The sequence below is a fragment of the Muscardinus avellanarius genome (assembly GCF_963383645.1).
Source record: "Muscardinus avellanarius genome assembly, chromosome: 10".
In the NCBI taxonomy this organism is placed as follows: domain Eukaryota; kingdom Metazoa; phylum Chordata; class Mammalia; order Rodentia; family Gliridae; genus Muscardinus; species Muscardinus avellanarius.
Window position 1 is genome coordinate 19453479 of NC_137796.1, and position 144179 is coordinate 19597657.

The 144179-nt window shown below is 42.3% G+C and overlaps 3 protein-coding genes across 5 annotated transcripts in view; all 3 read left to right on the plus strand.

Annotated features, from left to right (window-relative positions):
* Positions 1-7021: 7021 nt before the first annotated feature.
* TERB1 (telomere repeat binding bouquet formation protein 1) lies at positions 7022-61137 on the plus strand (the record flags this gene model as incomplete). The annotated part of the gene is made up of 17 exons (XM_080702433.1): positions 7022-7052; positions 10854-10964; positions 11138-11266; positions 13398-13529; positions 19229-19289; positions 19382-19497; positions 19584-19706; positions 25358-25510; positions 31597-31728; positions 33211-33336; positions 36646-36812; positions 43492-43835; positions 53238-53299; positions 53578-53670; positions 57851-58000; positions 58296-58361; positions 60950-61137. The coding sequence occupies 17 exons, from the start codon at positions 7022-7024 to the stop codon at positions 61135-61137; spliced, it is 2184 nt and encodes a 727-aa protein (XP_080558559.1).
* A 5169-nt stretch (positions 61138-66306) lies between these two features.
* DYNC1LI2 (dynein cytoplasmic 1 light intermediate chain 2) lies at positions 66307-92476 on the plus strand (the record flags this gene model as incomplete). Of its 3 annotated transcripts, XM_080703172.1 has the most annotated exons (13): positions 66307-66413; positions 66504-66577; positions 69012-69128; positions 75910-76140; positions 81181-81350; positions 82106-82199; positions 83362-83497; positions 86593-86704; positions 88184-88243; positions 89396-89437; positions 89813-89930; positions 90915-91031; positions 92376-92476. In XM_080703172.1, 13 exons carry the CDS (start codon positions 66307-66309, stop codon positions 92474-92476), a joined length of 1479 nt encoding a protein of 492 aa, XP_080559298.1. The 3 variants fall into 3 exon arrangements, with proteins under 3 accessions (XP_080559298.1, XP_080559300.1, XP_080559299.1); XM_080703174.1 differs by lacking the exon at positions 75910-76140; XM_080703173.1 differs by lacking the exon at positions 69012-69128.
* A 24679-nt stretch (positions 92477-117155) lies between these two features.
* The window catches only part of CMTM4 (CKLF like MARVEL transmembrane domain containing 4), a gene marked incomplete at both ends in the record, with an annotated part of 55503 nt that continues 28479 nt past the window's right edge, over positions 117156-144179 (plus strand). The window contains one exon of the mRNA XM_080702061.1: positions 117156-117341. Coding sequence (XP_080558187.1) covers positions 117156-117341 — 186 coding nt within the window. The remainder of the gene's footprint in view (positions 117342-144179) is intronic.

A 144179-nucleotide genomic window follows, 5' to 3' on the forward strand; every position in this document is an offset into this window, starting at 1 on the left:
AACAGGCTCTCACTAAGTTGCTGAGAGCCTCCCTAAGTAGCTTAGGCTGGCTTCGAACCTGTGCGATCCTCCTGTCTCAGCCTCCCAAGCGCTTGGGATTACAAGCATGCGCCACCACGCCCGGCTTTGTGTTGCCTTTCTTGTAAATAAATTTTCCACTATATATACTCCAAGCAGAAACATTGCAGTCAAGGGATCACAGATTTACTTCACCGTCAAATAACCTGTTTATGTAAAAAATGAAAGCAGCTGTAAGCTGAGTTTTTTCTTTTTTTTTTTTTTTTTTTTGGTGAGGGGGGTACTGAGAATTGAACTCAGGGTTGTTTTTTGTTTTTGAAACAGGATCTTGCCACTTTGCTGATATTGGCCTCAAACCTGTGATCCTTCTGTTTCAGCCTCCTAAGTAAGGGGTTACAGACGTGCACCACCATGCCGGCTACATTTTTTTTTTCCCTAAATGGAAAATAGGTCGATATTACCTTGCTGTTTCCCAATTATCATAGATATCTCAATTTCCTTAGAAATAGCTTAAGACATTTTTATCTTACCATAAAATAATGAATTAAAGCCACATGCAGATTTTAGCTATAGACATTTTAACACAGTTGTTACTTGTTAAAATAGAATTTTAAAAGAATTGTTTCAGCCCGGCATGGTGGCGCATGCTTGGAATCCCCGCACTTTGGAGTGTGAGACAGGATTGCGCAGGTTCAAAGCCAGCCTCAGCTACTTAGTGAGGCTCTCAGCAACTTAGTGAGACCCGTTTCCAAATAAAATATAAAATAGGTCTGGGAGTATAGCCCAGAGTTAGAAAGCCCCTGGGTTCCACCCCTAGTACCACCAAAAAAATAAATAAAACAATTGTTTCAAGATGTGTAGTTGTGTTAGCTTTTCGCTGCTCTGTTCAAAATACCTAACAACTTGGAAAAGAAAGGTTTATTTTGGCTCATGGTTTTAGAGGCTCCATTGCACTGGGCCTGACATGAGGCAGAAGGGCGGCCAGGAAGCAGAGATACAAGGAAAGGGCCAGCCCAAAAGCACCACTTCTGTACTTACAGAACATCTTAAATTTCACTTTTAAAGAATAACTACATTGTACCATCCCCAACACATTAGAGTGGAGGAAAAAAAAAAAAAAACTTGGATGGAATTAGTCCAAACTGGCAATCCAGACTGGGAAGGCAAAGCCCAGTTTCTGACTTAAGGCTGTGGAATGTGTTAATATGATTGTTAGTGCCTTAGGGTCTGTAAACTAGCCGCAGGTCAGTCTCTGAGGCTAGCGTCTCCTACGTGAAAACGGGTGCTAGATTTGTTAAGGGGTCTCTTCACAGTGGTTTGGTTTTCCTAGACCCTACCTGGTCAAGCCCAGGCCAGGCTGTTGTGTCTAATCAGCTAGCCTTTACCACATCTGGCACTGCCCCTTGACAGTTTCACTTCCATCTCCCAACACTCCCTCGATGCGGATGTTATTACAGAGCTAAGAAACAGGGCTGTTTAAACAAGACTTGGTCTTGCCCCCTTTTGAGATCCAGGAGCCTTGGTTCTTTGTTCTAGAGAGGCAAGGGCACCCAGCCTGCGCTGAGGCCATCTGCTGAGTTGGCTTGGCGCATGTCTGGCAGGGGTTTCCCTAGGACTGAACGCCCAAAGGGAAGTGGCAGAAGTAGGAAAGATCAGGCGGCGTGCAGGGCCGAGGTCTCCATGCCGCCTGCGCGCACTGTGGTCTCCACTCCAGCAGGGCCTCTTCAACGCTGAGCTTGCCCTCCCCGGGCAGACGCCCCTCCGAGGAAAGGAAGCCTGAAAAACGCCAGGTTGTGTGTTTAAGGGCTATCCCTCTCATGCTGGGACTTTCCTCCATCTAAAAACACCACACCCAGGCACACGATCCCGGGGGCCTCGGCGAACGTCGGAATCCGGATCTGCAGTAACACTCCACGCGCCGGCTTCGTTTCCGGCGGAAGTCACTGCGCGCAGGCCGGAAGACCAGCTCACCGGAAGTGCGCCTGGCCCACTGGGCGGGAAGCCCAGTCAGGCGTCGTGGGAGGTGAGCTACCGGAGAGAAAAGGCCGGCTGGAGGGTGAAGCCCACGGCCTCGCCCGCGCGCCCGGCTCCCGCCTGGCCGTTGGAGCCCACCATTGCTCCTAGTTGGAGGCCCGTGTAGCCGCCCGCCAGGCTGCTGGGCTGAGTGAGCGACAGGGCCTTGCCGGGCAGGCACCGTGCCGGCCGCAGGCTCCACAGCCTCTGGTCGGGAGTAAAATCGTCATCTACCATTTAGTCAGGCCGGAAGGGCGGGGCCTTGCGCAGGTGAGAGCAGTGGTCAGACCTGGGCCCCCACGTCTGCAGGGGCTGAGCAGAACCCTGGTGAGAAGAGCCCACGGGACCACCCGCGCCCTTCAGAGGAACTTCTGCAACTGCTTAGGTGGGACCGCAGAAGGGAGGGAGCCGCGTGGGGCTAGCCTTCTCTATCTTGGCAAGAATCCGTATGCTGCTGTGGGACCTGGGCGAGGCCATGAGGGTTGTGCTCCAGTCGACTGTTAATATTATAATATTTTATTTATTTATTTTTTTTTTTGGTGGTACTGGGGTTCCTGGAAGCCCTTCTACCTCCGGGCTACACTCCCAGACCTATTTTTACATTTTTTTATTTGGAAACAGGGTCTCCTAAGCCAGCACGCGCGGCTGGCTTCGAACCTGCGCGATCCTCCTGTCTCTGCCTCCCAAGCGCGGGGATTACAAGCGTGCGCCACCACGCCCGGCAATATTATAATATTTTAATAGCGCATTTTCCGGGACCTGAAAGACTATTTCACAACCGGTTTGAACTATTGTAACAATTTGCTGGTAGTTTCCTCTACACCCCCCTGCCACACACATATACTAGGGGTTGAACCCAGGGTTAGTCTCAAGTGCACCCTCAGCTCATTTATTTATTTTTCCTACTGGGGATGGAGCCCAGGGGCTTTGTACCACTGAGCTACACCCCCAGCCCTATATTTTATTCTTTACTTTGCAACAAGGTGTTCTTTACTTTAAAATTAAGTTGCAGAGAGCCTCACTAAGTGGCTGAATCTGTCGCAAACCCACAATCTTCCTGTCTCAGCCTCTCAAGTACTGGGATTACAGGCGTGCCTTACCAGGCCCAGTCCAATTTTACTTTTTATTCTTGAAACAGCCTCACTAAATTCTGCGGGCCTCCCTAAGTTGCTGAGGCTGGCTTCGAACCTTGTGATCTCCTGTCTCAGTCTCCCAAGTACTGAGATTTACAGGCGTGTGCCACCTGGCCTGGTGGTAACAAAACTTCTTTTACAGCCAGGTGTGGTGGTGCACACTTGTAATCCCAGTGCTCGGGAGGCTGAGACAGGAGGATCATAGTTACCAAAACAGCCTCAACAAGTAGTGAGACTCATTAACCTAGTGAGACCGTTTCCAAGTAAAAATGGGGCTGGGGGGTGTAGCTCAGAGGTAGAATGCCGCTGGGTTCAATCCCCAGTACAACATACACACCCTTTTATTATGTGTTGCATATTTGCCTTTTTTTTCCTTGCCTCTTCTTCAGAGGTGGTTTTCACAATGTAGAAGTCCAAACTGTGTTTCCACTGTTAATTCAGCAATAGCAATTAGTAGTGGAATTTTCAGCCCTGTTTGCCAGCCTTGAACAGAAAGATGTCACTTATCTCTGACATCTGTGATAAGTAGGGAGTAATTTCTGAATATTCAAGGGTAGATTCCCAAAAAAGTTTTTGATAGAAATAATATACAAGCCAGATGTGGTGGCACATGCTTGTAATCCCAGTACTTGGGAGGCTGAGACAGGAGGATTGCAGGTTCCAGGACAGCCTAAGCAAGTAGTGAAACTCTCATCAACCTATTGAGACCCTGTTTCAAAAATAGGGCTGAAGGGGTAGCTTGGAGGTAAAATGCCACTGGGTTCAATCTCCAGTACCACCACTAATTAATAATAATAATAGTAATAATAATAACAATATGATCATTTAGGATCTAGGGATGTTGTTCAGAGGTACAGCACTCCTAGGTTCAATCCTCACTACCCTTACAAATTAATTAGCTAAATAGTCTTTACACTCCCCCACAAAATTAAAACATCCTCATATAATTGTTCATTTTTAACAGTTTATTTTTATTTTATTTATTTTTTTGTGAGTCTGGGGATGGAACCCCGGGGCATTCGACCTCTGAGCTATACCCCTGCCCTAGTTTTTATTCTTTAATTTGAAACAGGCTCTCACTAAGTAGCTGAGGCTGTCTGCAAACCACGATCCTCTGGTCTCAGCCTCCCAAATGATGGGATTATAAACGTGTGCCACCACGTCCAGCTAACAGTTTATTTATTTTTATTATTTTTTTTGGTGGTACTGGGGTTCCTGGAAGCCCTTCTACCTCCAGGCTACACTCCCAGACCTATTTTATATATTTATTTGGAAACAGGGTCTCTTAAGCCAGCACAGCTGGCTTCAAACCTGCGCAATCCTCCTGTCTCCGCCTCTCAAGCCGGGGGTGGGGGTGGGGGTGTTTTACAAGCGTGCGCCACGGTGCCTGGCGCTAACAGTTTATTTTTATTTTTTTGGGGGGGGTACTGGGGTTCCTGGAAGCCCTTCTACCTCCGGGCTACACTCCCAGACCTATTTTCACATTTTTATTTGGAAACAGGGTCTTCTAAGCCAGCACACGTGGCTGGCTTTGAACCTGCCCGATCCTCCTGTCTCTGCCTCCCAAGCGCGGGGATTACATACAAGCGTGTGCTACCATGCCCAGCAACAGTTTATTTTAAAATGTCTTTTTTTTTTTTTTACAAGTCTGAACCCATTTACTCAAAGGGAATAGTGTTTATATATGAAAGACAGTATATTCTTGAATAAGATTTTTCTGTTTTGACCTCAGATGTTATTGGTTCCCATTCCAACTCTAGCTGTCTAGACTTGGTTAAATCACTTATCTCTTCATCCATATAGTCCTTCATAAAATTATTGTAAAGACTAAAAAATAGTGTAAAGTGAAAGCTGTAATCCCAGTAATTGGAGGCTGAGATAGGATTGCAAGTTTAAGACTATCTCGGCAACTTAGTGAGATCCTATTTAAAAAAAAAAAGGCTGGGAGTGTATCTTGGAGGTAGAACACCTGTGGGTTTAATCCCCAGTACTGCTAATAAAGTGTAAAGAACAGAGCCTGGCCTAGGAATCCACTGAATGTTACAGGCCATTATAGAAATTGTGAAAAACAAAAAATAGTGGAATAAATACCCCAAGAACCACACCCTAAGGACAAAAATTGTTAATATATTTCTTTTCCAGTTTTATGCTTGCTTCTTACCTTATTGTAGCTACAGTTATGAATAATGTTTTTGGTTAACTTTGTAACAAGAATTTTTCCTTACTGTTAAACATTTCTAGTGGATGTCAATATTGTTGTAATACTATCCTGTCTTACGGATGTATCAAGCCCTTTTTAAAAATATATTCTAAGCTAAAAATAGCAAAACTAATATATTTGTATGTTACCTTGTAAAAGATTTTCACATTTGTTTTTACTTTAAACATTCTTTTTGCTTAGGAATTTTATTTTCATTTTGAGAGTAAGAATGAGAAAAAGAATTGAGCATCTCTTTAACAATATAGTATTGAAGTAAATAAGAACTTGAGTTCTGTGAATCTTAGTCAGTTGGACTCTGGTACTTTTGTGTGTTTGGTCTTGAGATTGAATCTAACATACATTCTACCTCTGAGCTATACCCACACCCTTATTTTTATTTTGAGATGGCTCTCACTAAATTGTGGAGAGTCTTTCTTTCTTTCTTCTTTTCTTTTCTTTCTTTTTCTTTTTCTTTTTTTTTTTTTTTTGGCAGGTTTGGGGATTGAACCCAGGGGCATTTTACCTCCGAGCTACACCCCCTGCCCTATTTTTTATTTTTTATTTTGAAACAGCGTCTCACTAAGTTGCAGAGGACCTTACTAAGTAGCTGAGGCTGTCCACAAACTGCGATCCTCTGGTCTCAGCCTCCCGAATGCTGGGATAACAGGCATGCATCATCATGCCCAGCTTTGGAGAGCTTTTCTTAAGTTGATGATGATGGCCATAAATCTGTGACTCTCTTATCTCAGCCTCCCAAGTACTGGGATTACAAATATGTGCCCAGCTTCTGATATATATATATATTTTGTACTGGGGGTAGAACCCAGGGGCTTTTCTACCTCCAGGCTATACTCCCAGACCATTTTTTTTTAATATATATACTTTATTTGGAAACAGGTTCTCACTAAGTTGCTGAGAGCCTAAGTAGCTGAGGCTGGCTTCGAACCTGTGCAATCCTCCTGTCACAGCCTCCCAAGCACTGGGATTACAAACCTGTGTGGGCCACAATGCCCCACTTCTGATACATTTTTATAAACAATTTAGCATTCTAAAATTGAGCATGTGAGAAGCCATATCACAGTTGCCAGTGATTTTAAAAATTCTTCTAACAAATGACAAAGATTGAAGCTTAGTGGTAAAATGCTATGTTGAGAATTACCATGTGTTGTTAGAAAAATGTTCAGTATTACCTTGTGAAGGGAAATGGAGACCTAGAGTGTATGTCTAGGTCTTCTTAGATTCATACAACAGTTCCCAATCTGAAATTATGGGATGGAGATTTCAGGAAAGAAAATAAGAAAGCAGGACCAGAGGAGAACCAATTGGATTCAATCAGTCATTCATTTGTTTAATAAAATTTGTTCAATGCCTATAGTGCTTTAAAATGCTAGATGTGTTTATGTATGTTTTCAAATTTCTTGTAACAACTCTAAGATGATTAGTACTGTTTTATAGATAAACTAAACCTCAATTTAAGCAACTTGCACAGTATCACATATCTGATAAGTTACAGATTCAATCTTTGATCTTCTGGCTTAAGGAAAGCGATTCCTACCCCCTTTGCACTTATATTTCTGGCATTCTTAAGAACTTACTTACATTGAGAAAATACTTTTATCTTACAGATTAAATATAAGGAAAAAGAATACAGAGAAAAATGGAAAGTGAGGACACAAAGAAAATACAAGGTGAGAAATTAATGGGTCATATATCTGCAGTTAGTTTTACATATGTGGGATATACTTCAAATTATCTGAGAATCCAGGAAATCAGTCACTTGGCAATTTATAGAAGTATTGGGCAGCTACTCTGTGCCTGTCACACAATTCCTGGCTTAGGAAACTGACATGGGAAAAGATATGCTGATATTTAGAATGCCATGTGATAGGTGATTGATGGTATATAAAAGAACAGTAGCAGCCTGAGAAGACTACTGTCAAAGTATAACTGCAGGGATAGATGTCATTTGTCCTCAGGAGAGAAAACTGAATCCATGAACATAGAGGAGGGTAACCAGAGGAAATTATAAAAAAAGACAGGGAATAGTGTTCCCTAATGTATGTTAACACAAAGGTTTGCTGAAGAGGGCCCTCAAAAAAGGCTGAGAGCCGGGTATGGTGGCGCATGCTTATAATCCCAGGATTCAGGAGGTTAAGACCAGAGGATCTCGGTTCGCAGACAGCCTCAGCTACTAAGTGCAACTTAGTGAGGCCCTGTTTCAAAATAAAGAATAAAAAATAGGGCAGGGGGTGTAGCTTGGAGGTCAGATGCCCCTGGGTTCCATCCCCAGACCTGCAAAAAATAAATTAATAAATAAAAAAGACTTGAGAACATTTCTGAAACAGAAAGAAAATGTCTTGGAAATCAGAGCATTAGGAGAATGCTTCATGAGAAGGATTACTTAACAGCATTTAGAAGTGTGTGTGTGTGTGTGTGTGTGTGTGTGTGTGTGTGTGTGTGTGTGTGTTAATTACTGGTGATGAGCTCAGGGGTATTCCAGGTTATACCCACCAGCCATTGTTATTTTTTATTTTATTTATTTATTTTTTGTGGTACTGAGGGTGGAACCCAGGGGCTCTTATACCTCTGGGCTATATTCCCAACCTATTTTATATTTTATTTGGAAACAGAGTCTCACTAAATAGCTGAGGGTAGCTTCAAACCTGTGTAATCTTCCTGTCTCAGCCTCTCAAGCGTTGGGATTACAAGTGTGCACCACCATGCTCGGCTGTTATTTTTTATTTTAAAACAGCGTCTTGTGAGGTTGCTGAGGACCTCCCTAGCTAAGTTGCTGAGGATGGCCTTGAACCTGTGATTCTCCCTATCTCCCAAGTGCTGGGTTTACAGGCACCTGCTACTGTGCCAGGCTTTGTTTTGTTAACAGTAAACTCAATACAGTTTAGTCAGAATGCAGTATGTTTGCATCTGAGTGGGAAATGAAAATCTGAAAATGGTATTTGATAGCTTTTTTAAAGCTTGATTAAAGCTATACATAGCAATAACTAGAGGGAGGTTACAGTGTGTGTGTGTGTGTGTGTGTGTGTGTGTGTGTGTGTGTGTGTGTGTGTGTGTGTTTTGCTAGGAGTAGAATCCAGGGCCTTACACATGCTAGGTAAGTGCTATACCACTGAGCTACACCCACAGACCCCCTTTGTTGTTTTTTATTTTTCAGTTTAGTTTTGTTTCTGATTCATGCTCTGTTGCCCAGGCTGGCCTTGAACTGCTGGGCTCAAGGGATGCTCTTACTTCAGCCTCTGAGGGATCTGGGGCTACAGGCCTGTTCCACCACACCTAGTTTATCAAGAAGTCTTACAAGGTTATAGAGACAAAGAATTTTTGAAGACAGAATGGAGATTCTGAACAAGTTAAAGAAATTAGAGAAACAGGAGATGGTACCCTTCTTAAACCACTTATCACACTCCATTTATCAAATCTTCAACCCCAGTCCCACATCTCATTCTTACTCATTTTGTATCTGAATTTGATTCCTCTCAGAAGTAGATCTTTTGACAAGGATTTGAGTGCAACTACTTTTTTGAGATAAGGGATCCCAGGAAACACTGGCTGGGAAGTGGGAAAGTGAGATAGTAAAGGGAAGGCATATACAATAGTATATTATCAATTAAATGTTTATAGGTATCTAGAGCTTAACCCCACTAGGAAACTCTGGAATCATTGTCCCTGAGTCTTCTAGCCAAAGAAGGAAGGGTATTTACCCTGAAACTCTCATTGGTCATCTGTTTAGTAACCAGGTGAAGTGGTATCTAGTTGTGCTTTTGGTTTGCATTTCCCTAATGATTTAACAGTGTTGTGCATCTTTTCATATAATTATTGGGTACTTATCTTTGGGGACATGTGAATTCAAATCTTTAATATACTGCTTAATCAAGTTGTCTTTTTATTATTGAGTTTTAAGAGTTCTCTATATAGTCTGAATACATACCCCTATTGGATATTTGATTTGTAGGTATTTTCTTCCAGAGTGGGCTGTCTTTTCATGTTCTAATGATATCTTTTGACACTTAAACATTTTAAATTTCAAATCTAATTTATCAAATTTTCTTTTATTGCTTGTGATGTTGTATGCACTTCAGTTTTTGTTTGCTTATTTCTTTCTTTTCTTCAGGAATTATTGAAGGAACTAGGTTGCTTAGCCTAGAGAGAAAAGACAACATGGAACCTGATAGTTGTAGATGCCAGTAGGTGCTTGGGAAGAAAAGGAGTGTAGTAGGAGATCTCACAGTATGAGAGGGAATGAAAGAAGTTTTTCTGCGTTCTATATTATACCTAGAATTATATATCATAAATTTTCTTTGACATGTTGATGTGGCTTGTTGTCAACTATACAAACTTATCTTGTAGTTTTTGTTAATGTATAAAATGATCAATAAATGTTTGTTGTTACCCAAAGACAAGATAGAAATAATCTTGGGCTGGGTGTGGTGGCACATGCTTGTAATCCCAGGACATGGTAGGCTAAGACTAGAGGATCTGGGTTGTGGCTAGCCTCAGCTACTTAGGCCCTCCACAACTTAGTGAGACCCTGTTTCAAAATGAACAAAGAATCAAGCTGGGGGTGTAGCTCAGAGGTAGAATGCCCTGGGTTCAATATCTAGTACCCCCATAAAATAATCTTGGTATGGTGTGTGTGTGTGTGTGTGTGTGTGTGTTACTAGAGATTGAACCCAGGGACATTCTACCTCTGAGATAGGCTTCCCAGCCATATTTTATTTTTTATTTTGGAAAAGGGTCTCACTAAGTTGGAGAGGGTCTCACTAAGTTGCTGAGATTGTCCTCAAAACTTTGATCCTCCTGCCTTAACCTCCCAGGTACTGGAATTACAGGTCACCATGCCCAACTATGGGGTTTTATCTTAACAAATTATATCAGGAAATATTTAAACAAACTGCCAGGTCAGTTTCTTTCAAGAAGACTAAATGTTAATTGAGGATACAGTTTTTTATTAGTGTTCTATACTTTTATGTCCTCCCTTCATCCTATATCATTCAGAACTCTAAATATTAATTCAAGCCAGGTGTCATGGTACACAGTCATAAACATAGTATTAAGGAGGCTGAGACAGAAGGAATGTAGGTTCATAGCCAGCCTCAGCAACTTGGTGAGGCCCTCTGCAACTTAGTGTGGCCCTGTTTCAAAATAAAAAGTAAAATAGGGTGGAGGGCCTAGCTCAGAGATACAGTGCCCCCTGGGTTCAATCCCTAGTACCATACACAAAATAAATTATTTTAAGCATTATACCAAAGCCTATTTATAATTCTATTTATATCCTTAAAATAGACAAAATTGTTTTAAGAACTATAGTAAAAAGTTTTATAGGAAAATGACTATTGTTTTCTGTAGTTAAAAATAATTTACATGTTGATAATTTTTAACATATGCACATAACTATGCAAACAACATAATCAAGATGGTGAATATGCTACCACGCACAAATTTTGGTTTAAAATAATGAATTTTTCCTTTTTCAGAAATGAAGACTGACCTGAACTTATTATTGGAGTGTCTAAAGTATCAGATGGATAATCCTTTTTCACAAAAAGAAGCTTTGGTCACTATTCATTCAATTTGTCAACAAAACAGTAAGACATAATTTGTGCATGATTCTCGTTCTTTAGTACTATAATCTATTACATATGCATAGTACTCAATTATTCTGTGTGTTATGTAACTTTCTTCATATGATTTTTGAATCCTTGACAGAATAATAAAAGTAAATATCATTTTAACTTTGTTCTGTCTATTCATCCTGCAGGTAATGCCGGTGTTTATTTTCGGGAAATTGGTGGTTTGACATTTGTAAAAAATCTTGCAAAGTCAAGTGAGCATAGCATGGTAAAAGAAGCAGCCTTATTTACATTAGGAGCTGTTGCAGAAAAAAATGGTAAAGTATAAAATTTTATTTATTATTCTTCAAGCATTGTGTTATATTAAAAAGTAATTTTAGAAGCCAGATGTGGTGGTTCATACCTGTAATCTCAATGCTAGGGAGGCTGAGGCAGGAAGATTACAGGTTCTAGGCCAGTTTCAGCAGCTTAGTGAGTCCTTTGGCAATTCAGAAAAACCTTGTTTCAAGCAAGGCATGGTTGCACACTCTTGTAATCCCAGCATCTGGGAGGCTGAGACAGGAGGATCACAGTTCGTGGACAGCCTCAGCTACTTAGTGAGGCTCTTTCCAACCCAACCCAGTGAGACCCTGTTTCAAAATAAAGAATAAAAAATAGGGCTGGGGGTGTCGCTCAGAGGTAGAATGCCTCTGGGTTCCATCCCCAGTGCCACAAAAACAAAAAAACAAAAACCCCTGTTTCAAAATAAAAAATAAGCATTTGCAAGGCTGAGGCAGAAGGATCACGGTTTGAAGACAGCCCTAGCTACTTAGTGAGGCCCTTTGCAACTCAGTGAGAGTCTGTTTCAAAATATAAAGAATGAAAAATAGGACTGGGGATGTATTGTTCAGAGGTAGAATGCCCCTGGGTTCCATCCCCAGTACTGCAAAATAAGTAAATAAATATATAGAACTGGAGGTATAGCTCAGATATGATGCCCTTAGTTTTAATCTTCACTAGCGTGCGTACACACACACACACACACACACACACACACACACACCAGTAATTTTAGAGTTGAAATTTTCTATGTGATTGAATAGCTTTATCTAGATACTTAAAAGATGCTAATAATCCACAACCATCATATATGCTTTCAAAATAGAAATTCATGTTGGCAAGAACATTTCTCTGCAATATATCTGAAATAAGACTTAATCTAAACCATAAGTTTGTCGAACCAACTTTATATTTTATGTTTTCATCAGCTTTTTAAAAAAATTTACAGCACTGGGGATGGAACCCAGGGGTATTCTACCTCTGAGATACACCCCCATCCATATTTTCTATTCTTTATTTGAAAACAGGATCTCACTGAGTTACAAAGGGCCTCACTTAGTAGCTGAGGCTGTCTGAGAACCACATCCTCCTGTCTCAGCCTCCCAAATGCTGGGATTACAAGTGTGCACCACCACACCAGGCTCTTCACTAACTATTAAGAGCCAAGTTCTGTATGAGGCATCTAGGATACATTAACAAATAATCTAGTCCTTGCATCTGAGTGGCAGGGTAGTACCTAGAACCAGGGTACTAGATAAAATGCTGATTTTATCATTGTCGCCATTTATTTTTAGTTCTCAGTGCTGGGGATTGAATCTAGGGCCTCACACATGCTAAGCGTATGTGCTACTACTGAGCTACATCTTCCAGGCTCAAATTTTTGTTGGTAAAAAATTCATTTATTTCCTGAGTATCACAAAAAATAATGTCAGTTTTTTAAAAACATTTTGTGCTGGGCATGGTGGGGCACACTTGTAATCCCAGTACTTGGGAGGCTGAGACAAGAGGATCACAGGTTCTCCGCCAGCCTCACCTACTTAGTGAGCCACCCCCACCACCACAACTTAGTGAGACCCTGTTTCAGAATGGAGAAGAGAAATGGGCTGGGGTGTAGCTCAGAAGTAGAGTGCTCTTAGGTTTAATCCTCAGTCTTCCCTGAGGGAGGTGGATTTGTGATTCTCCTGCCTCAGCCTCTTTTTTATTTTTGAGAGACTTTACATCTAGAAAAGTCTCAAAATAGTACAAATATTATTTGTTCCTCTGTTTTCTAAAATAGGTTTCTAAATTTTCTTAAATTGTTTTTCTTGCTTTCTTTTGTCACTCATTTATCCTCTGAAAATTTTTTGTGTAATTTTATATTTTATATAATTAAGTTTTTATGCAAACTCTAGGGGACTTTAATATGTGGTTTGGAGTTTAGATCAAGTACTTTTGATTAAGATACTGCTACTTTGGCCTGCTACTTAAGTAAGCACATGTAAACTTGTCAGAAATTTGATTGTGTTTCTAATAAGTGTCAACTTAATGAGATCTGGTTGAGAACCACCCCATTTGGCAACTTTGTCTTGTTCAGCATACTTTAAACTGATTTGTGCTAATGCCCAATTTTATTTTATATTTATATTTCAGTTTATTGTCAGCAAACTTTGTGTACTTCAGAGTTATTTGAAGATTTAACTTTGTTCTTATCTAATGGCGATTCAAACACAAATTTGAAAAGAATGACTGTCTATGTTATTTTGGTTCTGGTTTCAAATAATAGTAAGTACATTCTCTCATAAATGTTTAAAAATATTTTTGTGGTACTGGGAGCAGAACCCAGGGGCCTTCTACTAAAAGCATTTTAAACAATAAATTGGAACAGTCATTATTAATCCATAATTCTAGTCCTTATATCCATGTCATGTTTTTAAAATCTAATTAACTCCTGAAAAATACTAGCTTTAAAGAAAAAGGAATTAATAGTGTGCATTTAATAAGTCAATATTTGCTTATTTTAAGAACTAGTAAAATGAGTGGTCTACTTGATAAATATTAAGTACAACAACTTTATTTTTTTGTTGTTTTTTTATTTTTTTATTGGTGCACTGTATTCATACATTATAATGCGGTAAAAACTTGTGTAGACATACATGCACACATCGCCCAATTAGCCCCTACCCAATCCCCACCCCATTCCCTCCCCATCCCTCCTTCCCATGCTTGGCTTAGTTGTTAACATCTAATATTATAGCAATTTATCCAAAATTAACAATGCTAATCTCACATAACAGATTCATCTATCTGATATCAAACTTTTGATCACTTAGATATAACATTTCAGTATTTCTTTTTGCTTTCTTTCTTACCAGAGGATATATATATTTTTTAAGGTAAAACTATCGTACATTTTTTTTCAGAAGTCTGTCCTAACATGAAATATGAACTCTAAATACCCAAAACAATCTCGAAAAAGAATAAAACTAGAAGATGTACATTTTCTGATTTCAAACCTTATAGAGCTACAATAATTGAAACAGTGTAGTGCTGCTATAAAGGCAGATATATAAACCAGTGGAGTAAAATAAAAAGCCTAGAAATAAATTCTTCCATATATGGTCAAATTATTTTTGACAAAGTTTCCAAGAACATTTGGTGAAGGAAATAATCTTTTCACTAAATATTGTTGAAAAATAATAATTACGAGAAAAATAATAAGATTGGACCCTTATCTAACACCATATACAAATATTAGCTCAAACTAGATAAAAGACCTGAATGTAAATCTTAAGACTATAAACTTTTAGAAGAAAACCTGGGTCATAACACTTCACAACATTGAAATTGGCAGTGATTTCTTGGATATGATTTCAAAGGCACAGGCAACAAAAGAATAAACAAACTTCCTAAAAACAAAAAAATATTGTACAATATAAACAGAGTTAAAAGTTACTGATAGAATGGGATAAAATATTTCCAAATGCTGTATCTGAAGGCATATTAATATTCCAAATAGAAATCCTAAAAATTAGTAACAACAAAAGCAAACAATACAATTTAGAAATAGGTAAAAGACTAAAATAATGAATCTCCATAGGTTTTAACCTATAAACACATGAATATATTCTTTGCTTAGTTGTCTTCTGGATGGAAAATCTTGTTTCTCTAGTTCTGGTGTGTATTGCCTATTTCTTCTTTGTAGTTAATCTCTCTGAGTATTTTCTCTAGCGCTGGTTTTGAAGACATAAATTCCTTCAGTTTCTGTTTGTCATGGAAGCTCCTTATTTCCCCATCTAATTTGATAGATAGCTTTTCTGGATAGGAAATTTTTGGCTGGAAGTTGTTTTCTTTCAGAGTTTGGAATATGTTACTCCAAGCCCTTCTGGATCTCATGACTTGGTTTGGGAAGTCTGGAGTGATTCTAATTGGTTTGCCTCTGAATGTCACTTGGCCCTTTGTTTTTGTTGCCTTTAAGATTCTCTGCTTGGCTTCCACATTGGTCATTTTGACAATTATGTGGCGTGGGGATCCTCTTCTCTGCTCCTGTCTAAAGGGAGTTCTATAAGTTTCCTGGACCTGTGTATCGATCTCTTGCTCTATGTTTGGAAATTTTTCTGCTATTATTTCTCTGAAGATATTATTGATCCCTTTGGTTTCACCTTCTTTTCCCTCCTCTATTCCGATTATTCTTAGGTTAGCTCTCTTAAAATTGGCCCATATTTCTTTAATGTCAGATTCCTCCTGTCTGATTTTTTTTTTTCTAAGTTATAAATTATGTGTTTGTTTTTGGAGTGATCCTCTTCTAGGAGCGAGATTCTATTCTCCATGTGATCTAATTGATTGTTTATACTTTGAATTGAGGCCTTTACCTTTCCTTTATTCATCCTTTATGTCTTTTAGACTCTCTAAATTCTTTTCGAAAGTCCTGTATTATTTCTACAGTTAAATTCCTGATTTGTTCTTCTGGAGATCTCTGAATTTCTGTGTTATCAGGTTCTGATAATATGGGGCTGTGGGCATTCATTGCTCTATTGTTGTTCCTCTTTCCCATGATTTCAGAATTTTGTGCCTTCCCTGGGTCACTACGACCTCACTTAGGGTGCTCTGAATCTCGAGTCTTGTAATCTCAGCCGCCACTACTCCTTTACTGGGTTGTATCTCAAAGTTTCATACCCAGGAAGTTAATCAAGGCTGCGCAAGACTGGGGGTGCTGGGCTGGGGGTTTTCCCACGGGGAGCTTCGACTAGGGTGTGGTATCTCTGCCACCGCTACTCCTTCACTGGGTTGGACTGCAAAATATCTGACCCAAGGAGATTATCGAAGCTACTCAAGTCCCTGGGAGTGCAGTACGGGGATTTCTCCTTTAGGGGCCGCAATTACACTCATGGTTATTGTGCGCACAGATCTGGAGCTGTGGCAGGGCGCGGCAAACTCACTGTTGCTGCTGGCAATATGGCGCTGCTGTCACATCGTCGGCCATGAGGCTGGTACTGCTGGCAATATGGCACCACTGCCACGCCCTTGGCCGTGAGGCTGGCGTATTTCTTTTCTGGTTTTGATCTCCATTCTGAGTCCCTGGAAGGCGTGATGAGCTTGACCACTGGGAGTTTTAGACATTCATTGCGCTGAAAAAACTGCAGAATTACACCCGAATGATCTGCAGCTGCTCACTTCAGCTCCTTGTTTACCTTTCCTCTCTGGAGCCTGGTGCTATGAGGGAAGATGGCGCTGGCATGGCTCCGCTGCTGCATTGCGGGCTTGATTTCTGGTCTCTGGTTGTTCTAGTCTTTTTTCTCTCTGTCCCTTGTGTTTACATTTTTTATTTCTCTGCTGATGGTGTTTACTGGCTATGAAAAGCGTTGATTTTGTGGCAACAGAGACCGCGTTTTGCAGGACTCGTAAACGCTGCTTTTCTTGGTCACCATCTTCCTGGAAGTGCTCTAATACAACAACTTTAAAAGATAAAAAGAAGCATTTAATGAATTCAGTTGGCTGATTTTTTTTCACTGCATAAATCATTTAGTTACAGGTTTTACTGTATCAGCCAGCAGTGCTTTTATTTTAGATTTGCAGAAAAGTTGGAATATAATATAGAATTTTCTATATACCTTCTTCCCGATTTTATTTATTTATTTATTTATTTAGTAGTACTGGGGATAGAACCTAAGGACCCAAGCTACACCCCAGCCCTAGTTTTTAGTCTTTTTTTTAGCCTTTTATTTTTGAAGCAGGGTCTCATTGAGTTGCTACGAGTCTTGCTAAATAGCTGAGGCTGTCCACGAACCACGATCCTCTGATCTCCGCCTCCCTAATGCTGGGATTACAAGTGGGCACCACCATGCCCAGCCACCCAGTGTTATTTTTAAACATTGCTTTATTTATTTATTTATTTATTTATTTTTATTTTTTATTTTTTGGTGGTACTGGGGTTCCTGGAAACCCTTCTACCTCCGGGCTACACTCCCAGACCTATTTTTATATTTTTTTAATTTGGAAACAGAGTCTCTTAAGCCAGCGCAGCTGGCTTCGAACCTGCGCTATCCTCCTGTCTCTGCCTCCCAAGCGCGGGGATTACAAGCGTGCGCCATCACGCCCGGCTGCTTTATTTATTTTTTAAAATTGTTAAACGTTTTGTAGACATTTAAGATGTGTATGGAGCCGGGCGTGGTGGCGCACGCTTGTAATTCCCACGCTTGGGAGGTGGAGACAGGAGAAGCACGCAGGTTCAAAGCCAGCCCCGCGTGCTGGTTTAGGAGACCCTGTTTCCAAATAAAAATGTAAAAATAGGTCTGGGAGTGTAGCCCAAAGGTAGAAGGGCTTCCAGGAACCCCAGTACCACCAAAAAAAAAAAAAAAAGATGTGTATGGTGGTGCATACTCGTAGTCCCAGTATTTGGAATGCTAAGATAGGATCACAGGTTCAAGGCTAGCCTCAGTAACTTAGCAAAACCCTTAGCAATTTCCAGCCAGGTATGGTGGTGCACAACTCTAATCTCAGTACTTGGAAAGCTGAGACAGAAGGATCACAAGTGAGACCCTGTTTGAAAATAAAGAATAAAAAATAGGGCTTGGGTATGACTTGGAGATAGAATGCCTCTGGGTTCAACCCCCAGTACCATATGCACAAAAGTCTGGGGGTTATAGCTCAGAGGTACAACACCCCTGGATTCAACTCCTAGTCTCCAAAGAAATGTTTCTAAATGCGATTTTTCTGTTTTGAACAAACTAGAAAAGGCTGGCTATTTTTTCTACTTTAGAGCATACTTTGTTATTGTAACAAAAAACCATGGTATAAAATAAGTATTTTGTAATTTTTAGAGGAAATTCGCATGTCATCAGTCTCTGATCATAAGTGGTATGGTTTCCAAATTTTTTGTCTATTGTACTGGGGATTGAGCTCAGGGGCATTTTACCTTTGAACTATATACCCCCATCCCTTTTTATTTTTTATGTTTGAAATATTTAAAAAAAAAATATATATATATATATATATTTTTTTTTTGCAGTACTGGGGATAGAACCCAGGGGCATTCTACCTCTGAGCTACACCCCTAGCCCTAGTTTTTATTCTTTATTTTGAAACAAGGTCTCACTGAGTTGCCAAGGATCTCACTAAGTAGCTGAGGCTGTCCTTGAACCCCGATCCTCCTGTCTCAGCCTCCCAAATGTTGGGATTACAAGGGTGCACCACTACACCCAGCTTTGAAATATTTAAATATAAAGATGAAAATTGATAATTTCCAAATGTCAAATTAAAAATCATTGACTTGTCAGGTTGCTGGAAGTCTCACTATGTTGAGATTGGCCTTGACCCTGCCATCCTCCTGTTTCAGCTTCCCAAGTACTGGGATTATAGATGTACACCGCCATGCCCAGCTTGTAATTTTTTTTTTTTTGGTGGAATCTACAGGCACTCTACTTCTGAACAACACTTGCAGCCCTATTTTATTTTTTATTTTTTATTTTGAAACAGGGAGGGTCTCACTAAGTTATATAGGTCCTTCCTAAGTTGCTACACCTGGCTGTGAACCTGTAATACTTCTGTCTCAGCCTCCCAAGTACTAGGATTCTAGGCATGTGCCATCACACCCAGCTTCATAATAATGTTTTCTGTTTTTGTCATAATTCAATTACAGATTTTTATCTACTATAATTCTGCTTTATAAATTTCTTGGGAGGTCCTGGGGATTGAAATTAAAGTCATGCTGTTTATGAGCTATACCTTCCGTGCTTTTATTTTTTATTTTGAAACATGGGCTTGCTAATTACTGAGGCTAGCCTAGAACCTGTGACCTGTTTTGACCTCCTTAGTGCTGATAATACAGGCATTGTACTACCTCGCCTGTCTTGTATTATGCTTTGTAAAAATACTTTAAGGTGACTTAAAAACTAATTACTATTAAAGTACTACTTAAATGTTTATATTTCTGAAAAATTATTTCCATTAAATATTTATGTAACATAAGACTATTTTTTTAAAAGGGAGTGGACAGACACTTGTGAGAGAAACAGGTTGTATTACAGTTCTGTCACAGTTGTTCAGGTAAGCAAATACAAATGTATTGTTCATTATTTATTAATTAAGACCTTAACGTATTTGTATTAATTTATCTCCTTTTCTTTTTATTCTAATAGGACAGTTCTTTCAAAATATGAGTTGAATTTGTCAGATGAAAATGTTTTACAGAGTTATCAGTTGTGGTCTTCAGTGTGTAGTACTCTTTGTGTTTGTGTTAACAATCCTCAAAATGGTAAGTATCTTAAATACTTAAATATAAAGATGAATTTTTAATTTCTAAATGTCAAAATAAAAATCATTGACTTTTTCTCTTTTCAGATGAAAATCAAATATTTTGCTCTTCACTTTTTCCACATGCTAATGAGTGGTTAATGAATTGCATGAAACCTGAGATAATTCGCCCTATTTGCTCCTTTATTGCACTTACACTTGCAAATAACAGTAAGTATTTATAATTCTCTGGGTCATACTTGAAAAAACATTTAAAAGCATAAAAATTGAATTTATTATTTAGTTGCTTTAATAAGTTTTATTATAGTAATTTGGGTCATTTTGGAAGCTCCTCCTGAAAAATAAGAAAATCTTAAGTAGGTGTTGGGAGTGTATTTGGAAGATGAAATAAGCTGCATAGTTGATCTCCTTATATACCCTCATAATAAACAGAGCAACTAGGTAACAAAACTAAAAACCCACAGAGGGTATTCTATAATCACAATGCAATTAAATTAGAAATGAATAGAAATAAAACCTCCAGAAAAGCCTCAAATATCTATTAAAGGCCCAAATGACCAGTGTATTTATGAGAGGTAGTATCACTATACTCTTAATATAGACATATTAAAAAGATGATAGAGGGCCCAGCACACTGGTTACCCCAGTACCTGGGAGGCTGAGACAGGAGAACCACAGGTTCAAGAACAGCCTTAGCAAGTAGTGAGACTCTCATCAACCTAGTGATTCCCTGTTCCAAAACAAAAAATAAAAGTTGGGCTGGAGGGTGCAGAGTGGGCTCAATCTCCAATACCACATATGCATGCATGTACACACACACACACACACACACACACACACACACACAGAAAAAGAATGATAGAAATCCAGGCGTGGTGGTGCATGCTTGTAATCCCAGCATTTGGGAAGCTGAGACAGGAGGATTGTGGTTTGTGGACTGCCTCAGTTACTTAGTGAGGCCCTTTGCAACTCAGTGAGACCTTGTTTTAAAATAAAGAATAAAAACTAGGGCTGGGGTTGTAGCTCAGAGGTAGAATGCCCCTGGGTTCAATCTCTAGTAGCAAAATAAAAAAAGAAAGAAAAAAAACAAGAATATAGGGTTGAGGTTAGCCCAGTGATAGAATGCCCCTCCCCCCCGGGTTCAGTCCCCAGTACAATGCACATATACATGCGTGCGCGCACACACACAAATACAGGAAATACATAAGGGAATTGAATAATAAAAAACGTTTTGAGCCAGGTATAGTGGTATATGCTTGTAGTTCCAGTACTTGGGAGGCTGAGAGATAGGAGGATAGCAGGTTCATGGCCGACCTCAGCAATTTAGTTAGGCCCTCTACAATTTAAAATACTCTTTCAAGCCGGGCGTGGTGGTGCACGCTTGTAATCCTTGTGCTTGGGAGGCGGAGACAGGAGGATCGTGCAGATTCGAAGCCATCCTCACTGGCTTAAGAGACCCTGTTTCCAAATAAAAATTTAAAATGGGTCTGGGAGTGTAGCCCAGAGGTAGAAGGGTTTCCAGGAACCCCAGTACCAACAATGACAAATAAATAAATAAATAAATAAATAAATAAATAAATAAATAAAATAGTCTTTCAAAATAAAGAATAAAACTATTTTAAAATAAAGAATAAAATAGGGGTGGTGGTGTAACTCAGTGGTAGAATGCCTGTGGGTTCAATCCCCAGTATTCCCCACTTCCACCCTGCAAAACTGTTTTGAAAAACAGCCAGACATGGTAGCCCATTCTTGTAATCGCAGTACTTATGAAGTTGAGACAAGAAGATCACATGTTCAGCAGGTTCAAAGCCAACCTCAGCAGATTCTGTTTTAAAATAAAAAATAAAGTGGGCATAGTGACAAACACTTATAATTCCAGTACTTGGAAGGCTGAGACAGGAATATCACAGATTCAAAGCCAGGCTCTGCAACTTAGCAAGACTCTTTCCAAATAAGAAATAAAATCAGGCTAAGGGTATAACTTGTAGGTAGAATTCCTCTGTGTTCAATCTCCAGTACCACCAAAAAAAAAAAGTGTAGCTCACAGGTAGAATGCTCTGGGTTCAATCCCTAGTACAAAAAATGACAAAATTTTAGGGCTTGAATATTATGTTACCTGATTTCAATACTTATACAGAAATCAAGAAAGTCCCATTAGGTGTAAATGTAAAAATATAGATCAATAGCTGAAAATGGTGGCACACACTTGTAATCCCAGTACCTCAGAGGCTGAAACAGGAAGATCCAGGTTCACAGCCAGCCTTAGCTTCTTAGGCCCTCTGCAACTTACAGCCTGTTTCAAAATAAAGAATAAAAAATAGAGCTAGGGGCATAACTCAGAAGTAAAATGCCCCAGGGTCTCATCCCCAGTACTGCAAAGAAAAAACAAATATAGATCAGTGAAACAATATAGAGAACCCAGAAATAGGACCAGTCTCAACCCTGGCATCATATAATACACAAAAAAACTTGAAACTGTTCATAGACCTAAATATAAGAGTGAAAAATACAAAACTTCTAGACAAAAACATAGAAGTTCCTCACAACTTTGGAGTTAACAAAGATTTCTTAGGACAGCATGAACCACTCATTAAGAAAAATATAAATGGAGTTTCACTGAAATTATTTTAATCGTCAAAAGATCCAGTTAAGATGAAAAGGCAACCCACACACTGGGAGAAAATATTTGAGAAATGTATTTGATTAAAAAAAAACCCTACATTTAGAATGTGTAAAGAGTTCTGTTTGTAAGCCTGAATTTTTGTTACTTAGGCTATAACTAAAAATCTTTGAAGCAGCAGAGACCATTTTCATCTAAGCATTTTAAAATATTTCATTTTCAGGGGTTGAAGGTATATGTTGGTAGCAGAGTCCTTGCAGCATTCATGAGGCACTGGATTCAATCCCTAGTACCAGAAAAAAGAAAAAAATTGTGGCAGAATTGTAGCCCACATATCTATTTGTTATCAGCCTATTTCTAGGTTGGGGACTATTGAATCCACAATCCATGCGGTATTTTCCGAACAGCAGCATTTTAAACTGGGGAACAAAAGAGTTCATACTTTTTTGGGGGGGGTTGGGGAGGTGGTACTGGGGAGTAAACACGGGAGCATTCTGCCTCTGAGCTACAATCCTTAGCTCTTTATGTCTTTTTTGTTGTTGTTCGATATTGGGGCTGGAACTCAGAGACATTCTACCTCCGAGCTACCTGCAATCCTTCTGTCTCAGCCTATTCATTCTTTATTTTGAGACAGAGTCTCACTGAGTTGCAAAGAGCCTCACTAAGTAGTTGAGGCTGTCCATGAATCGCAATTCTCCTGTTTCAGCCTCCAAAATACTGGGATTACAAGTGTGCACCACCACACCCGGCTATGTTTTTGTTTTGAAACAGGGTCATGCTACGTTGCTGAGAGTGATCCTTCAGTCTCAGCCTCCAAGGACTGGGGTTACAGGCATATATCATCATACCCAGCTGAATTTTTTTTTTTTTTTTTGTCAGTACTGGAGATTGAATTTAGGGACATTCTCCCTCCGAGCTACACCCTCAGCCCTGTTTTTGGTTTTTGGTGTTTTTTTTTTTTTTTTTTTGTGGTACTGGGGGTGGAACCCAGAGGCTTTCTACCTCCGAACTATACTCCAAGACCTATTTTTTATATTTTATCTGGAAACAGGTCTTACTAAGTTGCCGAGAGGCTCAATAAAGTAGCTGAGGCTGGCTTCAAACCTGTGCGATCCTCCTGTCTCAGCCTCCCAAGCACAGGGATTACAAATGTGTGCCACCACGTCCAGCTATACTTTTTTTTTTTTTTGGTGGTACTGGGGTTCCTGGAAGCCCTTCTACCTCCAGGCTACGCTCCCAGACCTATTTTTCTACTTTTTTTTATTTGGAAACAGGGTCTCTTAAGCCAGGACAGCTGGCTTCGAACCTGCGCAATCCTCCTGTCTCCGCCTCCCAAGTGCGGGGATTACAAGTGTGCGCCACCACGCCCGGCTTATTCTTTATTTTTTGAAACAGGGTCTCACTAAGTTGTGGGGGACCTCCCTAAGTAGCTGAGGCTGGCCATGAACCTGTGATCCTCCTGTCTCAGCCTTCCAACTACTAGGATTATAATCGTGCGCCACCACACCCAGCTTGAATTTTTTTTTAATTTAAAATAATTTTGTTGGGCATCGTGGTGTACATACCTATAACCCCGGTACTTGAGAGACTGAGACAGGAGGATCGCAGGTTCAAGGACAGACTCAGCAACTTAGACCTTTTGTCTAAATAAAAAATAAAGCCAGGTGTGGTGGCACACTCTTATAATCTTAGCATTTGGGAGGCTGAGGCCGGAGGATTGCGGTTTGTGGACAGCCTCAGCTATTTAGTGAGGCCCTTTACAACTCACTGAGACCCAGTTTCAAAATAAAGAACAAAATATAGGGCTGGGGGTACAACTCGGAGGTAGAATGCCCCTAGGTTCAATTTCCAGTACCACATACACACAGAACAAACTTTTTAGTAAAGAAGCTCTTTTAGGGTCACCACAATATTAAAAATGCTTGCTTGTACTTAAATAATGTTTCCTTACAGTTACTTTCTTGGGTGTACAAAATTTTTAGACTAATATCTCTTATTTATTTATTATTTATTTATTTATTTATTTATTTATTTATTTATTTATTGGTGGTACGGGGGTTCCTGGAAACCCTTCTGCCTCCAGGCTACACTCTCAGACCTATTTTATATATTTTTTATTTGGAAACAGGGTCTCTTAAGCCACCCAAGTGTGGGGATTACAAGTGTGTGCCGCCATGCCCGGCTAATATCTCTTTCAAACAATACAAAAAATTAAAATTTGCTTTTAAGTCAACTTAACTTTAATATATGGAACTAGGCTGAACTGGGTAAAAAAATTGTGGCAAAATTGTAGCCCACATACCTATTTATTATCAGACTATTTCTGGAATTGGGGATGTGGAGACTACTGAATCCACCATCCATGCCATATTTTCCCAACATCATTTCCAACAGGGGAACAAAAGAGTTCATACTTAAAAAATACCTATCTGTCCTTGAATTTTGACTTGGAATAGTTATTATGCCTTAATTCAATGACATATTTTGCACCCCAAGAGGTTATAGTTAGATGTAAATAATACAGTTGAAATAGGTGTATTTGGAACAGTTAAATATTTGCCCTTTGTAGATTCAAGCAGTCTGCAAAGGAATTGAGTTATGTTGGAATTCAGAAAATAGGCAGCTTGCTAATTTGCAATAACAAGCTAATTGAATGAATCTATTCTTTTTGGCTCTATTGAAAGGCTTGTTTGATAAAGCTGAATGACAGTTTAATAATGTCATTCTTAACTGGGTTTGGTGGCCCATGCCTGTAATCCAAGCACTTGGGAGGCTGAGACAGGACAATCACAGATCTGAGGCCAGGCTTAGCAACTTAGCAAGCCTAAGCAACTTTGACCCTGTTTTAAAACTAAAAAAATGAAAAGGGTTGAGACAGTAGCTCAGGTCGAGTGCCCCTGGGTTCAAGCCCCAGTGCCATAATAAAAATAGTTAATAATAATAACAATGATGTCATTCTTACAAAATACAACAGTTCTTACTAAATCCAATAAAAAATTTCTTACACAGAAGGAAGCAATATTGTAGTATATATACATGTAGTTGTATTATGTTAAAGTAAAATGCTTATATAAATATTATATACTATGATTATATACATAGGTAAATATTTTATTTTTAATTCTTTAATCTTAGGATTTTTAGTATTTGAAAGTCAGGTTAATCCCATTGAGTCCAATCTAGTTGAATGAAACCATGCACTGTTTTATTTGATATTAATAAATCTACTTTATTCCTTAAGCACATGTTCAGAAATACTTTATATCTGTGGGTGGACTGGATATATTGTCTCAAGTTCTTGTACAGCTGGAATCTGATTCACACAAGACTCTTTCCAGTGCTAAGCTTGCAGTGGTGGTGACAAAGACAGTGGATGCATGTATTGCTGATAATCGTGAGTGAAAATGCTTAGTAAGTTTTCTGCAATTGAATTTTGTTTGAATTCAGCATGGTGAGTGTTGAAATGGTAGATCAGCCCAGCCATGATGGTGCACACTTATAATCCCACTACTTGGGAAGCTGAGACAGGACGATCGAAGGTTCATGGCCAGCCTCAGCTACTTAGGTCCTCTGCAACTTATTGAAACCCTCTTTCAAAATAAAGTATAAAAGTTAGGGCTAGGGTTATAGCTCGGAGGTAGAATGTCCCTGTGTTCAATTCCCAATACCGAAAAAAAAGGTAGATTAAATACTAACATGGATTAGACTTCCAGTTTCTCACAAGTAGAAAGGAATCTTACATATTATCTAGTCCAGTTACTTATTTCCCATGGAAATTATGACTTCCCTAAGAATTCATATCTAGATCTTCTGACTTCAAGTCCAAGGATAGAATAAAAATACAATTCTCTCTTATTTTTATATGGATCATATTGAAAATGGCATGTATTCAGACTGTGCTTGGTGTCCTCTCCTACTCCTCACTTCCCCTCCCTCCTCTCAACGAGAGCCAAGGTTAACCATGCTACATTCATACTTTTACACATATTCAGTTGCAGCTCCCCCATTAATCAACCTCAGCATTCTTCGTCTCCTGCCCTTCCATTTCAGCTTTGCTGAGATTTCCCCTCCATTATCTGGAGTCTCTCTAGTATTCCTAATAGACCCTAGTTTGAGTATATTAGAGAAAACATAAGTCCCTTCTCTTTCTGTGCTTTGCTGATCTCACTTAACATAATGTTCTCCAGGTCTTTTTCATGTTCCTGTGAATGACATGATTTTGTTCTTTAAAGCTGAGTAGAATTCCATTGTGTGTATCTCCCATAATTTTGCAATCCATTCATCTGTTGATAGAAACCTAGGTTAAATTCTCTCTTCTTATAATTCAGTTAAAAAGCATTAAGCCAGGCCCAGTGGCTCATTGCCTGTAATCCCAGTACTTGGGAGTCTGAGACTGAAGGATAGCAGGTTTGAAGCCAGCCTTAGTAACTTTGCAATGCCCTCAGCAACTTAGTGAGACCCTGTTTCAAAATAAAAAACAAAATAGGGCTGGGGTGTAACTCAGAGGTAAAATACCCCTGAGGTTTTTTTTTTCTTTTTCTTTTGGTGGTACTGGGGATGCTGGAAACTCTTCTACCTCTGGTTACACTCCCAGACCTATATTTTATATTTTTATGTCGAAGCAGGGTCTCTTAAGCCAGCACGGCTGGCTTAGAACCTACGTGATCTTCCTGTCTCAGCCTCCAAAGCACGGGGATTACAAGCATGCACCACCATGCCCGACTACCCCTGAGTTTAATCCTTGGTATTATAAAAGTTTTAGAGAGAAATGAAGGGACACTTTTAAGTCACAAGGAATGGAAAAACCAATTTAGAGATCTTTAAGAATTATATAAAGAATTAAAGTATTTTTTTTTCTGATGAGTATGATGTTTGACTTACCCAGCACACCAAATAACAAATGAATAGATGAACCACACTTGAAAACATGGCTACCGTTTATATGTCCAAACACTGAGGAGTAGCCAGGTATGGTGGCACATGCCTCTAATCTCAGCTAATTCCAGCTACTTGGGAGGCCAAGGCAGGAAGATTGCCATGTTCAGTGCTAGCTTCAGCAATTCTCAAGACCCTATCTCAAAATATAAAAGGGTGAGGGTGTAGTTCAGTCTAGAGCACCCCTGAGTTCAACCCCAGTATCATACATGCGCGCATGCGCGCGCACACACACACACACACACACACACACACACACTCACTCACACTAAAGAATTATTGTGTATTTTTGTAATTAAAAACTTGGTTGGAGCCAGGTGACCAGGTACATGCCTATAATCCCAGTACTTGGGAGGCTGAGACAAGAGGATTGCAGGTCTGAGAACAGCCTTAGCAATTTAACAAGGCTCTCAGCAACCTAGTGAGATCCTGTTTCCAAATAATAAGGCAGGGTGTGGAGTTCCGAGTAGAATGACCCTGAGTTCAGTCCCTAGCACAACAAAACAAAATAACAAAACAACTCTTTTGGGCCCTAGCTGGTAGTGCACATATGTGATCCTAGCACTTGGGAGGCTGGGGCAGGATAATTGCAAGTTTGAAGCCATCCTCAGCAATTTAGCAAGACCCTCAGCAACTGAGAGACTTTCAAAATGAAAAAATTAAAAGGGCTAGTGGCACATCAGAAGTAGAATGCCTTTGAGTTCAGTCCCCAGTACCAAAAAAAGAAACTGCTGGCTTGGTGAGGTGGTATATACCATCCCTGCTACTTGGGAGGCTTGAGGCAGGAGGATTGCAAGTCCAAGGCTAGTCTAGGAAACCAGTGGTAGAGCACTTGTTACAAAGAAACAAAATGATTGAGATATAGTCCCTTGAGGAATTCACAGCCTTATTGTTTATACCAGTATTATTACATTCTGGATGAACTCTATTAAAAACCCATGAGAAATATAACTTAAAATAATAGACGGACTTCCGGGAAGATGGAGACCGAGAAAAGCGGGGCTTAAGAGCCCCGCTAACAACCAATCTCTATTACCACAAAACCAGCGCCTTTCATAGCCAGAAAACACCATCACCAGAGAAACAAAAAAATCACCAGCCCCAGAGAGGAGGGGGTCTCATAACGGAGCTCAGAGCCACAGAGGAGATACACCAGCCTCACGGCCGAGGACACAGCAGCAGCGCCTTACTGCCGGCGGCAGTGGCGAGCTCACCGGACGGCTCCAGACCAACGCACTCAACAGCCCACCAGGCTCTAGAGAGGAGTGGCGGACAGCAAGCCGAGGTGAGCCTCAGCAGAAGAGCCCGGACAGCGAGCCGAGGTGAGCCGCTGCGGAAGAGCCCGGCGGGATTCTGCAGATTTTTCGGCGCGGGGAGCATCTAAAGCTCCCAGTGGCTGGGCTCAGCACACGCTGCAGGGACTCAGAGCGGAGCTCAAAAACAGAAGAAATACACCAGCCTCACGGCCGAGGGAGTGGCAGCAGCGCCATATTGCCACCAGCAGCAGCAGCAGCGAATTCACCGAGTCCACTACAGCTCCATCTGCGTATTCAACAACAGTGAGTCAAATTGCGGGCCCCAGAGGAGAAATCCCAGTACTAACTCCCAGGGACTTGACCCAGTGGGGGAGTGGCGGTGGCAGAGATATCACACCATAGGAGAACGCGCAACCTGGCACCCCCCATAGTCTAAAGCAGCCTCTATTGACTCCCTGGGTCTGAGATTTTGCGATACAACCCAGTAAAGGAGTAGTGGTGACTGAAATACCACAGACTCGAGATCCAGAGCACCTTAAGTGAAGTCGTAGTGACCCAAGGGAAGAACCCAGAGAAGGCACAAATTCCCGAAATCATGGGAAAGAGGAATAAAAATGGAGCAATGAATGCCCACAATCCCACAACATCAGAACCCGATAAAACAGAAATTCAGAGATTTTTAGAAGATCAAATCAGGAAAATATCTTTAGAAATAATAGAGGTGTTTCGAAAAGAATTCAGAGAGAGCCAAAAAGAGATAAAGGATGCAATTAATGAAGTAAAGGCCTCAATTCAAAGTACAAACAACCATTTAGACCACATGCAGAATAGAATCTCGCTCTTAGAAGATGAGCAATCCAAAAATGAACGCATAGTTTCTAATCTAGAAAAAAATATCCGACAGCAGGAATCTGACATTGAAGAAATATGGGCCAATTTTAAGAGAGCTAACCTAAGAATAATTGGAATAGAGGAGGGAAAAGAAGGTGAAACCAAAGGGATCAACAAACTCTTCAAGGAAGTAATAGCAGAAAATTTTCCAAACAGAGCAAGAGGTCAATACACAGGTCCAGGAAACTTACAGAACTCCCTTTAGACAGGATCGGAGAAGAGGATCCCCACGCCATATAATTGTCAAAATGACCAATGTGGAAGCCAAGCAGAGAATCTTAAAGGCAACAAAAACAAAGGGCCAAGTGACATTCAGAGGCAAACCAATAGAATTACTCCAGACTTCCCAAACCAAGTCATGAGATCCAGAAGGGCTTGGAGTAACATATACCAAACTCTGAAAGAAAACAACTTCCAGCCAAAAATTTCCTACCCAGCAAAACTTTCTATCAGATGGGGAAATAAGGAGCTTCCATGACAAACAGAAACTGAAGGAATTTATGTCTTCAAAACCAGCACTAGAGAAAATACTCAAAGAGATTAACTACAAAGAAGAAATAGGTAACACACACCAGAACCAGAGAAACAAGATTTTCCATCCAACAGACAACTAAGATTAGTTGTCTGTGGAGATTCATTATTTATGTTAGTCTTATACCTATCTCTAAATTGTATTGTTTGCTTTTATTGTTGCTAATTTTTAGGATTTCTAGTTGGAATATTAATATACCTTCAGATATAGCATTTGGAAATATTTTATCCCATTCTATCAGTAACTTTTAACTCTGTTTACATTGTCTTTGGATATACAATATTTTGTTAAGGAGTTTGTATACCCTTCTGTTGCCTGTGCCATTGAAATCATATACAAGAAATCACTGCCAATTTCAGTGTTGTGAGGTTTTATGACCCAGATTTTCTTCTAAAAGTTTATAGTATTAAGATTTATATTTAGGTCTTTTATCTATTTTGAGTTAATATTTGTATATGGGATTAGGTAAGGGCCCAATTTTATTCTTTTTCATGTAATTATTATTTTTCAACAATATTAAGTTAAAAGATTATTATTTCCTCCACCAAATGTTCGTGGAAACCTTGTCAAAAATAACTTGACAATATATGGAAGAATGTATCTCTAGGCTTTTATTTAACTCCAGTGGTTTATATATCTGCCTTTAGAACAGTACTACACTGCTTAAATTATTGTAGCTTTATATGGTTTGAAATTAGAAAATATATATCTTCTAGCCTTGTTCTTTTTCGAGATTGTTTTGGGTATCTAGAGTCCATATTCCATATTAGGATAGATTTTTTCTGAAAAATAAATATATAAATATATGATAGGTTCACCTAAAAAAAAAGAAAAAATATTCTCTGATAAGAAAGAAAGCAAAAAGAAATATTGAAATGTTATCTTTCAGTTATCAAAAGCTTGGTATCAGACAAATGAAACTGTTATGTGAGATTATCATTTTTAATTTTGGATAAATTGCTATAATACTAGATGTCAACCACTAAGCCAAGCATGGGAAGGTGGGGAGGGAATGGGGTGGGGATCGGGTGGGGGCTGACTGGGCGATGTGTGCATGTATGCCTACAAAAGTTTTTTGTATCCCACTATGATGTATGAATACAGTGCACCAATAAAAAATTTTTTAAAAAATAGACATCTTGAATTTTGTCATATCTTAGCATTGGTTCAGATATGCTTTATTGCATCACTAACGTTAGTAGAACCATGGTCAGTTAAGAGAATATTTCAATGTTAGGCAGGACTTGATTATATGAGAATGTCTTTACAGTCCAATGTAGATAAGAAGAGATGTGTAAAGTAAGAGTGGTCATATTCACTGGGGAAGCTGAGACAGGAGGATCACCGCCAGCCTCAGCAACTTAGGCCATCTGCAATGTAGTGGTTCAAAATAAAATAGAGCTGGAGATGTATCTCGGAGGTAGAATGCCCCTGGCTCCATCCCCAGTACCACAATAAATAAATAAATGATAAAAAATAAAATAGGATTGGGGGTATAGCTCAGAGGTTAGAATTCCCTGAATTGAATCCCCAGTAATACATACATACACACACACACACACACACACACACACACACACACACACACGAGATCATATTCAGCTTTTAGGAAGCTAATATTCACATATATATTATGTGGAATAACTAAAACCATTCTTCAAAAAATTTGCATTAGCAGGATTAAGGGCAGTGAGAATAATCCATCTTATTACAATTTTTATATTAACACATGTACACATATGTTAGATTTATATATGCATATTAGGTATTATATAGACATAATATTCATCCTGGATAACCTCTGAAAAATGTACGTTTATAAGTTTTTTATATGTACTTACTATCTTTCTTGTTTTATACTAATAGCTGCTTTTGGGGTGGTGCTATCCAAGTATCATGTTGTTTCAAAGCTTCTGGCATTACTACCTCATGAGAGTTTAGATTCAAGAGAAAAATTTAGCATCATACTTGCTCTTGGTCATTGCACAGAAGGCTGTGGTAAGTATTGCTTTTACTTAATACACTTATTAAAACAGTGGAGTGGAAGTATACTTTGTCCTTCGCCTAGTCATACAAAAGACAAACTATTGCCTTTAGCTGTGCATGCTTCTAATCCTAGCTAGTTGGGAGGCTGAGGCAGGAGGATTGCAAGTTTGAAACTAGACTGTGTAAGTTAGTGAAACCTTGTCTCAAAAAGAAAAAAAGGGGAGGGGGCTAGGGATGTAACTCAGTGGTAGAGCACTTGCCTAGCAATCTTTAGTGTTATAAACAAAGTATTGCCTTTCTACCAGTCATTCAGGCCTCATTTTAGCTCCTCATCCTCCTTCAAAATTGTATTCAGTCAGTTAATAAGATCTGTGTCTCTTGCTGGGTATGGTGGTACACAGCTGTAATTCCAGTACTTGGGAGGCTGAGACAGGAGGATTGTACATTTGAGGCCAGCCTTAGCAACTTAGCCAGACCTTGTTTCAAAATGAAAAAGGTCTGGGGGTATAGATTAGAGGTAAAATTCCCTTGAGTTCATTCCCTAGCACCAAAATAAATAATAAGTACATGTGGTTGTACTTCTCTTTCCACTCTCTATCCTTTCTGTCCATTGCCAGTGCCATCCTCTTAATTTAGGCCCTCAGCCCTGGACATCTTTCACCAATATTACTCCAATGGCTACCTCCCTGTGCTTCTTTCCTTCTGTCTCCATTTTCAGTTCACTCTTCACAGGCTGCACATATCCCTTGCTGAAAACCTTCAAAGGCTCTATCTTTTGCTACCTATTACTCTTCTCTATTCCCTTTCTCCTCCTTCCGTTTCCTCCCTCTCCACTTTCTTCTTGCTTTGCCTCTGCCCAATCTATTTCTTCTTTACAACCGCCTCCACTTTTTCTCTCTTCCAATCCCCTTCCCCTTTCTCTGACCTTCTCTTTCATTCTTCTTTTATTCATTCTTTCTCTGCTCTTTACTTCCTTCATCTTCTAGTTCCTATTCTTTCTCTTAACCACAGTGTAATTTAGAATCTATTTACCGTTTTTGAAACCAAGCAAGGACAGTTTACAGTTTTTTTTTTGTTTTTTTTTTTGTTTTTTTTTTTTTTGTAGTACTGGGGATTGAACTCAGGGGCATTCTACTTTCAAGCCATACCCCCACTCTATTTTTTTTTTTAATTTTGAAACAGGGTCTCACTAAGTTGCAGAAGGTCTCACTAAGTAGCTGAGGCTGGCTATGAGCCCGGATCCTCCTGTCTCAGCCTCCCAAGTATTGGGAGGCAGTTTACTCTTAAGAGATACGATGCTACTCTGGCTACATTGCAGAAATCATCACTTATGAGACTTAGGTATTTTGTGTAAATGGATTATTTCCTAAATTGAAAATAATTTTGAAGTTATATTTTCTCTATATTTTAAATTGGAACTATGTTCATAATTATAACCTCATGCATATAGTTTTTGATAAATAATTTTCTTTTAATTTTTTATATATTTTCCAGAGGAAAACCAGTATGACCTTTTTAAAAACAATGGGCTTCCACTCATGATACAAGCTTTAACTGAATCTAAGAATGAGGAACTAAACAAAGCTGCCACTTTTGTGCTTCACAACTGCAAAAAAATTAGTAAGTTTATTGTTGCTAGAAGAAAATACTAAAGTTTATAAAGAGGAATTTGTGTCTCCTCTAATAAGTCATGCTCTGTTAGCATCCAGATTCTTCTTACACTTGAAAAGAGAAGTATGTAACTTAGACATGACAGCTAGGGTATTTTCAGCATATAGGTTTCATTTTTTTTCTTTACAGTACTTGGGCTGGAACCCAGGGACATTCTACCTCCAAGCTACACCCCCAGCCCTATTTTTTATTTTTTATTTTTTATTTTGAGACAGGGTCTCACTGAGTTGCAAACAGCTTCACTAAGTAGTAACTGAGGCTGTCCGTGATATTTTCAGCATATAAAATATATGGTAGAGAGCACATAGGAGCAGCAATGGAGATAACCCCTACATTATGCTGCATGGACAGATTTGGTTTGTAGGACTTAACTTTGAGAATCAGGTGTGATTTATTACTAAATTATGATACAATGTACATTTATTTAATTTTTTTAAAAAATGTGTTATGTACTAAACATTGAGGATACAGTGATAAGAAAGAATAGTCTATGTATTCATAGAGCTTAGTTTAATTAGAGAAATAGATAATAACTAATTGATCCAAAAATAAGATTCTAAGCCAGGTATGGTGGTATACACTTGTAATCCCAATACTTGAGAGGCTGAGACAGGAGGATCGCAGATTCAGGGCTAGCCTTGGCTCTTAGTCCCTTCTCAACTTTGACCCTGTTTCAAAATAAAAAATAAGATGAAAAAAAGTGACATAAGGGTTAGGAAGGGATGGACCACAGATATCTAAGAGTCTGAAGCAAAGGAATATGACTTAGACTTGAAGCAGAGAAGCTTAGGGGACCATTCCTGAGTTAAGTTTTGAATGTCTAGAGCTAATTAGGTGAAAAGAAGGGAATTTGTTAAGGGCAGATGTCTGAGACTTAAGAAACAGTACAAAGGCCCTGTTGTAGGAGGGAGCCTGGTACATCAAAAATACTGATGAATAGCCGGGTGTGGTGGCGCAGGCTTGTAATCCCTGCACTTGGGAGGCGGAGACAGGAGGATCGCGCAGGTTCGATGTCAGCCGCGCTGGTTTAAGAGACCCTGTTTCCAAATAAAAATATAAAAATGGGTCTGGGAGTGTAGCCTGGAGGTAGAAGGGTTTCCAGGAACCCCAGTACCACCAATAAAATAAAATAAAATACTGATGAATACTGGTACATCAAAAATACTGATGTCCGTAGCCATAATAAGATCATTTTTAGAAATTATTATTTGGTACTGAGGCTTAAACCCAGAGGCATTCTCCCTCCAAGCTAAACCCTCAGCCCAATTTTTTTTTTTTTTTGTGGTACTGGGGTTCCTGGAAGCCCTTCTACCTCTGGGCTACACTCCCAGACCTATTTTCTGTATTTTTGAAACAGGGTCTCTTAAGCCAGCACGGCTGGCCTTGATCCTCCTGCCTCTGCCTCCCAAGCGCAGGGATTACGAGCGTGAGCCACCACGCCTGGCTCAGCCCAATTTTTTATTCTTTATTTTGAAACAGGGCATCACTAAGTAGCTGAGGCTGGCCTTGAACCTGTGATCATCTTATCTCAGCTTCTCAAGTACTGGGATTACAAGCACTTGTCACCATGCCCAGCTAAAATCATAGAAGAAAAGTAGACATATGTTTTTGTTGTTGTTGTTGTTGTTTTGTGGTACTGGGGTTCCTGGGAACCCTTCTACCTCCAGGTTACACTCCCAGACCTACTTTATATTTTTATTTGGAAACAGGGTCTCTTAAGCCAGCACGGCTGGCTTAGAACCTGCACAATCCTCCTGTCTCCACCTCCCAAGAGTGGGGATTACAAGCATGTGCCACCACGCCTGGCTTAAAAATAGTTTAAAGATTATAGAAGCCAGGTATGGTGGTGCGTGCTTGTGATTCCAGTTACTTGGGAGGCTGAGACAGGAGGATCACAGGTCTGAAGCAAACCTCAGCAACTTAATGAGACTCTCAGCAACTTGGTGAGAATATGTTTCAAATAAAAAAAAAGGGCTGGGGGTACAGCTGTAGGGTAGAATGCCCCTGAGTTCAATCCCCAGTACAAAAATAATTATAGATATATGTAAAGATATATATATATATATAATATAAAAGTATATTATATATAAAATACCTAACGCAGGAGGATTGCATGTTCAACCCCAACATAGTAACTTAGCAAGACCCTGCTTAAATCACATGCTTAGCCCTTGTGAGACCCTGGGTTCAAGCTCCAGTACCAAAAAAAAAAAAAAAACTTTCTTTAAAACCAGTAACCAAGCCGGGCGTGGTGGCGCATGCTTGTAATCCCCGCGCTTGGGAGGCAGAGACAGGAGGGTTGCGCAGGTTTGAAGCCAGCCATGCGCGCTGGCTTAGGAGACCCTATTTCCAAATAAAAATATAAAATAGGTCTGGGAGTGTAGCCCGGAGGTTGAAGGGCTTCCAGGAACCCCAGTACCACCAAAATAAATAAATAAATAAAAATCAGTAACCAAACTGAGAATGGTGGCACATGCCTGCAATTCCCAGTACTTGGGAAGCTGAGACAGGAGGATAACAGATTTGAAGCCAACCCCAGTAATTTAGGCTCTTAGCAATTTAGTAAGACCCTGTTTAAATAAAGAAATAAAATAGGTCTAGGGGTAAATAAAATAGCTCCCAGGTAGAATGCCTCTGGGTTCAATTCCCAGAACCATTTAAAAAAACAAAACAGCCAGGCATGGTGGCGCATGCTTGTAATCTCAGCATTCGCTGAGACTGGAGGATCAAGGTTCCGTTTGCGGACAGTCTCAGCTACTTAGGCCCTCTGCAACTTAGTGAGACACTGTTTCATAAATATAGGGCTGGGTGTAGTTCAGAGGTAGAATGCCCCTGGGTTCTACCCCTAGTACCTCAAAATCTGGGGACAGTACTGCAAAAATAAAATTCTACCTCTATGCTACACCCCCAGCCCTATTCTTTATTTTGAAACAGGGTCTGAGTTGCAAAGGGCCTCACTAAGTAGCTGAGGCTGTCCGCGAACCTATATCCTTCTGTCTCAGCCTCCCAAATGCTGGGATTACAACCATGCACCACCAAGCTGGCTTTCATGTTATTCTTTTCCTGTATCTGAAAAGCAAAGTTTAATTTGACTGTTTCATTTCTGGGCCTCTGCCAAACACTCTTTCCATTTATTTTCAGTAGCAGTTAAGTAGCTAAGATAGCCTGAGTGGACAAAATTTGGAGAAGGAGTTGGGTGGAGTATGAGGTGGACTTCACTAATGGATAAACTCATTATTTTTCTCCCTTATTACAAAGCTGAGAAGTTACCTCTAAATCTAGGAGATTATTATTCTGATGAAAATGAAACAGAACAGTTAAAATTAAAGGACATAAATGTGAAAGAGAAGAATCTTGAAGAACACTGGAAAAGAGCAAAGGAGATTCTACACAGAATTGAACAGCTTGAAAGAGAAGAAAACGAGGTTGGCTCTTTTGTTTCAAAGACTATACACCTATTTATTTATTTATAAATATTTATTTATATTTATTTATTTATTTATTTTGGTGGCACAGGGGGTGGAGAACCCAGAGGCTTTCTATCTCCGGGTACTCCCAGACCTATTTTATATTTTATTAGAAACAGGGTCTCATTAAGTTGCTGAGAGCCTCACTAAGTAACTGAGGCTGGCTTCGAACCTGTGCGATCCTCCTGTCTCCGCCTCCCAAGTGCAGGGATTACAAGCATGCGCCACCACGCCTGGCTAACCTTTTTAAAAAATATTTTTAACAGTAGAAGTTGGAGAGTAAATTTCTTTCTTCCCAAGTTTTAAAACATATTTTGATGGTTGAAAATGTAAATTTAAGCTGGGACTTGTGGTACACAAGTATTTGGTACAGTATTTGGTAGGCTGAGACAGGAGGATCACAGTTTCCTGGCCAGCCTCAGCAACTTGGTGAGACCATTTGCAACTTAGACTGTGTTTCGAAATAAAAGAATAAAATAGGGCTGGCTGGGGTTTAATTTGGACATAGAATGCCCTTGAGTTCCAGCCCCAGTACCAAAAATAAAATGATATGTAAATTTAAGCCTGGCATGGTGGTGTACACCTTTAATCCTAGTACTTGGGAGGCTGAACAGGAGGATTACAGATTCAAAGACAACCTTAGCAAGTAGTAAGACTCTCATCAACCTAGTGAGATCTTGTTTTGAAATAAAAATAAAATAGGGTGTTGGAGAAAGAATGACCCTGGGTTCAATCCCCAGTACCACACACACAAAAAAAAGGGAAAAAATATGAATTTAATAGTAATACTTGAGGAATCATCCTTGGACAAAGAACAAGATGTGTGTGTGTGTGTGTGTGTGTGTGTGTGTGTGTGTGTGTGTGTGTGTGTTGCTGGTGGTGGAACCTAAGGTCTTTTCTATCTCCCTGTTATACGTGCAGACCTATTTTATATTTTATTTTGAAACAGGGTCTCACTAATTTGCGGAAGGCCTCACTAAGTAGCTGAGGCTGTTCACAAACTGCGATCCTCTGGTCTAAGCCTCCTGAATGCTGGGATTACAAGCATGCGCCACCACGCTCGTCCAAAAGATATTTTTAAAAAGTAGAAATGAAAGGAGAAGCGTAGTTTGCAGACAGCCTCAGCTACTTACTGAGGCCCTCTGCAACTTAGTGAGACCCTCCGCAACTTAGTGAGACCCTGTTTCAAAATAAAGAATAAAAAATAGGGCAGGGGATGTAGCTTGGAGGTTGAATGCCCTGGGTTCCATCCCGAGACCCACAAAAAAGAAGAAAAAAAAAGTAGGAATGATAAGAGGCACAGAAGATAGAGTCAAGAAACCTAACATCGGAACAGTAGGTCAAGAGAGAGAAAAGATGGAGAAGAAGCAGTCTAATCTCTCTCTCCCCAAATACACACATAAATGCACATAGAAAGTCATATGTTACCAAACCACAGGTATACTTCCTGAGAAATGCATAATTAGGAATTTTGAACATTGTGTGAATATCATAGAACATAATTGCATGGACATAGGTGGTATAGGTTAATAATTCAGTAATGGCCTCTTGATGCAGTTAAGAAATGTAAAAAACTTGTATGAGGCACTGCCAGCCTAAAATGGCATACTATTTCATAGTAAACTATGTGCACGCACGTGTGTATGGGGGTGGTACCAGGTTTTCCTGGAAACCCTTCTACTTCCAGGCTACACTCCCAGACCCAGTTTATACTTTTTTTTTTAATTTGGAAACAGGGTCTCTTAAGCCAGCATAGCTGGCTTTGAACCTGCACGATCCTCCTGTCTCCACCTCCCAAGCGCGGGGATTACAAGCATGCACCACCACGCCCAGCACCTATTTTCATTTTTTTTTTTTCCTGCGGGTCTGGGAATGGAACCCAGGGGCATTTGACCTCCGAGCTGCACCCCCTGCCATATTTTTTATTCTTTATTTTGAAACCGGGTCTCACTGAGTTGCAGAGGGCCTCACTAAGGAGCTGAGGCTGTCCGCGAACCACGATCCTCCAGTCTCGGCCTCCGGAATGCTGGGATTACAAGCATGCGTCACCACGCCACCACACCCGGCTACCTATTTTCATTTTGAATCAGGGTCTTACTAAGTTGATGAGTCTCACTACTTGCTGAAACGGCCCTCAAACCTGTGATCCTCCTGTCTCAGCCTCTCAAGTACTAGGATTACAGGCATGTGCCACCATGCCTGGCTAAACTCGATTTTTTAATAAGTAAAAGTAGAACTCTAGAAAATAATGATAAGCATAATGCAGAAAATATATGAACTAATAACAGTCATTAAGTCATTAATTAACAAGTATTTTGTACTATACATAATTATATTTGCTATGCTTCTATATAACTAGCAGTGCAGTAAGGTTATTTACATTGGCATCACTGCAAATAAGTAATACATTGGTAATATGAGGGCTATGATGTCAGTAGGTGGTAGGAATTTGCAGTTCTGTTATAATCTTATGGGACCATTATATATGTGGATCATTGTTGAATGAAACAGCATTACCTGGCAAATGACTGTATTTGTGTAAGTCCGTATGTATTCACATTTTCTGTGTATGTGTACTTTCTCTTGTATGTCCATATATTTTTTTAAAGTGAGCAGTGTCTAAGTATAGTATAGTTATTTTATTCTTTTGAATAACAGAATAGTATTCAATATTGTTCTCAATATAACAAATCAACAGTGTATTGAATACCAAGTAGTATTCCGTATCATAGGTGTGCTATAACCAGTACTTTATTGATGGATACTTAGGCTATACTTAATTTCTCACCAGTGTAAACAGCTCTGGAGTAAACTACTGCTTACTGCTTTACATGTGTGTGTGTACATAAATACATTTTTTAAATACTGGGGATTGAACCTAGGGCATTTACTTTCCAACCTACACTCCAGAATGGTTTTTTTTTTTTTTTCTATACTGGGAATTGGACGGGGTTGGGGGCTTCTACCTTTGAGCTACACCCCCAGCCCAATTTTTTATTCTTTATTTTGAAACAGGGTCTCACTTATAATCCTAGGTGGCATGCACTTGTAATTCTAGTTGCAGAGGACCTCACTAAGTAGCTGAGGCTGACAGCAAACTTGCGATCCTCTGTCTCAACCTTCCAAGTATTGGGATTACAAACATGCACCAGCACCCTGGCTACCCCAGACTTTTTTGTTATTTTGAAATAAGGTTGCTTTGGGGGCTTGCTAAGTTGCTGAGACTGGCCTCCTGTCTCAGCCTCCCATTTAGATTATATGGCATGCACAACCCACCTGGCACATACTAATGTAACAGCTTTATGGAAATCTAATTCATAAGCCATGCAATTCATTCATTTAAAGTATATAGATCACTGGTTTTTAGTATACTCACAAAATTTTGCAATTATAACCACAGTCTACTTTAGAACATTTTTACCATGGCAGGAAGAAACTCCATATCTTTTAGCACTCACTCTCTTTATTCTCCAGTCAATCATTAATCCTGTTTGTGTGTCTATGATACTAGAGATTGAACCTAGGGGCACTCTACCTCCAGGCTACATCCCCAGCCGTATTTTTTATTCTTTATTTTGGTAAAGGGTCTCATTAAGTTGCAGAAAGCCTCACTAAAAGCACCTGAGGCTGGCTGCAAACTTGTGATCTTCCTGGCTCAGCTTCCCAAGTACTGGGATTACAAGTGTGCACCACTATACCCGGCTTATATTTTTATTTTGAAACAGGATCTCACTAGGTTGATAAGAGTCTCACTACTTGCTGAGGCTATCATCAAACCTGAGATCCTCCCAATACTAGGATTATAGATTGCACCACCATGCCTGGCTTATATTAATGTATTTTTTTTCTTCCTAGATTTGCCTATTCTGGACTTTTCATGTAAATGGAATTATATAATGTGTGGTCTTTTGTGACTGCCTTTTTCCATTTAGCAGAATGTTTTCAAGGTTCATCTAGGTTGTAGTATATGTTAGTATTTAATTTTTTTTCTTTTTTTGTGGTACTAGGGATAGAACCTGTTGTGGTGAAATGTGTTTGGTGTGTGAGGGGAGAAGTAATTCCCCCACCACAACCACACAAACATAAAAACAGAAAAAACGTGAATTCTTGTCCTAAGCTAAGAATAAATATGCATAGCTTGGACAGTTGCTGAAGATTTAAAGAAGTTTATTGAAAAGATAGAAATACAGGATATAGTTACAGCCCAGTGCCCGAGAGAGAGGGGCATGGGGTGGGGAGCAATTCGAATGAAAATCCCACAGAACTCCAATTTACTAAGTGTTTTTATCCCAGCCAAGTCCGCAGCAGGTCCTTTGATCTGTAGATATGCTACCCTATCTCTAGCCCAGTCTCCAGCCGGATTTGGGGCGGGAGGGGAGAGCAGTCCTGTCTCCAGATACAGGCCTCTACCTTTTGTTTCCCTCCCAAGATGTGTTAAATTGTTTCTAGTGGATCTGGGATTTTTTCCCCATCTCTCAGGCCATTTATTTTCCTTAGAAATGTAAAGAAGCCTTTTCCTGGCTCCAGCTTTCTTCCTTCTCTTTAGAAATGTAAAGAAACCCCTTTCCTGACTCTGGCCATTTTCCTTTTCTTTAGAAATGTAAAGAAACCCCTTTCCTGGCTCTGGCCTTTCTTTAGTATACACAATATTTTTAAAATTGGAAGTCTTTCCCAATACTGATACATTAATACATTTTAAAACCTCTTCCCAATACTAGTACAGAATACAGGGGCATTCTACCTCCTAGCTACACCCCTAGCCCTATTTTTTATTCTTTATTTTTGAAACAGGATCTCACTGAGTAACAAAGGGCCTAAGTAGCTGAGACTGTCTACACACCGTGATCCTCCTGTCTCAGCCTCTCAAATGTTGGGGTTACAAACATGCGCCACCACACCCGGTAGTACTTAATTCTTTTTTTAAAAAAATAACTTTATTGCCGGGTGTGGTGGCGCACGCTCGTAATCCCTGCACTTGGGAGGTGGAGACAGGAGGATTGTGCAGGTTCGAAGCCAGCCATGCTGGCTTAAGAGATCCTGTTTCCAAATAAAAAAGTATAAAAATAGGTCTGGAGTGTAGCCCGGAAGTATAGAAGGGCTTCCAGGAACCCCAATACCACCCCCCAAAAAAACTTTCTTTATATATAATCTATATATCATATAATCCACCCATTAATGCTGTACCATTCAGTGGTTTTTGGCAAATTTATTGATTCCTTTAAATTGTGATAGTCAGGTGTGGTGGCCTATACCTGTAATCTAGTATTTGTGAGGCTGAGACACAAGGATCAGAGTTTTTTGTTTGTTTATTTGTTTGTTTGTTTTTTTATGGTACTGGGGATGGAACCCAGGAGCATTCTACTTCCGAGCTATGCCCCCAGCCTTATTTTTTACTCTTTTTTTTCAGTACTGGGAATGGAACCCAGGGGCATTCTACCTCTGAGCTACACCTCCAGCCCTACTTTTTATTCTTTATTTTGAAACATCTCACTAAGTTACAGAGGGCCTAAATTGCTGAGGCTGGCAATGAACCTGTGATCCTCCTGTCTCAGCCTCCCAAGTACTGAGATTACAGTCATGTGCCACCACTCCTGGGATATTAGTATTTAAAAATCATGCTGTGGCATAATATATGATTTATATGTATATATAATTACATAATTATACATATACCTTTTTACATATATCTATATACACAATTATATGTATAGTAATTATACAGATAATTACCATTGTTTTTGTTTCTGACCCTTTTCCCCTTCTGAGTCCCTTACCCTCCATTGTTCATCTAGAACTTTCAAGATTTTTCTTGTGATGTTCATATGTGATGCCAGTCATGGAGGTTCATGCCTGTAATCCTCACTGCTTGGGAGGCTGAGGTCAGAGGATCACAAGTTCAAGAACAGCCTGGACAACTTAGTAGGACCTTGTCACCAAATAAAAAATAAGAAGGGCTGGGGATGTAACTCAGGGGTACAGGTACAGCACTTGCCTAGGGCATGTCAAGCCCTGGATTCAACCCCTAGTACCATATATGCACACAAACAATATTTATGTGATTAAGGATATTAGTATATTTCATGATTGATTTTGGATAATACTTAGAAAGGCCTTCTATGCCTTGAGAATATTAAAGCATGGCTATTTTTAGAACATATGCAATTTGTGTGTTGGAGGGTGGTATTGGGTGTTGAACCCAGGGGCATTCTGCCTCTGAGTGTCAGCCCCAGCCCTATTTTATTTTATTTTTTATTTTGAAACAGTCTCACTAAATTGCAGAGGGCATTACTAAATTGCTGAGGCTGGCTGTGAACCTATGATTCTCTTGCCTTGGCCTCCCAAATACTAGGATTATAAGTATGTACCACCATGCCCAGCCTGTAATTTAATTTTTTAAAATCTAAGTATTCATCCACTTTGAAATTTTTATGTAAACTATGAGATATCTTGGGTTTTATTTCCTCCCCAGATCGCTCCCCATTTGTCTTGATATCATCTAACGAGTAAACTTTTTTCTACCAATGTAAATATTTTCTTTTTTTCATATATGTTCAGTTGGTAATCAAACTTTTTCCATATTATATAAAATAAGTGTAAAGAAATTGATAATACTGAAATTGTCATTTTTACATTATAGGAGATAATACAAAGAGAAAAATATAAGGATGATATTTCATCTATGAACATAAATATCCAGAATGCCTTGAAACATCTCCATGCAGATGACACTGGAGGTACCAAAGCAGAAGATAAGAATAAAAGCCAATCTAGAGAGCTTCAGAGTTATAAGTCTCATGGAGTCATGTCTAAAGCTTGTGCAAGTCGTGACCAATTGACCGTCTTAAAGAGTACAAATCCAGTTAATGCTTGCTATAAGGAGGGTTGGCAAAATAAAACTTTATATAAAGACAATTCAAGCTGTGATAAAAACTTATATGAAGAAAAGACTTTTCACAAAAGTAATACTGTTTCTCAGTCAAGGTATAGTTTAATAATTATATTTATATAGCAAATATTTATTGTATGCTCCTGGATGCCATACTGTTAAGCACTAAGGATATAAAAATGATAAAACATGGTGTTAGCAAGAGCCTAACACATAATAAAACATGGTGTTGGCAAGAGCCTTACATAGGAAATGTTGGTGAAGGAGTTTGGATAGGAGATAAGGACCATTTAATCAAGGGGTTTTGCAAGTCATACTTGGGATTTTGGATTTTAACCCACAGGGTGTGATGAGCCATAAAAGATGTTTAAATGACATACTCAGATTTGAATTATCGAAGATATATAGTTATATACCTTCTCAAATGAAGCAATCTCCCAAAATGAAGCAATCTACCTGATGTATTGATGTAAGCATAGATAATATGTTGACAGTACAGCAAAAATTCATTTGTAATTTATTGATAAAAGGAGTAGGGTGTGATAAAAACCTAGTTGTGGCTTGCCCTTTTATTCTCCAAACTTCATATCTAGTATATATCCTTTTTCCTTCACAGGTAGCCTGTGGGTCATGACCTGGGGCTGTAGCCCCAGGTCGTGTGTGTGTGTGTGTGTGTGTGTGTGTTTAATTTTTTGTGATACTAGAGATTGAACACAAAGGCATTTTACCTTTGAAATATACCCCAGCACCATTTTGTTTTATTTTATTTTATTTCTGTGGTACTGGGGATGGAACCCCAAGGGCATTCTACCTTCGAGCTATATGCCCAGCCCTATTTTTTATTATTTTATTTTGAAACAGGGTCTCGCTGAATTGCAAAGAGCCTCACTAAATAGCTGAGGCTGGCCGTGAACCCAGATCTTCCTGTCTTAGCCTCCCAAATGCCAAGATTAGAAGCATGTGCCACCATAACCAGCTTTTATTTTTATTTTGAAATAAGATCTCACTAGATTGAAGAGAATTTCACTACTTACTGAAGCCATTTTTGAACCTGTGATCCTCCTGTCTCAGCCTCCTGAGGAATGGGATGACAGGCATGTGCTACTACACCCAGCTCTAATGTTTTTTTGGGTTTTTTTTTGTTTTGTTTTGTTTTTGTGGTACTGGGGTTCCTGGAAGCCCTTCTACGTCTGGGCTACACTCCCAGACCTTTTTTTTAATATTTTTTTAATTGGAAACAGGGTCTCTTAAGCCAGCGAGGCTGACTACGAGCCTGTGCGATCCTCCTGTCTCCGCCTCCCAAGTGCGGGGATTACAAGCGTGCGCCACCACGCCCGGCTAATGTTTTGTTTTTAAATAGGGTCTCACTAGGTTGCTGAGAGTCTCACTAAGTTGATGAGGCTGTTCTGGAACCTGGATCCTCTTGTCTTAGCCTCCCAAGTACTGGGATTATAGTCATGTGCCACCACACCTATCTATACTCTTTATTTTGTTGTACTTCTTAAAATTTTATTTTATTGGTACACTATAGTCTCACATCATAATGTGGATCATATTGACAATGGCATACATTCACAAAGTACTTGGTGCCCTTTCCCCCACACTTCCCCTTTTCCCCCTCCCAAAACTGAGTGTTCAGGTTAACCATGCTACATTCACACTTAAATATTCTAACATAGCTCCTCTATTAATCAACCTCAGCCTTTTCCTCCCCTACCCTTCCATTCTAGCTTTGCTGAGGTTTCCCCTCCATTATCTGGAGTCCCTCTGGTATCCCTAATACTCTCTAGTTTGGGCATATTAGAGAAAACATATATGCCCCTTCTCTTTTCCTGTTTGGCTGATCTTAACATAATGTTCTCCAGGTCTTGCCGTCTCCTTGTGAATGACATGATTTTGTTCTTCTTTATTGCTGAGTAGAATTCCATTGTGTGTATTTCCCATAATTTTGCAATCCATTCATTTGTTGATAGAGACCTAGGTTGGTTCCATATTTTGGCTATTGCAAACTGCTGCTATGACCATGGGTATGCATATGTTACTATAATTCTTTGATTTCAACCCCTTTGGAAAGATACCCAGGAGTGGTATAGATCATATGGTGGATCCATTTCCAGTTTTCTAAGGAATCTCCACACTTATCTCCATAGTGGCTGAACTAGATTGTACTCCCAACAGTGTAAAAGAATTTTTAGATGGAATCTCAGTGTAGTTTTGATTTGCATCTCCTTGAAGGCTAATGATGTTGAACATTTTTTTATGTATCTATTGGCCATTTGTGTCTCTTCTTTTGTGAAGTGTCTGTTCAATTCAGTTGCCCATTTCTTAATTGGGTTATTTGTTTTGCTAGCGTAGAGTCTTTTGAGCTCTTTGTATATTCTGTACTCTTCAGAGTAGTGGGTGGTAAAGATCTCCCATTCTGTAGGCTTTCTCTTTAGGTTCTTGGTAGTTTTCTTTGATGAGCAGAAACTTTTTAGTTTGATGCCATCCCACTTGTTAATTCTTGTTTTAATTTCCTGCGTCATGGAGGTCTTGTTGAGAAAGTTACTTGTGCCTATATGTTGGAGTGTTGAGCCTATGCCCTCCTCTAATAGCTTCACAGTCTCTGGTCTAATTTCCAAGTTTTTGATCCATCTCAAGTTGATTCCTGTGCATGGTGAGAGGTAAGGATTTAGTTCTTACTACAAATGGATAGCCAGTTCTCCCAGCACCATTTGTTGAAAAGGCTGGCTTTTCTTCAGCATATGAATCTGGTCCCTTTTCAAAAATAAGTTGACTATAGTGTGTGGATTTGTTTATCTTCTATTCTGTTCCATGGGTCTGTGTGCCTGTTTTTGTTCCAATACCATGCTGTTTTAAGCACTGTTGCTCTGTAGTATAATTTGAAATCAGGGATTGTGATGCCTCCTGCATGGTTCTTATTGCTGAGAATTGCTTTGGCTATTTTGGGTCTTTTCTTTCTCCATATAAAATTCATGACTGGTTTTTCTAGGTCTATGAAGAATTTTATTGGTATTTTGATAGGTATTGCATTGAATCTGTAGATCACTTTTGGCAGAATGGCCATTTTGATGATATTTATTTTGCCTATTTATGAGCAAGGGTAATCTATCTTCCAAGGTCGTCTTCAATTTCTCTCTTTAATGTTTTATAGTTTTCATTGTAGAGGTCTTTTACATCTTGGTTAGGTTTATTCCTAGGTATTTTACTGCTTTTGAGGTTATTGTGAATTGAATTTTTTCTTTATTTCTTTTATTGTGGATTTATTGTTGACATATAGCAAAGCAACTGATTTCTTTAGTTTGATTTTGTGTCTTGCAGTTTTGCTGAATTGGTTAATCAGCTCCAGTATTCTTTTGGTTGAGTTCTTTGGCTCTTCTAGATACAGGATCATGTTGTCTGCAAACAAGGATAATTTTAATTCTTCTTTTTCTATTTTAATTCCTTTGATATCCTTCTCTTATTGTTGTGGGAAGAGTCTCAGGTACTATATTGAAAAGGAGTGGTAATAGTGGGCATTTTTGTCTTGTTCCTGATTTTAGAGGAAAGTCTTGCAGTTTTTCCCAATTCAATGATGTTGGCTTTGGGTGTATCATATACTGCCTTAATGACATTGAGATATGTTCCTTCTATTCCAATTTTCTGCAGTGTTTTTAACATGAATGTGTGTTGGATTTTGTCAAATGCTTTTTCAGCATCTATTGATATGGTCATGTGGTTTTTGTTCTCAGTTCTATTTATGTAGTGAATAACATGTATTGATTTGCGTATGTTGAACCAGCCTTGCTTTTTTTTTTTTTTTTTTTTTTGGTGGTACTGGGGGTGGAATCCAGAGGCTTTCTACCTCCAGGGTATACTCCCAGACCTATTTTATATTTTATTTGGAAGCAGGGTCTCACTAAATTGCTGAGAGCCTCACTAAGTAGCTGAGGCTGGCTTCGAACCTGTGCAATCCTCCTGTCTCAACCTCCCAAGCATGGGGATTACAAGCGTGTGCCACCACGCCTGGCTTCAGCCTTGCTTTTCTGAGATGAAACCAACTTGGTCGTGGTATACAATTCTCTTGATAGATTTTGAATACACATAGCTAGTATTTTGTTTGGAATTTTTGTATCTATGTTCATCAAAGATATTGATCTGTAATTTTCTTTTCTTGAGGTATCTTTATTTGGTTTTGGTATTAACATAATACTGTCCTTGTAGGAGTTTGGGAGAATTCCATCTCTTTTGATTTCCCAGAATAAGTTGTGAAGTATTGGGATTAGTTCTTCTCTGAAAGATTTGTAGAATTCAACTGGAAACCTGTCTTGCCCTGGGCTTTTCTTTGATGGCATAATTTTTATTGCTATTTTTATTTATTTGCTTGCTATTCATTGGTTTAGGCTTGCTATATCCTCTTGGTTCAATTTAGGTCAGTTATATGTGCTTAGATATCTGTCAATTTCTTCCATGTTTTCCATCTATTGAAGTATAAATTTTCAAAATAGTTTCTGATGATCCCTACTGTGGTGATGTCTTCTTTTTCATTTATGATTTTAATGATTTGAGTTGATTCTCTCCTTCTTTTGGTTAGGTTTGCCAGGGGTTTATCAATCGTATTAATCTTCTCAAAGAACCAGCTTTTTGTTTTGTTGATCCTTTGTATATTTTATTCTCTATTTCATTTATTTCTGCTCTGATTTTAATTATTTCCTGCCTTCTGCTGACTTTGGGATTAGACTGTTGCAGTTTTTCTAGGTCCTTGAGATGTGTCATTTAGATTGTTTACTTGATGACTCTGTTCTTCTTATGTGGGCACTCAGTGCTATAAACTTTTCTCTTAACACTGCCTTCAAAGAGTACCATAGATTTTGGTATGTTATGCGTCTATTTTCATTTAATTCCAGGAATTTTTTTATTTCTCCCCTTATTTCTGATCTTACCTATCCTCATTCAATAGTGTATCATTCAGTCTCCATGTATTTAAATAGTTTATTTTGGTCTTTCTTTTGTTGATTTCAATTTTCATTCCATTGAGATCTTTAAAGGTGCAGGGAATTATCTTTTTTTTTTTTTTTTTTTTTTTTTTTGGTGGTACTGGGGTTCCTGGAAGCCCTTCTACCTCCGGGCTACGCTCCCAGACCTATTTTATATTTTTGAAACAGGGTCTCTTACGCCAGCACGGCTGGCTTCGAACCTGCGTGATCCTCCTGTCTCCGCCTCCCAAGCGCGGGGATTACAAGCGTGCGCCACCACGCCCGGCCGGGAATTATCTTTTGAATTTGCTGGTGCTTGCTTTGTTGCCCATGATGTGATCTATTTTGGATAAGGTTCCATGGGAAGCTGAGAAGAATGTGTACTCTGCTGTTCCTGGTTGAAATATTCTGTATATGTCTGTTTAGTCCTTTTGGTTTATAGTTTTCTTTAGTTCTGAAGAGTCTTTACTCATATTTTGCCTAGAAGATCGATCTAGTGGCACGAATGGTGTTGAAGTCTCCCAATAGTATTGTATTTGGGTCTATTTGAGAGCTGATGTCCTGAAAGGTTTGTTTTACAAATGTGGGCGCACCCACATTTGACGCATAAACATTTACTATCATTATATCTTCTTGTTCAATTGTTCCTTTAAATAAAAGAAAGTGCCAGTGCCCTGCTTTGTTTCTTCTGATGTGTTTTAGCTTTAAGCCTGTTTTGTTGGATATCAGCATTACTATCCCTGCTCGTTTTTTTATCTCCATTGGTATGATATATCTTTTTCCATCATTTCACTTTCAGCCTATGAATGTCTTTGGCTTTTAAGTGAGTTTCTTGCAAGCAGCATATATTTGGATTATGTTTTTTAATCCATATTGCCAGTCTATGTCTTTTAATTGGTGAGTTAAGTCTTTTGACATTCAGTGTTATTATTGAAATATTTTTGTTTTCTATTTTGTATTCTGTCTTCTGTTTGATATGTTATTTCTTCTTTACTTAGTACCTCATTGATCAAATTCATCTCTGGTTCTGCAATTTGCTTCTTTTTTCTTCTTTAAGGTTTATTTCTTTAAGTATTTTCTTTAGTGTTGGCTTTGTATTCATGAACTTTTTACAGTCTGCTTATCTTGAAACACTTTTGTTTCTCTATCAATTTTGTATAATAACCTTGCTGGATATAGCAGTTTTGGTTGGAAGTTGTTTTCTTCCAGAGTCTGGATTACATCATACCAGTCTCTCCTGGCATTCATGACTTGGATTGTAAAGTCTGAAGTGAGTTTTATTGTTTTACCCCTGTATGTCACCCATTCTTTTGTTCTCACTGCTTTTTAAGATTTTTTCCTTAACCTCTGTGTTGGTCATTTTGATTATTACATGGTGTGGGGAGGTCCTTCTTTGATCTTGTCTTACCAGTGTTCTGTATGTCTCCTGTACATGTATGTCCAAGTCTCTTTCAATGTTTGGAAAATTCTCTGAAATAATTTCTCCTAAGAGATTACAAATACCATTGGTCTGTGCCTCTATCCCTTCTCCAATGCCTTTTATCCATAAGTTAGGACGTTTCTTGTTGTCCCATAGTTGTTGGATGTTTAGATTCTGTTGTTGTAATGTCTTCTGTATGCTGTTGACTGTGCTTTCGGTTTTGAATGAAATGTCTTCTAGCAGTGATATTCTGTTTCCCATTTCATCTAATCTTCCAGAATTTCTTTCTGTTGCTGTCCTCATTTTATTTATTGACTCTTTCATTTCATTCCAGACCTCTTTCTGATTCCTTCTTAATGACTCCATTTCCTCTTTCATTTCCTGTAAACTTACTCTGAGCCCTTTCATCATATTGAAGATCAGGATTTGGAATTCTTCTTGCATTTCTTGTAGGTTCAGTATTTGCGATTTCCCGTATTTCTTCACTGTTCCTTGTTCTCATATTTTCAGAGTTCTTGAGTTTTTCTTGTTGTCTTGGCATCTTCTTACTTTTTGTGCGTAAGTCTGTGGATATTCTGTCTGATCCAAGGAGCAGAGCCCAGGATCGGAAGGTGCAAAGCACAGGGCTAAGATCGCAGAGCACCATTTTTTGTTGGTGGTACTGAGGATTGAACCCAGGGACATTCTACCTCCAAGCTAAAACCCACCAGCCCTATTTTTTATTCTTTATTTTGAAACAGGGTCTCACTAAGTTGCAGAGGGCCTCACTAAGTAGCTGAGGCTGTCCGTGAACCGTGATCCTCTGGTCTCAGCCTCCCAAATGCTGGGATTACAAGTGTATACCACCATGCTTGGCTTAAGACCACTCTTGATGTTCATATGAACCTGATTTCTCAGGGATGTGGAATTGCAAAGTAGTTCTTGCCCTCTGGCCCAAATCTTCCTTTTGGGTTTGCCGTATTTGTACCTCAGCTATGTTCTTAATACTATAATGTTAATATCAGTTAAATTATTAATAATTAGACTTCACCTTTTCTATGTGTCACCTCCTACAGTATATGTACATAGACAGCTGTAATTATTGCTGTGTACATATATTGACATAACTATCTGTTTTTTAGTCTATAGCTTTTGCCTTTTCTGTATTACTTGTTATTGAAACAGTATGGTTAAAACTTATATTTATTCATCAAGGATTTATTTATCAGACACACAAGTTATTTGACAGTCAGGGAGGATTTATTTTTTCCTGTTTTGTATTATTAGGAATTAAACCTAGGAGCATTCTACCTCTGAGCTACACTCCCAACCCTCTTTTTTTTTTTTTTTTTTTGCAGGTCTGGGGATGGAACCCAGGGGCATTTTACCTCCGAGCTACACTCCCTGCCCTATTTTTTATTTTGAAACCAGGTCTCACTGAGTTGCAGAGGGCATCATTAAGTAGCTGAGGCTGTCCGTGAACCGTGATCCTCTGGTCTCAGCCTCCCAAATGCTGGGATTACAAGCGTGCACCAGCACGCCGGTCCAACCCTCTTTTATTTGGAAGCAGGGTCTCACTAAATTGTGGAGGGCCTTACTAAGTTGCTGAGCCATGAATCTGTGATCCTCCTATATTAGCTTCCCAAGTACTGGGATTATAAGCACATACCACCACACCTGGCTCAAGAAGATTTTTTTTTTTTTTTTTGGTGGCACCAGGGGTTGAATCCAGGGATATCCTACCTCTGAGCTACTATACCCCCAGCCCTATTGTTGTGTGTGTGTGTGTGTGTGTGTGTGTGTGTGTGTGTGTGTGTGTGTGTTTGTGGGTCTGGGGATGGAACCCAGGGGCATTTGACCTCCAAGATACACCCCCTGCCCTATTTTTTATTCTTTATTTTGAAACAGGGTCTCACTAAGTTGTGGAGGGCCTCATAAGTAGCTAAAGCTTTCTGCAAACTGCGATTCTCTGGTCTCCCCCTCTCAAATGCTGGGATGACAAACATGTGCCATCAAGCCTGGCTCTTAGTTTTATTTTGAAACAGTGTCTAGGTTGATGAGTCTCACTACTTTCTGAGGCTGCCATTGAACCTGTGATCCTCCTGTCTTCGCCTCCCAAGTAATCAAGTAATGGGATTACAGGCGTTTGCCCCCATACCCAGCTTCTTCTTTCTTCTTTGTTTTTTGTGGTGCTGTGGATGGAAGCCAGGGGGATTCCACCTCTGAAATACACCCCTAGCCAGTCTTTCTTTCTTTCCTTCCTTCCTTCCTTCCTTCCTTCCTTTTTTAGGTACTGGGGATAAAACCCAGGAGCATTCCTTCTCTGAACTATACCCCCAGTCCTATTTTTTATTCTTTATTTTGGAACAGGGTCTCACTGAGTTGCAGAGGGCCTCACTAAGTTGCTGAGGTGGGCTTCAAACCTGCGATCCACATGTCTCAGCCTCCCAAGTACTGGGATTATAGGAGTGTGCCAGCATGCCCAGCTTCTTTCTGCTTTCTACAATCTTTTTCTTCTGTGTTTCTTTTGGCATCAGTACTCTTGCTTTATGGAGCTTGTATATAACTCCAGTTCTGGAAACAAGGTAAAGGTATTAATTTTCTACCACTCTGACAAAATATCCAAGGTAATTAACTTATAGGGAGAAAATATTTATTTTGACTCATGGTTCTTGAGGTTCCAGTGTAAAACGTTGGCTGGGTTGAGTGGCAAGGTGCCCATTATTTTTGGTCCTTTGGCAAGGGCAGCACATGGCAGAAGTACCTGGTGGAAAGGTTCGCTCACTTCATAAATCATGAAACAAAAGAAGATGGGGCAGGGTCTGTGATCCTCTTCAAGGGCACATAACCCACTAAGGACCTTCTACAAGGCCCTCCCTCCTAAAGATCCACAGTACCTCTTAATAATGCCACCCTGGGTACTGAGCCTTTAGCATGTGGGTTTTTGGGAGGCATTTGGATTGTAGGAGTAGATCTAGGTCTTTTGGGGGACATCTGGACTACAGGAGCAGATTTTGGTAGATTCTGGTTCCAGGTCCTGCCTGTTAGACACCCAGATCACATTACTGCTTACAGACACATTTATTCACATACCAAACATTTTCTTCACTTATAGTAATCTGGTATCTTTTTTCTTCTTTTAGTGGCCATGCTTTTAAACATCCAGCTCAAATTGCCAAAAATAAGCAGCAGTTAGCAGAAACAGGTATAATTTAAAATATTTTATTTTTTAAGAAGACAGTTATTTAGGTCACTGATACAGGTAAAAATGTGCATTGGTATAGCTGCCCTCTAAGTATAAGCATTTAGCTCTTTTTGATGTCAATTCTTCAGTCACCTTTACTGATATACACAATCTTTCTGTTTATCCACCAGAATGACTAGATGTGCAGTAAAGAGTTGAACTTTATGAAAATCTTGGGACTTACTACATCTTATAAATTTTCACTAATTAAATAATCTTGAATTTTGAAATTTTTCCAGATCCATTTACATTATGTTCAGATATAATAAATAAAGAAGTCAGTTTTCAAGCAACTGACAATTGTTCCAAAATGTTGAAGTACAGGTGTTCAGGTAAGTGTTTTAAAATTGGAATTGTTAAGTTCTGTATGACATTAGTTCACTAGAATTTATAATAGCTCTACTTTTATGACTTAAACTTTATTTCCTTTGTACAGTGACAATCTGGAACATCAAAGTATTCAAATTAATGCCTTCTATCTACATCAGACTGAACCCCAACATATTTCTGTAAATCAAAGAAATTAATACTTTTTATTACTTCATAAATGTCTTGTCACAATGCCATCTATACATTTAAAATTATTGAGGAAAATATTTTTGTTTTCAAAGAGCCATAGGTACATATTCTGGATTCTGCTCTAAACATTATAGATGTTAAATATTAAACAATACCTGTTTTTATATATTTTAAGTAAATACATTAATGTTTCTGGTAGTAAATGCTCAGTTATTTATTGCTTTATGGAGAAATCTGAGGTGACTCCTTGTTCAGCTTAGAACATCGCTATTCTTTTTTTTTATACTGGGGTATTCTACCTTTGAGCTACATCCCCAGTCCTATTTTTTATTCTTTATTTTGAAACAGGGTCTCACTAAGTTGCAGAGGGCCTCACTAAGTAGCTGAGGCTGGCGCAAACCTTTGATCCTCCTGTCTCAGCCTCATTACAAAGTGTGCCACCACACCTGGCTTATTCTATTTTGGATGAAAACATTTATCACTGTTACTTTAAAACTGATCTGTAGCTATAATATGAATCCCAGCTCTTACAAAGTCTTTTTCTTCACATCCTTTCTATTAACTCCTTTTTCTCCCCTTAAAATATGCTTATTTTTCCTCATCTTAAAAAATTCACTATTTTGTATGATTTGCTCTATCTTCAGAGTATTCATCTAGTCTTCCTTCTACCTTTTTCTTCAGAGTATTCATCCAGTCTTCCTTCTACCTTTTATTACAGACTCCTCTTCTCTCTTCTCCCTTTTCTTTCAAGTACTTATTCCCTTCTTTACTATCTGTAACCTGAATTTTACCCACAACCCCCTTTTCCTAAAATTTTTTTGGGGGTACACTGAGGATTGACCCTAGGGGCATCCTACCTCTGAGCTATAACCCCATCTCTGTTTTATTTTGAAACAGGATTTCACTCAGTTGCTGAGGCTCTCCTTCAGCCTGTGATCATCCTGTCTCAGCTCCCAAGTACTGGGATTATAGGTGTGCCCCACCATGTTCAGCTTTCTCCTGAACTTTATTTTTGTGTGGTGCTAGGTATTGAGCCCAGGGGCATCCTACCTCTGAGCTACACCTCCAGCCCTATTTTTTTTTTTTTTTTTTTAGTTTGAAACAATGTCTTGCTATGTTGTTGAGAGTCTCGAAGTTTGCTGAGGCTATCTTCGAACCTTCCATCCTCCTGTCTAAAACTCCCAAGTACTGGGATTACAAGTGTCCACCACCACAAATGGCTATTTTATTTTTTTAAAGTGATCCAGCTGGCCATGGTGGCACATGCTTGTAATCCCAGTACGTGAGAGGCTGAGACAGGAGGATCATAGGTTATCAGCCACCTTTCCCAACTTAGTGAGACTGTTTCTCACTGAGTTGCAAAGAACCTCACTAAGTAACTAAGGTTGGGCGTGGACCTCAATCCTCCTGTCTCAGCCTCCTAAATGCTGAGATTACAAGTGTGCGCCCCCAGTGGGCCATTAGTGGCCCGGCTATGAAGCCCATATTTTTATGAAGCTGGGTTTGTAGTGGTTATGATTTAAAAAAAAAAAAGTACCACATGAACCGGACGTGGTGGTGCATGCTTATAATCCCCACACTTGGGAGGCTGAGACAGGAGGATTGCACAGGTTCAAAGCCAGCCTCAACTACTTAGTGAGGCTCTCAGCAACTTAGTGAGACCCTGTTAACAAATAAAGTATAAAATAGGTCTGGGAGTGTAGCCTGGAGGTAGAAAAGCCCCTGTATTCCACCCCAAGTACCACAAAAAACAACAACAACAAAAAAGCACCACATGAAAATTAATGTGGAATGGGAATGAGGGTAGTTAATACTATTTTAATCTGAAGTTTGAGAAGCTGTGCTATTACCCATAAGTGTATAATTTAGTTTTTTTTTTTTTTTTTTTTTTTTTTTTTTTTTTTTGCGGGTCTGGGGATGGAACCCAGGGGCATTCAACCTCCAAGCTACACCTCCTTCCCTATTTTTTCTTTATTTTGAAACCGGGTCTCACTGAGTTGCAGAGGGCCTCACTAAGTAGCTGAAACTGTCCACAAACTGTGATCCTCTGGTCTCAGCCTCACGAATGCTTGGATTACAAGCTTGTGTGCCACCACACCCAGCTTAGTTTTATTTTTTCAAATGGCCACTATGTTGTTAAAACACAAATACCACATGCTTTTAATCCCAGCATTCAGGTGGTAGAGACTGGAGGATCACACTTGTAATCCCAGCATTCAGAAGGTAGATACTGGAGGATCATGGTTTGCGGACAGCCTCAACTACCCTCCACAATTTTTTGAGACCCTGTTTCAAATAAAAAAATAAAAAATAGGGCAGGGGGTGTAGTTCGGAGGTAGAATGGCTCTGGGTTCCATCCCCAGAACCCCCCGACACACAAAGTGGTACATGAAAGCATGTATACACATCACTTGGTGTATTCCTGTCTGTATTCCACCCTGCTTCCTTTCTCCCTTCCTATACATTAATGAATTGGTAGCGATACCTTCATGTCTGGTAACTATTTGATCTGCTCCCTTCCTCAGGCCTCATTTTCCCTCCTCACTTCACTCCCCAGAGGCCCATCCACTATTGTTATGGTTTCTCTCCTCATTTGACATATGAGAGAAAATATGTAACCCTTGACTTTGAGACTGGTTGATCTCACTTGGCTTAATATTCTCTAGTTCTGTTTTCCTACAAATGACATAATTTCGTCCTCTATGAGCAAAATTCTGATGTGTGTATACCACATTCATTATCCATTCATCTGTTGATGGTCACCGAGGTTGGTTCTCTCATTTGGCTATTAGAAATTGTGCTGCTATAAACACTGCATGTATCACTATGGTATTGATTTTAGTTCTTTAGGAAAGATACTGAGGAAAAGTATAACTGGGTCATATGGTGGCTACATTCCTAGTTTTTTCAGGAACCTCCAAACTAAGCTCCATAATGGTTGTACTCATTTCCAATCCCACCAGCAGTGTATAAAAATTCTTATTTCCCCACCTGCTCTCCAGCATTTATTATTGTTTGTATTCTTGGTGATTGCCATTCTAATTTTGTTGAGTTTTTTCTATATTCTAAATATTAATCCTCTATCAGAGAAATAGCTGGCAAAGATTTTCTCCCATTGTGCAGACTCTTTCTTCAGACTCTTGTTTCCTTTAGTGTACAGAAGCCTTTTAATTTTATGCCAATTGTTTTTTTTTTATTTTATTTCCTGAGCTTTCGTGTTCTTACTGAGGAGGAAGACTCTACCAGTGCCTTTATGTTGGAGAGTTGGTCCTATGTTTATTTCTAGTAACTGTAATGTTTCTGGCTTAATCTAGGTCTTTGATCCATCTTGAGTTGACTTTTGTGCAGGATGAAAGAGAGGGGTCTAATTTTATTCTTCTACATATGGCTGTCCAAGCTACACTCCCAGCCTTATTTTATTTCATTTTATTTTTGTGGTACTGGGAATGAAACCCAGGGGCATTCTACTTCCAAGCTATACCACCAGCCCTATTTTTTATTCTTTATTTTGAAACAGGATCTCACGGAGTTGCAAAAGGGCCTAGGTAGCTGAGGCTGTCTGTGAACCACAATCCTCCTGTCTCAGCCTCCCAAATGATGGGATTTCAAGCCTGTGCCACCATTCCTGGCTTTCTAGAATGACTTTGATTTTCTCAAAGTACATATAGTGAAGTTACTGATTTCACTTAAATTATCAAATAGCCAGACGTGGTGGCACATGCCTGTAATCCCAATACTTGGGAGGCTGAGACAGGAACAGGTTCGAGGACAGCCTCAACAGTGAAGTGAGACTCTCAGCAACCTAGCAAGACCCTGTCTTAAAACAACAAAAAATAAAAAAGGGCTAGGAGTATATAGCTGGGGGATAGAATGCCCATGAGTTCAATCCCTGGTACCACCAAAAGAAAAAAATTACCATCATATAGATATTTGCTTTCATAGATTTGCTAGTAGATATTTTTAATATCTGTATAACACTTTGTTTTCTTTTAGGTTGCATAGCAGTAGGAAAACCCCTGAATAGCCGAAATTTTAGCAAGCTCTTGCATTCTTGCCCATACCAATGTGATCGTCATAAAGTCATTGTGGAAGCTGAAGACAGATATAAAAGTGAACTAAGGAAGTCACTTATCTGTAACAAAAGTAATTAATTCAGCAGTTTTTAAACTATAATTATGACTGTACCTTTTGAACTATTAACTAACACATTAAGTATATTTAAAAAAAAAACTAGAGGGAAAAATAATGTTGAAAATCTGTCTCTAAGCAACCAGTACTTTAATATATACTCAGGAAGTAAATGTAGTCTCTGGTGGTTTAAAAATTCTTTTTAATCCACCTAAGGATTCATATTGGGGAGGGGACTACACTAACAAATTAATATGCTGTTACTTAGATTGACATTCTAAGTATGCTGAATGTTTTCCGTATTTTTCAGAAATTCTGCTGACTCCACGTAGACGACAACAACTCAGTAATGAATCTACTACCCCTGCAGCAATAAGTGAATATATTTAATTTTCAAATAAACTTAAATTTTATATATTCTTAAGAGAGTAGCTGACTTATACTCAGTTTCATTAATGACTCTTAAATAGTAACTCTTGGTTCTAGTGAGGGTAATACCTCCTAAGAAAACAGACCTCCTTCTGCCCTTCCTCGTGGTATTTGCTCATCCACTACCTGCCAGCTGGGAAAGGAGCAGGAAGAAACAAGCATTTACTAGCCTCTGGTCTGTGTTTGATGTTTTATGGATGTTATTTCCGTTAATTCTTATAAGTTGATAAATCAGAACTTGGGAGGCTGAGACAGGAAGACCTCAGGGTTGTTTTTGTGTGTGTGTGTGTGTGTGTGTGTGTGTGTGTGTGTATGTGTTGTATGTATAATGTTACTGAGGATTGAACTCAGGCATTCTTTTTTTGAGCTACACCTCCCGCCCTATTTTTTACTTTATTATGAAAGAGGGTCTCACTAGGATTAGAGTCTCACTTTTTGCTGTGTATCCTCAAACCTGTGATCCTCCTGTCTCAGCCTCCCAAATACTAAGATTATAGGCATGCACCACCATGCATGGCAAGATTGCAGGTTTGATGTCTGCCTCAGCAATGTAATGAGGCCCTCAACAACTTAGACCCTGTTTCAAGATAAAAAGCCAGGTGTGGTGGTGCATGTTTGTAATCCCAGTAGTTAGGAGGCTGAGACAGGAGGATTGCAGGTTTGAGTACAGCCTAAGCAACCTAGTAAGACTGTTTCAAAATAAAAAGGGCTGGGGGTAGAATGCTTGGAGTTAGAATGCCTTGGGGTCAATCCCTAGTGGTGGTGGTGGTGGTGGTGGTAAGAAGAGGAAGAAGAAGAAGAAGAAGAAATTGGTAGCTGGGCATAGTGGCACATGCTTGTAATCCCAGTACTTGGGAGGCTGAGACAGGAGGATGGCAGGTTCATGGCCAGCCTCAGCTACTTAGTAAGGCCCTCAGCAACTTAGACCCTCTTTCAAAATAAAGAATAAAAAATAGGGCTGGGGGTGTAGCTTGGAGGTAGAATGCCTCTGGGTTCCATCCCCAGTACCGCAAAATGAATGAATGAATGAATGAATGAATGAATGAATGAATGAATAGAAAGAAATAACTTAGATTCAAATGTAAGCCTTTCTCCAGAAGCACTTGTTGTATCCTCTGGGTCACATTTTTATTTGGGAAACAAAATTATTCTCTATACAAGCACTTCAGAGAGACTTTACAGAAGGCTTTTGTTCATAACTATAGCACTTCAAATGGTCAAAACTGAAGAGACAAGGAGTATACATAAAGTTAAGTGCCCTACTTAAAAATCAAAATGCAGCCAGGTGTGGTGGCATATGCTTGGAATCCCAGTGCTTGGGAACTGAGACAGGAGGATTGCAGGTTCGTGGCCAGCCTCAGCTACTTAGGCCCTCCACAACTTAGTGAGACCCTGCTTCAAAATAAAGATTAAAAAAAGGGGGAGTGTGGTTCAGAGGTAGAATGCCGCTGGGTTCAATTTCTAGTACCAAAAGAAAAAAAAATCAAAATGCTTCTTAAACAACTAATTTATAGAAATTTTAGTTTAATTCCAGGGGTAAAATTCCAGGGTTATAGCCATTCAGAATGTATCTAAGAGACTTAAAGAGCATCCTCCAGTAGAAATATGAAAACTCCTTTCTAGTATCTGCCTACAACGATTATATGAGTTAACAATAAAAAGCATGAAGAAAACTATTTCCTAGCAATCTTCAACAGAAAATATTTATTTACCAACTGTGTATTCTTTCTCATATAGAAAGTATTCCTCAAAAACCAGATAGTAAAGCCGGGCGTGGTGGCACACGCTTGTAATCCCCGTGCTTGGGAGGCGGAGACAGGAGGATCGCGCAGGTTCGAAGCCAGCCGCGCGGGCTGGCTTAGGAGACCCTGTTTCCAAATAAAAATGTAAAAATAGGTCTGGGAGTGTAGCCCGGAGGTAGAAGGGCTTCCAGGAACCCCAGTACCACCAAAAAAAAAAAAAAGAAAAGAAAAAAGAAAAAAAAAAACCAGATAGTAAAAAACCTCCTTCACCATTGTTTAGTGTATCTCTTGAGTTTTGATCAAGCTAAGCACTTTTATATGTAGTGAACATGTGTTTTAAAGCTAATTTCAAATGACCCTTATTCTTAAAATATTAATCAAACCTGATACTTAAAATAACAAGTGTTGGTATTCTTTTCTATTCTATGAAGTTATGGAGCCCTTTGGGAAGACAGTATCTATAAGATAGGTAAGCTGTTTGATAAACATCCTCACAGGAATGTTGAATTAACAAATGTTTATAAGTTTTTGTTTCTTGATTGAAAGATATGTCAGTACTATTACAATAGATTAAGTTACAGTAATTGAAAAAGTCACAGTGGTAGACCTAACTTAACAGGAAGTACTCAAGTTTTTAAAAATTGAAGTGGATTTCCATATAATGAGTGTCCCAAGAATGAAATTTTCTCACTGTAGTTTTTAAAGAATAAGTTACCACACACTTATGTGGGTTTCAAGAAGGGTTCCTTTTTCAGCAAGTACTGATACATTTTCCAATTCTCATTAATTACAGAGAAAAGAAGAATTCGTAAAAACTTTACCAAAGAAGAAATAGATTACCTTTTCTGTGGAGTTAAGAAAATGGGAAACCATTGGAATTTAATTTCGTGGTCTTTCCCCTTTCAGCAAGGACGGACAGCTGTGGATCTTGCACATAAGTACCACAACCTGATCAAAGGCCCCCACTGCGCAGCTCCTTGATTGGAAGAGACTTTGTCAGTTTGGGGTTTAGACTTAAAAAGAGAAAACACAGCATTTGCGAGTTATAAAATGTTAAGCATGCTTCTAAATCCTCATAAGATAGGGAGTGTACAAACAAGGATAGTTTTTGTAATGTTGGAACTTCAAATTATTACAATAATTTGTAAAGCCAATATATTTTCAGTGTAGGTTAGTAAGATAAAATTCCTTCAGAGGTCAAATGTTTGTTTAGGAATATGCCTTTATTTCTGAATTCAAAGAACATGGCTTAGAGAGGAAATACATTAGTCTTTAATGTTATTTTACATGATATTTCAATGAACCCTGTGTGAGACAAATAGATCTGAAGATTTTTGTTCAGTGCTTTAAGTCCTTAACCAGAACTCAGAATAGTTTCTGACCAAGCTGGTCGACTAAGGTTCTCATCCATTAAATGAGTGTTTGACATTTTGTTAATTAAAATGCTTTTCTTTCTGAAAACTAATTGTGTAAAGCTGATTTGAATATTCTGTAGTTAGGTTTGCTTTTTTTGTATATATTTATTTGCTTTAACCTTTGGTTTTTCTTTTTCTTTTCTTTTTTTGGTGCTAAGGAACCCAGGGGTATGCTACCTCCAAGATAAACCCACAGTTCTTTTGATTTTTTTATTTTGAAATAGGGTCTCGCTAAGTTGCTGAGGCAGGCCTCAAATTTGTGATCCTCCTTCTCAGCTTTTTAAGTGCTAAGATAACAAATATGTACCCACTACCATGCCTGGCCTGCTTTACCTTTTTTTTTTTTTTTTTAAAGTATAGCTTTTTTCCCCCCCCATACTGGGGATTAAACCCAGGAGCATCCTGCCTCCAAGCCACACTCCCAGCCCTATATTTTATTCTTTATTTTGAGACAGAATCTTACTGTGTTGTGAAGGACCTCACTAAAGTAGTTGAGGCTGGCCACAAGCCTGCAATCCTCCTGTCTCAGCCTCCGAAGTGGGATTACAAACTTGTGCCACCATACCTGGCTTGTCTATAGCTTTTAAGTGTCAGCCTGAGCATGAAAGCTAATGCCTGTAATCCCAGTACTTGGGAGGCTGAGATGGGAGAGTCACAGGTTTGAGGTCAGCCTCAACTATTTTGTGAGACCCTGTTTTAAAATAAAACATAAAATAGGGCTGGGGGTTTAGCTCAGAGGTAGAATCCAGTACCACACACACACAAAAGCGTCTTATCAAACCAGGTCTGGTGGGAGGCTGAGACAGGAGATACTTAGGCCCTGTTTCAAAATAAAAAATAAAATAGAATTTGGGGTATAGCTCAGAGGTAGAATGTCCCTGGGTCCTATCCCTGGTAATTCCACCATAAACACACAGTCATCACTCTTCTCTCTCTCCACATCTTTATCCTTCATGCTAATGAGTTCTGGCTACTTCACCCTTCAGTAGAAGTGTCATGCCCCCTTATAAGTCTATTCACTGACCAGTGGACATATCATTGTCTGTAAAATAAGTCCAAAGAGAATTGTGACACTAAGAAATGTGGCCTGTGGCCCAGTGAGAGTTTATGAACCTAAGATACTTTTTTGGCATTCTGTATGACCAACTCAAATCATAGTTAATATAGTTACAACTCTTAAATTAAAATTTTTATTTTCAAGTACTTCCTATCCTATTCTTAGGTTTTTTTTGTTGTTGTTGTTTTTTTGGGTTTTTTTTTTTTTTTTTTTTTTGCAGATCTGGGGATGAAACCCAGGGGCATTCAGCCTCCGAGCTACACCCCCTGCCCTTTTCTTTTTCTTCTTCATTTTGAAACAGGGTCTTACTAAGTTGCAGAGGGCCTCACTAAGTAGCTGAGGCTGTCCACGAGCCGCGATCCTCAGGTCTCAGCCTCCCGAATTCTGGGATTACACGCGTGCGCCACCACGCCCGGTTTAGGTTGTTTGTTTTTTTAAGCCTTACTACTGGATTTTAATAGTCCCTGTTAGATTTAGTCTACTCAGTTTGTCATCCAGTATTTTAGGCAATCTTTTTTTTTTCGGCACTGGGGATAGAAACCAGAGCCATTCTACCTTCGAGTTACCTCAGCCCTAGTTTTTATTCTTTACTTTGAACCAGGATCTTACTAAGTTGCAAAGGTCCTCACTAATTTGCTGAGACTGGCCTCAAACCCAGATTCTCCTGTCTCAGCCTCCCGAATACTGGGATTACAAGAGTGTGCCACCACGCCCGGCTTCTTTCTTTCTTTTAATTGGATACAGGAGATTGAACCCAGAGGCATCCTACCTCTGAGCTATATTCCTTGCCCTTTTTATTTTTTATTTTGAAACAGTCTGGCCTCAAACCTGGGATCTTCAAATCTGCAATCCTCCTGCCTCCTAAGTACTGGGATTACAGGCATGTACCACCAGACCCAGCCAACCTTCCTTGCTTCATATTATCCACAGTGTACTTGAGGATGTTGCTGCATTCTCATCCAAGTCACTGATGGCACCCTGAACTGCCTGGGGCAGGCCCCACCATCATCAGCCCATTCTGGCCTGTTTTGTTTTTGTTACTGGGGATTGAACTCGGGGCATTCTACCTCCAAACTGTACCTCTAGCCTATATATACATACATACATACATACACACATACATACATACACATATATATACATACATACATATATACACATATATATACATATACACATATACACACATATATATACATATATATACATATATATATATATATATAATTTGAAACAGGGTCTCTAAATTGCTGAGGCTGGCCTCCAGCCTGCGATCTTCCTATCTCAACCTCAAGTAGTGGGGTTACAGGTGTGTATCACTGTGCCCAGCTTCTGGCCTGATCTTCAGCAGTCCTCAATGATATCATTCAGCCTGCATTTCACCTTGTTTATGTTGTGACTTGTCAAGTGCTCTTTTGAAATCTGAATTTGCTATGTCTCGATTTTCAAGCAAGAAAGATACTGTGTAAGTGTGATGCTGTGTTTCCTTTCCCAACTAGTCACATTAGAGAATTTCACATAGAGCTTATCCAGCTCTCTGACTTGCAGTTTTCAACTCTTCTATCATGTTTCAGATGCTGTTTGCCATTTTATAACTTCTAACACTGCCTGCTTTCCCTGGACGCCAAGGGGTGTGATCGATAATGGGTTTCCATTCACATTGTCTTGATTAATATTTTATCTCCAAATTGGCAGATGTATACCCATTGTAATTTTTTTTAGGTGCTAGGGATTGAACTCAGTGGCTTTCCATACTGAGCTACATACCCAGCTCTTTTTAAAGACAGGGCTAAGTTGCCTAGGCTGGCCTCAAATTTAAGGATCTTCCTGCCTCAGCCTTCCAAACAGTTGCATACACACTGCCTTGTCCAACTATGTTGCCAAATTTTTGGCAGAGCCAGGATCACTATCTTATTCATCTGAAACCCACTTAGGATATTCTTTTGTCATTTCCTTGTTATATTTAGCAATGCTTTATAAAGTTAGCCTGCTTCCATCCACAACAGCAAAAGCCCTCACTTAGAGGCCATACCTAAAGTTATTCTCCCCCCTGCCCCGGTATTGTGGATGGGACCCAGGGGCATTCTACCTCCGAGCTATACCCCCAGCCTTATTTTTTATTCTTTATTTTGAAGCAATGTCTTACGGAGTTGCAAAGGGCCTCACTACATAGCTGAGGCTGTCCATGAATAGCGATCCTCCTGCTCAGAGATAGAATGCCTCTGGGTCCAGTCTCCAGTACCGATAATAATAATAATAATAATAATAATAATAATAATAATAATAATAATAATAAAAATATCCCCTTCTCCCCTCCCCATCTCAGAACATGAGGAAATTAAAACCTCATGTTCTGGTGTCAAATGCCGGCACTCTGAAAACATTATTCTTTAAAACCTGTTAGTACGCTGGATGTGTGGTATGTGCCTGTTATCCCAGTACTTGGGATGCTAGACAGAAGGATAGCAGGTTCAAGGCCAGCATCAGCAGGTAGATACTCATCAACCTAGTGAGACACTTGTTTCAAAAAAATAGGTCTGGGGATGTAGCTCGGAGGTAGAAAGCCCTTTCGTTCTATTTACAGTATTACAATAAGTAAATATAAGTAAATAAACATGTTAATAAAGCAAAACTTAGTGACTGTGTGTGTGTGTGTGTGTGTTAGTTACTGGGGATTGAACCCAAGACATTCTACTCATGAGCTACATTCCCGGCCCAATTTTTTTTTTTAATTTTTGAAATGATCTAAGTTGCCAAGGTTGGCTTCTAACCTGTGATACTCCTGTCTCAGCGTCTCAAATACTGGGATTACAGGCATGTTCCACCCAGTTTGGCCAAAGTGCATATTTATTTATTTATTTATTTATTTATTTATTTATTTATTTATTTATTTATTTATTTATTTTGGTGGTACTGGGGATAGAACCCAGGGGCTTTCTGCCTCTGGGCTATACTCCCAGAACTATTTTATATTTTATTTGGAAACAGGGTCTCTTAAGCCAGCTGAGGCTGGCTTCGAACCTGCATGATCCTCCTGTCTCAGCCTCCCAAACGCCAGGATTACAAGCGTGTGCCACCACGCCCGGCTCAAAGTAAAAAATGTAAAAAACATTCTCAGTTAATATGGTATATGGAGGTTAAAAAAAAAGGGCATTTGAGGGTCCTGTTTAAGACCTTTCTTTCAATGTAGGGCTTGATGAAGGTAAGCCAAATTCGTGATTTGGTGGTTTAAGAGTAGCAGGTTAGATTGCTGGGATGCTTCCTTCTCCATTGGGCCCTTGGGCGGGCGTCTTACTCTCTGGGCTTCGGGTTCCTTATCTGTGAAGGGTTGGGTAATCCCGAGCCAGCCTGTGACCGGCACCGTGAGCGGTCGCCTCTTCAGCGCCCTCTGCCGCCCGGCCGCGGCCTCGCCCGGGCGGTCCCTGCGCTGCGCTGCGCCCCGCGGCCGCCAGGGGCCGCCCTCTGCCGCCCGGCGCGCCCCGCCCGCCCGCCCGCCCGCCCGCCCCGCGCGGGCTGCCCCGGCCACTGCCTGAGCGCCGCCGCCGCCGCGCGGCCCGGAGCCCGCGGAGCAACGGCGCGGGGCGCGAGGGCCCGGCTCTGCGGCGGGCGGCGGGCGGCCGGGGTCCTCGCGGGTCCTCGGCGGCGGGGAGGGCCCTCTTTGTGGCTGCAGTTGGCAAGATGGCGCCGGTGGGGGTGGAGAAGAAGCTGCTGCTGGGCCCCAACGGGCCGGCGGTGGCCGCGGCCGGCGACCTGCCCGGCGAGGACGAGGAGGGCCAGAGCCTGTGGTGAGGGCGCGCGCCGGGCCGGGCCGGGCGGCGGCCGCGGGCGGGCGGGCGGGCGGGCCGCGCTGACCGCTCTGGCCATTGTCGCCGCAGGTCCTCCATCCTCAGCGAAGTGTCCACCCGCGCCAGGTCCAAGCTCCCGTCCGGCAAGAACATCCTGGTGTTTGGTGAGCGGGGCGCCCAGGCCAGGTCCCGGCCTCCCTCCTCTCCCCGGCTGGGGGCGGCGGGCCGCCCAGCCCTCCGCCCAGCCTGCGCTGCCCTGGGAGACCCGGGTGCTGCGTGGGTATGGCACATTCCTGCAGCCTGGCCGCGACTTCAGCCTCGCCTCCCTGCGCTCACGGCCTGCTGTTTACCAAGCTGCGGGCGATGAGCAGGGAGAGCGATGAGAAGGCTTGTTGGAGGAGATGGGAGGAGAACGAGGTGACCGGGCTCAGTTCTGTGAGGAGATGTCACGAGAGCCTTCCTCCGTCATCGCGAGCTGTGCACAGGTGTTAGGGACTCTGCAAAGGACAGCAGCCCGCTGGGGAGTCGGTAGCCTGAACTTGCTGCATTACTTCTGTGCCCACCACTGGGCTGCCTGAGACAGGGCTTTTAACCACTCTGGCTGCAGTCTCCTCATACAAGTGAGGAGGATTGGGGTGCACTGGTGTAACAAACACGTCAGCGGAGTCTGATCTGTGAGCCCTTACACAGTACAGGAAAACCACAGTCTAGCGGAGACAGATGTGTTAATAATCACACTACACGATGCCTGGCACGGGCCGGTTATATGGAGCATCACACTGCTTGGTGCTGCTGAAAGGGACGTTTAGTTTGGGGATAGGATGTTGTGAAGTATTTGTCTCAATATGCAGGAACACAAGTGATGAGGGTGAGGAGTTTGGAATCTGTTAGAAGTTTCTTGTGGTAAATGCCTGCTCAGGTAAGTTGGGGGCAGATTGTGAGAGCTGCTGGTTTGCATAAGCCTTCTTTATTTATTAGTTACTTTGCAGTACTGGGGATGCAACTCAGGGGCATTCTACCTCTAAGTCACACCCCAGCCCTATTTTTTATTCTTTATTTTGAAATCATCTCACCGAGTTGCAGAGGGCCTCACTAAGTTGCTGAGGCTGTCAGCAATCCTCAATCCTCGGTTCTCAGGCTCCCAAATGCTGGGATTACAAGTATATGTCACCACACCCAGCTGCATACGCCTTTTGCCTCTACTCCCATGTTTTATGGGAATTTCTGCCTTGGTTATTTCCCTGCTGTTTCTGAGGGGATCGAGTGGTCTTTTTCAAGTGATAACCACTGCAGTAAGTTGTAACAGACCCTTAGAGTTCTTTAAAAAGCACAGGATGAAGATTACTAGATCTGGAAGGCTAAGACAGAAGGATTGCAGATTCTCAGCCAGCCTCAACTACTTAGGCCCTCTGCAACTTAGACCCTGTTTCAAAACAAAGAATAAAAAATAAGGCTAGGAGTATAGTTCAGAGGTAGAATGCTCCTGGGTTTCATCCCAGTACCGCAAAAAAAAAAAAAAAAAAAAAGGAAAGAAAGAAAGATAACTTTGGCTATAGACTGGCAGTTCAGAATGAGCAGGTAGTGAAATTGGGCTGACTTGTGTTCACCATAGTCTACCTGAGATGTGAAGGGCCTGGGAAAGATAATGGCATTGTGGATGGAGAGGGATCTTTGATCTCTGGGTGCCTTTCAAGTCTGTGTTGTGTAATTTCATATTATTAAATCCCAGGGATACCTAGTGATGCCTGTTGTTGGTTCTACTTGATGTTTAGAGAGGAATTTTTGGTGGGGGGCGTGGCTGTTAGATGGTTGAAGATGAGGAAATGCTTGGTAATTACTGCGATTGTATGTAAGAGTTTTGCTTAGGTCTGTAATTAGTTTCCCATCCTTCAGAATACTTATGAAGGAGATGTACTAAAATCAGGTAAGAAAAGTAACTTCTATTCTTTATGAGGCAGGATTAGATTTTAAAAGTTCAGAGTTTCTCGATTTTGAGGTTGTGTTTTGAGGATTTCTTGTTTTTCTTGTGGTAGAAGTTTATTTTGTGAGGAACTAATAAATACCGCCTTCTTTCACTTCTCCAAATGCATGTCTTAGAAATTGTAGGTAGGACTGGGTTTTCCTTATTCCTTCCCTTGTAAAGTACAGAAAACTGCTGTTGAATGTCAGTTTGGATCTGTGGAATTTGCTGCTGTTGCCTGCACTTCCCTTTTAGTCTCCCCCCCCCACCTCCAACTATTAGGATTGAAACCCAGGGGCATTCTACCTCCGAGCTACACCCTAGCCTATTTTATATTTTTTAGTTTGAAACAGGGTCTCCCTAAGTTGTAGAGGGCCTCACTAAGCTGAGGCTGGCCGTGAACCTATGATCCTCCTGTCTCAACCTCCCAAATAACTGAGATTACAAGTGTGCGCCACCACACCTGCCCCCAGTGACTCTTGAACACAAAGTTTCCTTTGATTTTGAAAGCAGATAAGACCCCAGCAGCAGGCTTTGCATGAAATTCTTATGTTTCCCCGTTGTGTGAATGTCATGACTTCCCATCCATGCCCAGAATAAACAGTACACCTTTGTCTTCTTGCACATGTCATTTGTAGGTGAAGATGGTTCTGGTAAGACAACTCTCATGACTAAACTACAAGGAGCAGAGCATGGCAAAAAAGGAAGAGGACTAGAGTATCTCTACCTCAGCATCCATGATGAGGACCGAGATGGTAAGTGACGTGTTGCTCTGTGGCTGGGGACCTGTGCAGGAGCTGACGCCATGGTGCGTCAGGCATTCTCAACTTTCCTTTGGGGCCTCAGTGTTAGTTGCAAAGGATAGATGAAGTTTGCAGGACTTTGTCTACTTTTCCTTTTAGACAGAGCATGTTAACACAAATGAGGAATGGGGCTGCTAGCTGCTGTTCTGCCTGGCCTGTACTGAACACAAGGTAGATACTGAAGGTAAAGGTTCACATGCAGGTAAAAGTAGCAGAAAAGGTTTTTTAAAGCTTTGGCGTTTTCCATGAGAGAAATGCTTGGCAGACTATTCTAGCACCATTGTTTCTCTCCTTGGTTCTGATAGAGAATCTGAAAATGGTGTGGTTTGGAGTGTAACAATTTAACATACATCCTCAGGAGAGTTTTTTCAATCTCCTTGTGACCATTTGGAAATACTAATTTGTTGCTCATTTTTTTCCTAGTGGGCAGTAATAGAGGCTCGGGTGAAAATGCTCTTCTTTAATTCCTGATTTCTAAAATAGATATTAATGGATTCTACCTATATAGTAGTTAGGGTGATTAAAAGCACAAAGAAAACACTCATAAAAGGATAACATACCTTTTTACTTTTTCTTTACTGGGGATTGAATTTGTGCATTCTAACCCTGAGCTACCCTCAGCCCTACTCTATTTTTATTTGAAACAGTCTCACTAGGTTACTGAGAGCCTTGCTAATTGCCGAGGCTGTCCTCTAGCCTGTGATCCTCCTGTCTTAGCCTCTCAGGTACTAAGTACTGGGATTACAGGCATGCACCAACATGCCTAGTGATTATATACCATTTTGAATTTTTTTTATCATTGTGAGATGTATGGAGTAGATTTTATGTTAGACCTTTTAATAACTATAAAGTAAATAGCTATTGGTACCTATGTCTTCTTTTGTATAGGAAAGCTATCTTTGTATCCTAAAGGTGAAATATACTGATTATTTACTTGTGGCACTGGAGGTTGAACCCAGGGGCATTCTGCCTCTGAGCTATACTCTTAGCCCTTTTAATTTTTTAGTTTTGAAACAGGATTTCAGTAGGTTGTTGAGAGTCTCACTAAGTTGCTGAGACTATCCTCAAACTTGCAGTCTTATTGTCTCAGCCTCCCAAGTACTGGGGTTACAGGTGTGTGCCACCATATCCAGTGCCTTTACCATTTAAACAGTGAGGTTCAGCTGGGGATGATGGTGCATGCCTGTAATCACAGTGCTTGGGAGGCTGAGATGAGAGGATTGCAGGTTTGAGGGCACGTCAGCAACTTAGTAGACTTTCAGCAACTTAACAAGACCTTGTTTCCAAATAAAAATAAAATAGGACCTGGGATATAGCTCAGAGGTAGAAGGCCCCTGGGCTCTGCCCCCGGTACCACAAAATAAGTAAACAAACAGTAAGGTTCATGATGTAAGGGTGATTGCTATAGAAGAGGGGGCTAATTCTACCACCTCTGATTCCCCCACTTTCTCTTTACTAAATTCAAGAAGTTGAACCAAGGTCCTTTCCAGCACTGTGAGTCTGCCATCTCTAAGACCTGTTTTTGTTTGTTTGTTTGTTTTGTTTTGGTGGGTCTGGGGATGGAACCCAGGGGCATTCAGCCTCCGAGCTACACCCTCTGCCCTAATTTTTGTTCTTTATTTTGAAACGGTCTCTCTGAGTTGCAAGTGGCCTCACTAAGTAGCTGAGGCTGTCCGTGAACTGCGATCTTCCTGTCTCAGCCTCCCAAATGCTGGGATGACAAGTGTGTGCCACCACGATTGGCTCTAAGACCTGTTTAATAGAGGGTATGAGTAAAGGTCTCTTATAAAAGCTAGGAAACTGTTAGCTTCCCATCACTGTGACAGCATACTTGAGGAAGTCAGCTTAAAGGAGGAAATCTTTGTTTTGGTTCGTGGTTACAAAGGTTTTATTTCCTGGCCATTTGGTCCACTTGCTTTTAGGGCCTATGTCAAGGCAGAATGTCAGAGTGGGAAGGGTGTGGGGGAGCAGAGGTGCCCAACCCAAGGTGGACAGGAAAGGGAGGAGGGGGAGAGCACAAGTCCTCTTCAAGGACTTGCCCCCAGTGACAACTTCCTTCACCTGAACCTACCTCCTAGTGGTTACATGCACTCCGGATACCACCACAGGCTGGTGACCAGGCCTTGAGCTCATGGCCTTTGGAGACATTTCTAACGCAAACCCTAAAGAAACCTGCAGTGGTGGTGATGCTAATTAGTGGTAATACTAGAACCCCAGGGATTTTATTCCTGCTCCCCTCTCCTGACTTCCTTTGTCTTGCTGAACATTCTCTAAGGGACTTGAAAGGAAAGCAGGAGGTATACCTGGTGCCAAGGATGGTGTCTTGTGTCAGAAGGACAGGCAACAGGGGTCCATCTGGGTCCATTGGCATTTGTGGTTGAAGGGCTTGGACTCAGGGCTATAAGCCAGGCCTAGAGGGCTCACAGGTCTACATCCCACAGTTGTTTGTCTCTTGTCTTTGTAGGGCACTGTGGTTGTTGTGGAAGGAACTTGGGCTTTGGAGCCAGACAGAACTGGTTCAGAATACCATTCCTGTCGTCTGCAGTAGTGAGGTTTTGGGAAACTGACTTAACCTCAGTTTTTTCTTGTATGGAATGGGGTGACAGTGTAGGTTGCCAGAATGAGAGGTAGTATGTGTCATGTGTAATGGAACGCTGGAGACATGGTGATAACTGGGGTACTTTTTTGCCTTGTTCTTTTTGAGAGGACAAAACACAGCATAGATCCTCTGAATCTCTAGCCTCTTCTCTTTCAAGATGGCATAAGCACATTTCAGTCCAAAGTATCACAGTAATCGTATTATCTTTGAGTTGAAGTGGAAGTACGTGTGAGCTTCTGTTTACCTGTTTAAATAGAAATTCTTTTAGCCCATTTTGTTCCATAGTCAAGGTGAGGGACACCTATAAAATCTTCAATTGAGCCTGGGCACAGCGTTCATGCCTGTAATCTTGTTACTTGGGAGGTTGAGACAGAAGGAAGAAGGATCACAATTTCTAGGCAGCACAAAGTCAAATATTTTCAAAATATTTATTATTTTCAAAATAAAAAACAAAAAAGGCTAAGGGTATAGTTGAGTGGTAGAACACTTGTGGGTTCTATACTTAGTACCTCCAAAAAAAAAGAAAAAAAAACTTTAAGCAACAAATATATCACTTATATCACTTAGGGTAACTTTAAATAATTGTTTTTTGAGGTCTATTCTTTTGAGAAAAGTAGTAGGTGAATGATTAGAGCATTTAAAAATTAATCCTGCTGGATGTGGTAGCACAAGCTTGTAATCTCAGCATTTGAGAGGCCTACACAGGAGAATTACAGGTTCAAAGCCAGCTTCAGCAACTTAGCAAGACCCTGTTTCAGAATAATAATAAATAAATAAAATAGGACTGGGGTTGTATCTCAGAGGTAGAATGCCCCTAGGTTCAATCCCCAGTACAAAAAAAAAAATTATTTTAGTGTACTTGCATCCATGTTGTTGAAATATTCTCAGAATTGGAAACCTGGCACTAAATGGATTAAGGTTATCTTAAAACCTTTTTGTAAGCTACCTATTTGTGAGTTAGAGTTCCTGTTTGATGGAGGAATTGCCCTTACCCATGGTTAATTATAGATCTTTTAGCCATAGTCTTTATTGTGTGGTATGGCTGGGTTATAAATATACATTTTGTAGGTAATCATCCAGGTAGACAAAATAGTCTGGCTTGTATTTAGCTTGTGATGAGATGTGATATATAAAAAAACTTCTGTCTCCAGGGTTGGGGACTATCTAAATCCATTACAGAATGTGTGTGGTCTTCAAGCACGTGGGTGAGTTATTGGTGGTGGGTGGTGGCAAGAAAGGCTGAAAAAAGGAACCATGCCTGCTGAAAGGTAGGCTTTGGGTACAGAGTTGGTTTGGTTTGGTTTGGTTTTGGTTTTTTGTTTGTACTGGGGATTGAACCCAGGGCCATTCTACCTCCAAGCCACATACACCCAGACCTATTTTATTTTGTAACAGGGTTTTGTTATGTTGCTAAAATGGCCTCAAACTTGTAATGCTTGTGTCTCAGCCTCCCAGGTACTAGGGATTATAGATGTATGCTACCACCCCTGGCTCAGAGTGGTGTTCTTAAAAGGCATTCACAGAACCTAAGCAAAAACTATCTAAAATATATTAGTTATAAGCTATAGCTAGATATTTCACTTTATTTTATTTTTTTGGTACTGAGGTTCAAACTCATAATGCGTACCTCTGAACTATACCTCAGCCCTTTTTACTTTTTATTTTATAACAGAATCTCACTAAGTTGCTGAGGCTGATCTTGAACCTGGTATCCTCCTATCTCAGCCTTAATTAAAGGCATGTATCATTGCACCCAGCCAAAGATAGGTTTGTTTGTTTGTTTTTGCAGTACTGGGGATGGAACCTTTGAGCAACACCCTCAGCTCTATTTTATTCTTTATTTTGAAACAGGGTCTCACTGAGTTGCAAAGGGCTTCACAAAGTAGCCAAGGCTGGCCGCAAACAACGATCCTTCTGTCTCAGCCCAAATTCTGGGATTACAAGCATGAGCCACCACACTCGGATAAAGATAGGTTTTAAAGTATATGTTGGAGCTGGACAGCTTGGGACACATCAATAATCCCAGTACTTCGGAGGACCAAAGTTTGATGCCAATCTCAGTATCAAAGACCCGCAGAAGCATAGTGAGACCTTATATTTTATAATAAGATAAAATAAATAAAATAGATCTGGGAATGTAGCTCAGAAGTGTAGCTCAGATGTAGAACAATCCTGGGTTCAAACCCTAGTACTAAAAAACATATTATGGAATTTATTGGAAAAGTGCCACTGTGCTCCTCCTGTCTCAGCCTCCCAGGTACTAGAATTATAAGCATGTGCCAACCATGACTCCTGGCTGAAAATATATTTTTTATGGCAAAAGTTGTTTCTCCAGATACTTTTTTTTCTCCCCTTTGTTACTGGAAATGAAACCCAGGGCATTCTACTTCTAAGCTACACCCCCAGCCCTGTTTTTTAATCTTTATTTTGAAACAGGGTCTCATGAGTTGAGGAGGGCCTAAGTAGCTGAGGCTGGCTGAGAACTGTGATCCTCCTATCTCAGTCTCCCGAGTACTGGGATTACAAGCATGAGCCACCATGCCGGGCTCAAAGTACTTTTATAAAAAAGTTACCAAGAAAGATATCTAACAATTTCTCAAGATATATTATCAGTTTGGAAAATTGTCTTCTACAGTTTGAGCATCCAGGTATGATCTTAGAAGCATATACTTCATTAGATGTGTTTGTGCATTTATGTGTTTGGGTTTTAACATTTTATTATAGAAAAAAAAAGCACAAGTAGAGACTCATGAACCACCATGTACATATCACTTGGCTTCAATAGTTATCAGTTCTTGGTCAGTTTTATTCCAGTCCTCTAAACCCTATTCTCCCTTCCTAGAAGATTACTTTGAAGCAAATTACAAATATTGTATCATTTTATCCATGAATACTTCCATGATATGTCTAAAAAATAAGGACTTCTAGAAAATACAGCTATATTATTTTCATAACAAGAATAATTATAATTTCTTAGTATCAGACATCCAGCAATTCATATCTCATTTTATGTAGGTAATGGTTTTTGTTTGGATTATTTTTGGGGTTGGGGTTATGCTACTAGGGATTGAACCCAGGAGCATTCTACCTCCAAGCTATACCCCCAGCCCTATTTTATATTCTTTATTTTTTTATTTTTATTTTATTTTTGGTGGAACTGGGGTTCCTGGAAGCCCTTCTACTGCCGGGCTACACTCCCAGACCTATTTTATTTTTTTAAATTTGGAAACAGGGTCTCTTAAGCCAGTGAGGCTGGCTCTGAACCAGCGCGATCCTCCTGTCTCCGCCTTCCAAGCGTGGGGATTACAAGCTTGCGCCACCATGCCCGGCTATATTCTTTATTTTTGAAACAGGGTCTCATTAAGTTGTGGAGGCCTCACTAAGCAGCTGTGGCCGGGATTGAACCCAGGGGCATTCTACCTTGGAGCTATACCCCCAGCCCTATTTTATATTCTTTATTTTTGAAACAGGTCTCACTAAGTTGTGGAGGCCTCACTAAGCAGCTGAGGGTGGCTGTGAACTGTGATCCTCCTGTCTCAGCCTCCCAGGTACTGGGATCACAAGCATACTTCATTATCCCCACACTTGGGCTTCATAGGTAATGGTTTTATCTAGGCCTTTGCATACAAAGATCCTGTCTCTGCTGCGGTTTGTTGCATGTGAATGCACCACTTAATGTGGCTGACACAACAATGGCTTGTTAAATATAGGCTCTTCAGCATTGTGCAGCAACCTCACAGATTGCTGATCTTAGGACAATAGATTCTTTACACTGTGGCACAGTTGACCAGTGATCCCTTCTGTTCTTATTGAATGCTAGAACCTTTTTATTTGTGGATACTTTCATATGTTATGCTTTTTTTTCCCCCTCGGGTCTGAGGATGGAACCCAGGGGCATTCGACCTCCGTACTACACCCCCTGCTCATGTTATGCTATTTTTAAACTTTTAAAGTCTAGACAGTTTACTAGGCAACAAGATCTAGGATTGCTATCCACTGAGCATTTGGACCCTTTTCAGATAGGACTTCTGTTTGCATTCTGTATGGAATTCGTGGTCTTCCTGATGCCACTCTTCTGATAGCTTTGCAGATCATCATCGTCATGTGGTAACTTAGCTTCATTTCTTTTCTCAGATCACACGCGCTGCAACGTGTGGATTTTGGATGGAGACCTGTACCACAAAGGCCTGTTGAAGTTTGCAGTTTCTGCTGAAACCTTGCCAGAGACTCTGGTCATTTTTGTTGCAGACATGTCTAGGCCTTGGACTGTGATGGAATCACTACAGAAATGGGCTAGTGTTTTACGCGAGCATATTGATAAAATGAAAATTCCACCAGAAGAAATGAGGGAGCTAGAACGGAAATGTAAGTGAAATAGATTTTTATTTTCTTTCTTTTTTTTTTTTTTTTTTGTTTATTTTTTCTATACGGGGGATTGAACCCAGGAGCATTCTACCACTGAGCTGCACCCCTAGCGCTATTTTTTATTCTTCTATTTGAAATGGTCTCACTAAGTTGCAGAGGGGCTCAGTAGCTGAGGCCCTCCACGTCCATGACCCGTGGTCCTTTTTTTTTTTTTTTTTGGCGGGTCTGGGGATGGAGCCCAGGGGCATTTGACCTCCGAGCTACACCCCCCCCACCCTATTTTTTATTCTTTATTTTGAAACAGAGTCTCACTGAGTTGTGGAGAGCCTCACTAAAGAGTTGAGGCTGTCCGCGAACTGTGATCCTCCGGTCTCAGCTTCCCGAATGATGGGATTACAAGCCTGCTCCACCACGCCCAGCTTTGAACTAGGCTTTTCTTACTTGGTAAATCCCCACATCTCTTTGGTTCTGTTTTAGTAGTATTCTTCCTTCACTTCCCAAAGTGTGGTCAGTTTTATCAGCCACCAGTATTTTCTGTCACTCTTGCTCAGACGAGTAGGTCTCAGAGTGTGAGAGTTTGCTGTGGTCTCTTGATTCTGTAGTCCTGGAATCCCATGAAGGTCCCATGCATTCTCTTTTTGGCTAATTTAGTGGGAGGCCTAAAAAAGACAGATCTTTCAGCTCCTACCTAAGATCATTTTGGGAGGTTGTTAAAATGAAAGGCTATTTTAAGACTGAGGATGTCTAAGTCCTTTTGAGAACAAAGAACTTTTAAATTAAAGGAAGTTAGTTTGGAGTTCTCCCCTCGGCCCCCCTTCATGGGTTCAGAAGCTTGTTTTTCCTGTCCCTTGCTTCTGTGCAGTTACATCAGCTTTTGTCCCCTTGCCAGGGAAATGGGAGGAGCAGCGACTGAGCCGCAGCGGCAGCAGCGGTCTTGGCCGGCGCAGGCTTGGCTCAGCCTGGCTTGGTTCCACAGATGACCTCATTCCCTTTAGTGAATTGATGAGAGCTCTGGGCATGACACACAATATGCTTCACATATTGGCAGAGGGGTTCAGAAATTTTGATGTGCTTTTCAGATTAAATTTTCTGTGGCATGTCTTCCTGCCCACACTTCACCTTGCCCTGTCCCACGTTGGCTGAAGCAGAGTTTAACCTCTTCTTTGGTGTGTTGCTTATGTGTGTTTCCTGGGTCACCCACATGTGTGCCGCAGTAATTATTATGCAGCTCAGCTCGTCTGTCTTCAGCCACTGACCTTTCCAGATAATGCCTCTTTTTGCTCTGAAATAGAGACCCTAAAGACTACGTCTCAGAATAGCTCTGAGGCTGAAGAGCTTCTTTCATTCCACTGCACATGCAGCTTCTCACCTAAGCCTCATCAGTTAATGCACTAGAGACTTCCGTTTTCTTAGTGATAACCTTGTAAAGATGTGTTAAAGCAGGCAAAAAGGAGATTGGCCAATGATACCGATTTTCCCAGGTGAGGAAAGTGTCTGCTCAGTACCAAGTACCGCTCCAGGTACCAGGGGTACAGCAGACAAGAGGCCTGCTCCTGGAGAGCTTATTGCATGAGACACTAAATTTATTCTGTGGTTGTAGTGATGTCTGTGTCACTTAGGATTAGATTCAGCTGCATATGACACAAACCCCGGCTTAACATGATGGCTTAAACAAGTCAGGTTTATTTCTCTCTCCTGCAGTTCAGAACTGTAGGGCAGCCCTGGGAAGAGGTCAAGGACCCTGGCTCCTTTGCACTTGCTGCTTTGTCATGTCTAGGTTCTTTTCCTCCTGATAGCTAGAGCTCCAGCCCTCACATCCGTGTTTCTGGCAGCAGGGTGGAGGAAGGGAGAGGAAGGGCTGAAAGGCATGTGGCTGCTGTCTCTTAAGGAAGCTGGGAAATGTAGTCTTTATTCAGTGTGGTCGTGTGTTCTGAATATCAGGGTTTTGCTTCATTAAGAGGAAGAGGAGAGGACACTGGAGGGCAGTTGCTGGAGCCATGTCTATCTCTCTGGTTCATCTCTTGAAGACCTCAGCTCACCACCTTGTGTCTAAGATGTTTAGAATGGTAGCCACACCTTTGTGCTGTATGCTGGAGTGCCTTTGTTAGTGCCAGTTCTAGGTTACCTTTTTTTTTTTGTAGTACCAGGGATTGAACCCAGGGGCATTCTACCTCCGACCCATACACCCCCTGCCCTATTTTTAACTCTTTATTTTGAAAGAGTCTCTCGCTAAGTTTCAGAGGGTCTCAGTAAGTAGCTGAGGCTATCCTTGAACCTGCGGTCCTCCTGTCTCAACCTCCCAAGTATGGGATGATAAGCGTGCACCACCACGCCCAGCTTAGGTTACATTTTAATAAAGTAAGTGGCCATACTCTTATGCAGAGGACTCCTGCTTTTCAAATTAATTGGACTCTTTAAGTATTGAATATGTGAAGAGCTGTTGGCCAACCAGTTTCCAATCTAAACAGCCTCCAGTCTGCCAATTTTGGAAAACTGCTCCGAGGTCTGCCCCTCTCGGGGTTGGGGTCCCCAGTAGTTCTGGGTCTGTAGCAGCTGTGGGAAGGAACCATCTGAGGGAGAGGGCAGCAGCCTCAGAGCTCCAGAGAGTGGTGCTTGTTTGTAGATTACTTTTCTTGCTTTATGTGGGCCTGTGGGGTCTTCTCAGGACTGTGGATCCCATGGGTGGTTGGTGTGGCATGAGGGGAAAGGCCAAGAGGCAGCGTAGTGAGTGCTTCTTAGTAGAAACAGCATGTTTTTGAGGAATTCAGTGTCTCAGTAGGAAGGACTGTGATGAGCTTTTGTATTTATTTTTTGGTGCTGGGAATTGAACTCAAGCGCTGTACCTCTGAGCTATATCTGCAGCCCTTTTTATTTTTTATTTTGAAATGGGATCTCACTAAGTTGGTAATGGCCTCACCAAGTCTTGAACCTGCAGTCTCCTATCTCGGCCTCCCAGATACAGGGATTACAGGCATGTACTACCATATCCGCTCTGATGAGTTTTGTTAGTAATAGCAGTTTCTAATGGTCATCTATGGTTGAAGTAACAGTTGAACTACTCTGGTGTTTTCAAAATGCAGGATATATAAGGAAAGTAATTATTTTCATAGTAGGAACTAGTGAAACCTTAGAAATTTTTGAAAACCTATTTAGGAATTGGATGCAATTAAAGATGTCCAGAGAATCGGACATAGTGGCACATGCTTGTAATCCCAGCATTCAGGAGGGAGACTGGAGGATCGCAGTTCATGGACAGCCTCAGCTATTTAGCGAGACCCTTTGCAACTCAAAAAATAAAAAATACTAAAAAATAGGACTAGTGGTGTAGCTCGAAGGTGCAATACTCCTGGGTTCCATCCCCAGTATCGCCAAAAAAAAAAAAAAAATGTCCAGAGAATTCAGTGCTCTGAAATTCAAAGCTCACACTGAATGTGTCAGAATTGGCATTTTGCAGTCAATTCAAAATGGATCAAAGACAGAAATTTTGCAACTACTAGAATAAAACATAGGACCAACTCTTCAGCGTATGAGCACTGATAGACTTCCTCAACAAGACCCCTAAAGCTCAGGAAATAAAATTTGAGAATCAATAACTAGAGCTATCAGATTCGAAAACAGCTATGCAGCAAAGAATACAATTGAGACTAGAGGATTGCAGGTTCAGCAACTTAATGAGACCCTGGTTTCAAATAAAAATAGGGCTAGAGGTGCACCTCAGAGGTAGAAAGAATGCCCCTGGGTAAATTAAAATTGTTTTTTCTTTCCTCCTGGTGTTAAGTTTTTCTGAGTTTTTTTTTAATATATATTCTAGATATTGGTCCTCTATCAGAAGAGCAGCTGGCAAAGATTTTCTCCCAGTCTGTAGGCTCTCTTCAGACTCAGTTGTATTCTTTGCTGTATAACTGCTTTTTTCTCTCCTGTGAAAGCTAGAGAGAAAATAGGAAACAAAAGGACTTTAGTCAAATCAGGAAAGAGCAGAAGAATAGTGGAAGGGGCTTGGGGGAGCGAAGTGTGCAGAGGAAATGAGGCCCGAGGAAGCTCGCAGTTCACAGAAGGTTACGTCCATTCGTGAGGGGGTCACTAGCAGTCTCACTGACATGTATGGAGAGGGAGGAACAGGGAGCGGGGTGGAATACAGGGAAATACATGAAGTGATGTGGGCAGGTATGATTGTATCCAGTTGATTCTCAATATGATGTATAATTACATTGTGCCCAATAAAGTACATGCTTAAAAAAAAAAGGATTGTAGCCAGGTGTGGTGGCACGCTTGGGAGGCGGAGACAGGAGGATCGTGCAGGTTCGAAGCCAGTCTCACTGGCTTTAAGAGACCCTGTTTCTAAATTTAAAAATATAAAAATAGGTCTGGGAGTGCAGCCCTGAGGTTCCATCCCCAGTACCACCAAAAAAAAAAAAAAAAAAAAGTATTGGCATTTTACATCACCATCCCCAAATCTCTTTAACATTGTAGTCGTATGTAACTAGAAGGTTTGTCAACTACTTTTTTTTTTTTTTTTTTTTTTTTTTTTGCGGATCTGGGGGTGAAACCAGGGCCATTTGACCTCCGAGCTACACCCCCTGCCCTATTTTTTATTCTTTTTTTTTTTTTTTTTTTTTTTTTTTGTGGTACTGGGGTTCCTGGAAACCCTTCTACCTCTGGGCTACACTCCCAGACCTATTTTATATTTTTGTTTGGAAACAGGGTCTCTTAAGCCAACAAGGCTGTCTTCAAACCTGCATGATCCTCCTGTCTCTGCCTCTGAAACGTGGGGATTACAAGCGTGCGCCACCACACCCGGCATTTATTCTTTATTTTGAAGCTGGGTCTCACTGAGTTGCAAAGGGCCTCACTAAGTAGCTGAGGCTATCCGTGAACCGTGATCCTCCAGTCTCAGCCTCCCAAATGCTGGGATTACAAGCATACACCACCACACCCGGCTCCAACTACTTAGTTTTGTGCTTGTTAACTACCGTTTTCGGTTTTCTAAAGCTAACATGTATTTTTGTGTGTGTATAATTTTTTTTCCTTTTTCCCCTATAGTTGTGAAAGATTTTCAAGACTATATTGAGCCTGAAGAAGGCTGTCAAGGTTCTCCACAGAGAAGAGGGCCTCTGACCTCAGGCTCAGATGACGAAAATGTTGCCCTGCCTCTGGGTGACAATGTGCTGACTCATAACCTGGGGATCCCAGTGTTGGTGGTGTGCACAAAGGTGCGTCTAGGGAATTGTAAGCATGGCTAAGTTTGGCCAGTGAACAGTCACCGTCTGAAAGAAAGTTTGAGAAGCTTTGATAGAGTTTCTTCTCAAGGGAGAGTTGGGATCATTTGGGATTCATTAAGGTCTATCGATTGTGTCAGGATAGAACATATTGTCATTTAACATTGCTCCTGGAAACATGACATCACTTGGTTGACTTATGCCCTGGCTTAATCTTCATGAATCACTGTTGACTTTATGGGCAGACTAAATTGAAAGCAGTTTTTAAGGCTATGTAAACCAGTTCATCTGGTCCAGACTGTCCGTGAAAAATAGAATGAGGAGGTGGGAATAGAAATTGAGTTCAGTTTATAGAGAACTGTCTCTGTTACATAAGAAAAAAAGTAGTTTCAAAAACATGTTGGGTTTCAAAGTACTTTGTTTCCAGTCAGAGCCTCTGTGTTGTGAGTAGTCCTGTCCTTGGGAATGGAGCCCTGTGGAGTGCAGGCACAGCGATGTCAGCAGGTCTGTCTCCTCATGTGCCCTTGTTTAACGTTTAGAGCAGCTGTGAGGCGATCAGGCCTTTATTGATGAAACTGAGGCTCCAGATAAAAGAAAAGTCTCTCTTTTTATTCTTCTCTGGATAATACTTGGGCCCTTGATAAAGGCTTGCTTTGTGGAGCTGTAATACTTTATTTCTAAAGGAGGTGCTGTTCATGTCATCTGTGGGCAGAGAAATGACTCTTCTCTTGCTTCTGTCTTCCCCACAGTGTGATGCAGTGAGCATCCTGGAGAAGGAACATGATTACAGGGACGAGCACTTGGACTTCATCCAGTCCCACCTGCGGAGGTTCTGCCTCCAGTGTATCCTTAGGGTGCTGTCTGGCCTCCAAATGGGCCTTCTTAGGGGCTTCTGCTGAATCCAGATATATATCTTCTTAATAGTTTTACATTTTTCTGTGTTGGAATTTGTGGCTTACTAACGTGTGCCTGTCTCTGACCGCTTTTTATTTTAAGGCTATATATTTGAATGGCTTTCATAGTAAGAAAAAATTGACATGTGATCATTTTATTATCACATTACTTTTATCATGCTAAGAAATCCTTTTAAACCTTGTTTTTATTCAGGATGGGGTAATTATCAACCTCGCGATTATTTTCAGGTGCAACACATAGTTCCCAAATGTCAGCAGTCTCTGGAGTCTTGTTTCTATAAAGAGCTAACAGTAGTTGGTACCAAAGTCCCCACCCTGAAATGGCAGTGGCAGATGGGTCTTTACTGTCTCCTTTGAGCCTATTAGCTTATTGGCAGCCACCCCTGAAAAGGTGTGCTCAGTGAGAAATTTGCTCAATGTGAGCATCCACCTGGGAAGTAATCCAGGTGCCTCGACATGTTGACAGTATTTTCCCAGGATAGCCCCAGAGCCACTGCTTCTTGGGAGCAACCTAAGAGAGCAGGATGACCTTAAACTCCCCCCCCCCTTTTTTTTTAATTGCAGTACTTTTTGTTTATATATTGATCAAAAACTGGTCAATTTGTACTAGGTGTAGTGGCACACACCTATAATCCCAATACTGGGGAGACTGAGACAGGAGAATTGCAGGTTTAAGGCCAGCCTCAGCAACTTAGTAAGACCCTGTTTCAAAATAAAAATAAAATAGACTAGGGATATATCTCAGAGCTAGAATGCCACTGGGTTCAATCTTTAGTGCCACAAAAAAAAAAAAAAAAAAAAAAAAAGCTGGGCATGGTAGCACACCTTGTAATCACAGTACTTGGGAGGCTGAGACAGGAGGATTGCAGGTTCACTGGCAGTCTCAGCAATTTAGTGAGACCCTCTGCAATTTAGTGAGACACTTTCAAAAAATAATAGGTCTGGGGGAGGTATAGCTTGAACACCTTTCAAGCCCCAGTACCACAAAAACAAAAACTGATCATCTATGAGTAGTACTGTAAGGATTGTGCTTGCATGTGGTTAATTTTGTCTCCTGCAGTGAATTGGTTTACCTTAAGCAGATTGATTAGATGGAGCTGCCTTGATCTATACATCAGTGAAGGAAGAGAAAAACCTCGACTTGTTGTATAAGTACATTGTTCATAAAACATACGGTTTCCACTTTACCACACCTGCCTTAGTTGTGGAAAAGGACGCAGTTTTTATGTGAGTTCTTTAGAGATGCTTTTAACTCCTTCTCTTCATAATACATTTGCTATTTATATTTTACCCTTTCAGGTGTAGTATTTCTTGTCTTGCTTCCATGGGGAAGTGCTTGGTCTGGACCTCTGAGATGGTGGATACACCCAGCTTTTCCTCTCTGCTCTTTCTGGATCATGAGGCATTCTGCCTGAGGGGAGGGGGGTGTGCCCAGAGGTGCTGTCTTTCTTCACTGAGAGCAAGTTGCTAAGCCATAAGCCACTTTTGGTACTTAATGTCAACTCTGGTGAAATACTGGCAGGGAGAGGGAGTTAAAGTATAGAGGATTTCACTTTGAAGATCTCAAATGTCTCCTGTTGAAGAATCTGCTCCCAGACGGGCCTGGTGGCGCACGCTTGTAATCCCAACATTCGGGAGGCTGAGACGGGAGGATCACAGTTCTCGGACAGCCTCAGCTACTTAGTGAGGCCCTGTGCAACTTAGTGAGACCCGGTTTCAAAATAAAGAATAAAAATTAGGGCTGGGGGTGTAGCTCAGAGGTCAAATGTCCCTGGGTTCCATCCCCAGACCTGCAAAAAAAAAAAAAGAATCTGCTTCCAGATGAGTGCATGAGTGCAGTTACACATACCTATAATCGAAGGGACTTGGGGAGGCTGAGGCAGGAAGATAAAAAATCCAAGGCCAACTTAAGGGAATTTCGGAAGACCTTGTCTCCAAATTAAAGAAAAAAAAAAGCACTGGGGATGTTAGCTCTGGTAGAATGCCCTTGAGTTCTATCCCAATACAGGGTGGGGTGAGGGAGGGGCATATGTTTCCAATCTCTGCTGGCAGGATGATTCCCCCCCCCCCCACAGTGTCCCTATCAGTGTGGTTTTTAGCTGTACTGAAGTGCTTATTTACTTATCTTTTTTATTTTATTTATTTATTTATTTATTTTGGCAGTACTGGGGATGGAACCCAGGAGCATTCTACCTCCAAGCTAAACCCCCAGCCCTATTTTTTATTCTTTATTTTGAAACAGTGTCTCACTAAGTTGGTGAAGTTGCTCTCAAACCTACAATCCTCCTGACTCAGCCTCCCAAGCACTGGGATTACAGGCATGCACCACCATGCCCACCTGAGTACGGATTTTATTTCTAGCATATCACATTTTAGGAGCCAGCGGGATTTTATATTCCTGCCAGAGACTTGGTGACTTGTTTCCCAAGTTTGTTTTTCTCTCACTGGAGAATCCTGTTTCTGAGGCCTAAGTAAATGATAATGCCATGCTCTCTGAGAGAACAGATTGATGTCCAGGCATATGTAGCCTCTTGATCATTACATGTGTTCATCCTTCAAGCCTTACTCCAGGTTCTCTGCTGGGAGCATAGAAATGAATGAGACGTGGTCCCCGTGATGGCACGGAAAGAGATAGACACCCAGCTGAAGAGGGGAAGGGCAGTGGGGGGTGATGGTGGAAAAGGAGTGGTGTATCCCAGGCAGACCAGAAAGGAGGGGATGGGGCCTTCCGTGAGAGGCTAGAGGTACAAGAGCCAAGCATTCCCATGTAACTGAATGGGTATGGGTTACTTCCTGCACATTTGAGGGGAGCCTCATTTAGGCTACTCATAAGCAGTATACCTGCTTTTGAATAATCGTTCAGAGCAGCCAGGCATCAGAGGCGCAAGCTCAGTGAGTGGAATGTTTTGGGAATCACCCAATGTCCGATCACATGTGATCCAGAGGAACAGGGAGCCTGGTTGGACAAGGAACTGGTCTGAAATGGAGAAGCATCTCGTGGCTTCTGAGAGCCGCACGTATAATGGTCATGGCGATCTCTCCCATCAGGCTCTGTCCCGTTGCATCTTTGCATTTGTTGGTAGCTGCTTCTATGGGGGCTGGTAAAGTCAGCAAGGCCATTGTGGTGGAACACCCTGACTACACATCCTCTTGGTTATATAGAGAGGGTGGAGAATGAGAGGTTCATGAGAACAGTTGGTTACCATCTTTTAGAGTTTCTTGAGTTCAAAAGTGTGTCATTAATCAGGCATGGTGGCACATTTGTAGTACCAATATTTGGGAGGCTGAGACAGGAGGATTGCAGGTTCAAGACCAGCTTTAGCAACTTAACAAGCCTCCCCCCCAGCAACTTAATGTGACCCTGTTTCAAAATAAAAAATAGGTCTGGGGATGTAGGTGGGTTTTCTATCCCCACGTTCAATCTCCATACCACAAAAAAGCAAAATCAACCCCCCCTCCCCCCAAAAAAAAAAAAAAGATGAGAGTCAAGTAGTAACAGGCTGTGGCTTAACCTGATAGGACCTGGGTGCCATCCTGCCCTGTGGTGTTGAGTTACATAGCACCCATGTAGGAGCCTCAAGGACTCCTCATACCCCTCTGATGTGGGGCCCAGGAGCCCTGGTTGTTCTTTGGCTCCAGGATATGTTTTCCCTCCCCAGCAAAATTAAAGATCCAAACCACAAGATAACTTGTTAGAAGAATTCTCAGGGAAGCTGAGCGTGGTGGCACAAGCCTGTAATCCCAGTACTGGTGGGAGTCTTAGACAGGAGGATCACAGCAAGTAGTGAGACTTACCAACCTAGTGAGATCCTCTTTCAAAATTAAAATAGGGCTGAGGTGTAGCTTGAAGATAGAATGCCCCCGAGTTCAGTCCCCAGTACCAGAAGGAAAATAAAGAGTTCTCAGAGAGTCAACAGGCAGGAGGGGAGCCTCTATGCCAAAGCCCAAGAGAGTCAGTCCCCTCCTGAGCTCTGTCTGTGCTTCTCTGCATTCTCCTGTCAAAACAGAGGCCCATTGTGCCCTTGCTCTTGTACGTGGATTGTGGGAGAGAGCTCTGAAATGCTTCCAGTGGGGCAGCATGTGGTCTGTAGATCTCACACTGGCCTCTTAGGCCTCAGGCTCATGATCTCTACAGAGCAGATCTCATGACATACACCTGCTGTGGGCTTAGGCAGATGTGCCCAAAACTGCAACCACCTCCAGCAATTGCAATCCAGATCTTTTGGGAAGGGCCAGAGTTTTTTCTAGCCTGAAATGTGATCTGAAAATGCTATAAGGTAGACACAGGAAAAACACACTAATCCCTGTCTCTCTGCGTTTAGACCCGCAGGCTGGGACAATGAAAAGAAAATAGCTATTTTACATGAAAATTTCACAACCGTGAAGCCAGAAGATGCATATGAAGACTTTATTGTGAAACCTCCTGTGAGAAAGGTACCCAGATCAACCACTTTAAGAGTTTAGGTGCCAGCCGGCCGTGGTGGCGCACACTTGTAATCCCAGCATTTGGGAGGCTGAGACCAGAGGATCACGGTTTGTGGATAGCCTCAGCTACTTAGCGAGGCCCTCTGCAACTCAGTGAGACCCGGTTTCAAAATAAAGAATAAAAAAAAAAAATAGGGCAGGGGTGTAGCTCAGAATTCGAATGCCCCTGGGTTCCATCCCCAGTCCTGCAAAAAAAAAAAAAAAAAGTTTAGGTGCTGTGCATGGTAGTGCACACTTGTTATCCCCATGCTTGGGAGGCTAAAACAGGAGGATCACACAGGTTTGAAGCCAGCCTCAGCTACTTAGTGAGGCTCTCAGCAACTTAGTAAGACCCCGTTTCCAAATAAAAATATAAAATAGGTCTGGGAGTATAGCCCAGAGGTAGAAAGTCCCTGAGTTCCACCCTCAGTACCACCACAAAAAAAAAAAAAAAAAAAAAGTTTAGGTGCTGGTCATGGTGGCGCATGCTTGTAATGCCAGGATTTGGGAGGCTGAGACAGAAGGATCGCGGTTTACAGACAGCCTCAGCTACTTAGTGAGGCCCTTTGCTACTCAGTGAGACCCTGTTTCAGAATAATAAAAGATGGAGCTGGGGGTAACTTGAAGGTAGAACGCCCCTGGGTTCCATCCCCAATACCAAGAGAGAGACAGACAGACAGACAGATTAGGTATTTTTTAATGGGAAAAGAAACTATCAAAGTCTTGGGCTGGGGGTGCAGCTTAGTGATCAAGTGCTTACCTAGCATGCATAAGGCCCTAGCTTCCATTCCCACAAAACAAAAAGAAACAGGTCTTACATTGTAGCACTCTAAAGAAATAAGTGATCCAAGAACCTTTTTGTTGGTCTTTAAGTGAGATTTTGTGTGGTGTAAATGGCTCAGGATAGTGGGGCTGAAGTGTTAGTGTGCCCACGTGGAGGTAGGTGGCATTTCTCACTGAGTCCTACCAATGCCGCTGCCTGCCACCTCTGGATTACTGTTGCTAGATCCCCTCTCTCGGGATCTCCTGAACACTGATTTGCCAGACTGGTTAAAATGTCAATGTGCTGCCGGGCATGGTGGCGCACGCTTGTAATCCCCGCGCTTGGGAGGCAGAGACAGGAGGATCGCGCAGGTTTGAAGCCAGCACGCGCTGGCTTAGGAGACCCTGTTTCCAAATAAAAATGTAAAAATAGGTCTGGGAGTGGAGCCCAGAGGTAGAAGGGCTTCCAGGAACCCCAGTACCACCAAAAAAAAAAAAAAAAAAAAATGTCAATGTGCTCACATGGCATGGCCAGCTAGCCTAGAAAAAAGTAACTGCCCTCTGGGAGTACAGGACCCCTCAGGCCACGTGGAGGCCCAAGCCCAAGATTCTCTTGCAGCATCGATTTGACAGTCATTTGAGAATGTTCTTGGCCTGTAGCCATTAAACTTGTGTGTCACTTCACAGCTGGTTCACGACAAAGAGTTGGCAGCGGAGGATGAGCAAGTGTTCCTAATGAAGCAACAGGTAAGACCAGTGAAATTAGAGCAGAGGCTTTCTCATGCGTGGAATGCTGGTTCCCTAGGGCTCGGCTGGGGCTGCCTGCATGTGCAGAATCACAAAGAGCTGTCAGCATTAAGATTGGTAAAAGTTGCACCATGTGCCTTAAGATACCTGCCCTCCTGCCTTGCAGATTCACCTGCAGGGATAGGCTTAGTATCTTTTTTTCTTTTTTTTCTTTTTTGGAGACCTGGGGATGGAACCCAGGGACATTCTACCTCCGAACTATACCTCCAGCCCTATATTTTTTTTTCTTTGTTTTGCAGAGGGCCTCACTAAGTAGCTGAGGCTGGCCGCGATCCTCCTGTCTCAGCAGCCCAAATACTGTGATTACAAGTGTGTGCACCACCATGCTCAGCTGGCTTAGCTTTTTTTTTTTTTTTTTTGTGGTACTGTGAATGGAACCCAGGGGCATTTGACCTCTGAGCTACACCCCCTGCCCTTTATTTATTTATTTTTTTATTCTTTATTTTGAAACCAGATCTCACTGAGTTGCAGAGGGCCTCACTAAGTAGCTGAGGCTGTCTGCGAACCGCAATCTTCCAGGTCTCAGCCTCCCGAATGCGGGGATTACAAGCGTGCGCCACCACGCCCAGCTTTAGCGTCTTTTAAAGTGTCATTTCTCTGGAGACTCAGATTATCTGGCATATTGCCTGTGTTGACAGCTTACCAGGTGGCCTGGCCTTATGTCCATTATTTCACACTGCCCCACACAGACCTGTGCATAAAGGCAGTGATGCCAAGCTTATCGGTGTGCAGAGGAACTTTTTCAAGCTGACATTTTAGAACACAAACCCAGACTCACGTTTCTTTTTTGCCTAGATTAGTGTTAGTCGTGCCTGCCTGAGGATACAGGCAGGTTTTGGCAGTTGTGTTTCCAACACTTCATCCTTTCTCTGCCTTGCCTGCTTCCTTAGCTCCAAAACTGGGTACTTGGATTATCTTTTTCACCATTAACAAACTGCTCTAGTTAGTAGATTTTTTGCATTTATGGTGTAAAATATGACTTGGTGGTTGTTAATGGTGCCCTCTAGTGGAATCCTAGGAGTAAGTTTTTCTCCAGACCTCAGTACACTCTGCCGGCCTTGGTTAATGGCCAGTTTGTCCCTCTCTTTGCAGTCACTCCTTGCCAAGCAGCCGGCCACGCCCACGAGAGCCTCCGTGAGTACCTACACAAATAGTTTCATGGCCTAGTATCGTGGGTGTCTTCTAAATTTAATAACTATTATTTGCAAGAACCTGTGTTTATGTGGGCTTTTGTATTTTCAATGGAATTTAGTCACCCTAAAGGCCCACGGCCAGGAACATAATAGAATCTCAGGACTACAAATGGGTTAGAGTGAGCTGGCTTTGTTACCTTCTCATCTCTTCTCCCAAGAGAAACTGAGGTCTAGAAAGGGACTGAGCTAGGAGAAAACTCCAGTTCTTCACCCTAGACTGGAAGATGTCCTACAGTAGCATGTCTTCATTTATGGAATTTGTATTTTCTGTGATTTTTATGCCTGTGTGTGTGACCTGGACTGATTTTGGACTTAGGAATCCCCTGCAAGAGGACCCTCTGGCTCTCCAAGGACCCAGGGCCGGGGAGGGCCAGCCAGTGTGCCAAGCGCCTCCCCAGGCACGTCAGTAAAGAAGCCGGACCCAAACATCAAAAGTATGTCCCTGTTTGGAGAGTGGCTTAGTCCTGCGTCTGCGCCCTGTGGGTGGCTGGTCTCCGAGGTGGGGATTTGGGAACACTGGGGGTGCTCTCTTCCTTCTGAAGGAAGCCCCCTCTCCCACAAGGAAGGCTCTATGAATGGCAGAGACCTGGGCCCGTTCCTGTGTTAGAATTGGTGGCCCGTGAACCTGATTTTGTGTTAAGACCTCAGGCCCTGCAGATGCCTTCAGAAAGGATTGCATAATAGGAAGTCACTTTGAAATACGTACTTAAAAGCCTTTTTTATGTCTCATTATGTTTGAATTATTACTATTTATGAATTTTGAGATTTTTTTCTCTATTTTTATCAATCTAAGTTACTTAATAGTTTAGGTAGCTGTTACTCCAGTACCTAATAATACCCAATGAAATTGGCTACAATAAAACTATCACACCAAAATTCTGTTTAATTCTTGAATGTTTGATATCTTCTATTTAAGATATGAGCTTCTTAGAGCAGGCTGGGAGTGTTAAGAACTTGTAAAACTTTGAAAAACATTGTTTTGAGAACAGGGAGATAATGTGGAGCACAGTTATCTTTATTCCCCAAACAGGTGGACAATGTAAACATGCTCACACGTAATTGGCCTCAGTATTGGTGATATGTAAGAAATCATAAGTGAATGCGATCTGTACCCTAGCAGGGCGATAATCACAGACAACTAATTCCAAGCTGAGAACGTGTGTAGCGGGGTGGGTGCAGTGTATTGAACCCAGGGACATTCTGTATCTGAGCTATACCCACAGCCCTGCTTTAGTTGTTGTCATTTTGAAATAGGGTCTCACTGAGTTACCTTGCACTGGCCTCAGGCTGTGCAGCTTCTGTCTCAGCCTCCCAAGTACTGGGATTACAGGTGGGTGCCACCACGCCAGGGGTGAGAACACATTTTTTCATTTTAAGTCATCCAGTTTGAGTGATGCTTTCTTTTTCTGTTTCCCTAGATAATGCAGCAAGTGAAGGAGTGTTGGCCAGCTTCTTCAATAGTCTGCTGAGTAAAAAAACAGGCTCTCCTGGAAGTCCTGGTGCTGGTGGGGTACAGAGCACGGCCAAGAAGTCAGGTACAGAGGGGCCCAGAGACTCATGACCCTGTGTCTGAGCAGTGCTGGAGGATGGGGAGGACAGCAGTGTGTGCCTCACCCGGCCTGCAGATTCTGAACAACAGCTACGCCCAAGAGTAGACCAGCGCTTTACACTGAGCAGCGTACTTACCTACCATCTAACCGTGCGCGTTTCCTTTTTTTTGTGTGTGTGTGTGGTGCTAGAAAGTGAGCCCAGGGACATTCTACCTCTAAGATACACTCCCAGCCCTTTATTTTTTTATTTGGAAATAGGATCTAAATTGATTTGAGCCTCACTAAGTTGATGAGGCTGGTTTCAAACCTGTTCTCCTTCTGTCTCAGCCTCTTAAGTACTAGGATTACAGGTGTGTGCCACCATGCCCAGTTCTTCAGCTGTGTGTGTGTGTTTTACTGGGGATTGATTGCAGGGCAGTCTACCTCCACACTACATCCCAGCCCTTTTCTTTCTTTTTTTGTTTTTACTTTGAAACATAATCTTGCTAGGTTGCTGAGGCTGGTCTCAAACCTGTGATCCTCCTGTCTCAGCCTCCCAAGTTCTGGGATTATAGGTGCGTGTCACCATGCTCAGCTTTGGAAGTCTCTGAAACAAAAGATCCAAGTTCTTTGGCAGTTTTCTCAAGAAGCTAGAGGACGTTTTGTTTGATTTATTTATATTTTTATTTTATTTCTAGTGCTAGAGATTGAACCCAGGGCATTATGCCCGCTAAGCAAGCTGTGGAGGACATTTTAAAGGGGCCTTTCTTTTCATTCTCCATTGGGCATGAGAGACTTGGAGTCTGGCTTGGTGACCTTGGCTGTAGCCTGTAATTTTTTTTCCCAGAAATAGGGTCATTTTCTAGGCCCCAGTTAGCATTTGACAAGAGAGAAGCGGGAGCAACAACTTTGTGCAGGGTTGAACTGGCTGGCCTTAGTTTCATCTTCTTGATTGAAACTAGTATTGTAATTAGAAACAAAACTGAATACTGTCTGGCACAAAGAAAGCAGTTTGCAGCACACCTGAAACTCAGATACATACCTCTTAAGAAGAGGGTGGTGAGAGTGCGCAGGGTTGGGGCTGGAGGGTGGGAAGGTTTTCAGAAACACCTCTTTGCGTTTGGCACAAAGCCAGCCCTTCCCAGAGGCAGGCACATAGGTGGGGGAGCACAGAACTGTGATACAGAGCATGTGTCTCATGGTCCTTGAAAAAAAGGTTTTCCTCATTTCTGAAGTTACTATCAAATGATTATAGAAATCTGTATAATTTTAAATGTTTCTTTTTAAAAATTCTTTTCTGTTCTCACATTGCTGCTTTTCTTTTCCCTTTTTCTTTCCCTTTTTTTTAAGGACAAAAGACTGTGTTGTCAAATGTTCAGGAAGAACTGGATAGGATGACTCGAAAACCAGACTCCATGGTAACAAACTCTTCAACAGAAAATGAAGCCTGATCTTCCTAAAAAAGTACATATGTCCAATGACCAAATAACTATGTATATTGATCTGCTAAGACCAGGATTTTTCTGATATGGCACATGCTATCAGTTTTTGGGGGTAGGGGAGATGAACTTTAAAAAAATACTTCATTGGCTTGTCCGAGTGTGAAATACACATTTAGGAAGGTTACGTGTCAGACCCCTTGTGAAGGATAACCCTTGGACTCCGGCATGTGGCTCTGTGGGAAGCGAGCTCGGATGGCTTCTGTAGAGTGGAGGAAGGGGGCCCACTTCCTATCAGTGGGGCCCATGAGACCAGGAAGGCATCGACCAGAAGGGGTCAGTCTGACCAGCTGCGTGTTGGCACATTCACTTGTTCTGGGGAAGCAGATTAAGAGCAGAAAGTCCAGGAAAGAGAAAGACTGAGGGAGGCCTGAGAGAAGTGGTAGTGGGGAAGCCGACCCGTGAGGGAGGTGAGAACGGAGGGGTGGTGGTAGCAGATACTGTGTGTTCAGTAGAAGTCTCATAATTGTTTAAGACTTAAAATTAGAAACATTTCCAAACTAAACACTAAGCAAAATGGGAACTAGACTTGTTCTGAATGTATCTTTAACTTCTGGAAGATGTGTAAAGGGTGGAATGCCTGAGTCAGGGGAGCTGACCCGGCTGGGGAAGACGGCAGTGCCCGGGACCCACATGCTTGGCCCAGGCCGTGTCCTCGGGAGGTGCTGGGCTACGGAGCCTCATGGCAGGCAGACAGTCACCGTGGGCTGTTTAAAGTCAGCAGACACAAAGTTAGCTTACTTTGAATTGTGTTTTCTAAATAGCTCCTGCTTTGTTTTTTTAATTGATTTAAAAAAAAAAAAAAACTACCACAGGCTGGCCTACTAATAGAAAATGGGTGATCCACCTCTCACTTTACCATGATGTGACTGCACTCTGGTTAACTGACTTATACCAGTCCCTGCCTTAGAGTCCGTGGAACCCTCACAGCGCGCCACTGACGCAAAAGGGTCTTGCCCTGGCTCCCTGGTCTGATCAGCGCTATCAAATGGACAAATCGTGTGAATGTTTTATATTGAAAACAAAAATGATAACTTCTGTGTGTGTTTTTCATAAAGTACAGCTTTTTTTTTTTTTTTTTAGAAATGAGAGTTTCAGATGTCTTCCCATTAGGGCAGATTCATGCACATTGTCGTGTCACACCACCATTCTGGGAATGACGTTTGTGGATTTGAAATGGCACTTTTAATTTTATATATGACACAGAGCATTTAAATGCAAACACCGTGAATTTAATGTTTAAAACATTTTTCAAACCAAGGGAAAACCACAGTTCATTTATGTGGAGTTTACTTTTTTTATATAAATGTTTGTTGTACTGTCTCAGCGTAACTTTCTAATATCATTACTTTTACATACCAGATTTGACTGACCACTAATGTAGTACTCGGCATAACTTAATATTCTGTGTTATATAACAAGACTCTTAAAATTGTCTTGAATTGCTTTTGTAAAGGTCTGAACACTGTTAAGGAGAAAGTTGAGTATTTTACTTGCCTTTCTGACAAACGGAAAAATGTTTCTTGTACCAGTTTTATTGTTGAAATTACTATATTTTCTTTTTTAATTGCTTTTTTTTTTAAAGAAAAAAACATATATTGTGGCATCCAATTACCAGGTTGTCTAGGTGATGACAGTAAAATGACTATGAATGATAACTGTGGTGTAGTAATCAGTAGATGCCAAACAGTGTAAGGCCACACTGAGGGTGGAGTCACTTATCCCTCTGCTGTGGTGTTTGTGGGGGCAAGTGACTTCAGAAACAAGAAGGAATTTTTGGAAAGGCACATGCCTAAGAGGGCTATGATTTTAAATTTTAATGCAAATTTAAATTTTTTTTATCATTTGAACTGATAAGCACTTTTTGTGTTGTAAAATGTACTAAAAACTGATAAAATGCTAAGATGCCGGTCTTGTGAAGGAAGGTTTCTTGGAGACCACTTTCATTCTCATGACAGGTGGATGTTCCTCGTGTCAGAATAAACTGATGCAGAGTGTCATGTGCTCAGTGGTTGCCAAAGTCTGCCAGCTTTGGGGAGCTTCAGGGTTCTTTGGTGGGGGTGGGGTGGGAGGAGGGGAGATGATTTTGTTATTTTGGGATTTTGTTATTTTGGGATTTTCAAGCATTGGAACCAAAGGCCAAATAAGAAGCAGCCTTTACTTTTTAAAATATAATTTGTTTTATTTGCAAAGTACACTTGTATGGTAGACTGTGGAAGACAATTTTATGACTATTTATACACATTATAGTGATTACATCTGCTCTTTGTCTTTAAAATGGAAAACTCAAAGAAAAAATAAGCCCAACTTAGAAGATGTGGCCTCAATAAAGGCCATGAATTGGCCTTATCTAAAAATGCAATAGGTATGCTGCTAAATTGCTTTATTTTGTTTGCACTTTTCTTAATTGGCATTTTTAAATCAGTATTTAAACTGAAGACATTGTCTTGTTTTATTAATTTAATGAAGTTGAAAGTGACTGCTCTGTACATCATGACCTTAACAATGTTGATGCTGTAAGTGAAGGTTCACTGTCGTCTGTTATGCTAAGTCCATGGGTGTTTTTAACTCAAGTTAGGACTGCAGGTTACCCCGCAGCCTTAGTCCAGGGGTGAGGCTCTACCAGGCGCGTACGCAGTCATGTGGAACCTTGCTTTCTAATGCTGGGAAAAGCTGTCTCTAGTGACTGGCTTCAATAAACATGAATCCATACTGCTTACAATGTTTGTGACTTTCTTTTTGATTAGTCATCCTACTGGAGATGCACTGTTTGCTAATCATACGGGGTATCTGATCACATAGCTAAAAATACCTCTTGCTTGAAATTATCAGAAATTCTGGTTTAAAAAATCATTTTAAAGCCATATTCTGAAGTTTGGAGTTGGAAGCTATGAATATATACAGCAGGTTTTGTGAGTTGTCCAGCATGCTTTCTTGCCTCTTAGATAAATTTTCATTGTTTGAATGCTTTTCACTTAGCTAATTTAGAAGCGCTGAGGATTCAGAAGAATTACAGAGTTCAAGCCAGGCATGGTGGCACATGATTGTAATCCCAGGATTTGGGAGGCTGAGACAGGAGGATCGAAGTTTTGAAGCTATCCTTGGCAACTTAGTGAGACCCTGTTTCCAAATAAGAAATAAAATTGGGCTGGGGATATAACTTGGAGGTAGAATGCCTCTGGGTTCAATCCCCAATACCACACACACAAAAAAGAAGAAGAATTGGCCCGATGTGGTGACACTTGCTTGTCATCCCAGCATTTGGGAGGCTGAGACAGGAGGATCATGGTTCGCAGACAGCCTCAGCTACTTAGTGAGGCCCTTTGCAACTCGGTGAGACCCTGTTTCAAAATAAAGAATAAAAAATAAGAGCTGGGGGTGTAGCTCAGAGGCAGAATGCCCCTGGGTTTCATCCCCCATACCGCAATAATAATAATAATAATAATAATAATAATAATAATAATAATAATAATTACAGAGAACTTTATTATAATGTTTTTCACTTATTTAAAATGGACACAGTAAAATCTGTTCCCCAAAACTGTATTTTACTGAAGCACTTGAATTCCATTATCTTGCACTGATAGAAATTTTTATTTTGTTTTTTTTTTTGTTTTTGTTTTTTTTATTTTTGGTGGTACTGGGGTTCCTGGAAGCCCTTCTACCTCCGGGATACACTCCCACGGGCTACACTTCCAGACCTATTTTTTACTTTTTTTTTTATGTGGAAACGGTCTCTTAAGCCAGCGAGATCCTCCTGTCTCTGCCTCCCAAGCGCGGGGATTACAAGTGTGCGCCACCACGCCCGGCTCAACTTTTTATTTTGAAAAATGTCAAACCACCGGGCGTGGTGGCGCACACTTGTAATCCCAGCATTCAGGAGGCTGAGACTGGAGGATTGCAGTTCGCAGACAGCCTCAGCTACTTAGTGAGGCCCTCCGCAACTTAGTGAGACCTTGTTTCAAAATAAAAGAATAAAAAATGGGGCGGGGGGTGTAACTCAGAGGTCAAATGCCCCTGGGTTCCATCCCCAAACCCACAAAAGAAAAAAAGAATAATGTCAAACCTTTGTGAAAGTTAAAGAGGAACACCCATTTTAACCATTTATTTATTTATTGTGGTACTGGGATTATAACCCAGGGGCATTCTCCCTCTGAGCTACACCACCAGCTAAACTGTGAAATGTCTTGCTAAGTTGCTAAAGCTGGCTTTGACCCTTCAACACTCCTGTCTCAGCCTCACAAGAACTGGGATTCCAAGTGTGTGCAGTCACATCCAGATCCATCTTTTATGTAAGTTCACCCATTTTTAACTTGCCACATGTTTTCTCTCTCTTGTTTCCTCCATCTCTCACCAGCTCTCTTCCTCTCTTCTCTCTTCCCTCTTCTCTCTTTCCTCTCCTCTCCTCCCCTCCCTTCCTCCTCCTCCTCCTTCTCTTCTTCTTCCTCTCCCCCCTCTGTCTGTGTCTGTCTTGTCTCTCTCGCCCTCCCTCCCTCTCGACCTCCCCCCCCCTCTCTTTCTCTCGGATAGAACCCAGGGGCATTCCACCTCCCAGCTATACCCCTAGCCTTATTTTATTTTTACTTTGAAACAAGTTCTCACTAAATTGTGGAGGGCCTCGCTAAGTTGATAAGGCTGCCCATGAACTGCAATCCTCTTGTCTGATAAGGCTGCCGTGAACTGCAATCCTCTTGTCTCCGCCTCCCAAGTGCTGGGATTACAGGCATGTGTCACCACACCTGGCTTTCTTCTCCCAATAAGTACATAGGTATGTATGTGTGCTTGCGCACACGTACTCCTCCAAGTCATTTAAAATGAGTTTTAGGGCCAGGTGTGGTCGTGCCCTTAGCAAGACCCTTTGCAACTCAGACCCTGTTTCAAAATAAAGAAGAAATAGGGCTGAGGGTGTAGCTGGATGGTAGAATGTCCCTGGGTTCCATCTCCAGAACCTCCAAAAAAAAAAAAGTTTTAGGGTGGAGAATGTGGAACTGTGTCAGAATACTTTCCTAGCATGTTTGAGGCCCTGGGTTTGAGCTCCAGGACTAGAAAAAAAAAAATTAAACATCAAAGTATGTCCCCCTAAGTATATCAGATAAGACCAGGCCAGTTGTCTCTTAGAAAGTTCTATATTCTTAGTGGGGCATGGTGGCACACGCTTGTAATCCCAGCATTCAGGAGGCTGAGACGGGAGAATCGCAGTTCGTGGAGAGCCTCAGCCACTTAGGCCCTTTGCGACTCAGTGAGACCTGGTTTCAAAATAAAGAATAAAAAATAGGGCTGGGGCTGTATCTCGGAGGTAGAATGCCCCTGGGTTCCATCCCCAGTACTGCAAAAAAAAGGAAAAGAAAGAAAATTGTATATTCTGGATTTGTTTTACTATTTGCTGCATGAATTGATTCCTGTTAGACATTTTGGTAAGAATGCTACACTCTGCATAGGTGAAGCTGAGGTGACTTCTTGGTTAAGATGGTGTCTCTCAACTTACAAGCAGTCTGTAGGATGATGTAAGGGATTATATAATTTGATGATAATAGCAATAACATTGTAAGTTATATTGACCCATTTCCTGGTGAGAAAAAAGTGCAGCTCACTGCCATGTTAATTTACATGTTAACACATTCTTTGAGACTGAAATAAACCTGACCCGGTTTTCTTCCTTCCTTCCTTCCTTCCTTCCTTCCTTCCTTCTTTCCTTCCTTCCTTCCTTCCTCCCCCCCACCCCCTTTATTTTTTTATTTTTGGTACTGAGGATAGAACCCAGGGGCATTCTACCTCTGAGCAACACTCCCAGCCCTATTTTTTATTCTTTTTTTTTTCTTTTCTTTGTGTGTGTGTGGTACTCAGGTGGAACTCAGGAGCTTTTCTACCTCCAGTCTCTACTCCAAACCTGTTTTATATTTTATTTGGAAACAGGGTCTCACTGACTTGCTGAGAGCCTCACTAAGTACCTGAGGATGGCTTCGAACCTGCACAGTCCTCCAGTCTCAGCCTCCCTAATGCTGGTATTACAAGCGTGCGCCACCATGCTTGGCTTCTGACTGGTTTTCAATGGGAAAATAAAAACTCTGGAGTTATTTCTAAATATAACTTGTAACAAATGTATATGATGATCAGTAATAATTATTTTGTGTGAGGTAAATTTCTTTTTTTGGTGGTACTGTAGATTGAACTCAGAAATGTTCTACCTCCGACCTATACCCCCCAGCCCTTGTAATTTTTTTTTTTTTTTTAAACAGGTCTTGCTAGGGTGCTGAGAGTGATTCTGTTGCTGGGGCTGTCCTTGAACTTGCTATCCTTCTGTCTCAGCCTCCCAAGCACTGAGGTTACAGGCATGTACCACATGCCCCACTGAGCGTAGTAAATTTCAAAGCACAAAATAGAACATCACATTCTACACAGAAATACTGTGATTTCTTTTCTGTTCTTCTTGCCATCCTTGTTCTGTGTGCAACTCAGGTTTCTGCATACTACCTTGCATTGGTGAACTTAGGTAAAATTCAGAAACACTACTACAGAGACTTTTAGTTTGTCATTGTTGGTCTTCCCATTTACCCATTCACCAAAAATCCTTTAAGACTGCAATCTGCAAGTTATCTTGGAGTAAATGTTGCAGCCACAGCTCTGCTAGTGAGTATTCTGGGGGCAAATGGTTTAGAGGTTGCCATGTACCAAGTGGCACGTGGCTATAATCCCAGTACTTGGGAGGCTGAGACAGTTCAAGGATAGCCTCAGCAAGTAGTGAGGCTCTCATCAACCTAATAAGACCTTGCTTAAAAATAAAAATAAAGCCGGGTGTGGTGGCGCACACTTGTAATCCCAGCGTTGGAGAGGCTGAGACAAGATAAATAAATAAATAAATAAATAAATAAATAAATAAATAAATAAATAAATAAATAAAAAATAGGACTAGGAGTGTAGCTCAGAGGTATAATGCCCCTGAGTTCAATCCCCAGAACCACAAGAAAGAAAGGAAAGAGAAAGAAAAAGGGGAAAGCCCTCACTTAAAAAATAAATAAAAATAAAAATAGAAGGGCTGAAGGTGTAACGGAGACAGAATGCCCCTGGGTCCAATCCCTAGTACTACAAAGGATGAACATAAAAATACAGGGCTGGGGATTGCCAGGCAGTATGGTGCACGTCTGTAATCCCAGTACTTGGGAGGCTGAGACAGGAGGATCACAGGTTTGCAGCCAGCCTCAGCTGCTTAGTGAGGCCCTTTGCAACTTAGTGAGATCCTGTTTTAAGAAGAAAAAATAGGTCTGGGGTGTGGCTCGGAGGTAGAATGCTCCTGGGTTCCATCTCCAGTTCCACAAAAGAGGGGGGCCGGAGCTCTCCTCAGTGGTAGAGCACTTGTCTAGTATTATGAAGCCCTGGATTTGGTCCCTACTGCCCCCCCCCATGAAAAAAGTGTTCTTGTCAGATCCTGCATCTGTGGGCTGTTTGCCCCTTTACCTTGCTGTCATGGATGAAGGAGTCCCTCCTGTTAGGTGGCAAAAGTGTACGTAGAGAATCCAATACACTGAGAGGGAAGGGGCTACCGTCCTTACCTTGCTGGGAAGGCCAGAGTGAGGTGCCTGCCACCCTTGTCTAGAAAGGACTTCAGGGCCCTGGGCAGGACACTAATGGACACTCATCCCTCAGCATGCTCGCTCGGCTGGAGAACTGGCCTCGGGTCCTCACACTACTGGCCCACTCCGGATTCTCTGCCCGTGGCCTCTGGGTTGTGAGCAGCACATGGAGATAAGCAGCTGGAATGTTGGGAGGGTGCCAAGTCAAGTGGGTTCCAATCTTGGTGCGTTCTCTCATTCCTTTTGAACCAAAAAGTAATGAGCGCAAGCCAGGTGTGATGGCGCACACTTGTAATCCCAGCGTTGGAGAGGCTGAGACAGGAGGATATGGTTCGCGGGCAGCCTCAGCTACTTAGTGAGTCCCTCCACAACTCAGTGAGACCCGGTTTCGAAATAAAGAATAAAAAAAAGGGTTGGGGGTATAGCTTGGAGGTCAAATGCCCCTGGGCTCCATCCCCAGTACCCCCCCCAAATTTTTTTTAAGTAATGAGTACAGTTTACATAGTTGAGAAAATGTACAGGAAATAGAAACAAGACCACCCAAATTGGGAGACTTTACCCCTCTTATGCCTCCTTTCCTCATCTTTGTTGAAGTGGGAATGGAATTTCTTTGCAGTTGTGACCATTAAAAGGAGGGACACGTATGCCTGGCATATGGTAGTTCTCGAGGGTGATGATTGATCCTGGAAGCAATCCATAATTAACACGGTTCTAGCAATGCCATTTTTAGCCCCCAACTTTTTTGTTTGTGCCATTTCAACTGGCATCTTAAATATTTCTAAGGGAAATAAAGATTAGAGGGATGAATATCCTGTCCGTTCACCATGACTGATTCCCAGTGATGTTTCTACCAGATGCCACAACTGAGCACTGGGTTTTGAAAGCAAGGACAGTAGTATTTGATACTCCACTCTTACTCCACAAAGCCTACAGATAAGCCAGCACAGTGATGCCAAGTGCTGTCCTCATGCTCTGCTTGATGACGCACAGACGGGATGTCCTGACTGGGAGACCCCTGTCGCCTCGCAGTCAACCAGGTCACAAGTACCCGGGCCTGAAGGGACAGAAGCCAGTGTTGGGGCCGAGCGTGGTGGCACACGCTTGTAATCCCCGCTCTTGGGAGGCAGAGACAGGAGGATGGTGCAGGTTCGAAGCCAGCCACGTGCACTGGCTTAGGAGACCCTGTTTCCAGATAAAAATGTAAAAATAGGTCTGGGAGTGTAGCCCGGAGGTAGAAGGGCTTCCAGGAACCCCAGTACACCAAAAAAAAAAAAAAAAAAAAAGCCAGTGTTGGGACCAGGGGGTTGGCAAGGGTAGGAATTGGTGGGATTCCAGAGCAGTGGGACCCAAAAGTGCCTTCCCCACACTGCTGGGCAGTATTTCAGACAGGAAGAGCTTGACCTTATAAGTGTTTCTAACCTTGTTAAATTCTTGCCAGGCATGGTGGCGCACACACCTGTAATCCCAGTACATGGGAGACTGAGACAGGAGGATCGCAGGTATGCAGAGAGACTTTCAGATCTTTCAGATCCTTCCTGTTGCAAAACCAAAAAAAAAAAAAAAATTTTTTTTAAAGGTCTGGGGGTGTAGTTTGGAGGTAGAGTGCCCTTGGGTCTAATTCCCAGTACCACAAAAAAGGATTGATTCTAGTCGGGCCTGGTGGTGCATGCCGATAATTGCAGTACTTGGGAGCCTCAATTCAAGGGCAGCCTTAGCAACATAGCAAGACCCTGTTACAAAAGAAAAGATAAATCAGAGCTGGAGATGCAGCTTGTAGTAGCAGCCCCTGGGCTGGATCCCCAGTACCACCAAAAAAAAAATTTTTTTTATTTGGTTGGAGCTACAGTTTTTCTGGGTTTTTTTTTTTTTTCTGTACATTTAATTTGGTGATCCATCTTGATTGTTTTCATCAAGTAACTCAAGATAAATGACAACAACCCAGGGATTTTCATGTGCAGCATTCTTCTGTGACATTTAATGGAACCTATTTTTGCATAAAACTGGATTAACATTCCTAAGTGATCACCACGCTCCCCCATCTTCCCCACCATCCTTCCCCCAACCCCCTCTTCCCATTGGTGTCTGTGAAGGACCTAAAATTCAACTGGGGAGGCAGACAATGTGAAGCATTTAAGTTTTTGTTTGGGGAAGAATTCAACAATTTAGAAAGATGTTCCTTTTTAAGGCAGCAATTTATTTTGAAGAGTAAGGGTGCCTCGGTACATCTGTCAGCAGCCTGTGTCATGTTACATCTGTCCTGGATATTTAAAATATTTGGCACCATTTTACTAGGATCTATTTCTGACCTATTCAGGCTCATTTAACAAATGCTAACTAGGAATTAAACTCGGGTACATATAGGAAACTAAACACCATAATCATTTAACTTTTCTATACAGAATATGTGTGCATGTTGGAAAGGTATTTCAGAGGTCCCAGATCATGTCAGGAGGTTTTGTGCCCTGAGAAGAAGTATTCTCTCAGCAACCCAGGAGAGGCCAGCAAGCCAAAGGCCTTGCGAGGCAGCTGCAGTGCAGGATGCAGGGCTCTGGCGCTGCTCCGACCCTCACTGGCTGCTTTGCTCTTCACAGCCCTGTCCCATCTTTACGAACTTCAGTACAGGTGTCCTGAAGTGTGCTCTGGAGGCTATCAGCTGTGGCCACACAGTTTGGAGGGTTAAATAAGCTGCATTAAACACATTTTTTTTTTTCCAGTACTGGGGATGGAACCCAGGGGCATTCGACCTCCGAGCTATACCCCAGTCCTATTTTATATTCTTTTTTTTTTTTTTTTTTTTTGGTGGTGGTACTGGGGGTGGAACCCAGGGGCTTTTCTACCTCTGGGCTCTACTCCCAGACTTATTTTTATATTTTATTTGGAAACAGGGTCTAAGTTGCTGAGAGCCTCACTAAGTAGCTGAGGCTGGCTTCAAACCTGTGTGATCCTCCTGGCTCAGCCTCCCAAGCGCTGGGATTACAAGCGTGCGCCACCACGCCCGGTTATTATTCTTTATTTTGAAACGGTCTCAATGTGTTGCAAAGGACCTCAATAAGTAGCTGAGGCTGGCCGTGAACCGCGATCCTCTTGTCTCATCCTCACAAATGCTAGGATTACAAGCATGCGCCACCACGCCTGGCTACACCTCAACTCCTAAAGCGATTGATTTGGGTGCCTTTCTCACAGGTTTCCCAGTGAAATCTTCATGTCCATCTTCTGGCTTCATGGTTGTGACAATGTTACCCTGAGGCCAGTCAGTTCCTGCCTCTCTCTGCCGTCCCCATAGAAGAACCAGCATGTGCCATGTAGTGGGTTGCTGGGAGTTTTGCCCCAGGGCAGGTTTCTCCTGTGATCCCCCTGGGGAGGGTTGTCCTGGGCTCGCGCCTCCTTGCAGCTAGTGCAGGTCCTCCTGGGAAGCATCTGCAGACACAGCCTGGTTCCAGCCTCTCTGCCCAATGGTTCCCCCTGCATTTGGAACTGTTAAGTGTTTCTGGCACTCAACTGAAACAAAACTGCTCTGACAAAAACAAATTTAGCCCACAGCACAGCCCTGACACCTGGGCTGTCTCAGCTGGAAACCTAGAGTCAGGTGGACTTCAGTTTGAATCCTGGCCCAGGACAGAATAGTGGTGTGATAATGGAAAAGTCCCTCTTCTCTTCAGATCTCAACACCCTCGGGAGTGGTGGTGAGAAACTCCCCTACCTCCCAGGGAGATGAGTACACTTGGTTGGGACCTGTGCTTAGCACAGTGCCTCCTCGGCAAACAGTATCTCCAAAAAACCAGCTCAGAACTATTGCAGGATGAACAGACCTCAGTTCTTGAAAGGGCCTTAGAAATCATCACCTTAGCCAGGCATGGTGGTGCATGCTTGTAATCCCAGTACTGTGGAAGGCTGAGACAGGAGAATCTCAGGTTCAAGGCCAGCCTCAACAACTTAGCAGGAAAGTGTCTCAAAAAGATAAAAAGGTGGCCGGGTGTGGTGGCGCACGCTTGTAATCCCCACATTTGGGAAGCAGAGAGAGGAGGATAGTGCAGGTTCGAAGCCAGCCGTGCTGGTTTAGGAGACTCTGTTTCCAAAAATAAAAAATATAAAATAGGTCTGGGAGTGTAGCCTGGAGGTTAGAAGGGCTTCCAGGAACCCCAGTATCACCAAAAAAATAATTAATTAATTAAAAATTAAAATTAAAATAAAAAAGGTGCCAGGTATGGTGGCACATGCTTCTAATCCCAGCATTTGAGAGGCTGAGACAGGAGGGTCCAGGTTCAAGATCAGTCTCAGCTACTTAGTGAGGCCCTTTCCAACTCAGTAAGACCCTGTTTCAAAATAAAGAATAAAAAGTAGGGCTGGGGGTGTAGCTCAGAGATAGAATTCCCCTATTCCTAGTACCGCATAAATTAAATAAATAAATAAATAAATAAATAAATAAATAAATAAATAAAGAGCCAGGCATGGTGGCAAATGTTTGTAATCACAGTACTTGGGAGGCTGAGACAGGAGGATCACGAGTTCGCGGCCAGTCTCAGCTACTTAGTGAGGCCTTCCACAACTTAGTGAGACCCTGTTCCAAAATAAAGAATAAAAATAGGACTGGGGGTATAGCTCAGAGATAGAATGCCCCTGGGTTCCATCCTCAGTACTGCAAAAATGAATAAATAAATAAATATATATACAATTAAAAGGGCTGAGGATGTAACTGAGAGGTAGAATGCTCCTGGGTTCAAACCCCAGAATGAGCTGGGCATAGTGGGACCAGCCTATAATCCCAGTACTTGGGAGGCTGAGAGAAGAGGATCACAAGTTCCAGGCCAGTCTCAACAACCTAGGAAGACCCTGTTTCCAAATAATAAAATCAGGCTGAGGTTATAGCTTGAAGGTAGAATGCCTCTGGGTCAATCCCCAGTACCATACATACATACATACATACATATATAAATATATAAATGCATAAACAAATAGGGCTCTGAGTGTAGCTCTGAGGTAGAATGCCCCTGGGTTCAATCCCTAGTACCAAAAATAAAATAAATAATAAAAATTCCCCAATATGAGAGAAAGGAAGGGAGGAAAATGGCCACCTTGGCCAGACATGGTGGAGCACACCTGTAATCCTACTACTTTTGGAGGCTGAGGCAGGAGAATAAAAAATTCAGGCATAGCCTTGGGCAACTCAAAATATAAAAAGGGCTGGGGGCAGCTGGGCGTGGTGGTGCACACTTGTAATCCCTGCACTTGGGAGGCTGAGACAGGAGGATCACGTGGGTTCCAAGCCAGCTTAGTGAGGCTCTCAACAACTTAGACTCTGTTTCCAAATAAAATATATATAAAAAATAGGTCTGGGAGTGTAGTCCAGAGGTAGAAGGCCCCTGGGTTTCATCCCCAGTACCACACACACACACACACACACAAAGGGCTGGGGGCAGTGACTCAGGGATAGAGCGTACCTGGGTTCAATACCCAGTACTGCAGCAGAAGGCTGTGTATGGGGGGGAAGTAATTGCCACCTAGAGACTGGGAAGTTGGCCAGGTGGGAGCTTACAGCTAAGGCCAGGCAGAAAGGAGCAGAGCTGGGGATGAGAACCAGTTCTCTCCCCAGTGTACACTCACTCTCCCAGGCACTGCTAGTCCCGGGTCTTTTCCTTAGTACTAAGGATTGAACCCAGGGGCATTCTACCTCTGAGTTCCACACCCAGCCTCATTTAAAAAAATTTTTTTTATTTTGAAACAGGGTCTTGCTACGTTGAAGAGTCTCACTGCTTGCTGAGGCTGTTCTCAAACCTGTGATCCAGCCTTCCAAGTACTGGGACTACAGGCGTGCACCACCACGTCCAGCATCGGCTTTTATTTTTATTTTGAAACAGGGTCTCACTAAGTTGCTGAGGCTAGTCTTAAACCTATGATCCGCCGGGCGTGGTGGTGCACGCTTGTAATCCCCGCGCTTGGGAGGCAGAGACAGGAGGATCACACAGGTTCGAAGCCAGCCGCGTGCGCTGGCTTAGGAGACCCTGTTTCCAAATGAAAATGTAAAAAAAATAGGTCTGGGAGTGTAGCCCGGAGGTAGAAGGGCTTCCAGGAACCCCAGTACCACCAAAAACAAACAAACAAACAAAAAAAAAAACCTATGATCCTCCATCTCAGCCACCCAAAGTACTGAGTTTACAGGCAGGTACTCCTATGCCTGGTTTTTAGTCCAGGTCTTAAGTCTAAAGAAAGACAGTGCTGGTTTAGACTGAGCAAGAGAGCTATTTTAAGGCAGATAGGCTCTCAACACACTATAAAATCCATCACCTGGGCAACTGCCTGCTTTCTTGGGCAAGGCAGCTCTGCCATCTCCAAGCGTGGGCATTGGGATGGGCGGTTGAGGGTTAGGGCCTCCTCCTTGCCTCTCCTGGGCACCTAGCTACCTTCCAAGGAGCCATGGGCATGTGTTGGCGACACTCAAGATGCTGGTGGCAGGGAGGTGAACAAGTTGGGTCCCTCCGCTCCAGGGCTGGCAGTCTCCTGGGAGCGACACACAAGCCAGCCGATGTCTCTAATACCTCCATCTGTTCTGTCCACTCGAAAGCCAGAATCCTCGTAGGGCTCTTCTCCCTGAACAATTTGCCCCTAAAGCTTTTAGGTGGACAGAACATAGTAATCAGCTGTGCTTGGAGTGCAGGGATCTGCTGAGACCCACCCAGAGCAAGTTTTGTTTTGTTTTGTTTTTTATTGTGGTGCTGTGGATTTTTTCCCAGGGGCATTTTACCTCCAAGCTACATCCCCATCTCTATTTTTTCTTTTGCGGATCTGGGGATAGAATGCAAGGGATTTTCTACTTCCAGGCTATATTCCCATTAGAAACGGGGTAGATAAATGAGTGATGTGTACATGTATACCTCTACCATCTTGTAACTCCATTAAGATGTATGACTATAAGCCGGGTGTGGTGGTGGCGCATGCTTGTAATCCCAGCATTCGGGAGGCTGAGACTGGAGGACTGAGGTTCGCAGACAGCCTCAGGTACTTAGTAAGGCCCTCCACAACTTAGTGAGACCCTGTTTCAAAATAAAAAATAAAAAATAGGGCAGAGGGTGTAGCTTGGAGGTCGAATGCCCCTGGGTTCCATCCCCAGATCCGAAAAAAAAAAAAAAAGTATGACTATAATGCACCAATAAATAAGAAAAAAAAAAGAAATACTGAAAAAAAAAAAGGAACAAGAGGATGAGCTGGGCATGATGGCACACACTTGTAATTCAATTACTTGAGAGGCTGAGACTGGAGGATGGCAGGTTCGAGGCCAGCTTTAGCTACTTAGTGAGGCCCTCTGCAACTTAGCGAAACCCTGTTTCAAGATAAAGAATAAAAGTGGTTAACAGCCGAATGCGCTAACCAGCTGCGCCACAGAGACTCTAAAAAACTCTGAAGAATAAATATTATTAAAATGGCCATCCTTCCAAAAGTGACCTACAGAGTCAACACAATGCTCATTAAACTACCAATATTATTCCTCAAAGACATAGAAAAATCAATCCTTAAATTTATTTGGAATAACAAAAATACCAGAATAGCCAAAGTAGTTCTTAGCAACAAAAAACATGCAAGAGGAATCACAATATGTGACTTTAAACAACACTACAAAGCCATTGAAATAAAAACAGCACAAAACAGATACATAGACCAATGGAGCAGAATAGAAGATCCAGAAACAAGTCCACACACTTTCAGCCAATTGATTTTTGACAAAGGGGCCAAAAATATACATTGGAAAAAAAGATAGCCTCTTCAATAAATGATGTTGGCAAAACTGGTTAACCATGTGCAGAAAATTGGAAATTAATCCCACTTTCTCACCCTGCACAAGAGTCAATTCAAGATGGATCAAAGACTTGGAAATTAGACCAGAGACCTTGAAGCTCCTTGAAGAGGGCATAGGTCCAACATTGCAACAAATAGGCACAGATAAACACTTTCTCAACAAGACCCCAAAGGCACAACAAACCAAAAGGTGAATCAATGCGTGGAATTGCATGGAACTGAAGAAATTGAAGAGCTTCTGTTCATCAGAGAAAACTGTCAAGAACCTCAACTGAGAGTCAACAGAATGGGAGAAGATTTTTGCCACTTATACCTCCGATAGAGGACTAATATCTAGAATACACAGAGAACTCAAGAAACTCAACACAAAAAAAATCATCCAATCAAAAAATGGGCCAGCGCTCTGGGTTCCACCCCCAGTACCACAAAAAAAAAAAAAGAAAAGAAAAAGAAAAAGAAAAAAAAAGAAAAGAAAAGAAAGAAAGAAAGAAAGAAAGAGAAAAATGGGTCTGGGAGTATAGCCCGGAAGTAGAAAGCCTTTGGGTTCCACCCCCAGTACCACCAAAAAAACAAAATAAAAAAAATGGGCCAGCGAACTAAATAGACACTTCACAAAAGAAGAAATTCAAATGGCCAATAAATGCATGAAAAAATGCTCAACATCATTGGCAACCAGAGAGATGCAAATCAAAATTACCCTGAGATTCCACCCAACTCCAACTAGAATGGCAATCATTCAAAACACAAACAACAACAAAAGCTGGCGAGGATGTAGAGAAGTGGGAACTCTAAGACATTGTTGGTGGGATTGCAAATTAGTGCAACCACTTTGGAAAATAGTATGGAGAATCCTCAGAAGAATGGGAACAAATCTACCATTAGATCAAGCAATACCACTTCTGGGTATCTCCCCAAAAGAAAGGAAACCAAACTACCAAACTAATGCATGTGTATCGATGTTCATAGCTGCACAATTCACCATAGCCAAACTATGGAACCAGCCAAGATGTCCATCAACAGATGAATGGATTACAAAACTGTGGGATATGTACACAATGGAATTTTACTCAGCCATTAAAACTCAATTACATCATTTTCAGGAAAATGGATGGAACTGGAGGACATTATGCTAAGCGAGATTAGTCATAAAAAGTAAGGAATTGGATGCTTTCCCTAATATGTGAAAGCTAGGGTGAAAGGGATCATAGAAGGAACTCCAGTGAAAAAGGAGATCCTATAGAGGAGCAAATAAGGCAACCTAACTGTGGGGATGGGGGAGGGCAGAAGGAAACTCTTTAAAGCACATGATGTACTTATTCATATCGAAGTCAACCAATAAGCCAAGCATGGGAGGGAGGGCTGGGGAGGGAGGGAGGTGGGGGCTGGCTGGGTGATGTGTGCATTTATGTCTACACAAGTTTTTTACCCCATTATGATGTATGAATACAATGCACTAATAAAAAATATATATAAATTTTTAAAAAAGAATAAAAGCGGAGTATGGTGGTACACACCTGTAATTTTTGTACTTGAGAGGCTGAGACAGGAGGATCACAGGCTCAAGGACAATCTCAGTGAAACACTCATCAACCCAGGGAAACTCTGTTTCCAAATAAGAAATAAAGATATTGGGCTGAGGATATAGCGAAAGGTAGAATGCCTCTGGGTTCAACCCCCAGTAACACACACACACACACACACACACACACACACACACACACACACACGGAATAAAAAATAGGACTGGGGATGTAGCTCAGAGGTTGAATGCCCCTGGCTTCAATCCTCAGTACTGAAAAAAAAAAAAAAAAAAACAACCGAGCTGGGTATGGTGGTACACGCTTGTAATCCCAGCATTTGGGAGGCTGAGGCAGGAGGATCTGTATTCGCAGCCAGCCTAGGCTACTTAGTGAGAGCCTTTGCAACTCAGTGAGACCCTGTTTCAAAATAAAGAATAAAAAAATAGAGCCGGGAGTGGTGGCGCACACTTGTAATCCTGCACTTGGGAGGCTGAGACAGGAGGATCACACAGGTTCAAAGCCAGCCTCAGCTACTTAGTGAGGCTCTCAGCAACTTAGTGAGACCCTGTTTCCAAATAAAATATAAAATAGGTCTGGGAGTATAGCCTGGAGGTAGAAAAGCCCCTGGGTTCCACTGCCAGTACCACACACACACAAAAAATAAATAAATAAAAAATAGGGCTGGGGGTGTAGCTCGAAGGTAGAATGCCCCTGGGTTCCATCCCCAGTACCGCAAAAAACCAACCAACCAACTGTGGGATGGATGCTGGGCAGACCAGTATGGTTCCCCAATCACTCTCCCAATCCCAGTCCGAAGCCTGGCAGCCCTTGCCCGTGGCCCAGGGCCTGGCACCGGGAGTGGGGCACTGGCAGGGACTGCTCTGCGTGTTGACTCCTGGCTACCTCAGCGGCCTCCTCAAGGATAGTCTGGCCAGCACCTGCCTGGTGTGGACACCAGGACTGGAAGTAAATGAAGGCAATCCCCACGTTTCCTGGGGACCACACATTCAACTTTTTCTTCCTGGGGAAACCATTCCCCTCCCTCTGGGACAGGAGAGGAGGAGGAGCCCAGCCAGGGTGGCACTCGGCAGCTCCTGAGAGGGCACATCCTCCTTGAACCGACAAGCGCGGGCAGGGATTGGAGGAGCCAGAAAGCACAGCGCGGGGTCCCACAGAGGGTAGGGTGCCTCTGGAGGTTACAGTGACAGGCACAGAATAGATTGGTTTGGGTCATCCCTGGTCACGGGAGCTGAAGGAATGTCAAACTGAAAAATCCCAGAGAGCACTATTTTTAGAGAAGACTTGGCATGCATTTTTCCAGCTGAAGGAACACGTTCTTGCAGAAGCAGCAGTTAAGTCTAACCCCTCAACCACTCCTGCCTAGAATCTGCCCAGGCCCTGGCCCTTTCCCCAGGCACGTGAGAACATCGCTCGATCAGTCTGGCGCTGCCACAGAGGAGGGGATGGGGACATTGATTCCTTTTAAATACAAAAATGGGGGATTTTTGTGCTTAATTTTATTTTATTTTTTGTACTGGAGGTTGAACCCATAGGCATTCTACTTCCAAGCTACACTCCCAGCCTTATTTTATTTTTTATTTTGGAACAAGGTTTTACTAGGTTGCTGAGAATCTCACTAAGGGCTGAGGCTGGCTTCTAACCTGCAGTCCTCCTTTCTCAGTCTCCCAAGTACTGGGATGACAGGCGTGCACCATCATGCCTGGCTCTGGTACTTTTATTTAAAAGGCCAAAAAGCGCCGGGCGTGGTGGCGCACGCTTGTAATCCCCGCGCTTGGGAGGCGGAGACAGGAGGATAGCGCAGGTTCGAAGCCAGCCACGTGCGCTGGCTGAGGAGATCCTGTTTCTAAATAAAAATAAAATAGGTCTGGGAGTTAGCCCGGAGGTAGAAGGGCTTCCAGGAACCCCAGTATCACCAAAAAAAAAAAAAAAAAAAAAAGCCAAAAAGCTCTTGGAAGTAGAAACATTATAAACCAAGTTGTTATTTTGTGTGTGTGTGTGTGTGTGTGTGTGTGTGTGTGTGTGTGTGTGTACTAAGGATTGAATCTAGGGGCATTCTGCCTCCGAGCTATACCCCCAGCCCTTTCTAATTTTTATTCTGAAACAGGGTCTTACTAGTTTGCTGAGAGTTTTGCTTTGTTACTGAGACTGGCCTTGAATCTTCAATCCTCCTCTCAGCCTGCCAAGTACAGGACATTTATTTATTTACAGGCCTGTGCCACCGCGCCTAGCCAATTAAATTTATCATTAGCAATTTTCGATATTAGCCATGAACCAAACACACTGGAAATTTTTATTTTGTTTTTATTTATTTTTTTGTGATGCTGGGGATTGAGCCCAGAGGCATTCTACTTTTGAGATACACCCCAGCCCAATTTTATTTATTTGGACACAAGGTCTTGCTCGGTTGATGAGAGTTTTACTACTTGCTGAGACTGTCCTCGAACCTGTGATCCTCCTGTCTCAGCCTCCCAAGCGCTGGATTACAGGTGTGAGCTACCACCCCAGGCTAGAAAAAATCATTATATTTAATATTTCAAGACTTAACAACTTAGAGCTAGACACAGGTGCCGGCCTGTCATCCCAGTACTTGGGAGGCTGAGCCAGGAGGACCACAGGTTTGAATCCAGCCTCAGCAACTTAGTGAAACCCTGTTTATAGATAAAAATGTAAAGGGCTGAGAGTAAGCCAGGTGTGGTGGCTCATGCTTGTAATCCTAGATAGCTCAGAGGCTGAGACAGGAGAATAGAAGGTTCACAGCCAGCCTCAGCAACTTAGTGAGGCCCTCTGCAACTGTTTCAAAATTAAAAGAATAAAATAGGGCAGGGGGTGTAGCTCATAAGCAGAACTCCCCTGAGTTCCATTCTCATCCTCAGTAACACACACACACACACACACACACACACGGGACTGTGAGTGTAGCTCGAAGATAGAATGCTCCTGGGTTTGATTCCCAGTATCAAAAAATAAATTAATTAACTTAATTGGTCTTCCCATTATATACTTTATGCTTGACATTTATTTTTCCATGTGGGCTAGACCTCTCTCAGAGGTCCTGCTAACTAATGGGTTTATTAAAAGGTAGTAGATTGCTTAATTAAAGTTATAGGAGAAGCTACCCCACCCCCAAAATTTGCAGGGACGTGGTAGGGAGAGGCCTGGGTGAGAAATGAGATGAAGTGGCCAGCCCTCTCTGTCATGATGATCAGGCACTGTCTCCTTATTGAGCCCAGGGACATTTAACCTCCAGCCCTTTTTGGTTTTGGCTTTCAACAGGGTCTTACTGGTTTATTGAGAGTCTCTCTTGGTTGCCGAGGCTAGCCTCGAACCTGTGATCTTCCTGTCTTAGCCTCCCAACTACTGAGACTGCAGGTGTGCGCCACCACGCCCAGCTAGGCACTGCCTCTAGGGACACAGATCATGCAGGGACTGGAGTCTGGGAAGACGCTCTGTCCTTGGAACTTGGTAGGGTTCAGAACCTAAACTTGTAGGACCGATGTTTTGAGGTTAGGGAGTCTCCGTAGGTCCCACTGCTCAAAGGAATCAGCGTGTATGTGGAGAGTGGGTACAATGAAGGAGCCCCAGATTTGGAGGTGGTTGCCCTCGGAGGGAGCTAAGCTCAGAGCTAAATAAGACACTGAGAGATTTGGGAAGAGGCCAAACCTGATCCAGAATAACTAAAGTATCTATACATAAAGATGCTACTGGTTAGCCAGGCATGGTGGCACATGCTTGTAATCCCAGTACTTGGGAGGCTGAGAGGATCGCAGGTTCAAGTTCAGCCTCAACAACTTAGTGAGGCTCTGTTTCTAAATAAAAAATAAAAAGAGCTGGGGTTTTAGCTTGGAGATAGAATGCCCAAATTCAATCCCCAGTACCACCACCATAAAAAAAAAAAAAGATGCTACAAGTTGGGCATGGTCTAATGAACAAACAGGTTCTCATCAGTTGCAAGTACAGAGAAAGGGTCAATGATAAATAACTGGTCAGTGGCCAAGCATTGCCCAGGCTAAAAAAAAGACCCTGTTCTAAGAGCCTCTGAGGTCCATGCATGTCTGCAGGTGTGAACTAACCCTCTGCAACATCTGGCTGCCCTGAGGCCATGTCCGGGATGTGTTCAAATCCGTGACCTGGCAGAGCCTCTGCTCTGGCAGCACTGAATAAAGTAGCATCTGGCTTCTTCATCAGTCTCTTCTCTGTCTGGGAGCCCTGAGTCAGCCCTGGACATGGGGACCAGACCCTGGGATGGGGACATGTCCAGGCCACCTGCTTCCCGGCCAGTTATTGTCTTCATTTTGTCTTTGGCATTCACAGACCCCGGAGGCACAGCGATCGCCAGGGACTTGTGAGGTATTACAGTTTAATGCTGAGGAAGGGCCCATCGTGCCAAGTTTTGTCTGCTATTTAAGGATCCATGTGGGATTCCCAACGCTCTCTGGAAGTCTGTGAACTTCTGTTAAAATCAGAAGAGAAAATTTCGAGTCTGTCTCAGGAGCTAAAAATAAACATAGGCGAGTGTCCAGGAACAGAGAACAATTACTGAATGCTGCCGGGGAGCCTCCAGGCCTGCCCCTGCTCCACGCTGGTCCCCTGCACTGCACCAGAGCCAGAGAGAGCATCCTCTGAGGCAGGCTTCTGGGTGTGCCTTGATTTTGCTTGTCTCTGGGTCTTTGGATATGCTGTTCTGTCTGTCCAGAACACTCTTCCATCAACCTTCACTGTCTTTTGGTACTGGGACTTGAAACCAGGGGCATTCTACCTCCAAGCTACACTCCTACCCCTTTTTATTTTTATTGTTTTTATATCGAAACAAGGTCTCACTAAGTGACTGAGTCGTGGAGGGCTTCATTCAGTAGCTGAGGCTGGCTACAAACCCGCGATCCTCCTGTTTTAGCCTCCCGGGTGCTGGGATTACAGGCATGTGCCACCGAGGCCAGATCCTCAGATCCTTACCGTCGTTTTGCCTGGTTAACTGGCATTCGTATTTCAGATCTCAGCTCCAGTTCTGATCCACAGATGCAATTGTGTCTTTTTGTTGGAAATTCATGTATCACAATGAACCGCCTCCTTCCTTCAGCAACACTCAGAACATACACTTTCGACATCCGCTCCCCATTGCCCAGCTGATGGAGACTTCATCTGCCTCATTTTCCACCAACTCCCAAGATCCTTTTAACATTTTTGTCTTAAATTTAGTTTTTTATTTTTATCAATGTTACATGGGCATATAGTTGAGAGAATCAAATGATTCTACAAGGCCCTTCTCCCCCATGACATTTCCTGCTTCCCAGAGGCAACACCTTTTAACTCTACCTCTAAGCTACACCCCCAGACCAATTTTGTTATTGGGAAACAGGGTCCCTCATTAAGTTGCTGAGGCTGGCTTCGAACCTGTCATCCTCCTTTGCTAGCTGAGACCACCCAATCCAGGCTGGCTTGGATTTTTCAATTTTAAGCAACTGCTGATCTCCTTAGATGAATGACAGTTGTTCAAATCCCTTGCCCATCTCCCTTTCTCCCTATCACACATGCATAAATAAAAAATAAAGCTGGGCACGGCGGTGCCCGCTTGTAATCCCAGCATTTGGGAGGCTGAGACAGGAGGATCACAGGTTTGCAGCCACCCTCAGCTACTTAGTGAGGCCCTCCACAACTTAGTGAGACACTCCCTCTTTCAAAATAAGTAATAAAAATATTTTATTACTGGGAATGTAGCTCGGAGATAGAATACCTCTGGGTTCAACCTCCAGTTCTGAGAGAAAAAAAATTACAAGCTAAGCATGGTAGAGCATGCCCATATTCCCACTACTTGTGGGAGGCTGAGACAGGAGGATTGCAGGTTCAAGACCAGCTTCAGCAATTTAGTGAAGCTCTCTGCAACTTAGTGAGACCCTGTTTCAAAACAAAATGGGGTTGGGGGTCTAATTTGTAAGTAGAGTGCCTCTGGGTTCAATCCTCAGTACCTCCCCACACACACAAAGGAAAATAAATTACTGTCTTTTTTTTTTTGGTGGTACTGGGGTTCCTGGAAGCCCTTCTCCCTCTGGGCTACACTCCCAGACCTATTTTTATTTTTGGAAACAGGGTCTCTTAAGCCAGCGGGGCTAGCTTTGAACTTGCCATCCTCCTGTCTCCGCCTCCCAAGTGTGGGGATTACAAGCCTGCGCCACCACACCCAGCTTAAATTACTGTCTTTTCACTGGAACTTTGCAAGAGAGAAGGGTCAGATCCTACATCCAACTATTCAATCTGTCACCCTTGACTGACAGCCTCTCCCCAGTTCTTAGCATATTACCTAATACATAGTAAGTGCCCAATAAATATTTGTTGGTTGAATAAAGTATTAGAGTGACTCTCCTATCTTTTTTTTTTTTTTTTTTTTTTTTGCGGGTCTGGGGATGGAACCCAGGGGCATTCGACCTCAGAGCAACACCCCCTGCCCTGCTTTTTATTCTTTATTTTGAAACAGGGTCCCACTAAATTATGGAGGACCTCACTAGGTAGCTGAGGCTGTCAGGGAACTGGGATCCTCTGGTTTCAGCCTCCCGAATGCTGGGATTACAAGCGTGTGCCACCGCACCCGGTTTACTCTATCTTTTAAAAAAATTGGAACCTGAGCCCTGTTCACCACGTGACCTTGGACAAACCACTTCCGCTCTGGATCTTTAGTCCCTTCTTCTGTAAAACACTAATAATAATGCTATCACCTCATCGAAGCGCCTTGCTCAGTGCATGGAGCAGGGGAAGCTCTAGATATCTGTGGTGTGGAAGGGCTCAGTATCCAAGTGACAATTCTTAGAAAGTGAGCTTTTTACTTGAGCTTAAAATTAGTCCTCACACTTGAATTGCAAATTGGCCCCTAATTAATGCCTTCAGGGCAAAATCTGTGTTTAACCTGGCTTGATGATTAGAGGTAGCAGAACTTTTCCAGCCAAGAGAGGAAACGAGCGTTAGTCAGCGAGGGCCTAGAGTGTTCTGCGCCCCTCCCCGTCAGTCTGGGGGACCCAGAACTCAGGGGGCCTGTGCGGGTGGGTCCTGCAGACCCTGCTAGGCCTGTCCCCTCAGCCCTGTCTGCTGCGCCCTTGGCCTCAGAACTGGCTGGTCCTGAGCGCCCGCACGCTGACACTCTGGTCGATCACACAGTCCGAATCAGGAGAGCGCACCCTGGGCCACGCACTGTTCCCGCCCCGGGGGTGGCACAGGTCCTCGCCGGGAGGTCCCCCAGCCCGTTGAGGACTCCAATCTCTCCCAAGGAGAAACTGAGGCAGCGCCCTGGGATAGCAGCCCCGAGGCCCCGGGGCCCACCTCCGCCCCTCCCTTCAGCCTCCATTCCTCCGGGATCCCCGCCTTCGCGAGCAGCACCGCCGGCGCCCACCAGGGGCCCCGCGGGCAGGCGCGGGCAGGTGAGGGCGGGGCCGGGGCGGGGCCTGGGGAGCGAAGCCCCGCCCCTCACTTAGCCCCGCCCCGGCCGCCGCCGAGCGCCACCGAGCGGCGGGCGGCCGGCCGGCGCTGGCCCCGCCCCTCGCCAGGCCCCGCCCCGGCGCCGCCCCGCCCCTCCCTCGCCGCCCGCCCCCTCCCTTTCCGCTCCGAGGCGGCGGGAGCCGAGCCCGAGCCCACCGAGCCGCGGCCGCAGCGGGCGGCGGGCGCTGAGGCGGCGGCGATGCGGCGGCCCCGCTGAGCCCGGCCGCTCCTGGCTCCGGGGCCCGCGGCGCGAGGCGGCCCGCGCCGGGCGGCAGCATGCGGGGCGGCGAGGAGCTGGACGGCTTCGAGGGCGAGGCCTCGAGCACCTCCATGATCTCGGGCGCCAGCAGCCCGTACCAGCCCACCACCGAGCCGGTGAGCCAGCGCCGGGGGCTGGCCGGCCTGCGCTGCGACCCCGACTACCTGCGCGGCGCGCTCGGCCGCCTCAAGGTCGCCCAAGTGGTAGGTGCGGCGGGCCCAGGTGCGCGGGCGGCCTAGCGGGCAGGCCGGGCCCGCGGCCGCTCCTCGCCCACCCTCCCTGCCGGCCCGCCCTCCTCCTGCACACCTGCCCCTGCGCCGGGCCGGCGCGGCCGCGGAGCGGGCGGGGGTCCTGCGGTCCCCGGGGTGCTCTCGGACTCAGCAACCTGTGGCAGGTTTTCGGGGCCCGCAGCGTGCGGGCGGTTCTCGCCCGTCTTTGCCTCCAGAGCCTGGGGACTGTGGCTTGGTTTCCTCCCCGGCGCCTATCAGGGGTGCTTGGCATATGGTGGACGCTCAGTAAATATTTGCTGAATGGAGAGGCTTGTAGCCCAGATGCAGTGTGAGAGCCCACATCCGCCGACGGTCTCCAGTTTGTGCTCAAGAGGTTTGAGTCCTCCCAGCATCCCAGAGTCCTCCGCCCCAACACGGTGGTTGGCAGTGCCCAGCTGGTACCCAGAATTAAATCACTCTGGGAGGAAGCCAGTTTTGGAGCTATGGGAAACAGTGAACTTCGGTCGGACTTGTCCATAGTAGATTTTATTTCTCAAGGTCCTTGTTTTTTTAGCCCCTGTCAGCCCTGTACCTGTTTTGGGGTTCGGTTGTAGGCATCTCTGGGCAGTTGGCTGATCTCTGTTGTAGACAGGGCATGCTTCAGTTTTTTGTTTTTTTTTCTTTTTTAAGCTGTGTTTCCTCACAATCCCTGTTACAGGTAGGCCTTCTTGGCTGCAAAACTTTATAGACTTCTCAGCCAGCCAGAAAAGCCATTTGCGGGGAGTTGCAATGTATGTGCGTTTTATTTCTAGAGGCATTAATCCTCCTGGGCTTACTCGGGTGCACACATAACATTCCTTGGGAGTAAATTTGTGTGAACACCCTTTAAATAAAGGCCTCCGTGTCTGTGAATTGCAGAATCACACACTGTGTTATCTCTCTGGTGAGGGGAAGGCTTGTTCTGCTGATTGCTGCAGGGTACTTTTGAAGGGTGTTAAGGAAAGATAAATGGAGCAGGTTTTCTGTCTTTAGAATTTTGAGCTGACCTTAATCTGGTAAACCAGAATGTTCTCAAAGATGTATTGGTTCTTTAGTTAGTCACTGCTGCTTGCAAAGAGAATGTAGGAGGTATGTGTGTGTGTGGGGGGCATGCAATTGCAAGTGGCAGCTAGCCAGTGTTAGAGTATAGTGCAGACCAGCATGGCGGTGCACACCTGTTATCCTTGGGAGGCTGAGACAGAAAGATCACAGGTTCGAGGCCACTTAGTGAGCATTTTAGCATCCTAGTCTGATTCTGTTTCAAAATAAAAAGGACTGGGTGTGTAAGTAGGAGGTAGAATGCCCCTGGGTTCAATCTCCAGGGGGGAAAAAATACACTATAGATAATGAGAAATGACTAAGAGAAGGGCAGGGCTGAACTTGGACCCAGGTGCAGTACAGGCCTTGTCTAATGCCTTGCTTTGTTTACTCAATGGGCCTTTGGTGGTAAATAGAATTTGCCATTCAAAGGATCTGGTAGAAGAATTGATATCCAGTGAACTGTACATGTTAATTATCAGCTTATTGCTGAGACTTTGTTGCCTTTGACGAGGGGTTGACACCAATGGTATTTATTTAGAAAGGTACTCTTGTATTATAGGACTTTATTTTTAATCTGGAAGAACTTTTGAGCCCAGCCCCTAAAATCTCTCCATTTGTCTGATCTCTAGAATTTTTTTTTTCTGTACTTGGGGATTGAACCCAGAAGTATTCTAGCTCTAGTGCTACACCCCCAGTTCATTTTTTATTCTTTATTTTGAAACAAGGTCTCACTAAGTTGCAGAGGACTTCACTAAGTAGCTGAGGCTAGCTGCAAACCTGTGATCTTCCTGTCTCAGCCTCCCAAGTATTGGGATTACAAGCGTGCGCTACCGTGTCAGGTTGATCCTCTAGAATTAGACACGGAAAGATTATGTGTGGACCAGTGAAAGAAAGGGATCCATTTAGGGTATGTCAGCTTGATAGTCTTGGTGTTGACTTCTCAACCATGATAAAAAGCAGGCCCTAGCCAGGTGTGGTGGTGCATGCCGGTACTTGGGAAGCTGGGATAGGATTGCAGATTTGAGGCCAGCCTTTACAATTTAGGGAGATTTGTTTCAAAATAAAAAATAAAAAGGGGGCCTTTCAAGCTCTCGAGCTGACCTGTGTTTCCCTGGAACATATAGCTTTATTTGAATTAAAACCCTTGCCTTTATTTATTTATTTATTTATTTATTTATTTGGTGGTACTGGGGTTCCTGGAAGCCCTTCTACCTCCGGGCTACACTCCCAGACCTATTTTTACATTTTATTTGGAAACAGGGTCTCCTAAGCCAGCACGCGTGGCTGGCTTTGAACCTGCGCAATCCTCCTGTCTCTGCCTCCGAAGCATGGGGATTACAAGCGTGCACCACCACGCCCGGCTAAAACCTCTGCCTTTAAAGAAATGAAAGATAAAAATTAATAAAAATAAAAAGGGCTGGGGTGAAGCCTCGTATGGTGATACACACCTGTAATCCCAGTACTTGGGAGGCTGAGACAGGAGGATCATAGATTCGAGGACAGCCTCAGCAAGTAGTTAGACTCTAATCAGCCTAGTGAGTCTTCTTTCTTTCTTTTTTCTTTTTTCTTTTTTCTCTCTCTCTTTCTCTCTCTCTCTCTCTCTCTCTCTCTCTCTCTCTCTCTCTCTTTGGTACTGGGGATTGAACCTAGAGGCATTTACCTCTGAGCTATAGCCCTAGCCCAATTTTTATTTTATTTTGAACAGGGTCTTGCTAAGTTGATGAGAGTCTCACTACTTGTGGAGGCTATCCTGAAACCCGCGATACTCCTGCCTCATCATCCCAAGTACTGGGATTACAGGTGTGTGCCACCACACTCAGCAAGTCCTAGTTTCAAAATAAAAATAAAATAGGGCTGGAAATGTAGCTCGGCAGTAGAATGCCCTTGGGTTCAATCTCCAGTACTGCCAGACCAAAAAAAAAAAAAAAAAAAGAATGAGGACTATATAAAAATTAGTACCTAGCTCACTAGGCATTTAATTGGTGTGTAATAAATGTTAGCTGTCATTGTTGCTAATTAATGTTTCCTGTCTCTCAAGAAAAGTGGAAGTGTTACCCTTCAAATCATAATTATATATTTGAATTAAATATAGTTTACATCCTGATGATTTAAATTTTTAAATGGAATGTTATTTGATAGCAAAACTAATCTGAATTACTATGAAAACTAATCAGTGCAATTGCATAGGTTATGTCTTTTTAAAATGAAACCCAGACCTATCTCCTAGTTGGTCTGGTGTTTATATGAAATAGTAAATATGCAGGGTTTTTTTGTGGTAGTGAGGATGGAACTCAGGGGCTTTCTACCTCTGGGCTACACTCCCAGACCTATTTTATATTTTATTTGGAAACAGGGTCTCACTAAGTTGCAGAGAGCCTCACTAAGTAGCTGAGGCTGTCTTGAACCTGCAATCCTCTTGTCTCAGCCTCTAAGTTACTGGAATTACAAGCGTGGGCCACCATGCCTGGCTTATAAATATGCAATTTTTATAGAAAAAGTTGATTTGAACAACTGATTTGAATTACCTCCTTCTTCCTTATGACGGTGAATTCTGTGAGAGCTTACTGGTTTTTAGCTCTCAGACACCATTTAATAAATTACCTGTAGTTAATGTAGGGCTTTTGTTTATTGTTACTGTTAGTATTTTTATCAACTTAGTTGAAAGCAGAGATTTCTCTTGTTTGGGTGGGTACACCATCATATATACTATGATGTGGGAATGGGCCTTGGATGGGACAGGACTTTTTTTTTTTTTTTTTTTTCAGTGCTGAGGATTGAACCCAGGGGCATTTTACTTTTGAGCTACATCCTCAGCCCTATTTTTTATTCTTGGTTTTGAAATAGGGTCTCACTGATTTGCAGAGGGCCTCACTAAGTAAGCCTCACTAAGGCTGGTGGTGAACCCACGATCCTCCCGTCTCAGCCTTCCAAGTACTGTGTTTACAAGCATGTGCCACCACGCCTGGTTAGGACAGGACTTTTAAAATAACATCAGTAGGAATCATTTAGTAAGTGCTTACGCTACTGCTGTCATCCATGTATGGCGGAAGAAATTGGAGCACAAAGTTAATAAGGCTAATGGGCGGCGGAGCTGGAATTTGGCTTCAGAGTTGTTCTTAACCGCCTCTTGAACACGTTGATTTGAGTGCAGAAGTCCTCCAAACCGAGGATGTTTCTGTGATCTTTGGGCAGCCTAGTGATCCAGGATGTCCTGTGGATCCGGTTTTCCAGTGCTGGAGCAACAGACTCAGAAGGAAGGGTTCCAGTTTCTTGGTGGGCAGCGTGCTGTTCTAGGCGTTCAGCCTGTGTGGTTCTGGGCTCCTCACCTGACAGGCCTGCTCCTGTCCTAAAGGTGTGTCGGTTCCCAGAAGACCCTTTAGGAAGCTCCATTCGCTTCATATCCCTTTATTGAGCCCCTCCCATGCCTAGTTGACCTGACAGTGCATTTGTTTGAGGTGTTTAAATAATAAAAAAAAAATGTGTGTGTGTGTGTGTGTATGTGATATTGGGGATTGACCCCATGGTTGTTGTACCACTGAAATATATCCCCAGGCCTTTTTATTTTTTATTTTGAGATTGGGTTCTTGCTAAGTGTCCCAGGCTGGCCTCAAACCTGAGCTTCCCTGTCTCAGGCTCCCAAATACTGGGATCATGAGTGTGTGCCGCAGTGCCTGGTATAAATTTAAAATTTTAGCTCTCTTGATCTTTTCTTTTTTCTTTTTGTAGTACTAGGGATGGAACCAAGGGATAGATCGATCTACCTCTGAGCTCCAGCGCCAGCCCTATTTTATTTTTTGGTTTGAAACAGGGTCTTACTAAGTTACTAAAGGTCTTGCTAAATTGCTGAGCCTGGTCACAAACCTGCAATCCTCCCATCAGCCTCCCAGTTACTGGCTTTACAGGCATGTGTCACCATGGCCTAGCTTCTACTGATCCTGAAATCTCCTGACCTCATCACCTCTAGCTTCCTCCCCACTCCCATGGTTCTGGGGATTGAACCCAGAGACCTTCTACCCCAGAGATACACCCCAGCCCTATTAATTAATTAATTAATTAATTTGTTGGTGGTACTGGGGGTGGAACCCAGGGCCTTTCTATCTCCGGGCTATATTCCTGGAGGTATATTTTATTTTATTTGGAAACAGGGTCTCACTAAGTTGCTGAGAGCCTTACTCAGTAGCTGAGGCTGGCTTTGAACCTGTGGGATCCTCCTGTCAGCCTCCCAAACGTGGGGATTACAAGCGTGCACCACCACGCCCGGCTTCTTATTTTTTTAATTAATTAATTTATTTTGCAGTACTGAGGATTGAAACCAGGGGCATTCTACCTCTGAGCTATACCCACAGCACTATTTTTTATTCTTTATTTTGAAACAGTGTCTCACTAAGTTGCAGAGGGCCTCTCTAAGTAGCTAAGGCTGACCAATAACTTACATCCTCCAGTGTCAGCCTCCCAAGTACTGGGATTATAAATGTGCACCTCCACGCCCAGCCTTATTTTTTATTTTGAAATGGGATCTCACTTATTTTCAGAGAGCCTCACGAGGTTGCTGAGGCTGGCTGCAAATCTGTGATCCTGTCTCAGCCTCCCAAAGTACTGAGATTACAGGCATATGCCACTGTACCTATCTGGCTTCTTTGATAGTAGAATGTGGGAGGTAATTTATGCTTAATTGAACATTTTGGGAATTGTAAGGATTAAGGGGTTAAAGTAAGCTAAGGTACTTGCATTTCAGGGTTGGGTAATGGCTATCTTTGATGGAAACCTGTCAGTGTTTCAGCTCAAGTCAGGCAACACAAAGCACTTGAAGGATGTGCTGGGTGGGACAGTAAAAAAAAAAAAAAAAAAAAAAAAAAAAAGAAGATGTTTACTAAACTCCAGTAGAAACAAAATTAAAGAAACTACACATAACATAAAAATAGCCATGTTTTCCAAACTCCAACCTTGACAGATGAGTGGCCACAGGCAGAGTGCAGAGCTTATTAGTCCCCAGTCCCTGCAGCTGCACAGTAGCTGGTACTGAAGACATTTGTTGATGCTAATGGAAAACTTCTTCCATTAGAAAGGAATGTATCCCTGTTTTGCTTATTAGTTAAAACATTGTAACTTAAAAGGAAAGTAGAAAGAAATCATCTTAGTATGACAGATTCAAATGAACGGAACTTTGGCATTTTCTTCTTTCCAAAGGCTGTGTAAAGCCCTCCATGACAAGATCCTACACCCATACTTTCCAGCTTTTGCTATTAGAAAAACTGTATCAGGAGCCGGACGTGGTGGCTAATGCTTCTAATCCCAGCATTCGGGAGGCTGAGACAGGAGGATCCCGGTTCGGGGCCAGCCTCAGCTACTTAGGCTCTTTGCAACTCAGTAAGACCCTGTTTCAAAAGACAATACAAAATAGGGCTGGGGATGTAGCTTGGAAGTAGGATGCCTCTGGGTTCCATCCCTTGTACTGAAGAAAAAATAAATAAATAAATAAAAGAAAAACTATATCAGTAAGGGCCTTCATGAGTAAAGCCCGAATTCTTCTTCTTCTTCTTCTTCTTCTTCTTCTTCTTCTTCTTCTTCTTCTTCTTCTTCTTCTTCTTCTTCTTCTTCTTCTTCTTCTTCTTCTTTTAATTTTTCTTTCATTTTACTTTTTTACTGGAGATTGAACCCAGGGGCATTCTACCTCTGAGCTACCCTGGAGCCCTATTTGTTTTTTTTTTTATTTTGAAACATAGCCTCACTGAGTTGCAAAGGGCCTCACTAAGTAGCTGAGGCTGGCTGTGAACCGGTTGTCCTCTGTCTCAGCCTTCCAAGTACTGGGATTACAAGGGTGCACCATCACTTCTAGCTTCAAATTCTTCTTTTGAATTGTGTTTGTGTTTTAACTTTCAAGGAGTTTTTTTTGTTTTTTGTTTTTTTTTGGTGGTGGTGGTACTAGGGACTGAACCCAGAGGCATTCTACCTCCGAGCTATACCCCCAGGCCTATTTTATTTTTATTTAGAAACCAGGTCTCGCTAGTATGATGAGGTCTCACTACTTGCTGAGACGAGACTGTCCTCAAATCCAGGATCCTTCTGTCTCAGCCTCCCCCAAACTGGGATTACAGTCCTCTACCACTGCACCCATCTCGAGAAGTGCTTTTTCCTATATTAAGGGGAAATACTCATTATCTTTCTGAACATAAAAAGAAAAAAAAAGCTAGCTGTAATGGTGCATGCTTGTAATTCTAGTACTTAGGAGGCTGAGACAGGAGAATCTCAAGTTTGCAGCCAACCTCATTAATTTAATGGAGCCTTTCACAGCTTAGTGAGACCCTGTTTCAGAAATAAAAAATAAAAGGGATGAGTATAGCTCAGAGGTAGAATGTCCCTGGGCTCCACCCACAGTAACACATGTGCAAAGCAAGTAAGTAAGTAAATAAATAAATAAAATTGGGTGGTGGCACATGCCTATTATCCCAGCTTCTCAGAAGACTGAAGCAGGAGGGTTGCAAACTTGAGGCTAGCCTGGGCAACTTAGACTGTCTCAACATGAAACTTAAAAAGAGGATTGAGGATGTAGGTCAGTTGTATAATACTTTGCCTAGCAGGCAGGAGGCCCTGGGTTCAGCCCCTAGTAATCTGCACATACACACACACATTCATATTCATTCATTCTCATTCTCTCTCTCTCTCTCTCTCTCTCTCTCTCTCTCTCTCTCTCTCAACATTTTATTTTCTCCCATAACGTAGCTGCAGGTCTCAGGTGTGCCAGGTCTCCAGTGTGCTTACCCACAAGTACAGACTGGGAAATGGTGAGCTCTGTGGCTCCACTCGATCCATATCAATTCTTTCTTGCCAGCTCTGGAGGAGTTTTGTTCTTAATTAGAGACTGGTGAGCATCCTTCCCAGGTCACTGTCTCTGAAGGATGCCACGCGGTAAGGACAGGGCTTGTGTGCTCCTTCCTTCCTGATCCTGGATGCTTCTCTATCCTGAACATTGCCGTTGTTTGAGTGTATCTCCCAAGTGTTCCAGTGTTGGAACTTTAGCTCCTCCATGCAGCCGTGCGGGGAGGCGGGTCCAGCGGAGGTGTCTGACACCTGCTTTCTGCTCACGTTCTTGCTCTCTCAGGCCTGGGTTCCTTCTTGTGAGAGTGGGCTCTTATAAAGTAGGCTGTTCCTCGTGTTCTCTCCCTTCTGTACATACCCGCCTGCCCTTCCCCTTCCCATCGAGTTAAGCAGCAGGAGGCCCTTGCCAGAGGTTAGTCAGCTGTTGGAAATAGGCTCTTGAACTGCCCAGCCTTCAGAATTGTGAGCCAAAAGAAACCTCTTTTCTTTATGAATTGCCTAATCGTGGGTATTCTGTTATAGGAACAGAAAGCAGACTAAGACAAGTGCCTACTTGAGTGCCCAAGAGGAACCTCTTTTCCAGCGTAGAAGTAGTGCTGGAAATACCACATGTTTGGTTTACCCCGTTAGGGCTGCAGTTTTGTGGCCTTGTGGCAGCTGGGGCTGTTTTTTGGTTTTTCCTACAGTGACTTGTAGATACGAGCATTTTGGCCTTCAAACTCACAGCTCTATCACGGCCTCTTGTATCCCTATTCTTGGAAGTATCCCCAACTACTTTTGTAGGATGTTAGATTTCTTTGGAAAAATAGTTATTCATTAGGGAACAGAGCAGTAGTCAAATGCAGAAGGCCTGTGGCATGATCACAGATAATACATTTTCCTCGACAGTCCTGATTTCCTGTGTTGTTTCATCAGACTATGTACAACTATGTATAGAGATAGCTTTTTTATGGGTGTGTGTGTATTCATGTGTGTAGCACTGGGGATTAAACCCCAAAAATTCTATCTCTGAGGTATATTCCTATCCCCATTTTATTTATTTTTGTGGTACTGGGGATGGAACCCCAGGGGCATTCTACTTCCGAGCTATACCCTCAGCCCTATTTTTTATTCTTTATTTTGAAACAGGGTCTCACTGAGTTGCAAAGGGCCTCACTAAGTAGATGAGGCTGTTTGTGAACCATGATTCTCCTGTCTCAGCTCCCAAATGCTGGTATTACAAGTGTGCACCACCATGCCAGGCTACTTTTTTTTTTTTTTTTTAAACAGGGTCTCACTAAGTTGTGGGGAGCCTTGCTAAGTTGCTGAGGCTGTTGTTGAACCTGTGATCCTCCTGTCTCAGCCTCCTAAGTACCGAGATTACAGCTTGCACCACCATGCCCAGCATAGCCTAAATTTTAACACATTGTATATCTATGTATGTATTTGTACTGGTTATTGAACTCAGGGGCATTCTACTTCTGAGTTATGCCCCCACCCCTATTTTATTTTTTACTTTGAAACAGGGTTTTGCTAAGTTGCTGAGGGCCTCGTTAAGGAATGTACCACCATGCCTGGCTTGTTTTACTTTAAATTATGAAATATTCCAGGCACTGAATTACAGCAGTTCATATAACACATGCCTATGTATTCACAATGTGTCCTGATATTTTTGTTTGGGAAATAAGATCACTCCTGGGGGACAGGCTGTATTTGTAAGAGAAGTAAAAAGCAGAGCAAGATGGGATGGGATTTGGATTTCCTGACAAGGTGGGATTTCTGAAGGAAGTAGAATAGACTGGAGAAGAGAGAATAGAGAGCAAGACCTACCCCCTCCCAGGGTGAGTGGCCACTGCATCCTGGGTGGGAACAAAGAGCCAGTGTAACCTCTGAGTCCAGTTTAGAGTGGCTCAAGGTTCAGAATGAGGCTGCACCTGGCTAAGGGGACAGATGAAGAGAAGGATACAGAATTCAGAAAACAGCATCTCCTTGGGAAAGTTTTTTTTTTTTTTTTGTGGTACTGGGTATGGAACTCAGGGCATTGGAAAAGATTTTGTTTTGTTTTGTTTTTTGTTGCTGGGGATTAAACCCAGGGAATTCTACCTCTGAGCTACACCCTCAGCTTTTTAAAATTTAATTTTATTTTTATTTTGAAACAGGATCTCACTAAGTTGAGGGGGCACTGCTAAGTTGCTGAGGCTGGTCGTAAACCTGCCATCTTTCTGTCTCAGCCTCCCAAGTCCTGGGATTAAGGAGTGTGCCACCACACCTGGCTAGATTTTGCCTTTTTAGTCTTTAAATACTATCTTCTCTCTGAGCAGTTTAACTTCTTGATGGGGAAAACTTTTGTGTGAAAAATTCTTCAGAGAAGGCTCAGCCTTCATCCCAAGTAGCTCACATGAAGCTCACACTTCATGCCAAGTGTGCCTTGGGCATGAGCTGCCTCCTTGTATAAGATGACGGGGCTGGTCATTGTTTTCAAAGGGTGTCTACTGGAGTCCTTCATTAAGAAAGAGTTTATTAAGGAAGTAATGGAGGTTGAGAGTTAAAACAAGGAGCTGAGTACTAATTATATTTCAGAAAAGTCTAATATATTGTCAGGTGTGGTGGCACACACTTGTAATTCCAGTACTTGAAGGGTGAGACTAGAGGATTGCAGGTTTGTGGCCAGCCTCAGCTACTTAGTGAGGCCCTCGGCAACTTAGTGAGAACTTGTTTCAAAATAAAGAATAAAAAATAAGGCTGGAGGCCGGGCGTGGTGGCGCACGCTTGTAGTCCCCGCGCTTGGGAGGCAGAGACAGGAGGATCGCGTTGGTTCGGAGCCAGCCTCGCTGGTTTAAGAGACCCTGTTTCCAAATAAAAAATATAAAATAGGTCTGGAAGTGTAGCCCGGAGATAGAAGGGCTTCCAGGAACCCCAGTACCGCAAAAAAAAAAAAAAAAAAAAAAAACCAAAAAATCTATATTAAGCAGAATAAAGCAAATTTCTTTCCTTGGACTGGATTTTATAATAGTGGTCCCTTAATTGGTCAGATGCTTTGGTTAACTTTTTTGGGGAGGGCATGGACCCTAGGGCCCTGCACACACTAGGTAAGTGCTCTGCCGCTGAGCTGCATCCCCAGTGCTTGGTTAACGTTCTGATTAATATATTCCTTCCTCAGTTTTGGCTCTTGGGGTTTGTTCTTGATCTCTTAAGTACTTCTGGAAGATGCCATTGACTCTGTTCTTCATGTCCCTGTTCAAGAGAGACCTTTGCTGAGGGCCCTGTCTGCAGTAGGACACTGTTTCTACTCTCTGTCTCCCTCACCCGCTTTATTACTCTTCACAGGTTAGATCTGTGAGAGCAGAGACTTGATGTTTGACTCCTCTGTTGTGTTCCCAGTGGCTGACAGATAATAAGGGCTGAGTAAGCAGTTGAGTATATGTGGGGTTTAAAAAAAAATTCTTTTTTTCTTTTTTTTTTTTGCTGGGCATGGTGGTGCACGCTTGTCATCCCAGCATTTGGGAGGCTGAGACTGGAGGATTGCGGTTCACGGATATCCTCAGCTACTTAGTGAGGCCTCTGCAACTCAATGAGACCCGGTTTCAAAATAAAGAATAAAAAATAGGCCGGGAGTGGTGGCACACGCTTGTAATCCCCGTGCTTGGGAGGCTGAGACAGGAGGATCGCGCAGGTTCGAAGCCAGCCTCAGCTTAAGAGACCCCGTTTCTAAATAAAATATAAAATAGGTCTGGGAGTGTAGCCCGGAGGTAGAAGGCCCCTGGGTTCCATCCCCAGTACCGCCAAAAAAAAAAAAAAAAAAAAAAAAAAAAAAAAGAATAAAAAATAGGGCAAGGGCTGTAGCTCGGAGGTCGAATGCCCCTAGGTTCCATCCCCAGACCCGCCAAAAAAAAAAAAAAAAAAAAAATTAATAAAAGAAGGAAAGAAGCTGGATACAGTGGTGCATGCCTGTATCCCGAGTACTGGGAGGTTGAGGCAGGAGATTTGCAGGTTCGAGAACCTCAGCATCTTAGTGAGATGCTCTGCAACTTAGCGAGACCCTGTTTAAAAAAATAAAATAGGGCTCAGAGAATGCCCCTGGGCTCAATTCCCAGTACCAAAAAAAAAAAAAAAAAATCATGGGTTATTACTTAACATAGTTTATAAGGTCAAATTATTTGAAAACAGAATAGAATCTATAATGGAAATGTAATCATAAATAAACTACTAGACTGTTTTATGTGGAAAATATTGAGGAGAAAGTATGGAAATAATGTTGTCATATGACTTCTTTCTTTTATTTTTAAGAGTATCTACTGCTACTGGGAAACAGAAGCTTTTGCTTAGGAGACAGATTTTTGTAAAAGTGGGGAGAAACCATAAGAAGCTTTGCCAAGGTTTTTGCTTAGAAGAGAGTAAAATGAAATCCAGGGATTCTGTAATTATTGAAGCTGTCTTCTTTCTGATTAACAGTTTTAGAGAGGAAGAGAGTTGCTCATATCTGCCAGGCCAGGATTTTTTGAGACCCCTTAGATTAGGCACTTTTACATGTTAAGAAAAGCTTCAGCTGGGATTGGGGCTGTAGGTCATAGTGGCTGTTCTTATAAAGCTCTCTGAAGAAAAGAGAGTTTCATGGGGCCTAGGAAGGGAGATTAGTGATCTCCAGGGAGAGCTGTCCTCCAGAATTGTGACTCTGGGGTACCCGGATGTAGCGCAGTGGTGGAGTGAGGCCCTGAATTTGATTTTCAGCACCACAAAAAATGTTAAGGGACTTCACAGAATTTTGTCTCTGAGATGTCAAATGGCTAATTAAGTTTGAGAATTAAATGAGTTAACACTTAATATGCTCAAAGTTTAATCACATTGTGGAGAGTTCAGGATGACTTCTCTATTGCCACTGCGATTTGATGACGGGCACAGTAGAAGCCTTCATTTTTGTGGTTTCCCGTTTATTCCGGCACAGCTATGAAAAACAGTTTGAGGCTCAAAGTGACTGTGCAAGTGGAAAAGAAGGAAAAAAAAAGAACCCAGGAAGAATGGTGCTTCCAGTGGTGGCTGCTGCTGGGGCTGCTTTTTTTTTTTTTAATTTGGAGTCTCCCTAAACTGCTCAGCCTCCCGGTCCTCCTCCCTCCTCACTCCTGGATCACAGGCCTGGGCCACAGCACTAGGCTTGCTAATTGCTTCTTTAACTTGTTACTTCCTCCAGGTTGTTTGCAGACCAAACCCTATCAATGTGTATAGCCTGAGATTTAGAGTTGGTTAAATAGCCCTAGAGTTAGATGAAGATCAGTAGTTAGATACTGGTAAAGAGTGTGACATATCTGTCCTTTTATAAAAACATGTAGTTTCTATAAATTTGAGTGCAGAGGCATTTTATTCTGCTTTTTCATCACTGTGACCAAAATACCCAAGAAGGACAACTTAGAGGAAGAGAAGTTTATCTGGGCTCAAGGTTAGAGGTCGGGTCCATGGGGAGCAGTGACCTCCCCCACCCACACCCCCGGTCTACATGCCACCCAGCAAATAACTTCAAGTTACTAATCCCTCAATAGAGTTATCCACTGATGAGGTCAGAATCTCGATTCAGTTGTTTTACTTCTGAACATTTTTGCATCTCCAATACCTGGGTTTTTCTGAGGGGACACAGCGGTGAACTCTTGGCTACTTGGCAAGTGTTTTTCGGTTCATTCAAATTCAGGCAGATGGGTTGGTAAGTTTGGGACAGGACGAAAAGAAAAACAGCTAAGTCATGTTGAAGGTGAGAACATGGTATTTATCAATAATGAAGGTTTAGGGTGGCTCAGAAACTCAAAGCCCTCCATGTGTGCCTCTCCCTTGTTCTACTGGCACAAGGAATCCAACCGTAGAGAAGTTGTGATCTGTTGGGGGCTACCCAGTTTGTTGGTGTATCTGGAATCTAAACTGGCATCCTTTCCCCTGGTCTGGGGTACAAGTTTGATTCTTTTCTTTCTGTGAAGTCAGAAGTGGGAAAATGCCAGTCAGCTTTCTGTTGCTGTGACAAAATACCTGAGAAAAATTTAAAAGGAAGATTTATTTTCACTCAGGGTTTTAGAGGTTTCAGTCCATGGTCGCTTGGCTCTACTGCTTTAGGCCTGAGGAACATCATGGCATGGGATGTGTGGTGGAGCCAAGCTGCTCACATCACAACAGCCACGAAGACAGCAAGAGCGAGAGAGTGAGGAATAGCCCCTTCTATAGGGGCATGCCCCCAGGGACCAACTTTCTCCAACTAGGCCCTACCTCCCAATAGCTCCACCAGCTGGAAACCAACCTTCTGCATATGAGCCTTTGGAGGACATTCCAGACCCAACTATAACAGGGATAGTTCTATAAATTTGAGAATCTATTAATTTCCTCCCTCCCTCCCTCCCTCCCTCCCTCCCTCCCTCCTTCCTTCCTTCCTTCCTAGGAAAGTGCTCTACCACTGAGATAAACATTCAGTTCTTTAATAATCTTTCTTACCCATTATTTGATTATAGAGGAGACCAGTGGTTTGTGGAGAGCCTTAGGCATTTTTAAGGTAGTAGCTCAGGAAACACTATGTATGCCAAATCAGGTCAATCTGTGACCTTCTGTTTCAAGGGCAGGCATTGAACCAGTCTAGGCAGATTGCCCGAGTAAATGTACTGGATCAGGCAGATGGTGGATAGTAACAAATCTTTGGTGTTTTTGTTATAATTTTGCTCTTTAGTTTTAAGTTTCTGTGCTAGTAAAGTATGATCAAGGTACTTTGCCAGCAAATTTATCTGTATTTCTTTTAGAATGTGATTTTTGGAGCTGACACTGGAGAAACAGGCCCCTGCTTGCCCCAGGTAGGTGACCCTGCACACCATTGCATGGTCCTGGAGTGTGGTGAGGTGGTGGTGAGGAGGACGTCGCTGGGCTGTGCAGCTCAAGACTTTGGTGAGGTCGCTGGGCAGATAGATGCTGCACGTGCCTGTCTTCACCTTCATAACCTTCACTAGATGCTTTGGAAAAGCTTCAGCTGTTGGTCTGGGACTGGGGAGGCCAGAGCCTGCCAACCTAGCCAGAGGAGTGAAGCCCACAGGGACCGACCAATTGTCAGGGAGCCCACAGCGCCAGTGGCTTAAGGAACATTGTGTCCAGCTCTGTGGAATTCTGTAGGTGGCTTGCGTTTTTTTGTTTGTTTATTTTTTTCCTCTTGTCCTGGGAATTGAATCCAGGAGCATTCTACCTCTGAGCCACAATCCCAACCCTTTTTTAATTTTCATTTTGAAACAGGGTCTTGTTAAGTTGCTTAGGCTGGTCTTGAATCTTCAATCAATCCTCCTTCCTCAGCCTCCCAAGTACTGGGATTATAGGTGCATGCCACCATGCCTGGCTGAGTTTTTTGTTTTGTTTTGTTCTTTTTTTTTTTTTTTTTTTTTTTTGGCAGAACCAGGGATTGAACCCAGGGGCATTTTACCTCCTAGCTACACCCCAGCTTTATTTTTTATTTTTATTTTTTGTGGTACTGGGATGGAACCCAGGGGCATTCTTCCTCTGAGCTTGTTTATTTTTAGGAAGAGCTCACATTTGAAGCAGGTGTGGTGATATACGCCTGTAATCCCAGTACTTGGGAGGCTGAGACAGGAGTATCACAGGTTTGAGGACGGCCTCAGTAAGTAGTAAGACTCATAAATCTAGAAAGATCCTATTTCTAAATAAAAATAAAATAGGGCTGGGGATGTAGCCTGGAGTTGGAATGCCCCTTGGGTTTAACCAACCCCAGTATTATTAAAAAAAAAAAAAAAAAAAAAAAAAAGGAAAGGAAAGAAAAGAAAGAAACAGGGGCCTAAGTTGCTAAACCTGGCCTTGAATCTGTGATCTTCCTGTCTCAGCCTCCCAGGTACTGGGGTTACAGGCCTCCTGTACCACTCCTGGCTTAGCTTTTCTTTCTAGCTGCTAAGTCAAGGCCAGCGCATGGCCCCTGAGCCCCAGTGGGCCCAAGTCCTTTCTCCACTTCAGACCATGAACTGCTTGCATCTGAGCTTGTAGTTGGCTCTGCCTGGCTCCATTCTGGTCCTTTAGCCTGAGGCCAAGCAAAGGCTTCATGCTCTGCCAGCATGGAGAGGTATCTGTTGTCAGGCTTGTCTGGCAGGCACTCATCAGCACTGCCTGCCTTGGTCTGAGAACTCGAGGATAAGAATTGACTGGTGAGGAGCCCAGGCCACACCCCCACTGCGGAGTGCAGGCTGTGGCTGGGACTGCCTGCTGCCGACCTAAGAGAATCCTTTGAATGAGTCTGTCAAGAAATGAGTGGAAGATGCAGGCCAACACAGAAGAAGGGAGAGTTCCCCATACAATGAACATCCTAGCGGCACAGTGGCGCAGGCCTGTAATCCCAGCGTTTAGGAGGCTGAGACAGGAGGGTTGCAGGTTCGAGGTCAGCCTCAGCAGTTTAGTGAGCTCTTACTCCAAAATAAAAAAAAAAATAAGGGCAAGGGCTCTAGCCTAGAGGTAGAACACCCGGGTTCAGTCCCCAGTACCAAACACAAAAATAAAAAAAATGTGGATCACTTTGTGGTTGCTGCCAGGAAGAGAAAACTGGCTGAGGAGTAATCTGTGTTTTAGAGGGGGTAGACTGCACGGAGGAGTGTGTGAACAACTTTGCTGCCTAACTTGATCACAGTGAGAAGCACAGTTCCTTGCTTTAAGGAACGCCTTCCTAGGAGGCCCAGCGAGCACCCACAGGGCGCTGTGAAGAGCCGCACCAAGTGCAGTACAGCTCAGCGCCTGCAGTGTGTGCCTGCAGGCCTTTTTTTTTTAACCCCTCAAAACAGCTCTTTTTTTTTTTTTTTTTTTTTGTGGGTCTGGGGATAGAACCCAGGGGCATTCGACCTCCGAGCTACACCCCCTGCCCTATTTTTTTATTCTTAATTTTGAAACAGGGTCTCACCAAGTTGCAGAGGGCCACACTAAGTAGTTGAGGCTGTCTGCGAACTGCGATCCTCCGGTCTCAGCCTCCCAAATGCCGGGATGACAAGCGTGCGCCACCACGCCCGGCCCAGCTTCCTGTGTTTTTGAAGGATGAAGATCATTTTATTTGATGCATTGTAGTTATACATACTAGTGGGATTCATTGTTACATATGTGTACGTGTTCCTACATATTTGGTCAGTTTCATTCTCCTATATCACCCCTCCTCCCGGTCCCTTTTCTACTGGTCTCCCTTCTATTTTTTTTCTTTTCTTTTCTTTCTTTCTTTTTTTTTTTTTCTTTTTTTGGTGGTACTGGGGATTGAACCCAGGGGCTTTCTACCTCCCAGACCTATTTTATATTTTATTTGGAAACAGGGTCTCACTAAGTTACTGAGAGCCTCACTAAGTAGCCAAGGCTGGCTTTGAACCTGCACAGATCCTCTGTCTTGGCCTCCCAAGCGCTGGGATTACAAGCGTGCACCACCATGCCCGGCTTCCCTTCTATTTTCATGAGGACCCTCTCTCTTTCTTAGAAACAAAAGAAAACGTGTGTGTGTGTGTGTGTGTGTGTGTGTGTGTGTGTGTGTGTCTGTGGTGCTGGAACTTGAACCCAGGGGCATTTTATTTTTGAGCTACATCCCCAGGCCTATTTTGATTTTTTTTTCATTTGAAATAGGGTCTCACTAAATTGTGTGTGAGACGGAGGGCTCACTGAGTTGCTGAGGCTGGCTGTGAACCTGTGATCTTCTTGTCTTAGCCTCCCAATTACTAGGATTACAAGTGTGTGCTGCCATGCCTGGCTTGAAAAAAACAACTCTTAAGAGGAATCAGAGCCGGGTGTGGTGGTGCACGCTTGTAATCCCAGCATTCACGAGGCTGAGACAGGAGGACAGCCATTCATGGACAGCCTCAGCTACTTAGTGAGACCCTTTGCAAGTCAGTTAGACCCTGTTTCAAAATGAAAGAATAAAAAATAGTTCTGGGTCATAGCTTGGAGGTAGAATGTCCCTGGGTTCCATCCCCAGTACAGCAAAAGAAAAAAAAAAAAAAAAGAGGAATCATAAGAGATGTTTAAGCATAGTTGCAGGCATTCTCTTTTTTTTTCTTTTTTTTTGTGTGTATGTGTATTATTGGGGGTGGAACCCAGGGGCTTTCTACCTCTGGGCTATACTCCCAGACCTATTTTATACTTTATTTGGAAACAGGGTCTCAGTAAGTTACTGAGAGCCTCACTAAGTAGATGAGGCTGGCTTCTAACCTGTGTGATCCTTCTGTCTCAGTCTCCCAAGCGCTGGGATTACAAGTGTGCACCACCATGCCCACCTCAGGCATTCTCTTTTCTGAACTAATCTATTCTTTTAGATTATGTATTCAAAATTTCCATCCCTGGTCAGCCTGCTGTCTTGGGTGCTAACTTGCTGTTAGCGGTTAAATCCCAGAGAACATCTGACAGAGAACATCCACCAGAGAACATCTCTGGTGGAGTTCAGCCAGACAGGCCAGGTGAGAGTGCCTGGCCAGCCTGTTGGTAGTGCCCTGGGTCAGGTATCCACCTCCCTGTACATCGCACATCAGGGTCCTGACATGGCAGCGTTCAGGGAACAGCCTGGGGTTATTTCCCTCAGGGAGGAGGGTGGAGTGGTCGGCTCCAGAGGGGTCAGCAGGCACACCAGTCTTCTTGTGAAGGCTGCCCACCCTTCCTCTTCCTCCACAAGCCTTGGCTTCAGTTAGCTCTTTCCCCCACACCTCTTCCAAACGTCCTGGTCTTCCCAGGTCCCTCCCGGTCTTCTTCCCTCCCAGGAGCCATTCTGCCTCTGGGTCACTCAGGCCTGCTTCCATCCAGCCCCTCGCATCCCTTTGATTTCTTTGCCAGGAGACTCCCCAAGTCACCACTACTATGGAGAGACCTCCCCTGTTTCTATCTTCCTGCCCCAGCCACACATCTGGTAAAGTGTCTTTGGGGAATCTGGTGCTGGACGAGGCTTACAAAGCTCCTTTATGTCAAGGAGCTCACAGTTAAAGTCATATACACATTTGTCTGTATTATAAATACCACGTTTTCAACTTGAATGTTCTTTTCCAGAATGGAAAAAAAATCTTATTTTTTATTATAAAAGTATTTGTGTCTGTTGTTTAAAAACAGATTTGTAGAAATATGAAAAAACAAAAATTGACAGTATTCTCAGCGAGAGAGGATGACCTTTGCTGATAATTAGTTAAATGTCATTCTAGACTTGTTCGTGTGCAAACTCACAGAAGTGGGATATTGCAAATGCTGCTTCTGAACCCGCCTTTCTGTAGGATACAGGTTGGTTTTTGATGTTACAAATATAGATTCACATTATTGCTTTTAGAAACTTTTTATGGAAGTACAGAATGGGTGTAGAAGAGAATACATACACAGCCAGGACGGAGCGTTGGCTTCGCTAAGCATTAGCCGCTCTGGTTGGCCTCATCTCGTAGACTGTCTTGCTTTTGTCTTGGTTGCCATTTTGGAAATTAGTCTCGTTTCACAATTGAGTGGCAAAATTGAAGGCTTTGTTCTCTGTTTTTAATCTGGAGGAAATAAGTAAAACAAATTTATAATTTGTTATATTATGATTTTGAATTAAACAAAAAGTATAATTAAAGAACATACACCACTTTCTGAGAGCCAAATAAAACTGGCAAAAAATTACATTGTAAAGATTTGGGCACATGACAAGGATGGAGGTGGTCTCCAGTGTCTACTGTATATTAAAATTAGTATAAAGTAACTTGCCTTTTTTGGTGTATAGTTCTAGGAGTTTTAATATATACTAAGTTTATATATATTGTATATTTTATGTATGTATAAAATGCACACACACAGATACAATCACTCTCACTCAGCCCTTGTCAATCACCCATCTCTTTCTCATGAATATAGTTTTATCTGTTATCATAGAGATCAAGTAATAGAATATATACTTTTTTTTTTTTTTTTGGTGGTACTGGGGTTCCTGGAAGCCCTTCTACCTCCGGGATACACTCCCAGACCTATTTTATATTTTATTTGGAAACAGGGTTTCTTAAGCCAGCGCGGCTGGCTCCAAACCAGCGCGATCCTCCTGTCTCCGCCTCCCAAGCGCAGGGATTATAAGCGTGCGCCACCACGCCCGGCAGAATATATACTTTTTTGTTGTTGCTTTGGTACTGGAGATTTAACCCAGGAGCATTCTACCTCTGAGCCATACCTCCAGCCCTTTTATTCTTTATTTGAAGACAGTGTTTCATTAAGTTGCAGAGGGCAGAGCCATTGTAGGGATCCAGCAGGACATGACCACAGCCAGCTTGGTCATAACTGCCAGTTTGTCTGGCAGGTGACCCTGGCATGCATTCCAAGTCCTGAAGGGTAAGCAAAGTCGTTAAGACAGCCAGTCATTGTGTATACCAGGCCTGGACTTTTGCTTAGCTGGTGTGTGATATGTTTGTAGTTTCTGAGAAAGCCCAGGTACATTCAGTTGGCTGGGGCCCATTTTGCTTCACCTAGTTCTCTTCCTCCTGCTTCAGCAGAGATCCATCCATCTTGTTGCCCTCTAAGACATGCTACTGTCTGTAAGTCCATAATAAATTGGACGCTGTCCACATCTTTCTTCAGTTTCTTGGCACTTTCTGCCTTTAGCAGCCCCTTTTCCTATACCTGTTTTTTCTTCTTCTTCTTCAAAATAGCCCTCAGGACCTAAATGCCTCCCATTGGGCCCTACTTTCCAACACTGTGACGTTGGAGATTGTTTCCCATGTGTGAATTTTGGAAGGGGAGAAAAAACATTTAAACCATCACAGATCATTTTAGTTCTTTGGATTTTGCATATGAATTTTAGAATCAGCTTTTCTTTATCTCTAAGAAATATTGCCAGGATTTTGGATTTGTGCTTAATCTGTAGATTAATGCGCAATCTGTAGATTGTGAAGAATTTTCTTTTTTGTAATACTGGGGCTTGAACCCAGAGGCATTTTACCTCTAAGCTAAACCCCCAGCCCAGTTTTATTTCTTTTTTGGAAACAGGGTCTCATTAAGTTATGGAGGGCATCGCTAAATTATTGAGGTTGTCTTCAAACCTGCAATCCTCCTGTCTCAGCCTCCCAAGTACTGAGATTACAAGCATGCGCCACCACGCCGGACTCCAGCCCTATTTTTTGGGGGGGGGTACTGGGAATGGAACCCAGGGGCATTCCACCTCCAAGCTACACCCTCAGTCCCATTTACTTATTCATTCATTCATTCATTCATTCATTCATTCATTCATTTGGTGGTACTGGAGTTCTGGAAGTCCTTCTACCTCTGGGCTACACTCCGAGACCTATTTTATACCTTATTTTGAAACAGGGTCATACTGAGTTGCTAAGGGCCTCACTGCTTTCAAACGGTATCACAAAGTTGTGGAGAGCCTTACTAAGTAGCTGAGACTGGCTGCTAAGCTTGAATCCTTCTGTCTCAGCCTCCCAAGTACTGGATTACAAGCATGTGCCACTATGCCCAGCTAATTATTGGTATTTTAACTATACTGAGTTTTCCAATCTATGAACGCAGTATGTCTTGTCTACTTATTTAGGCCATCTTCTTTTGTCAATGTTAAATACTGAGTGTGTAGATCCTATGCACTTTGGGGTGGATTTATATCAGTGTTTCATTATTTTCAGAGCTATGGTAACTGAGATACACACATATACATACACATGTACAATTTTTTAAAGTTTTGGTTTATGATAATTTGTTCTATGGTATAGAAATATGATTGATTCTTTTTGTATGTTGGTTTTATATCTTATTAGTTTTAGGAACTTTTTTAATAGATTATCATGGAATTTATGGTACCTATTAATTGGGACAGTTTTATTTCTTTTTTTCCAGTCCAAATACCCTCTACACACGCGCGCGCACACACACACACACACACACACACACACACACACACACACACACTTTTGCTCTGGTTAGGACTTCAAGTATGATGTTGAATATGAGTGATGAGAGTAGATGTGATTGTCTGTTCCCTACCTTAGGAGGAAAGCGTTTATTCTTTCACACTAAGTCTGATATTAGCTATAGATTTTTTGGTAGATAATCTTTTTCAGATTGAAGACTTTTTTTTTCTTTCTTTTTTTGGTGGTACTGGGGTTCCTGGAAGCCCTTCTATCTCCGGGCTACACTCCCAGACCTATTTTTACATTTTTTTAATTTGGAAACAGGGTCTCCTAAGCCAGCGCGCGCGGCTGGCTTTGAACCTGCGCGATCCTCCTGTCTCTGCCTCCCAAGCGCGGGGATTACAAGCGTGCGCCACCACGCCCGGCTAAGACTTTTTTTTTTTTTTCTCCAGTTCTGGGAATGGAACCCAAGGGCTTTCTACCTCCGGGCTATACTCCCAGACCTATTTTTAATATTTTATTTGGAAACAGTGTCTTGCTAAGTTGCTGAGAGCCTCAGTACGTAGCTGAGGCTGGCTTTGAACCTGCGTGATTCTCCTCTCTCAGCCTCCCAAGTGCTGAGATTACAAGCATGCGCCACCACACCCGGCCAGATTGAAGACATTTATAATGATTATTGAGTTTTGTCAAATACACTTTTTTGTGCTAATTGGTATAATTATGTCTTTTTCCTCTGTAATCTGTTAATGCAGTACTGTTTACCTATTGATTTTCAAAACCCGCACCAGCCTTTTTGGTCCTGAGATAAGTCACAATTGATTATGGTGTATTATACTTTTTGCATATTGCTAGATTTGATTTCTTAGCATTTGTTGAGGATTTTTGTGTCATTGTTTATGAGGTCTATCTCCCTCTCTCCTTTCCTCCCTCCCTGTTGGGATTGAACCCAGGGGAGTTCTACCTCTGCGCTATACCCTCAGCCTTAAAAAAAAATTTTTTTTTTAAAAATTTTGAAACAGTGTCTTTTAAGTTGCGGAGGTTCTTGTTACCTTGCTGAGCCTGGCCTCAAGCCTGTGGCCCTCCTATCTCAGTTTTCTAAGTACTGGGATTACAGGCCCGCACTGCCATACCTGGCTTATTATTCTTTTCTTAAACTGTTTTTCATGCCCTCATGGTTCATGTTAGATCCTATGTTTGAATCTGTAATTTCCCAGCTGAAAACGTTCCTGTGCATGTACGTGTCACATTTTCTTCATCGTCGTCGGTGGAGGCTTGGGTTGCTTCCACCTCTGGGCCACTGTGAACAGTGTTCCTCTGAATGCAGTTACGCAACTCTCGTTTTGAGCGCCTGCTTGCAATTCTCTTGGGTATGTATCCAGAGCTACAATTTCTGCATCATATGGTCATTCTCTTTTTAATTTTTTGAGTAACTGCTATGCTTTTTTCCACAATGGCTGCACCATTTTATATTCCCACCAACAGTGCACAGTAATTCCAGTTTGTCCATGTTCACACTGACTCTTGCTTTTTTAAAATTATAGTAGCCATCCTAACGGGCATGAGGCAATATCCCATTGTGGTTTTGATTTGCCTTTCTCTAATGATTAGTGCTGTTGAGCATCTTTTTTTTTGGGGGGGGGGTGGTACTGGAGGTGGAACCCAGAGGCTTTCTACCTCCGAACTATACTCCCAGACCCATTTTATATTTTATTTGGAAACAGGGTCTCACTGAGTTGCTAAGAGCCTCACTCAGTAGCTGAGGCTGGCTTCGAACCTGCGTGATCCTCCTGTCTCAGCCTCCCAAGCGCGGGGATTACAAGCGTGAGCCACCACGCCCGGCTCTGTTGAGCATCTTTTCATGTGCCTTTTGGCCATTTGTGTGTGTGTGTGTGTGTGTGTGTGTGTGTGTGTGTGTGTATACACACACACATATATATATATATATATATATATATACATATATACACATACATATTTCTGGACAAATGTCTATTTGAGTCCTTTGCCCATTTTTAAATTGGGTTAATTGTTGTTGGTTTTTAGGAATTTTTGTGGTACTAGGTATTGAACCCAGCAGTGTTCTGCCTCATAGTTACACCCCAGCCCTATTTTTTATTTTGAAACAGGAGCTCACTAAGTTGCTGAGGGCCTTGCTAAGTTGCTAAGGCTTGAACCTGTGATCCTCCTGTCTCAGCCTCCCAAGTACTGGGGAGTTGTAGGAATTTTTAATGTATTCTGGATATTAATCCTTTATCAGATGTATGACTTGTAAATATTTTCTTCCATTCCAAGGTTTGCCTTTTCACTGTGTATTCTTTGAGGTACAGATGTTTTATTTTTTATTTTTTGTGGGTGTGCATGTGTGTGTGCATGTGTATGTGTTACTGGGGATTGAACCCAGGGACATTCTACCTCTGAGCTAAATGCCCAGCACTATCTTATTTTTTATATTTGAAACAGGATCTCATTAAGTTGTGGAGACTGGTGGCTGCAAACCTGTGTTCCTCCTGTCTCAGCCTCCCAAATACTGTAATTATCAGTGTGCACCACCGCGCCTGGCTTTTAAATCTTGAAACAGGGTCTTGAGCTAGGTTGATGAGAGTCTCGCTACTTTGCTGAGGCTTTTCTCGAACCTGAGATCCTCCTGTCTGAGCCTCCCAAGTACGGGGATTATAGGTGTGTGCCTCTATGCCCAGCAATCATCAGTTCCTGTGTGTGTGTGTGTGTGTGTGTGTGTGTGTGTGTGTGTGTGTGTTACTAGGGATTGAATATAAGGGTGTTCAACCTCTGAGCTACACCCCAAGTCCTATTGTTTATTTTGAAATATGGTCTCACTAAATTGCAGAGAGCCTCATGTTGCAGAGGCTGGGTGTGAACCTGTGATCCTCCTGTCTCAGCTTCCTGGGTACTGAGATTACAAGCATGCACCATCATGTCCAGCTCAATCAGTTCTTCTATTCTTCTGTTGCTGAGTAGTATTCTGTGGTATGGATGTACGACTGCTTGCTTATCCATTCGACCACTGAAGAACACTAGAGTTCTCTAGTTGTTTCTAGGTTTTGCTGATCATGAATAGAGTTGCTGTGAACATTTAAATATAAACATTTGGTGTTTGTGTGACGGTAATTTTCATTTCCTTGGGCTAGTACCTAGGAGTGGGATTGCTTTGTTGGGCCACATGATAAGCGTATATTCAACTTTATAAGAAACTGCCAAACTATTTTCAGAGTGCCTGTACTATTTTCATTTTCATTAGTATGTGAGGTTCCACTTTGCTTTGCTTCTTGGCCATTTTTCTTTTTTTTTTGGTGGAACTGGGACTTGAACCCAGGGGCATTCTACTTCCAAGCTACACCCCCAGCCCTGTTTTTTATTCTTTATTTTGAAACAGGGTCTCACTAAGTAGCTGAAGCTGACTGAACCTGCGATCCTTCTATCTCAGCCTCCCAAATACTGGGATTACAAGCGTGTGCTGCCATGCCTGGCTTGAATTGTTATTTTTTAACTTATAACCATTCTGGTGGGTGTGATATATTACATATACTTGTGGTTTTAATTTGTGTTTCTCTAATGACTAGGGATGTTGAGGATATTTCTTGTGCTTATTTGCCATCTGTGTGTCTTCTTTCATGAAGTGTCTGTTCATATCTTTTAACTACTTTCTAATTGTGTTTTTTTCTTACTATAGAGTTGAATTTTTGTATATTCTGGATATGTTCTTCAACATTTAAAAAAATTTTTGTGTGTGTGTCTATTGCTGAGAATTGAACTCAGGAATGTTCTACTTCTGAGCTATACCCACTCCCCTATTTTATTTTATATTTTGGTACTGAAGATTTAACCTAGAGACATTCTACCTTCAAGCTATACCCTCAGCTTGATTTTATTTCTTTATTTGGAAATGGGGTCTCATTAGGTTTCTGAGAGCCTCACTATATTGCTGAGGCTGGCTTTGAACTTGCGATCCTCCTGTCTTGGTCTCCCAAGTACTGGGATTACAAGTGTGCTCTACCATGCCTGACTCTTTTTTATTATTTATTTGGAAACAGAGCCTTACTAAATTGCTGAGAGCCTCACCAAGTTCTGAGGCTGGCTTCAAACCTTCGATCCTCCTGTCTCATCTTCCCAAGAACTGGTATTACAGGTGTGCACAACCATGGTATTGATAAATTTTATTTATTTTTGATGCTGAGGATTGAACCCAAGGGCATTCACACCCCCAAGCCCTATTTTTTTTTTTTTTTTTTTTTTTTTACTTTTTATTTGGAAATAGGGTTTCACTAAGTTGCTGAAGCTGGTCTCGAGCCTGTGATCTTCCTGTCTTACTCTCTCAAGTACTGGGATTATAGTCATGAGTCACTGCTCTGGGCTTCTCATTCAGTTTTTAATTTTTCTTGTGGAACTGGGGGTGGGACCCAGGGGCATTCAACCTCTGAGCTACACCCCCAGCCCTATTTTTTAGTCTTTATTTTGGAATAGGTCTCACTAAGTTGCAGAGGCCTCATTAAGTAGCTGAGGCTGGCTGCAAACTTGGATCCTCCTGTCTCAGCCTCCCAAGTACTGGGATTACAAGTGTGCGCTACCACGCCTGGCTCTAAAATTTAGATTTTTTTTTTTTTTTTTTTTTGGTGGTACTGGGGTTCCTGGAAGCCCTTCTACCTCCGGGCTACACTCCCATACCTTTTTTTTTTTTTTTAAATATTTTTATTTGGAAACAGGGTCTCTTAAGTCAGCACGGCTGGCTTCGAACCTGTGTGATCCTCCTGTCTCCGCCTCCCAAGCGTGGGGATTACAAGCGTGCGCCACCACGCCCGGCTAAAATTTAGATTTTTTAATACAGAGAATTTCAGATTTATTCTGGTAAAGCAAATCACCATGTGCCTTCACCCTGCTTTAATAGTTATCACTGTTTCACATTTTGTTTTATCAACACTTCCCTGCTTTGTTTGTTGTAATATTTGAAAGAAACATCTTAAATCATAACATTTCAACTATAAATAGTAAGTTTGCATTTCTACCAGTTAAGAACCTTTCTTTTTTTTCTTTTTTTATGCCTAGCATGGTGGTGCTTGTCTTTAATCCCAGCAACTTGGGAGGCTGAGACAAAAGGATCCCAAACTTAAAGCCAGCCTGGGTACCTTAGCAAGAC